This window comes from Cavia porcellus, unplaced genomic scaffold (assembly GCF_034190915.1).
Source record: "Cavia porcellus strain 051 isolate PalLab524CR breed Dunkin Hartley unplaced genomic scaffold, mCavPor4.1 scaffold_19, whole genome shotgun sequence".
Classification (NCBI taxonomy): domain Eukaryota; kingdom Metazoa; phylum Chordata; class Mammalia; order Rodentia; family Caviidae; genus Cavia; species Cavia porcellus.
In genome coordinates this window covers 9017972-9160157 of record NW_026947502.1, presented here as the reverse complement: position 1 = coordinate 9160157, position 142186 = coordinate 9017972, and the positions used below count along the sequence as shown (strand labels likewise).

General features: G+C 41.1%; 2 protein-coding genes and 1 long non-coding RNA gene across 7 annotated transcripts; 1 reads left to right on the top strand and 2 right to left on the bottom strand.

Annotated features, from left to right (window-relative positions):
- Window positions 1–27894: 27894 nt before the first annotated feature.
- On the bottom strand, window positions 27895–48205 carry Mfap3 (microfibril associated protein 3). 3 transcript variants are annotated; one of them, XM_023566431.2, is made up of 4 exons: window positions 48108–48128; window positions 47498–47597; window positions 35812–36246; window positions 27895–32222 (listed from the first exon to the last, which is right to left on the bottom strand). In XM_023566431.2, exons 3-4 carry the CDS (start codon window positions 36074–36076, stop codon window positions 31429–31431), a joined length of 1059 nt encoding a protein of 352 aa, XP_023422199.2. In that variant the 5' UTR covers window positions 36077–36246; window positions 47498–47597; window positions 48108–48128; the 3' UTR covers window positions 27895–31428. The 3 variants fall into 3 exon arrangements, with proteins under 3 accessions (XP_023422199.2, XP_063086756.1, XP_063086757.1); XM_063230686.1 differs by lacking the exon at window positions 47498–47597 and having other exon boundaries at window positions 48108–48205; XM_063230687.1 differs by lacking the exon at window positions 48108–48128 and having other exon boundaries at window positions 47498–48067.
- Fam114a2 (family with sequence similarity 114 member A2) lies at window positions 48175–85333 on the top strand. 3 transcript variants are annotated; one of them, XM_013156164.3, is made up of 14 exons: window positions 48175–48312; window positions 52852–53066; window positions 53779–53878; window positions 54264–54356; window positions 57078–57166; window positions 58212–58346; window positions 58993–59151; window positions 59936–60059; window positions 68015–68094; window positions 74997–75119; window positions 75671–75810; window positions 77678–77750; window positions 80858–80911; window positions 83404–85333. In XM_013156164.3, the coding sequence occupies exons 2-14, from the start codon at window positions 52866–52868 to the stop codon at window positions 83536–83538; spliced, it is 1506 nt and encodes a 501-aa protein (XP_013011618.1). In that variant the 5' UTR covers window positions 48175–48312; window positions 52852–52865; the 3' UTR covers window positions 83539–85333. The 3 variants fall into 3 exon arrangements, with proteins under 3 accessions (XP_013011618.1, XP_003473350.2, XP_013011617.1); XM_003473302.5 differs by having other exon boundaries at window positions 57075–57166; XM_013156163.3 differs by lacking the exon at window positions 48175–48312 and adding an exon at window positions 48361–48648 and having other exon boundaries at window positions 57075–57166.
- On the bottom strand, window positions 82899–88148 carry LOC106028409 (uncharacterized). Its single transcript, XR_001202022.2, has 3 exons — window positions 87996–88148; window positions 85597–85666; window positions 82899–83167 (listed from the first exon to the last, which is right to left on the bottom strand). It is a non-coding gene; the product is annotated as an uncharacterized LOC106028409 (long non-coding RNA).
- Window positions 88149–142186: the final 54038 nt, after the last annotated feature.

Sequence of the window (142186 nt, the reverse complement as noted above, 5' to 3'; positions counted from 1 at the left end):
GAAAGCTGAGCGAGGAGGGAGTTCTGGGAGACAGAACGGAGCAGGGAGACATACAGAGGGAAAGGGGAGAGGAAAAGTTAAAAAGGGAGAGAGAAGGCAGGTTCCAGGTGCTAGGTGGTTTTGTGTATGATTCCAGGAAAACGTGGGCCAGAACTTGCTGTGCCCTGGAGCTTTGAGCAGAGAGTGGATTCCAGTTATCACTTCTCTCTGAAGTGCTAATGAGAGGATTAGCCATTGTTCAGAGCTCTTTAGCCACTCTTTATCTTCTCCAGCCCCATTCTGAGGGCTGCCTTCAGGGGAGACTGCTTTCCTTCTGTGCCTGAAAGTCCAATAGTCCTAGGGGAGCTGAAGCAGGTGCCTCCTCCACCAGGGGCACTGGGCTTTGCTACCAGGGCCTTTGTCTCCCTGGTTAAAAGTGAGGTATTTGTATCTTTTTGAACATCCACAGAACTGAATCCCATTCTCATTATTTAATCATGTTTGATAGTAGAGAGAGTTAGAGACACATAGGTGGGTAAGTCAAAGAAAGAAATAGAGATTTTTGGTTCCTATCTTCTATTTATTAGGCTATTTCCCTGTGCTGGCCAACATGCTTAGAAATTACACACCTTGCCTCACTGTCCACCACTGTGGTGGGCATTTTTACCATCTACATTTACAGACAGGAAACTGAAGCCCGGGTTAGGTCCCTTGCTTGAGGTTAGAGACCTGGTCACACTCTTAGAGCTCATATTTGAAACCAGGACGGTTTGACTCCAGAGCCCATCCTGTGTGCCTCTGAGACACAGGATTCCTTGTGGGTATGGATGGGATGATGATGATGATGATGATGATGCCAATGATGATGACTGTCCATCGTGATGATGATACAATGATACACGGTAGCTCAATCATTCTATGCAACAATTGTTTGTGCCTGACACAGTTCTAAAGGATTCACATACATTGTCTTATTAAAACTTTCCAACAAAACCTTTTCTCACTTGCTCAGCGAGGTAGGTTTTATGATTTATTTGTAGATGAAAAACACGCGACCCCAAAGGGAATCAACAACTCATTCAAAGTTGCCCAGGGAGTTACACAGCGGCTGAGCTCAGAAATGAAGCAGAATCTGTCTGAATCTAAAGAGGATGCTAAGGCAGGGAGGGTTAAACCAGAGGACATCTTTGCTGAGTGGAGTTCACTTTGATTTATAGGACCTTCCCAGATGAAGGGTTCTCCAGGGATCTTTTGATCCATCCCTCTGCCTTTGGATAAGTAAACCATTATTACTCCTTTTAATAGTTGCAATGTGCCTGAGATGTTTAAGGGGGTCACTCAAGGTCATTCACCTTGGATATTCAGAAATGAGTTTAACATTGCCCAAGTCCTAGATGGGTAGCTAAGAGCTCTCTGCTCCATCTCTTTAGAGCCTCTTGGCCTTTTTTTTTTTTTTTTTTTTTCCCCACTTCATTCCCCCCACCTGGTGCTCAATGTCCATTTGCTGTTTCGGGAGTCCTGGGGCCTTTGTATTCCTGCCTTTGCTGCCTTTTGAATCTCTTTTCTTCACTGAAATTTGCCTCTGTGTGCTTTCTGACCCTGTGAGGTGGCCAAAGTCAACTTGATTAAATTCATTTGCACTAAAGCATTAATAGCTTATTACAGCAATCCTTCTGGGTACCTGCTGCATCTTAAAACACCCATCAATGCCCTGACCCCACAGTGATGCTGCAGCACAGGGGCAGGGAGCCTGAGAGGTTTCTTTCAGTGAGGCTGTCTTTCTGGTAGGGCTACAGATGAAGGCTGGTCTCCCCAGCACCTAACCAGCTTAGAGGGGTCTTTCAGGCAGAGCTTCGGTTGCCTTAGTTGGCAAAATGGGATGGGGATTTCTGCCTGAAGCCAGGGAGATGGGTCTGCTCTTCTCTTGCAGTGTAGAGATCAATCTAATTCCAAAAATCTAATCTGGGTAGGCAGGGACTGTCAGGCAGCCAGGAAAATTAACGATAAAATTGGAGTAAACACAGTGTGTGTCTTGCGGGCGGAGTTGCAAGAAGGTGACGTGGTGCCAGTTTGCAGAGTCAGGCTCTCTAGGGAGCGTCTGCTCAGTGTACGTGCCTCTTGGGAGGCCTTGTATGGTCTGGGATAATGAATTCAGAGGCACGGATGAGGGCTTAGAAGAGAATGCCTCTACCTGGATAGCTTCTGGAGAGCCTTTCATTTACTTGAATCGCATCTTAGATCTGCCCTCTGTGATCAAATTAATAAGGAGCACACACACACAAAGATTCTCCGTGAGGGATAAAAAAAGACATCAAGCTTTATAGGATGGCGAGAGGGAGAAAGCAGCAAGTGATTGAACGGCTCCTGTGATTCACTGTCTGGGCAGTACAAAGCAGGGTTTTCTCTTTTCTTTGCACTGGGAAATTCGAACATCAGGAATGAGTAGAGGGAGGTTCTTTTACAAAACATGTACACAGGAGGAGCTGCCATTTCCTGACAATCCATTTGTTTTAATCAATCATTTCTGGACTTTTGTTTGGAGAGAAAAATTTGCTTGACAAAAACAGGCACAAGACAGGAGATGGGGCCAAGTGGCCAAGTGCATGGGTCTGTGCTGCAGAAGTGAGAGCAGGGTCAGGGGATCAGTGAGATGCAGGCAACAGTGGCCTAGACTGTCTCCTCCCTGCCCTCCCTGGTGCTAGGGATTGAACCTTGGGCCCTTTGCAGGAAACTGCATTCCCAGCCTCGTCCTTTCTAACTTTTGAGACAGCATAGTTGTGGCTGCAAATACAATGCCCACAGGAGGAAAACAGGTAACACAAGTGAATAAATCGTACTATGCACAGAAAGGGTAACAGGACAAGCCCAAAGATAAATAGTAATTAGCTGAGAAATAAGGGGAACGTGTGCTGTCGTGAACTGTAAAGCACTTAGACTGTCAGATTTTAGCCTCTGGAGAGTAGCTGGAAGCACAGGCCATTGAATCAGAAAACCTGAATTAGAATTCCAGTTTTCCAAATGGGTATAGAATAGACACTTCTCAGAAGCAATGCAAATAGCCTATAAATGCATAAAAAATGCTCAACATTGCTGGTTATTAGAGAAATGCAAATTAAAACAATGCCGAGATTCTTAGTCCAAAAAAAAAAAAAAAAAAAAAGGCTGTCATCAAGAAATCAAATCATAAATGCTAGCAAGGCTGTGAGAAAACAGAAAACAAAAAATAAACAAACAAACCACTTCTACATTGTTGGTGGGAAAGTAAGTGGTACAACCACTGTGGAAATCAGTATGAAGATTCATCAACAAACTGAAAACAGAAATTCTATTCAACTCAGCTATTCCTCTTTATATCTCCCCAAAAGAGTTAATATCATCATATTACAGTGATACCTGCATACTCAGTACTCATGTATACAGCAGAATAATTTATAGTAGCTGAATCTTGGAAGCTACCTATATTTGCACTGACAGATGAATGGATAAGAAAGTGTGGTATTTGTAAACAATGGAGCACTATTCTGTTTTAAAGTAGGATAAATATGAGGTGCTCATAGGGAAACGGATGCACTGTGAGCCCATAATGTTAAGTGATATAAATCAGACACACAAGCTTAAACATCACACAGTTCTTTCATATGAGAAATCCAAAATATAAATTAAAGAGCAAAACAAAAGATAGATAATAGAAATCAGGGGATAGGTATTTTGCATTTGGGAAGAGGACCAAGAGATGGAGGGAGGAGGAAGGGGGAAAGGAACTGGCTGTAAAAATAATTAAGATGTATTATGTACAAGTACCAACTTCCCACAATGAATGCAATCATGATGTACTGAAACATGTACTAATAAAATTAAAAATAAATTTTTAAAGGTTTCTCAGTCTCCTTTGGACATAGTCACTTTTCCATTGCTGGGACACAACATCTGACACCCACAACTTGAAGGTGAAAAGGTTTGTTTGTGCCCACAGTTTCAGTGCATGGTTGGTGGGCTTCAAGGCAGAAATGGCATGACAGGGAGAAGCTATTTATGGCATAGCAGTCAGGAAGCAAGAGAGAAAGGAGTAGTTGGGGAGGAGGATATATACACCTCCAGCTCACACCCAGTGACCAGCCTCTTCTGAACAGCTCCCCTCAACAGCACACTCAGCTATGAAACATAACACACTTTTCCTGATTTTGTAATTACAGCAGAAGTTATTTAACTTTATAAAGTAAAAATAGGGCTCCTGTAAGGGGAAATGTGGGAGGAAAGAGGAAATAAAATGAAGATGTATTATGTGCAGTACCAATTCCCCATGATGAATGTAATCCTTATGTACTGCAAGCATATACTAATGAAAAAAGTAAAAATAGGATGTTAAAAAGTAGCATACAAAGGATGATACATGGATTGATCGACATAGCCTAAAATATACAATAGCAATAAACAATCACTCTTATGGTTGAGTTATGTCATCCTCAAATTCATAAATTGCAATCTTAATCCCCAGTATCTCAGAATGTGACCTATTTGAAAACAGGGTCATTGGAGATATAATTGGTTAACATGAGATCATTAATGTGGGCTTTCATCAAATATGACTGGCACCCATATCAAATGGGCAAATTTGGACATCCAATCACGAACAGGAACAATGCCATGTGAGGACAAAGGCAAAGTCTAGGGTAATGTTTCCACAGAACAAGGAATGCCACAAACTGCTAGCAAAGCATCAGAAGCTGGACAAAAGACGTAGAATAAATTCTCTGTCATAGCTTTCAGAAGGAACCAACCCTGCTGACATTTCGATCTTGGACTCGGAAGATCCAGAAGTGTGAAATTATAAATCTCTGCTGTGAAGCCATCTAATTTATGGTACTTTTTTTTATATATCCCTAGCAAACTAAAATATCCATTGGATCCCAATTTCTTAAAACAATAGCTGGCTTCTTGCATCTACTACATACCTATGTTAAATTGGCAGGACACTTTGCTGTCACTGTCACTCAGGTATTATCCAGTCTGATGGAGCAGCGAGCATCTCAGCTTGAAACATCGAGATCCGGAGGTATCTGAGGAAGACACAGGAGCATTTTAAGAGCACACTGACTCTGAAAAATATGATTTACACGTCATTTACAAAGTGAGACCTGTGGACATGTCTAATATGCAAGGGAAAAGGAAATCTATCTGTTCCATGTACCTGGAAGGCAACAAGAGCCAGATGCTGCCGATAAGGAAAGTCTACCACAATTGGTTAAGAATATCTGCATAGAAAAAACATTAGGGAAATTTATCAAAAAGCACTGTTGACATTGGAGTGTTTGGACTATTATAATTCTCTCAATTTTCTGAGTTTTTCCACAAAAGACAATACTTTAGTAAGCAGGGAAAATTTTTTTCCTTTTTAAAATAAAATAAGGGGCATCTTAGGTGACCTAGTTGATAAGTGAATGGACCAGGAGAAACAACTCCAAGTGTTTTGCATTTTCTTTCTTTTAAAGGAATAGGATAAAGTTAGCATTACGTGGAATGGAATTTTCTTATCGAAATGGCTTTACACATACAAGGAATATGGACACCTCTAAGCTGAGTTTATTATCGCCTGGAAACCTGGTGATAGAGTAGATAACTTTGACAGGAACCCTCTCCTTTACCCTACTAATGTCTATAAGGAAGACTCCTGTAGGAAGACTGATTCATGAAATGATAGGGAAGGGCTGTCTATTCAGGGGGAATACAGTTTGTGCTCAGGAAGGGAAAGAAGATAGTTAACTATGTCCAGTGACCCGGAGTCATCCAGGAACCCCTGGTGGGGCACACAGGGATTGGGATTCTGTACCTAGTGATCCACTCACACCTGGAAACCATCTGTGAGGCCTGTGGGGACCAGGAGTGTGCACCCAGTGGCCCACAGTCATCCAGGAATCCTTGGTGAAGCCTGTGGGCACTGGGAGTCTGCCCCTAGCAACCTGCCCACTCCTGGGAACCATCTCTGAGGCCTGCAGAAACCAGCAGTCTGTGCCCAGTCACCTGCAGTCATCCAGGAACCTTCAATGAGGCCTGTAAGGACTGGGAGTCTGTGCCCAGGGACCCATCCACACCTGGGACCCATCGCTGAGGGCCATGGGGACCGGGGAGTCTGCATCCAGCTAAACACTGTTGTCTGGAACCCTCTGGGAGGCCTGTAGGGATTTTGAGTTTGCACCCAGTGACCCACAGTCATCCAAGAACCCCAATGAGGCCTACAGGGACTGGCGTCTGTTCCCGGCATCTTGCAGTCATATGAGAACACCTGCTGAGGTCTGTGGGGATTAGAAGTCTGCACCCAGCAAACTTCCCACACCCAGGAACCATCTCTGAAGCCCACGGGGACCAGGGGCAGCCTCGAGACCCACAGGCATCAGTAGTCCTCAGTGAGGCCCACTGGTGGATGGGCTACCAGCACAGGAAGCAACTAGGACTTGGCATCTGGCTGTTCTGGAGGAACACAATTGAGACAAAGAAAACAATAAAAAAGAATTAATGAATCAAAAAGTTGGTTCTTTGAAAGAATAAATAAAACTGATAAACCCTAGCCAACCTATCAAAAAAAGGAAATAAGAACTCAAATTCATGCAATGAGGAATGAAAGGATGAAGTCACAGATCCTGGGGAAATACAGAAGATCATCAACATCTACTTTGGAAACTTTTACTCTCATAGGATTGAAAACAGAAGAAATGGACAGATTCCTAGAAACATGAATTACCAAAGCTGGATCAAGAAGATAAAAAACTTCTGAATAACCCAATATCAGTTAATGAAATTGAAACTGAAATTAAAAACTTAACAACAAGGGCTGGGGATTTAGCTCAGCAGTTTAAGCACTTGTTTGGTAAGCACAAGGTTGTGAGTTCAATCCCTGGTACCAAAAAAAAAAAAAAAAAAAAAAAAACAAAAACAAAACCTTAACAACAACAACAAGTCCAGGTTTTGATGGATTCATAGCTGAATCTTACAAGAAATTTAAAGATAACTTAATACCAATATTCCTCAAACTCTAATGAAATTGAATGGGAAGCAACTCTCCTTAATTCTGGGAGGCAAATATTATCCCGGTACTCAAACTAGAGAAAGATTCAACCAAAAAAGAAAATTATACACTAATTTCTCTAATGAACAGAGATACAAAAATCCTCAATAAAATACTAGCAAACAGAATGCAGCAAATCATCAAAAAGATCATACCACAACCATGTGAAATTCACCCCAGGAATGAAGGGATGGTTCAACATATAAAAATCAAGGTAAAAATCACATAAGTTATCTCAACAGATACAGAAAAAGCTTTTGATAAAGTCCAACACTCATTCATGTGAAAAACCTTAGAGAAATTTGGAATAGATGGTCTTTATTTCAATCTGATAAAAGCCATCTATGACAAACCAATAGCCAACATCATACTAAATGGTCAAAAACTGAAAGTTTTCACTCTAAAATCAGAAAAAGACAAAGTTGTCCACTATTACCACTACTATTCAGTATGCTTCTAGAAACATCGGCCAGAGCAATTATACAAGAGCTATAAATAAAAAATAAAGATAGGAAAGAAAGAAGTTAAATTATCAACTGAGCATGGTGGCTCACGCCTGTAATCCCAGCGCTAGGGAGGCTGAGGCAGGAGGATCATTGAGAGTTTGAGATCAGCCTAGGCTACAAAGTGAGCTCAAGGCCTGCCTGAACTGCATAGAGACATCCTGTTTCAAAAAGACAAAAAAAAAAAAAAAAAAAAAAAAAAAAAGAAGTTAAATTATCATTTCTCACAGATGGCATGATACTTTACATAGAAGGCCCCCAAAAACTCCACCAACAGACTTCTAGCCTTGATAATCAAATTCAGCAGGGTAGCTGGGTACAGAGTCAGTAATCAAAAGTTAATAGTATTCCTATACACACACACCAAAGTCACAAATTAGGGAAACCACACTCTTCACAATAACTTCAAAAAATGAAATACTTAGGAATCAATCTACCAAAGGAAGTGAGAGATTTATACATTGAAAATTACAATATTCTGGAAAAAGAAATTGAAGAGGAGTTCAGAAAATGGAAAGACATACCTTGCTCATGGATAGGAAGAACCAATATTATAAAAATAACCATACTCTCAAAACTGTTATACAAATTTAATGCAATCCTGGTCAAAATATCATTAGCATACCTCACAGATTGAGAGAAGACATTCTTAAACTCCTGTGGAACCATAAGAGATCTAGAATAGCACAGGCATTCCTTGGCAACAGAGGCAAGGCAGGAGGTATCACAATCCCTAACTTGAAATTATACTACAAAAATACTGTGATAAAATCAGCATGGTACTAGGAAAAAAACACCCAGAACTTTTTTTGTTATTCAGTGGAACAGAACAGAAGATACAGATACAACTACACACATACTCAATCACCTTATCTTTGACAAAGGGGCCAAACATGTTCTCTGGCAGAAAGCTTCTTTAATTAAAGTGGTGTTGGAAACACTGGTTTCCCATATACTAAAGAGTTAAATGAGATCCATGTTTATTGCCATGTGCTAAATTAAAGTCAAAATAGATCAAAGATCTAAATATTAAGGCAGAAACACTAAAGAAGACAAAGTAGGTAGAGATCTCAAGGACATAAGGGTAGGCAAAGAGTTCATGAACAAAAACCAAACTGCAAGGGAAGTTCTTCAAAGAATCAACAACTGAGATCTCATCATATCAAAAAGTTTTTGCACATCAAAAGAAATCACCAACAGAGTGAAAAGAAAACCCACAGATTTGGAAAGGATTTTTGCCAATTGTCCCACAGACAAAGGACTTTTATCTAGAATGCATAAAGAATTGAAAAAAATAGAACCCCCAAATGTAAAGACGTAATCCAAAAATGGGCATCTTAGTTGAATACAAAATTGTCAGATGAAGAAATATAAATGGCAAATAAATATATGAAAAAAATGTTCAACATTATCGGTCATTGTAGAAATGCAAATTAAAACAACACCGAGATGTCTCACTCCAGAAGGAATGACTAACATCAAGAAATTAATCAGTAACAAACACTAGTGGGTCTGAAGGGAAAAAGGAATCCTTCTCCATTGTTAGTGGAGTGTAGACTGGTACAGCTGCTGTGGAAATCAGTACTGAGATTCCTCAACAAACCAGGATTAGAGAACCCATTTGCCCCAACTATTCCCCTTCAGAGTATTTTCCCAGAAGAATTGAAAACATCATGCCACAGTGATATATGTGCACCCATGTTTATAAGTTGCACAATTTGTAATAGCTAAATCTTGCAAACAACCCAAACGTCCATCAATGGAGGAATGGATAAAAAAGATGTGGTATTTTTATATAATGGAGCACTACTCAGCCATAAAGAACAATAAACTTGAGCCATTATAGGTAAATGGATGTAACTAGAAACTATACTTATAAGCAAAATAAATCTGACTTATATATGTAAATACTGTATTGTCTCAATAGTGTAAGAAACTGAAATAGTAAATAAGATCCAAAAGTTACAATAGATATAGTAGAAGGAAAAGAAACTGCTCAAAGTGAAATTAAAATGTTTAATCAATCTTTCATGCCTGTATCTGGTAAGCTGAGCAATTACTTTGAGGAAAACAATATGCAATATAACAACCATTGTTAAATTCCTACTATCTTATTTTAAAATGCTATATCGCCATTGTTTGTTGTTATTGTTGTTGTTGTCATTTTATTTTTGTTGTTTTTTTAATTGTTTGCTTCTTGATTTTTATGTTTTCTCTCTCTGTCTCTCAAAAAAAAGATAGTTAATGGATGAGAAGTAATGCTGGAGGTCAGTTTCCTTAGCTGACCACGAGACGACACTGTGTGACTTACTGAGGGCTCCAAGGGAATGTGGGGAGCAGAATGGGATGGATAACAACCGAGCACAGGTGTGCTTTGGGGCTCCATGCCAGCCTCATCCTGTGGGAAGCTCTGGGGTGTAAACTACACGCTGGAGCTGGGCTTTGCTCAAGGCAAGAGAGCTGAACTTTCACACTACCGCCCAGTTGGGACTGCTCCCAGACACCTCTAGCGAATGCCTTTGAAGGGTCCCAAGTGTGAGCCCTTAGGAGCACAGCACACAGGCACCAGTGGAACACACAGAAATGGTGGAAGTGGGAGGGGGGTTTATGCTGGGTGGAGTGTTGACAGTGGCCTGTAAAGTTGGGGATCGCTGAAGACAGAAGTTTTGGCTCTGCAGACAAGTTGTGCTTCTTAGCCTTGTGCGGAGCCCGAGGAAGAGAAAAAGCCCATGGGAAAGAATTTGATCGGGACAGAAAACACACTCTTAACCTGATCCCTGTTAGTGGTGGTGAGTTATTCCCATCGGTCACTGGAGAGAGCAGGTAGATGGTTTCAGATCCCTGAGGTGGCTGGGGCAAAGGTTCATCATGTTGACTATGGTGAGGAGGAAATGAAAACTGGTAACGTTGCTGAGTGAGGTCTGTGTTCTTATGAAGATCTGACATGTGGGAGCTGCTGCTCAGCTCTCTGCCTTTGCCTTTGCTTACTATGGTCTCCACTGGAATCCAGCCTGCTTACCGCACTCCCTGCTTTTCGGTGGCCAAGTATGAGCTTCTCTGAGGCCCCATAGAGGAAGCACAGAGAACAGACCCAAAGAGAGTCAGACCTGGGTTCAAATCCTGTCCCTACTACTTATTAGCTATGTGAATCAACCTCCCTGAATCTCAGTTTCCTTGTGTATAACACAGGGTGTGATGATGCCTACACCTATTAGAACTGTACCAAAGTTGGAAAAAATTGTAAGCTTTCAGAGTCTCAGCTTCTTCATCTAGACTCCACTGTGTAATACGATTAATACAATAAATGATGCTGATAACTTCTTCTCCTGTCTGATGTGATGGTTAAATAACCAAATCCAGTAGATGGATAGTATGCTGTATCGTGTTTGCTCAGTCCTGGATATTGCTCCATCATCGAGGACCCTAAGAAGCCAGAAGAATGGGTCTTTTCAGTCTTGCCACTCCTAGTTAGGTTATTTTTCACACAGGCTTGAAACCCACTAGCTGTGCTGCATCTTGCGTTTTCTAATAAAAATCTTCCTCTTTTCCTTCCAGCTGTGTGAACAATGACCACAGTTGTTTCAAGAAGAGCAGATACAGAGCTCTCCAGAGGGAGAGTCCCCACTGGGCCAGGCCTACCGGGCCCAGGTGGAATATCTACAAATGAGGGAATGCCAAGCAACTTCTTTTTTCTCCTGGTAAAAGTCGAGGACCAACCTGGGCCTGTTTAATTTAAAGGTAAGAAGTGCAAATTGAATCCTTCACTGCATGCATTTATTGCCTCACAGCTTCCTGCAAGACAGGGATTAATGGGCTCACTCTAAGAAGGAAAGAGCCAGGGGAATGCCAAGAAGTCCACTGTCTTTACAAGGTTTGAGAGGATGGATTTCTAACAAGCCCAACTTAATCCTAGTTCAAGTTAAAGTATGGAAAATTCCAGGCCAGAAAAAAATAAACTGGAATTCCACAGAATGTTAGAGATACATTAATTCCAGCTTCCTTACTAAGGAGATACAGAAAATAAGCTCATTGAGGGGCCCAGTGTCCACAGCTGTGTACCAAAGGGCTGCTGGCTGGGATGAGAAGTCACCTGAATGCTTGATCACCGCTCTGGCCAGGGGCTCCCAACCTGCCACACGTCTGCACCACTGTCATGATTTGATGTGTGTCATATTTACACACCATCTGCACCATTATTAGTGTGGTTTCTTTAATACTTGCATCAATTCAATTTTTTATTCCTAAATAAATTTATTTTGAAAGGAAACTGCTGTAAAGGGAAAGCAAGGATCATTTGCTATGAGTAGATGGCAACCATAAAAATAAATGCTATGAAATGAAGCAATACAATTACATTTGAGCACAGTACTGCTGTGTGTGGTCAGCTCATTCCCATGTTAAAAGACAGCCATCCTGTTATAGAAAACTTACAATGGAGTAGTTTTCACATTGTGCGAGAGGATTTTTATAGTGTAAGGGCTGCGAAGTGAGCACAGGAGAGGATTGTTTAAATGATGTGTTTCTAGACAACTAAACTCTTTTCTTCTATCACCAGTGGTCAAGCTGATTAGAAAAGAAAGTATGTGTGACAGTTTCTAGGGAAATCTAATCCTTAACCCTACTTGGGTTAGAACCCTCACTGTGTCACTCACCAGCACTGGACCTTGAGTGAATTATTCAATCTTTGTTCGATCTCAGTTCCCTCCCTCACAAACTAGGAATAATAGTGTGTGTGTAGCATGGAGTTGCTGTAAGCACCAAATGAGATAGCACCGCTTGAGCCCTTAGAAGAGCATTTGGTACAGTATAAGCAAACAATTGCAGCAGGTGGTGTTGTAGTTACTGTTAAAGTGCTGTTACACCCAGTAGCAAGATGCAAACTCAACCTGTAAAGGCTCAGGTAGTAAATATTTTGCAGACCATACAATCTCTGTTGCAACTACTCAAGTCTGCCATAATAGCAAGGAGGTATTCTTGTGCAGCATGCTAACAAATGGGCATGGCTATGTGTCAACAAAAGTCTACCTACAAAAAATAAATGACAGGTGCCTTTGGCTGGCAGGTTCTGGTTTATGCTGGAGGCTTATAGCTATGGAAAACAAAATCATAATAGACTACATAAAATACCCATTTACATGACATAGTGTCATATCTCACACCATATTCTAAATCTCAAACTTTTTATTCAAATCCCACACACCTGAAATAAAGGTTTAAGTCCCAAAACTCTAGTCTTACTGCTTCTCATCTTAACTGCCCCCAAGTAGCCATGGAACTGAATAGCTCATAAATATAAGGTCAAATGGAGGTGAAAAGAATGGTGTGGTGTCAGAATGACTTGGGTTTTCCATTCTCCCTGCAACTGGCATTACTTTCTTTTTACACGCAAAGAAATTGTAGCTCACAGGAGTGAGGTAATCTGCCCAGTGTCACGCCACCAGCAGATTGACATCAGTTCCACAAATATGAAGTTTGGTTCTAATCCAAAAACTCCAGGGCCAGCTGCATGTCCTCATGATGCTTCCTTGTCTTGTGTCTAATTTCCATGATAGAGAAGAGGAAAGATGTGGAGCTGGAAATAATGCTGATGATTTAGGACCTGATTCTTACCTGGAAAAGAAGAATGGAGTCCTTGAGGATCAGAAGATAGCCTGATCTGCTTCTGTCCTTACTGGTCAACACTGGTTGTGGACCTATGTATGTCTTTCACCTCTCTGTGCCTCACTTTCTCCAAATATAATAATAAAAAGTAGCAGTATAATAAGAGTTCACACACAGGGCACAGTGCTTCTCAACACCATCTTCTCCTAGGATAATGTTTGAGACTTGATTGATTGCACAGATAAGATGAATCCCAGAAATGTGATTCACATTCTGACAGTGACAGAACTAGTGGTGGTGAAACTGAGATTTGAATGCTACTCTGTCTGTTGTAAGTGCCGGTTTCTCCAGTGCAAAGCGTTCCTGAAGGAGTCTGCAGCCCTGCCTACGTGAGCCTACAGTGTGGGAGACACACATGTAGATGCTTTGTAATTCTAGAACTGACGCATGCCGTGTCTTACCATGCATTTGGCACTAGGCACATCTAGGTCTTCCAAATGACCCTATCTATTAATGGGTATCAATAGAATCTTGCCTATAGGCAAGATTTTGGAACTAAGGCTCATAGACATTAACTGACTTGGCCAAAGTCACTCAGTAAGAAGCAAGGTTGGGGTTTGCATCCAAACTCACTCCAAACTGCATGCTTCTACTAGGATGATTATGTAGCTTATCATCCAAACCAGGACAGATATGAGAATGAAAGCCACTATTATTATATCAGGATAGCAGGAATAACCAGAAATATGTGGTCCCCTGAGCTCTTGACTACTGTGCTCCTCCACAATGGGTTCTTCTCATCTCTCAAGACAACTAAGAATCATGGCATGGAGAACTCTATTGTATCTTTATTGTATTGTTCCATTTTAATCATTATAATGAACTTAGGAGCATCATAGGAAAGAAACCCTGTGGAAACAAGGCATTTGGGGTCCAGTGCTTGAGAGTTTTTGGAAGGGGTGAATTTAATTTCCTGCAGAGAGGCTAGGAGAAGTAGCAAAGAACAATGAGCCCCTCCCAACTTCTCCCTTCTCTCTGATGGCAGGCACAGAGTGGAACGGAGAGGTGGATTAAAAGAGTGCTCCAAGGAAATGGAGATAAATGACTTCAGATCCAGTGTAAAAAGAATAAAGAGATCTTTTAGATACAGCAAAGAGATCGGGCCTTATCAGAATACTGCTTCAAACCACTCGGGGCTAATGTTGGCGATTGTCTCTCTGTACACCTAAGGGTGTGTGGGGGGAGGATTTTCTGCTTCAGAATATGGGCCTTGACCTTTTGGGTAAAGGTTTCATTCCTTTAGGAGACCAATTATAAAAAGAACCATAGAACCATTTGAGTCCCTTATCAGGCATAAACATGAAAGAACTTATTCCACAGAAGGATTTCCTTTGACATTTACAGCTGTCCAGGCTGTTGGGGAGGTAAGTTTTGATACACAGAAGACAAAGGGGAAGCTTCAGGGTGGGGGTGTTCACTGGAGGAAAGCACCTTAGTGTGGGGACTGACTAAGCAGTGCCTAAGTAAAGCAAGAGGATGGAAGGAGAAGATGGTGCTGGGAGGACAAAGTCCAGCACTGCAGCCTTGACCCTGGCATGCTTTGGGGCTAATAACCCTGCAGCACAGGGTAAGGTTGTAGGAGATGGAATGGCCTCAGGACAGAGTTCAGGGAGGAGACACCCCAAGGTGCCAAAGGCAGTTCTGCAAATAAGACGCTCCTGGCAAGTTAATCACCTTGTGATGGCTCCTTTTCCAGCCACGAAGTCTGGCTGAAAATGAAATAATCCCTGAGGTCCTTTCCTGCTCTACTACCAAATGCAACTCTAGCTGGCATTGCTAAGTGAAGCCTGCTGTGCCTAAGTGCGTGGCTGAGAGCTAACAGGCTCTTGACTGGAGAGCAGGCATAACAAGCCACCGAGCTCTCCCCTCCACACCATCCCTTCATCTCACCTTGATTTTCTTGATGATCAAGAAGGCTTTATCCCTTTCCTCATCCCATTTCTCCTCTTTGCTCTATAGGGGGAGTAGGAAATAGAGGCCAGCAAGAGGGGAGGGGTGCTGGTCCGGAATCACATCTGGAGGCAGGGCAGATAAAGATTAAAAAAAAAAAAAAAAAAACCAAAAACTAGGCAAAGGCAAAATCCTAGATAACTAATTGCAGCAGGGACAACATTTTATTTGGAGATGGCCTGAAGACTGGCCACCAAATCTAAAGGAACATGCTGGGTTAAGGGGGAAGATGGTCAGCCTCTGAAGATGGCTTTGCCTCTTTTAATGATACTCAGCTTAGACCAATGAACATTTCCTTGAATAGGAACTAGGCTGGGTACTCTTGATATAGGGGAATGAAACGCCCAATCTACTGTATCCATGAGTTTGTGTTCTCTAAAACCAAAGAATGAATTTTAGGAACAACGGAGGTGAAGAGTAGAATATATTTATTGAGAGAAAGAAAGCTTCTGTCTGAAGAGAGAAAGGGTCCCGAGCGGGTTGCCAAGGACTCTATCTTTTCCAAGGACTTTTGTAGAGTAAAACCCTGGGTTCAAGGCGGGGGAAGATAAGGCAGATGGGCATAAGATGGGACATAACTATAGTTAGCCAATAAGATTAATAGTTCAGGTAAAACTGATTATATTAGGGCAAATGGGAAAGCAAGTCAAGTAGGAAAAGGGCATTGTTGGAGCTGTGACCTTTCCCCTAGGGGATGGGATAGTGACTCCAGAGTGATAGGGAACTAATTAGAGTATCAGACTTTAGGATGTAAATGCTTTTGTTTGATCCTTTGTCTTGAGGCCTGGCCCACAGCAGGAGGTGTCTGTCTCCCCAACAGCTGCAAACTATCCAGGCTTTTGCACTGGTTCTTTGAGGACCCAGCCCTGTCTCACTGCCTATGTTTCTGACTAACTCGGCTGCCTGCAACACTTTGTTACCTCATTTAATCCTCTCAACAACCTTTTAAGGGAAACATTATCTTCAGTTTGCCGAGGAAAAACCAACAACTTGGAGGAAGGTAAAACACTCCCCTGTTTGTGCAGCTCAGGTGGTAAACTGGGACACAAGCGTGGTATGAACCTCAGGTTCAAGGCTATTCCACTACATTGTGCTACTCTGTTACAAAGAAGTCCAGTGTGGCTGTCCCTCTAGCTCACTCCACAACAGGTAGCTCAGAGGGCAGAGGCTGAGTGCCTAGGTCTAGGTTTCACTGATTAGCCTGTCACTTGGAGCAAGTAACCTCTGTGAGCTTTACTTTTCTTGTTCTAACAATGGAGGATTAAATTATTTTTTGCCTCATAGATTTGTTGTGGGGATTAAATAAAATGTAATGTATGTAATGGGCTTATGGCCCTTTGGAAAGGGTTTTATAATTTTTAGACATTATTCTTAAGTTGTATGCAAATAAGCCCTTGAATTACACAGCCAGGTGGAGTCTTCCGCTAAACCCCAGCTGCTTTCAGGTGCCATTTGTGAAAGCTAAGATCTTAGTCATGTTCACCACCACCAGAAAGCCCTCCTGACATCTGAATGGTTCATCAGGAATATTCATAGCATTTCACCATTTGCTGAGCATGACTGACCCATGAGGCAGGCAGCACGAGTGTGCTGACAGTTCTCCAGGCAAGTCTTGAGTCCCACACCCACAAGTGGGACAAAAGCGTGCTTTGAAATTTCCAAGTCCAGGGTCATACACTGTGTCATAAAGAATGAAAGTGGGTATGTTTTAAAGAGAACTGGGTCCCACTTCTTGGAGCCTCCAGATGTATGGATGAGCTCGAGAGGAGGAAGAGGACAGGGAAGAGAGCAGGCCCTAGAGCTTGCTGATGCCAGAGGGGGAGCTGAGAGCCTGCCTTTCCCTTCTGGACTCCTCCAGCTGGGGCTGCCTGGAGCAGGCCACGTCCATTCATCTCCCTTCTACTTTCCCCAGGGGCTGTCGCTCATCAAATCCCCGTGAGAATCTGTTCAAATGCTTACTCTGGTGCATTCCCGTCCAAAAGCTTATGGGGCATGGGCCACAGCAGGTCTCCAGGAACTAACTGTTGAGCATGAGACGGCAATAAACACATTGTCACATCTCAGCTGAGCCGGCTTGGCCCGCTATGGTACCAATGGGTCATTCCCTACCCTGGACTGTTAGTTTGCTGGCCAGTGGGAAGAAGTGCGCTGTGAGCCCTCTGGGTCATTCTGTAACGCTACAGCGGCCTCTCCTGGCCATCTCCAGAGCTCCCAGCACGCTGCTCAGATTTCAGGGTTCATTTCTCCATTTACAGGTGTATCCACAGAGACTTTCTAGACAGAACAGGGAGAATAAGAAAGTCCTTGTTCTCATAAGGTTTATACACATGTCAGGGGAAGAGAAAGTATACACATATATGTAAATGTGCTGGACTGTCAGAACTATGGAAAAAACAAAGCAGAGGTGAGGAATAAGAGAGGTGGAGGGTAGTGATTTTCAATAGGTAGTCAGAAAAGCTTCACTTGTTAAAATGACTCACAAGAAGTGAGGGAAGAATACACAAGAATTAAAAGGCTTCAAAGTGAGGGGGTCTCTGGCCTGTTTAAGTAGCAGCAAGATCAACGGAGCATGTGAGGGGAGAGTAGAGTACAGAAGACACTGTCTGAGAGCAGGGCCGGATCCTACAAGGCAAAGTGAGAGCCCCAACTCGGGAGACCCTGGGAACTCCTTAGAAATGCACTTTATCAGGAAGGTCCTTTCATTCAGACACTGGGGTGAGGTCCAGCAGTTTATATTTTAACCAATTTTGGGGTGAGTCTGAGGGCCACTAGCTCATGTGAGGCCTCGTGGAACTCCATGGGAGGTTTGGCTTTTATTCTGCAATCAAAGCCACCCAGAGTTTTGGGGACTTAATTGGTCTGAGATATGGCCTTGCCATGGGAATTTCTGAAACTCTCCAACTAGTTCCAATGTGCAGCGAGAGGCAGGGACACTCTGGCCTTTGGATAGAGAACAGATTGAGGGGGTCAAGGGAGGAAGCAGGGGATTTAGTCTGGAGGCATTGGCCATAATAAGGGTAAGAAATGAGGGTGGTTTAGCCCGAGTTGCAGCTGTAACATGGTGAGAAGCAATCAGACTGTGAAACTATTTTGAGGCTGAAATAGATTTGCAGATTTGCTGGCAGACTGGATGCATGGTGTAAGAGAAACTAAAAATTCAGAATGACTCCCAGGTATTTAACCTGAACAATTAGAAAGAGTGTACTTTTTTACAAAAGTGCTAAGATCGTGGGAGGGCCAGGTTTCACCAAGCAGGGGAATTATGAGTTTAATTTTAAACATGTTAAGTTTGAGATATCTATTTGAGGTTGAACTAGAGATGCTGAGTGGACTGTGTTCAGAAGAGAGGTCCAGGCTGGATGTATGAACTTATGGTGCCTCAGTGATAGAGTTTAAAGCCCCAAGGGTAGATGAGATCAGTTAGGAAGGAAGTGTAGGGTACAGAAAAGTCTGAAGGGGACTTTGGGGGCACTTCAGTGCAGGAAGTAGGAAGAGAACCAAAAGCAAGTGGTACCTAGGATCTCAAGAGAAAAAGTGTTTCCAGAATGAGGGACTGGTCAACTACCAAGAGGTCCTCACTGGTCCAGAAAAGATAAAGCCTGAGAATCTATCACTGGATTTAGCAGCATGCAGGCCACAAGGGACTACAGTGACAGGAAAAAAATGCCAGTGTTTGGATTGCAGAGGGGCAAAAGACCCTTTGTAGAACGGGAGGAGAGGAACAGGCAACAGGGTGGACCAGCAGTTCTCTGGAAACAATTTTAAATATGAAAGAATGAGTACGTTTGTATCTTTGTTGGGGAAGATCCCCGACACATGAAAAAATGAGACACTTTAATAAAAACAAACATTTATTAATTACATCCTTATGCTCCTGGCATTGAATTTAATGCACATAAATTATTCTCCTCACAGTTTTGTTTCTCCACAATCTTCAGTTGATAGGTGAATGATGCCGAGTTCTGCAGGAGAACTAACAGTCACCGCCAGTGAGATGGGGTGGCGGAGGTTCCACCCTCAATGCCTGCAGAGCCGGAGTCCTGAACCCTTGCTCTGCATGTCCCGAGCCTGCAGGCTCCTGCATGCTCTTTTTAAATTTTTGAGCCTGGCATGGTGGTGCACACCTATAATTTCATCACTCTGGGAGTCTGAGGCAAGAAGATGAAAAGTTTAAACCCAGGATGGGCAATTTAGTGATTTAGTAAGACCTTGTTTAAAAATAAAAACTTCAGAAAAAAGGTTGGGGGTGTAACCCAGTTTGTAAAGGCCCTGGGTTCATCTTTCAGTCTGGAAAAAAAATTTTAGGTTTGATGCTCAGCTAGAAGGTACAAAATGACTCAAAATAGCATCAAAGAAATCAATTATTAAAAGTAATGGTGGCTATAGTACTATGTAGCGGAGTCTCACAGAATCTAGAAAAGGTCCCATAGTTATTTTGCTCTTTACTGGGTCATCCCCAGCATGGTGCTATGGTTATGCAGAACTGTTTACAACAACCTGGAATGCCCAGGTGCTGGTCTGCCTGGGTTCTCACACGGACCTGCAGGGTGCAGTCTCATGGATTCCGTTAAACGTGCTTGCTTTCTATGCTTTCTTCTCACAGTGACATTGCTCTCTGCATCAGACCAAAAGATCTAAATAATAAGTCACTGCTGACGGAAAGAAAAAGAAGCAGTATCCATCCTGGATTCAATAGTGTCCCCCAGGCTTTGTGTCTATGTGGAGCCTCAGGATGTGGGCATATTTAGAAACAGGACCTTTGCAGGTGTCACAGTAAAATGAGGTCATGTTGGATTGGGGCGGGTCCTACTCCAATGGCTGGAGACACAGAGCCCCAAGATGAGGATGCCACGTGGTGATGGAGGCAGAGACTGCAGCTAAAAAACACCAAAGACTGTTGGCAACACCAGAAGCAAGAGAGGCAAGGAAGAATCCTTTCAAGGCAGCACGGCCTTGCCACCGCCTTGAATTCATATGCCTCACCTTCACGGCTGTTAGTGAATAAAGGTTGATTGTGTTAACCCACCACAGTCTCGGTAATTTGTTATGATAGCCTGAGGAAACTGGCAAGGACATGGCAGTGCACCTACGAAGGCTTCTGTGGTGCCCGCCTGCATTGTGGACATTAACACTGCACTGGACTGTGATCACCATTAGGACACATTCAGGAGAGGAACAGAATGAGACATCTGGGAGGATCTCTGGAGATAAAGTAGTTCATAACTTATTTTAAGGACGTGGAGAGCAAAGTCCAGGAAGAGCAAAGGGCTTGTCCAAGGTCAGTTGGCTATTTAATTGCGAGTTCAATATCTGGTTCATATTACAGATTCTAAAGCTTGGAATACTTCTTGGTATCCTAGGAAATACTCAACAAACAAATTTGTTGAATGAATAAATGTATAGAATGAAAATGCCTGATCTCCAGTTCAGATTCCTTTGAATAATATGCTCATGGTTCACAAAAATTAAAGCCAAAACTACCTTAAGTTGGCAATTACTTTGTCCAGTTGCTCAGGGTAATGCATTGGGTTGGTTTCACATTGATGAAATGTCAAGGGTTGTTGAAGATATAGCCAGAAAAATTCTAAATGGAAATATAATGCTTTGTAGATTTTTCTTTACCACCTAAATAAGATTTTCCTGTTCCACTGGTTACTCCTGTTAAATGGCTAAGCTTCCTAAAAACGGTGCCACCTAAAATTTACCAATATTACACCTACACGTTGATTCTAGTTATTTTTCCCCTCAGGCCCTAGAGATAAAATCTAGATCGGTTGTTTACATGGTTAAAGTCCTAACAGACATCATTTATCAGGCACCTATGGTGTGCCAGATATTTATTAAGCACTTCATTACATTATCACCAATCTTCACAATAAAGATTAATGATACCTTCCCAGGTATTGATTGCTGCTCTCTTGTCCAATAAGGCAGCCAGTAGTTCCAAAATGAGTTCTTGTTGGAAGTCTGACATTAGCAGTGACACGCTGATGGTTTGGTGAACATATGGGGGGATGCTATTCTGGGTTTTAAAACTTCTAAGAATTTATCGTACAGAATCAGCCCATCAAGTGTGCTAAAACATATGTTCAGAGATGTATGTTACAGAAATGTTTGTCAAAGCAAAAGACTAGAAATATCAGAGATGTCTATCAATGGAGGTTTATCAAAGGGTCTACCTCACTAATAGAATGTCAGCTGCTGAAAAGGATGAGGCAGACCTACAGACAGCAGCATGGAAATATGTCCAAGATACAGGATCTGAATAGTATGGGCCCCTTTGTATAAAAATATAACCATATAGAATACATATGAAGGGAGATGAGAAAGATGGTGCAATATCTGTGTAAAATAAAGAATATAGGGGATATAAATACAGAAAGAAAAGGACAGATGGACAAAAATCTCTATGTATAAAATACATACATCATATATATAATAGGGAGCGGAAGTTGGCAGCCAAAGAAACTATTGTTTCTTTTTTTTAACATAAAAACCTTCTATGCTGTTAATATTTTAAACATTGTGCACGTGTTAAACTTATAATTTAAAACCCAGTTATTTAAAAATAAGAAAATGGAGGGTGTATAACTTGTTATTAATATCCTTGGAGTCTGGGGAGAGACCACAAAGAAACCGTGCAAGCTTATTTCTTCAACGATTCTCAGGAATAAAAAAAAAAAAGTTGACTTTTAGCAGAATTTATACTGATAATGTAAGCTCTGGTTATTAATATGCTCAGAATAGGCCAGAGATAGCAGCACTAGACATATTCAAATGCTGTTAGAGGAAAGATATTCCAGAGCACAAATGCTGGGCAGATGGATGGCTCAAGATGTTTCCCAAAATGTTATGAAGTCTCAAAAGCATACAGAAAAATGTAATATGTGACATGAATTTTTAAGAGGCTTCTTTTTTTCTTAAGGAAACATTCATTTTAGATGCCTTCTCCTGAGTTACTGTGATAATATGTGAGCCATTAGCTATTGAGCTAGAAAATCATAGTGATCCTATTTAATGATGTTTTTTGGTGCCAGGCATTTTAGTCCTCACAATAACCTGATGAGGTAGGGTTTTCACAGATGTGTAAACTGATACCCAAAGTAGGATCTTGCTCAAGGTCACTGGTGAGGAGGTGATGAAGCCTTCCTCTGAAGCTCCTGCTTGCTAAGGCATGTGCGTCTCATCTAGAGAAGAGTGGGCCCCTTAACCATCTCCTTAGTCCCTAGCAGTGGCCAAGGTGACTCTGAAATCAGGTATCCTTTCCTAGTGTTTGTCTTTCCACCCTAACAAACTTCCTCTTAGACCTTGCTTCTAGAGCAGGCATCTCAGATGAAGCTCAGCTAAACTAAACTGTGAATCTAAATGTACAGTAACAAAACATTTCTCAAACAGTGAGAGTCCTTTTTAAAATCTGTACTCACTGTACCTGAGTGTCTGCTTTTGGATTTTTGTAATTTTTTCCATTCTCCTGAGCAATATCTGTCACCTCCATTGTTTGTCCTGTGTCACTGTCTAGACCCACAGTATATGCCAAAACACAGGCTTATTTTAACATGTTTTGAAGCAAGTGTAACACTGATCATAGTACTCTCCTCTTTAAAACCATTTAATTTCTTCTCAGAAGGCGGATAGATTCCTAGCACCAGCTTGCAGGGGGCTCTGCAGTCTGGCCCTGGCTGACTCAGCAACAGCAGCAGGAGCCACGCAGGTCTCCTTTCACTGCTCAAGAACATCTTGGCTGTCACTTTTCATTGCCTTTGCATTGCATTTCCATCTGCCAGCAACACTCTTTCCCTTGTCATTTCCTTCATAAGAGTCAGCATAAAGGCCAATTCTTGGGAGACATCTTCCACGAGAAACCCCTGGGCAGGTATTTGAAACCTGCCACACTTGTACTTTCTTGGTCAAGGCATGTATCAAAAGATTCTGGGCTCCAGGAGGACAGGAACCACACTGATCTTGTTGATCATCCTGAGTATAATCTTTAGCAGCCAGCCTGGTGTGTACTACATGCCCTATGGATACTTGTTGATTAAATAAATGGGAAAAGAGACCATATCACACACCCAGAAGAGCTCAAAAAGCCTACCAGTGCCACACTTCCATCATTTTAGAGCTTATCACTATTTCATATGCAAATATAATTATGTATGCTTATAATGATGTTGCCAACTTACTGATGAAAGGCTGTGTTCAATGTGCTTCCAGGGAAGTGGCGCTGAGATTCATTTGAAAACTATTTCCATTAAGATGTTCAAACAAACAAAACTCTTCTTAATTGGGGACATTAACTATTTGCAAAAACAAGTCACTTGGCAAAATATCTATTGATGCCAGAGAAATTGTTACTGTTTTGATTTAATGTAAACTGTATTAATGAATTTTTATGTTTCAAATGAGTGTATTTTATTTTTCCCTATCTTACTCAGTCCTCATGTATAGGTAAGAAAACAAATTATTTCTTTCTCCATTAGCTTTCATTGCCTCTTTCAAGTGGCTCCCTGCCTGCAGAGTCCAATTTTTTCTTCTATTATTTGGTAATGTCTCCCACTTGTCTGAAAGATTTCCTTGGTTCTAGAAGAACCAAATGGTGTACATATTACCTTCATCTTCATGAGATGAGGAGGTAAATTAAGACAAAGATGCCATGTGATTTCACCCAACCGCTATTAACCCGCTCGTCTTCATCAATGATGAACAAATACTTAATGATTGTGGGTGGCTGCCAGGATCTGTTTTAATTGCTGGGATTATAACAACAAGTAAGATGGTAAGGATATTCTAGAGGAGGGCAATAGATAATCAATAAGAAAACAAAAATATAATATCAAACAGTGAAAAATGCTGTAAGGAAAATAAAAGACAAATGAAGAGGGAGGAAGGGATGGGACAGGCATAAGAGAAAGAATTGAGATGTGTTACATGCACGTCCTGACTCCCTGTAAGGAATGTTACCATTATGTACTGCAAGCATATATATATACTAATAAAAATTTAAAAATATTAAAAAGCTAAGATACAAGAAATGAAATACAGAGCTACTTACCCTTAACCCTAATCCAGTGTTGGGACAATTACTTTAGTGTGTACAGGGAGGCTTCTCTGAAATGATCACACCTAAGGTTTGCATGTGGAAAAGCAGTCAGGGAGGGCACATATGGGGGAAGAGCAGGAGGAGAGTTTTTGAGGAGGCATAAGACTCAGTGTGTTAAGCGAAGAGCCAGGAGGCCAGGGTGGCTGGAATGTCATGAGTGCAGTGGACAGGGAGGTGAAGAGATGCACTCAGACACAAAGGAAAGAGTTGGGCCATCTAGGGTCTCACACAGGCCACAACAGAGAGTGTGGATTTCTTTAAGAACTGTCTTGTAATAAGGGTAAACAATGTGGGCTAGAGCAGAAGCAGTGAGGCGATTTACACTTGAAAGTCCACTCTGGTGGTTGCGTGGAGAATGGGCAGCTGGGGGCCAAAGTAGAAGCAGAGAGCTTAGTGGGGACCCTCATACAGTACACATGAGGAGGACGATGCTTGCCCTAGGGTGGTGTCAGTGGAGGTACAGAACAGTGAGGAGACTGGATATATGCTTGTGAAGTGAGACAGTAGGACTTGATGACCTAGTAGGTATGGTAAGGCAGTTTTATCAAGAATGATTGTGGCTATTTGACTGCAGTAAGTAGATGGCAGAAATGTATATTGAGAGAAGATGGTAGGAGGAGACTGGTGTCTTCTTTTTTAATCAAGGAAAGGACCAAAAATTCTGTTTTAGGATTACTAATTTAGAGATGCTGTTTAGTGATGTCTAGTCAACTAGTGCTGCCCAGTAGGGACGTATTAAATCCCCAACTCTCTGGGAGTATCTGGAGGTGGAAATACACATTTGAAAGTCATCACTGTGAAGATGGTATTTAAAACTTTGCAAGTGAGTGATGCCACTTGGGCAGAGAGTGCTATCAGAAAAGGGGTTGGCCTTACCTACCAGGCCCTCATCCCTATTTCCCACCCTGACCAATGGGACTCAGTTGTGGGCATACACCACAGTTTCACCCTTCTTGTTCCGCTAACTACAATGATATTGTAGCTGAATGTGTGACTTAAATCTATAACCCCCTGGTTCAGGACAAGGAACACAGTAAGCCCTCAAACAGTGTTTGTTGCTTGAGTATCACTTTTATAGAGAATTTTTTGCATCTCCAATTAGATCAGGGTCCTCTGATCTAGATCCTCATAGAACACTTTCTTTAGCGTATACCTTTAGCGTATTTTTAACTGTATACCCTTATTACAATTTAGATATGGGGTGTCCCCCAGAAGCTTCATGTGTTCAGAGGCTGGACCCTGCAAGACAATTGGATAACTGGGGACACCATACTTATCAACAGATTGGTCCACTGCTGAGTTCATTGCTGACTTGCTGTTCAGGGCTGGGGACTGATTAAAAACTGGTCCCTAGGAATGTGATCGAGAAAGGGTGTATCTGCCTCCTGGGCTCTTCCCTTTTTTTGTTTCCTGGTCACCATGAGGTGAGTAGATTTTCATCAGCCATGCCCATCTGTCATGCTGTTCCTGCTTTGGAGTCAGCTGACTGTGGAATAAAAACTAAATCAAAATAAACTTCTAAGTTGCAGGTGTCAGGTATTTTGTCCCAGTGACAAGGAAAGTGACTACGACAATCTTGATGACTGTATGAATTGGATCTGTCTTTGTGAGTAACCAAACAGCAGAGATTATCTCTGGTTTTACATATGGCAGTGTGCCTAGATTGTGTACATTTTTGAAACTGACTCAGGAATAGAAATGGCCTGCAGTGGTGGCAACCTATGGCACGTATGCAGTGTGTGCTGTTCGTTATCACTGAGAGCTCTAACAGGTAGCCATCACTGACCATCACTGGCCTAAGGTATTCAGATCAAGGGGGCTGTGGGTAGAGTGGCTTTAGGGATGGTGTCTGCAGGTTTTCAAAAAACAATGAAATTCACATAATAAAATTAGGCCAGAGAGGGAGTTCCTCCAGAGACAATTCCTATCTGCTTAGGACCAAACTGCTCAGGGTGGCTCTTGGAGCTAGAGGGCCCCTGGAGGGCTGATTAGTCATCATTCAGGACACCTGAGTCCTCCCTTATGCACAGTTTTCCCAACTATCAGGAAGAATAAGCATGATGACAGCAACCACATATCCTCAAGGCAGATGGAGTGACATATGCATATTTACACAGATATATATTTCCTATCAAATAAGTTTCAGGAAAAACATGAAAACTTGAGATGACTGGGATTTAAGAAGCTCTGAAGGTGTTAAATTGCTTAAAGAAAATTAGTGCAACTGTTTTTTTTTAGCAGCAGATGACTTCAGAAAATAACACTAAGAATACCATTGGATGGTCAAAATTTCCCCTTTAACTATGTTAATCTCCATTTCCAAATTATGTGCATTCAGCTTCTAAGAAATGCGCTTCCACGATCAGCCCCAAACAGCTGCCCATCTGGCCCTTGTGTAATCTGTCTCCCTCCACACAGGCCAACCTTGCCACTGCTTGTCCTTTTGCCCAAGTGCACCTCCTCGTACTCCTTTGTCATCTGGGTCTCAGCGCAATGCCCTTGGGTGAGGCTTTTCTGCCTCCATTGGGGTCAGAAGTGGCTGGATCTAGAGTATGTGATAGATTCATGGTGCAATGCTGGGGCTGAGTGTGTGATGACTAAATCTGTCCATATTTGTTTGGCACCATTCTAATCCCGGTAGCCTAGATGGAGTATAAAAGGGGCAGAAAGATGCTGCTAGGAGTCCTTGTTGCTTCTGCTATCTTGAGGGTGCCATGCATTGTTTTCTGTGATGGCTCTCTGCCAAGCCACCCTGCAAGGTGCCAGTCAATCAAGGACTGAAATGTGTACAAACTGAACTAAATAAACCTATCCACCTTTAACTCTGGGTGTCAGGTATTTCATCTCACCAATCAGAAAAGTAACAGACATTGGGTAAGCCATTGTGATGATTCTGTGACATACAAAGCAATGCATGTGTAGGACTTCTCAGTTAACTACAAATGTAACCAATCATCAGTTGGACACATGGTTGCTAATATAGCTGACACTCTGGCTGCAGTACAAGCCCCTACACTGCATGGCATGATACAGCCAACAGTGTTTTCTTACATGCCTAATGTGGACTCTATGAAGTAGGTTTTATCAACTTCATTTTCTAGAAGCCTGGAGGGGCTGAGTTACAGATCCATGATTACAAGGCTAGTAGTGGAATCAGGACTCTTTGTGTTTAACAATATTTTGCCACTGAAAGACAGGGGCTGGGTTTTCGTTCGAAGGACCCTATGATGTTTCTCTTGTCACACCTTCCACCTGGTCCCTTTGTCTTTCTCCCAAGACCCTATGCTTTTTTATGCTAACTTCCAGCCACCACTTTCCATGCCTACGAGCTGCACACTCCAAGTGCTTCTACCACATTTCCCTTGCCCAGCCGCCAACGACCATACACTTTATACACTAGTTACATGCTCTCCCAAACATGTACCGAATCCTCTTATCTCTAGGCCTTTGCTGAAGCGCTGGTCTTTGCCAGGAATGCTTTACTCCAGAAGTGGGAAGTTGAACTTTGGGCCAAGGAGCATAGTCTGTCTGTGCAGGTTTGTTGTAGGCAGGATAATCACCTCAGTATGGCTCAGAGCAGCAAAAACATACAAGCACTTAGTAAATAAATATGTATAACACTGAAGTAGATAGCATGGTAGAAGTGCAAGTTGAATTCAAATTTATTCCTATTTAAAAATCATTTAACATCCAACCCTATCACACACAAAAATGAAATAAACCCTGTAAAATATTTCAGGCATCAAATGAAATATACTCCATTGAACCTTTAACAATTTACATTCAAGTATGACATTTTCCTAAAAAAAAGGGACACAAGTCCAATGTTTATTAAAGTGCTGATCATCTACACATCATGTGAACCACATCAAATAGTACTCAACATACTTTTCTGAAATATGTTAATGAGAATCTAGAAGTCTCTGTATAAAGGTGAGCATTTTTAACATTCTGGCTTAGATGAGAAAAGATTGCATTCTTCCTGGTGATTTGGGAGACGCAACACACTTGATTACAGTCGCTGGTGTGAGGAGCCAAGACTAGCACCTATGACTAGCTGGGCTTGACAGACACATGCAGCACTCCTGGCCCCCCTGGGATCCACCCAAGTTTAATAGAGAGTTGAAGCTACATGCAGGGTGTAAGGGGACTGGAACAAGTGGTTCAGTGTGGCTGGGGAAGCAAAGAGAAAGCAGCATGCAGACAGTGCTCAAAACAAATGCTAAGCAAAGCAAAGCAGCAGCCAAGAGCCTTCTCACAAGCATTCTGGGTCAGCTACTCTGAAGATACCTGCATCCTGGTAGGGGGTCGGAAGCACAAATGCTCCCCGAGCCTGACTCACAAATCCAGCCATCACAACAGACGCAGCTCTGAGGACAGGTGATCATCGAATCACCTATAGACACAGGTGGGGTATCCACTCAGCGGACACCTGTCCATCTGGATGCAGCAGATAAGGAATCTATAAAGATGTTTGTCACTTTTTGGAAATTTATTTTACTACATTTCATAAGGACAATAAGGTTCATTAAATGACAGTACAAAATTTACAAATGAGATGACAAAAGGATGATAAGTACATTTGGTTAGGTGAAGGCTTTTTTCTTTTTTTAAAGAACTAGAATTTAGTGAGACAAAAAAGATAATTATACCACAGTAACTGTCAGGACTTTTAGACAGTAGTTGAAGTTTTAAAGGTTAAGGAATTTACAAAAAAGATAAGACTGTTAATTATAGATAGTGTATTTTATTAGATACAAAAAATACCAATGTGTGGTTTTATTTCTCTTGAAAACTAGCTTTGCAAAGTAGTGCCAGCTCCTACAGGGTCACAGTCACTAGGTGGCCCAGGCTGGCCTTGAACTCTCAATGTTCTTGCCTCAGCCTCCCACATACTGGGATTATACGAGTGCTTGTAGGCGTGGCTCACCTCACCCGTAACCCCTATTATATTTTTCCCTACTTCAAGGTACCATAACCAGCAAGATTCAAATTAAACCAGCTACTCTGGCTACCAGTTAGGCTACCATTATGTTTCTGAAATAATTTACCTAGGATACACTAAGGTAGCCAGCCTATACTTTACTATATCATATTGTAGAAGCTTATAAAATGTTTTCTCAGTACTTCCTGTGCTTTTCTAAAGTTCTGTTTCTCAGGACTTTGATCTTTAAATGTGCCTACCTAATACCCTTCTGAGAACACATGGTGCAAAACCACTATCTTTAACATAACAGGCTACATTCCAAGAAATGATTCTAAACCTGCTATATTAGGACAGGACTGGTGTACTATCTGAGGATCTAGGGGATATTCTGGAGAATGATCCCATATAAGGGATTTGAAATTTTTTAATTTTGTAAGAGAAACACCACGGGAAGAGAAAAAATATTCTATAACCTACGATATGTTCAAGAGCCCTTGCTCTTATAGCCAAATATATGAAAACAATTTTCCTTGAAAAAATACATGTCTTAAGCCAAGGCAAGCTTTGGCTAAATGATTGCTAGCTTTTGTTTTGCCCTGGAGGTTTCTATGGAAACAGCCGGAGAGACAGAAAAGGCAGCATTATCATCTCTATCCGTAAAGCCATCTGAGAAAGCCGCATATTGATTCCTTCATACTGTCTAGAACAGATGTATTACTTCTGATAAGCCTGAACAAAAGAAGGCATGAGTTCCACTAGTCATTTTGAATTTCCAGTCTTCTTCTGTTTGAAACCTTAAATTAAAATCCTGATAAACCTCCTCTGAACATTTCCCTCAGGATCCGCTAGTTCAAGTAATGCTTCAATAACCAGAAACCAAACGAAGAAATGTGAAGCATCAAATGGAGTTCCACTGCCAAGTTCTTAAAATTATATGGCACCAAGCTTCCTGTAGCTGAAGAAATTATTCTGAAGCATATTTACAATTCCATTATATCAGGTCTCAGCCGGGCAAGAAATGCCATCTAAGTGTTTATTATACGCAGTCAAACCAGGTGGAATCATCCATCATTTTCCTCCTGTTTTATATCTGGATTATCTGTGTGAGTGTATTTTAATGTAGAAACGCACCAAACACAATCATCAAGCCTTATTTCAGGTAATTATTTGTCAGGACACAAAAGCAGGCCTAGCTCAAAACTATACATCTGAAGTACTCAAAACTAAAAACATAAAAAATAAAATGTTGACAGAACAAGTGAGATAAGGAGACATGCAACCTTTAGCACCATATTTAAGATCATAGAGGGAAAGGATATTAACCGAGGTCTAAAGAGGAATGTGCAGTTCTCGGTTTTATCAGAGAATGAGCTCTCAGACACAGAACCCACTTGTAGAGTCTAGTACTTTAAAAAGGTAGAGCCTGAGAAATTCTTCACAGAAATATCAGCATCCATAATCTACCAGAGACAGACAATTTGACACTGTTCTTATTCTAGAAGCCTTGAAGATACTATTCTTCAGGAACAGACTGCTTACTTTTGGAGGTCAGTTGGGAAATGACTGCCTGCTCCAGTGAACTAAATGACGTGGCCCAAGAAAGACCCATTCACTCATGGAGAGCAGATTACTAGTGAGCAGTCAGCTCCCTAACATCTATGTAACAACGCAGTCCTGTGCTCCACTGAAAGATTCAATCTAGCACATGTAATTGTACATTCCACATGGAAGGACATCTATACTCCTGTGTGCTACGGCACTGGTGTAGGAATCCAGACCACAGAATGAAGCCTCAGGTGGTCTTTTCCAAAAAGAAGAGACTAAATGTTTATGGCAAGGTTTAGCTAGAGATGGGCTACAGATTTTCATCTGTAAAGGTAACAGAATTTCATCAAATGCAAATCTCTTTATCTTACTGATGGGAAAAATAAGGCTTCAAAATAAGCATCACATCTGATCAATGGAAGAACTGTGACCAGAAGAGAAGCCACAGAACTCTTAGTTCAATATTTGCCCCATCATGTTTATCTCTGAGGCTCCTTTATATCTTAACATGCATCATTTAAGCAATTTTAAGGAAAAGGGCTGACAACTAATGGGGAAACTGCTGTGTTTTCACAAAGAATTTGGCAACTTATGTTCTGATGTGTTAACATCAAAGAGAAATCTCATCATCTTTTGGTAAAAATGGTATCTCCTCCATGAAACACGTCCCTTTCCTGAGAGCTGTTTTTGCAGGGGCTGGGATAGCTCAGAGCTGGAAGTTTTCACCTGCTCCATCTTTGTAGTTAGAGCTGGATTTCACAGATCCTGTATCATCAGGTGGACTGAAATGACTGCTGTCTTGAGAATCTGTATCAATACTTTTGGTTTCTGACTGAAGGTGGACGGAAACCTGAACTGCTATCTCTTGGCCTTGTTCATTCAGAGAACCATCATCTGAGTCTCCTCCTGGTGAATTACTCCGCCCCATCTCTGGGTTGATGACATAGATGCCACCTCGAGCATCCAAGGCTGGTCTTTCTTTAATTCTTTCCCCCATGTCATCAGGGTCATTCACTCGCACAGCCTCAAACATCTCCTCAACGAAGGCCCGACAGTTTAGAATAAGAGGTGGAAGAGGGACGCTTCTTGCCAGTTCTTCAATGTAACGAGCAAACTCCATGGTCTTAAACTGAGTGACTTTAGCCAGCTCCAGAGTCTTGGCTGAGGTGATGATGGGGATGCGTTTTGCAATCTCAAAGGCCTTCTGGAGTTTCTCAGCTCCTTCAGTTCTGAAGAATTCATTGATAGCCTTCTCTGTCTTCCGAAGATGGCTGCTCATCATGCACAGCCGGGTGACATTCAAGATGAGAGTGATTGTAAAGGCAATCAGGCAAACAATCATATAGTAGACACTCATGTCTCCTGAGGTGAAAATAACACGTAGGGTGACAGAGTACGAGGCATTAACCGGAGACATGACAAAACATGTATAGAGCCCACGGTCATCAAAGGCTACGTTGGTGATATTCAGGAAGTTATCAGAAACCAACCATTTTCCACCTGATAATCCAACAGACATGAAAAGAATTATAGCATAAGGAATATTATTACTAAATATGCCAACCACCTTATCCATATTCTACCTCTTCACGAAAGCATTTTTAACTCACTAGTTAGATTCTACTGTTTGTTTTGAATTATGTGAAAAATAGCACACTGTTCTGTCCATAGTCTGAATATAATTAGCTTAGAACTTAAAAAAAGAAATCAGGATCTTCTTTTGACACTAATAACTGCCATCAGTTTCTTCATACTGCTAGAAATAAAAATGTCTTTTGGGGAGACAGGAGTATGTCTAAAAGATATCAAGTGACTAATTAAGTAAATGTTTATATTACTGGTATGCTCAAAAATATGGTGAATGTTTAAATTAAATAAGTTTATTACAATAAAAGTCACATGGCCATCAATTCCCTTTGAACTTCTTTCAGCTTATACCATCATTCTTAGCACTTTCTGGAGCAGTACACAGTTTATACTTATGGCAATTTCTGTCAAATAAAAGCATTACGGTGTATCCTCACCCACCTTCTCATCAGATCTGGTACCAGGAGACTCTGGCTCTTGCTAAAAGTCAAAATGACCATGAAAAGTAAAAGTTATGAACCAATTCAGGACACCAAGGGTGTCATGGAAGCACAATTAAAGATACTCAGCAAAAAAGGACTTCAAGAACTGCTTCAGAAAGTGGCAGGAATAATGGGACAGGTGTGTTTGAAGTGAGGGGACTACTTTGCTGGGGATTAATAGCAATGTCTTTTAGCGCAATAAATTTTAAAACAATCACTATAATTTTTCATCAAACAATGTGCACTGACATTGTAATTGCTGCCTATGTTTCTCACACACTAGAAGGATATGCCTCAGAAATGTAAGAATTATTTCGTGGCTTGTGGGTAACAAATATTTTCTTTTTAACTGTGTTCGCTCATTTTCCATAATGAATGTATATGATAAGGCACAAAAGTTATTTTTTTAAAAAAAATCTAGCAACTTGATGCATTTGTTCCGTTATTAATGAGCTAATCTGGCACGCTTTGCATAAATTTGTTAGGAAAGGTACTGATGATATCTTGATTTTCTGCCAACGTATGTGTCTCATAAGAAAGGGTACATAGCCAAGAGAATCAAATTACTATAAAATGCCTACTCCTCTATTTTAAACATTAAACATTCTGCCTATCCTCCACACATGAAACTACCTTTATTCAGGGACCAAACGACTATGAGAAAGCAATGCATACTGAATACCCACGTTGCTTCAACATGCTTCAGTAACATGGCTCCGCTGTGTATTTCTTACCTTCATGGGAAATTTCCAGAATATTCTGTGCATTAATTATGAATGCCGCTCAAGAATGGAATGGATGGGCTACCTTGGGTTGTGGCTATGTGTCTCAGTGATAAGAAGTGGTGTCCCAGAGGAGGCTGTGTGAATACTTGTTAGGTATCACCTGAGAGCCTAGTCTTTCAATACTCTTCATCCCAAGATTCCACGGTTCTGGATTCTTTTGGTGTCATACAAACTGGTAAGCATGCTGCCTATTTTTATCATCATGCAAACTGATCTAAATTCTCCAGCTGTATTTTTAGGAGTCATCACTTCTCCAAGGTGAAGAAGGAAGAAACTATGTAGCTAGGAACACAGCCATCATTCCCTAGGTTTCTGTTCTATGAACTTGAAGCTATGCAAGGGATGTCCTTTGAGTCCAAGGCATGACGAACTGCATGGACTCCATTAATCAACTGCTGTACTACGACCACAGTCTAAACTCTGGGGCTCACTTGCTGGTAATAGCTCAAGATTTATGGACCTTACACTAGACTGACATACTCTTTAAACTCCTCTCACTTGAGATTCATAAAATTTAATACAATTTTCCAGAGGTGCTGCTGAAAGCATCAATGATAGATGTTAGTGGTTTCCAAAGTAAAGGGAAAATGGGAAAATGAAACTGCCATTCCCCTTGGCTGGTTCTGTCCTAACCTAAGGCTTTGTTTATGCAGTCAGTCTACAAAAATCACACTGAATAATTCAAGTCTCAGATGTGTTTGTTTACTATCTCCTACAGCCTCGAGGAGACTGAAGTCTAGTTCAGTGGGTCCAAATACAGAACTCTAAATCATGTTCAAAATACATTCTCAGCACTGCTCTAAATATCATGATTTATCAGATCTGTATTTTTAATAAACATTTAAAATACTGCTTTTCTAACCATCTGTTTAAGTGCCTAAACAGTTATTTAGTCTGTAGAAGGTTAAACTATTTAGTGTATTTACAAACTTTCTTATTTGTTTACAGTCCTGGAACTTGAATCTAAGGCCTCACGCACATTAAAAAACTGATTCACCACTGAGCTTCAGAAGAAGCCTGTACTGTATACACACATTTCTGCAAGAAATACTACCTACCTTCATTCTATTTTCCACCTTAATACGATAACCAATATCCTCTGATTTCAGGTTAGACTATCTTTAGGAAAAAAGGACAAGGTGTCCTTTTCTCAAAGTTTAGTTTGTGGGGATCTCAGAATTTAATTGCCTGGCTTTTCATGGTGATTTGTTTTTAAAAATCCTTGCTAACTGAAAAAAAAATCCTTCTAATGGAATACTGGCTTAAGGAGTTAGTAGTCTGGATTAAGATGTGTGTTAACAGGCCAATTGATAGCAAAACTATGTAAAAACTTGTCAAAAAGGAGTCTTCGATTACATTATCATTATGTTTACATGATTCTTTGTAAAGACTGAGAAACAAAAAGTACAAGAGAATCTTCCCTGCTTTCAAGTAAATTAAGGTACAGAATAGAAAAAGAAAGAGCTGCTCAAAAGACTTGAGTTTTATACAAATTTATATAACAGGCCTTTGGTATCCCAGGATTCTACATCCTCTGATTCAACGAGCTTCAAAATGAAAATATTTGGGGAAAATATTTGTATCTTTACTGAATGTGTACACTTTCCCCCTGGTCATTTACAGTAAACAACTATTTACATACACTCTCAGGTATGCTCCTAAACTAGAGTCGACTGACTGTAATATACGGGAGGCTATCAGTCAGTTCGATGCAGATGTTTTACCATTTTATTTAAGAGACTATCGACTATTTGTAGACAGTCCTAGAACAAATCCCCCTGGATACCAAAGGACCACCTGACTCATTTTAAAACACATTCTGGACTTCCTCTATCATTCACACAAATTCATTTAAAAGCAAAAATTTTTTTGTTCTCTTCAGTCCAGCCAAAACTTCTAGGCCCTTTTACAGGGCCACTGCACTGTAGGTTCCTTGGAATTGTACAGTGCACTGTCTGCACAGCTGTATCTGGCCTGTTATGCTCAGTGAGGAAACCAACTCATCAACAGGATGCTCGCCATCACCATGAAAACACTTACTAAATTTATATTTTTTGGTTTTTCTTCTGGTTATATAATTATAATTACTTTGTTCTTTTTGATAAGAATAAAACACTCCAAGCCTTTCCAAAGTTTTAAGACATGTAAATCTGGGCGATTTTGTGTTAAATAGGAAACCAAAAAGAAAGAATAGGAAATGAGTAGTCTTGAGTAATTTTACCCTGACGCAATTACCTTTGCCATCCAGGTACTGTCCCTTGGAGTTGTTCCAATGGACATCTTCATAGTGAGCAACTGTGAGAAGACATTCGAGTGAAACGCTAGCCCCTTCCTTGGCTATGACGACATCACTGCCTGAGTGGGAGCCTGCGAACGGCCTGGAAGAACCCTGATCCGCCCCCGGTGGGGGAACCTGTGTGAAGTCCGCATCTTCCAAAACAAAAGCAGCCGGCACAGTAACAATCACCACCACAGTGAAGAGGCAACAATATGGCTTCATGGGATAATGAGGAGAAAATCTTGTTTAGCCTTGGAAAACTGCAAAGCCACGTTGCTATGACAAGAGCACAGCGGGGGATTTACTGCCTGGTGAAGTTTTCTAAAAGAGTGGTAGGCAGATCCAAGTGTATTCTGAAGTCTTCACGATTAAAAAGATGAGTGGAGACCAACCTAAAAGAAAGCCAAATATAACACTTAATCAGCTGAGACCCACAGAGGGGTGAAATTCAGTATGTATAAGAAATGAGAAGATGAGAAATTGATTAAAATAGCTGGTGCTGACATCAGGGAGTGATGAGAGACACCGCTTAAAAATCTCCCACAGAGATGGTAGAAAAAGCACAGAACTAGGGAAGAGCAGACCTAGATTCTGGTCCTAACTTGCTGCTAACTAGCTGTACGGCCTTGGCAGGCAGCACTCTCTCTAGGCTTCTGCTTCCTCACCTGCCAAATGAGGAACTCGATGAGAAAATCTCTAAGGACTGTTCTAGTTCTGAAATACTATCATCTTATTTCACTCTGACAAACTCTGTGCTTCGGGGAGCCAATGAAGGCTAAAATATTTAGCTTAATGATCTTTTATTTCAACCTGCAACATTACCATCTGTTGTTCTATCAAAAATGTAAATCAACTGATGGATCATAATCATAATTATGGAACTCAAAATTTCTATAATTCAAGTGTATACATATGTTAAATATAAATAATGCAAGGATATTTAACATAGTGATTTTAGTCTTAATATCAGAAAGAAAATTGCTTTAAAAGAATATATGCAAGTAGGGATACTGGCTTCTGGAGCTGTAGAGCCTTCTTTTCGGAAAAAAGTGTTAAAATTTCCTATAATGGTTTCTTCAACATTAAGAGCCAAAATACAATACATAACAGTTTTTGTAAGAGTATCAAATATCTAGCTCCAAGTCTAGTAAAACTACCTAAGAGAAAAGCTGACATCTTAAGTGTACATTTGGTAGAAATGCAAAAATAAAAGGAAAGATTAGACAATCTTAAAAGAGCAAAGTATCATAAAAAGGCAAAATAAAAGTCCAGTGTAAAGAGCTTAAGAGTTTATGATTATCTTCTTGTTTATTTCGTTCCCCTTTTAAATCACTGACTCTCAAAAAAAAAATTCAGTTTATATTTCTATAGAATAGGGGTTGAAATTCCTAGGTTTATGTCATGCAAAGGCCCAAGATAATTAGTTTTGGAAATGACATTTACTGTTTTATACTCATATGAAGGCTGTTTGATCACAGAACATAAAAAGCAATGGATCATTGTATTTTGCCATTAAATGCCTCAAAGCCTGAATTACAAGAAGTTGCAAATGTCATTTAATTTTCATTAGCGTTTGAAAGGATGGTTGAATAATGACAACAAGTAGTCTTCTAAATCTTTAAAGTTTAAGAATAGACTACAGCAAAACAAAAAATTTTAGACTTTGGCTTTACATGACAGATGGGACACATGTTTATTTCCATTTTGCTTTAAAATTTGACTAAAATGATACTGAAGGAAACAAAAACTTGGACATTAGAAAACAGTAAATGATTTACTCTGATCTATAAACTTCACCTCGACTTCCTCTTTAAGATCATGCTAAAGTTAATTGGGAAATCCACATTAGAATCTGATTTCTCTTGTAGGAAGTGGTAATAGCAAAAACGTAAGAAATAACATTTATTGACTGAAAGTCAAACACCAGTCTCTCTGCTAGGGGTGCAACACAAAAGGTTCCAAATTCTGTTTCACTATAAGACTACACTTAATTTTGTTCTTTATTCTTGATCATTGTTTCTCAGGATTAGCGGGTTACGCCAGTGTGCAGGAAAAGTACCCCAGGCTTCCCCAGCACTTCAACAAGGACTTTCTATGGCTTCAATCATATAGTAGTTTCCAAATTTCACTCATGTTGCTGTCATGTATTTCTTTTTCTACTATAGCTGGGACACACTATTACCATTATGCTTTTCCTTTAAATCAACTCATTATTTTATTCTCATCTATTTAAAGAGAAACAAAACTCTGCATCACGTTGTGGATAAAAATAACAGTAAACGTAAGTACAATGGGAGCAAAACAGAGCTATTAACTCCCAGGTAACTTGTTCAGGGCTCTGGGATGGAGGCCTGCTCTCTTCGAGGTAAAATGCCAAAAACAAACAAACATAAAACTCTCCACCATTGTGGTTTATTCTAATACACTTCACTCCTACGCTGCCATCCCCCACCTCCCTGCCTCTTCCCACCACTGAACTTTAGACTAGATGTACTAGATCTCCTCAGCAGTACCTACTAGGTGCCAACCCACTGTTCCCCTGACATCAACCGTCTTCACAGGGCTCAGTCCGGTCAGGGACTCAGAAACTAACATAAAATACGCACAGAGCTGCCAAGGGAAAACACAGGATGCTACAGATCAATGAGGCATGGACTGAACCTTATTCCAGAAAGGGTCCCTGGGAAAGCTGTGCAGCAGGACCTGAAGGATACACAGGAATCATGTACACATGCTCCAGAGAGAGAGAGAGAGAGAGCCAGGGCACAGGGCAAACGCAGGGCTCACAAGTCGGGGGGCATTCAAGCAAAGACATACAAGTTGAAGCAGTGACAAGTGGGTCTCATTAACTGCTCTTAGGTGGCCCTCTAGAGCATGCTGGATTTGATGCCTGATTCTGAAGGGGAACAGGTTAGGCTAAGGGCAAAATCAGAGATGGAATGTGAAAACTGTAGTGAGTAAGGAAGACGCCTGTTTAGAAGAAAAAGCTGAAGAACTGAATGGCCCTGAAGAGCAGTGGCCCATGGTGGGCATAGCCATGACGCTCAGGATCAAGTCAGCTAGTAGAAGGTGCTGGAAGGAGAAGAAACAGGCTCATCCTCCTTGTTCTGGGACTGGGGAGCACTGAGGAGCCAACGGCCCCCAGGAGAGGGGTCCCGGGCAAGCACGTCCTCCCAGAGAGGACTGGCAGGGACTGCGCCTGGACTCTCCTCTCAAGGTACTTCCTGAGCCTCCTTTCAAAGCCTACCTTTCTCCACACACCGGGGTACAGAAAGCTTCTCCCTGACCCCTGGGCACTCACCCTGTGCATTATTCAGTGGCTGAAGCACGTGCTGCTCTGCGGTGCTCAGCAGGCCACCCCTTTGACCCAGGAGTCCTTTCACCAGAGACTATGTTTTGACTGCTACATGTCATAAATAGTACACACTAGATAGTTTACATTTGATTACCCTGTATTAGCTCAACAGCCATGAAATATCACTAATATTTAAAATGATCTATGTTTACTAGTACTTATTTTATTTTCTAAGACAAAAACAATGCTAATGATCTCCAAAGACCTTACAGGTACCTACAGAAAGACATTCTTCAAACTGTCAACCCCTAAAGTCTTCATTTATCATCTTGTCCTGGAAGATAATATTGGGAATAAAAGTTCACCAAGTCTGAGTTTCCAAACCAGGTTGAAAATCATGATTATCTGGAGAACTCATTAAAAACATGGATTCTTGGGTCCTACCCAAGGCCTACTGAGAACTTCTTGGCCTGGTCTTTAGAATTTAGAGCTTTTAATTAGGTCTCCAGGTAATTGTGGGCAGTGGGTCCATGTCCTGTCATCCAGGGGCTGCCAATGCAGATCCTGGTTTCCTCTACAATGGTCTTGGCCATTGGTGTTCCAGACTGTACACTTGCAGAAAGAAAAAACTCATCAATCACAGTCCATTTTGCATTCAGATTACCCTGTTAAAGTCTAACCAAGTTTCTGAGAAAGGTCCAGGGGCACTTAGGTTTAGAGCACAGGCTCTGAAGACAGAATTCTTGGATTTGAATTCTGGGACTCTGATTCTTAACTGGCTCTATAACTTTTATAATCACTTTGTAATTTACTGTGCCTCAGTCTCCTTATCTTTACAGGGGGAAAATTATAGTACTTGTTCATGTAAGACATTGTAAAATCTTATGAGATAGTACATGGAAAACATGAAGTTTAGCAACAGTAGTCACTGAATATTGTTACTGTTGGTAGTTCTCTCATAGTGTTAAAATATATTCATTATACCATTACATAGCACTTTTACTCGGCATACCATGTAAACACCTAAAAACCTTGTGTTTCAGGGTACCATTTAAATATTTCAATTTCTAAAACTTCAACTTTTTCCTTTTTCACTACAAATATTTTGCAACGTATGCATCAGACAGCCAGTGCAAACTGAGTTGAGTCCTAACCATGATATTATTGTTGTTATGTATCCTGAGTTCTAGACAGAGAACGTTCTTTGTGATCTGCACAATTTAAGGCTCTGTTTTGATTCTTACCTCTATCTACTTGGGCCCCGGAGGAAGCCAATCCATTAGCTAACCAAGTTCATCAGAATCTGTGTTTCTGGCATTTAGAATTGAGACATACGTGTTTGGGGTCATTTGAGGAACAGGAGACACTCACAGGCATAGGGGAGTCAGGTCTGGGACGCGTGCAAGGAGAAGTTTAGAGAAAAGGTAACAGACGCAGACAGGGAAGAGGGTGGTAAAAGGGAAGGAATGAGGGGGACAAAGAGCACAAAAGACAGACGGACACACGTTGCTCTGCAGTCTGACATAATTCAGTTCTTTCGCTCCAATGATTCATCTTTCTTTTCCCGAAGAAGTAAACATCCTTAATTTTATTCGAAGTTAAAACAAAAATGAATACTGAATATGCAAACAAGGAAGCAAATGGGGGAACTAAGGCTAAGGAGAAAAAAGATGAAGCTCAGCTCAGCTCAGCAAAAGTAATGAACTGTGGCGGAAGCAATCCTTGGTTTCTGTCTCCAGCGCTTCTTCTTTCACACTGGGGGTGGCAAGCAAACTTGTGGCTGGATTTGCTGTTCCTGTTTTAAACACAGACTCAGCCATTCGCCTCTACAGAAGAAGTTCACAGAGCCTACAAGATGGTCTAGAAAAACACTGTGACCACCCTGAGCTGCTCCTTAGCCTAAGGTGGCAGAAGTAGCTCTGTATACTGATTTTATTCCAGGAGAGAAACAAATCCTTGTGCAGGCACCCTACATGTTTACCGGGGCAGCTTACACACACAGCATCTAATGGCAGTGACTCAGTGGCACAAGCTGGAGAGAACACACCAAAAAAAGGCGTATATCCAAAGAGACAGAAGCAACAGGAGACCATGGAAGAAAATCATCCTACGATTGGGGTACCCTTGATTTACTGCCTTGTATTAAATCTTTAAGTTAGCTTGAACCAATATCTGCCACTTGCCACAAAACCTGTATTGACTAGGATAATTCCTTTTCCTTCTCCTCTCAGCAGCACTGACAGACTGAACAACTATTAACATGGTGCTCCCTCTATCCCGACCTGAAAACATCAGTGAAACCAGGGATGCGTCTTGTGCAGGATGAGGTCTTACCTGCTGCAAGGGATGCTCAAGTAAGATGCTGCCCTAGTCACTCAGGAGTTTACCAGCTAGTTTAGAAGGCGGTGGCAACAACAGCTAACTATATACAAGACTATATACAAGTGCTGAAGAGAAGTGTAAGGCAATGCAAAGGACAAGAAGGGACTTATGAATTCTAGGCATGCAATCTTCTTTTAAGTTTGGGATTTTCTATAACATCAGGCCTGCTCTATGCAATGTAGCAACTGACATTTGAAGCTGGAGAAGACAGAGCTCAAAAGAGAAAATCAAGTACCACCTTTCTGTAAAAAAAAGGGCTATCTTTTGCTTGTAGATGAAGTTACCTGGTAGAATTTTATATTGCTTTTCTTCAGCATTAGTTAAGAGTGTAACGGGTAGATGTCACACTCAAGTTCAGTGTGAGTAATTTTTACCATTTTGGTATGTAGAATGAAAGCTTTACAGGATCATGAATAATCAGACATGTAGATGCTTTTACTCTTGGAAACAACTCTGAACATTGACTGTATTTTTCAAAAGGGAGAGAAAGCTAAGAGCCTGTAGCTGTCATCCCTAACAGATTGCCTTGCTGCTGTTCCTGCCAACTTCTGAGAGAAGAAATATTTCCACTCGGTTCCAATTCTCAACATAAGTAAATAAAGGAGTAGTGTGGCTGATTTCCGTTCTGGTGGCTCAATATTAAGTTGGCTGAGAAAAATGCTGTTTGCTGTAAGAGTTCTCAGATATCTCAGAGGGGAAAACACTGATGCCCAGATGGTCGTGTGTTTTGCTCCAGTTATACTGGGATATTAATGCTTCGCTCCCCATAATGAAATATGTTCCCGGCTGTATTTGCCACTCACCCACCCTTCTCTGCCGGCACGGTTACACTTGGAACGGAGCAGAGTTCCTACGAACCGGCACGCCAATTGACAAAGTGGCATTCTGACTTGGCACGGAGAAGAGCAAGAAAGGAAGCACAGACTGTTACCATGATTCCATGTTCTGCAAAGAACAGAGTTGTTCTGCTTATTGCAAAGCAGTGTTATAGGGGTCTGTAACACAAAAAAGCCATTTTCAAAGAGAAAGTATTATTCTGAGAGGCTTTTACATACAGGTTTTTGGAGACAGGGTCTCACTATGTAATCCTAGCCAGACTTAAAATTCACTGTGAGGTCAGGAGCTGCCTTGGACTCGATTCTCTTGTCTGAGCTCCCAGAGTGTTGGGATCACAGGTGTGGGCCACCGTACCAATGCCACATACAAGTTTATCATCTGTATTTATCTTTATTTGAACTTTGCTCTAAATCCAAGATTATTTTCATTGTACAGCACCTGTAGCTTTTGTGCTTTTTTTGCGACAAACATTTGCTGAGTAAGCTATTAGAGGAAAAAGATACAAATACTCACAAAACAGGCTTAAACTTACAACCTCTCTACCCCTAACTTTTGCTCTATAGTCTGAAACATACCCTAATATCTAACGCTTAAAAATCTAAAATGGAATAACTCACTCTTGTCCTTAGATCTTCTTGTCTAGCATATGCATAGGTTGGACAGTAGCCCAAAATTATTCTGCCTTTGAAATACCAAAATTAGAGGATGTGGCTAAGGACAATGGGCACTAGAGTCATCCACCTGATCCCTGGATAAAGCTGTAGACTCCAGAAGTCAGAGCTTTCACATCTGTAGCCTAAAGTTAGTAATACAGTAGTAGCCACTTCACAGGGTAGTTTTGAGGGTAAGATGAATGGATGTTGTTAAATTATAAACATAAGCCATTGCTATTACGTGGCTTTCTTCATAGCTTTTAGTTCTTACTGTCCCTGACCTACTGTCACTGTCCTTTCATCCTTTCTTAGCACAACATTCTTTTCAGTTACAAAACAGGACTCTCAAATTTCAGTCTTACCCCTTAGATGCATCTAAACACTGCTCCTCTCAGGACTGGCTTGAAATACAAATCCAAGTCAATTTAAAAATCTGCTGATTTTTCACTGTCCTTGACATGGGCTAAAAATTCGAGTCTAGTGCCATAATTCTCAAAAATAGATCCAGCTGGCACAAAAGAAATTATGAGAAAACCAAGTGTGTATGTGCAATAATTGCTTGCTGAATAAATAAATGGATTCAGAAGTTCAGTATGGTCTTTGGTCACAAAGCCCTGATGTTCTCTAGTTGTCTTAATTTCCTTATCTGGAGGTGGATTATCATTATTTTGTTTTTTGATTAAATCCTACAAACTTCCTACAACTTATTTGCAGAATCAAAAGTGATAATCAAGGATTTCTTATCCTGGCACAAAGCCTTGATTATCACTTTTGATTCTGCAAATAACTTTTCACCTTAGAGTTCTTGTTTCTTTTGTACCTCCTTACTGATACGCTCCTGTGGCAATTTTACTCTCTCTATAGCATCACAGTAATTTCACTCTATTCAGGAAGCCCTCTTAGCTAAATTCCCCATCCTCTTTATTTGGTAGAGACATAGAGGTTGATTAAGCAGAATTTAAAATACACAAAGAACATGCAGGGCGGGCCCTCAAGGGAAAGGGGCTTTTCAGCACCACTGCCTTCTTTAGATGAGCTTCTTTTGCTTTGTCAGTTCTTTTTCACTATTGCTGAGAATGTAAATTGGTAAATTGCTATGAAAATCAGTATGGGGATTCCTCAAAAACACTGAAAATACTCTAAGACTTAAAGCAGTGTCCCTCTTTTACCAGTTTATCTGATCAGAGATGACAAGCTTATGAATGGCAGCCTATAAACATTTTCAGTCCTTGGCAAAGGGCCACTCCTGTAACAGGTGATCAACACTGTGTTCAGATACCCACCAACTTGGTAGTCAGAAAGGTGTCTGGTACAAACCTCTTACTAACTTTCCACAGCCTCAGTCCCTAAAAACTGTTAATGAAGAGATTCAAAAGACAGGAACCAGTTTTAAGAGCAGAATACTCTCAAGAATTTCATTTTTGTTTTTCTCAGACTGCAACTTTCAGAGTGCTTCCTTCTGCAGTACCTGCCAGAGGTGCAGGTTTCTGGGGCCTACGCAGATTTACTGACTGGGTAACTCTAGAGGGGAGGGTCTAGGAATGTGCATTTTAAATGCACTTGTAGTTTTACTGATTTACAAATCAAGTCCATACTTCTTTTGATGGTTATATAACCATATAATAATTCAACAATTCTCAAAGTGTGGTACAGGGATTTTTGGGTGTCTCTGAGTTTTTCAAAACTATTTTAATAATACTAAGACATTTAGCTGGGTGTGGTGGCACATGCCCCTAATGCCAGCATCCAGGAGGCTGAGGCAGGATGACTGTTCTTTCAGGCCAGCCTGGGCTACACAGTGAGTTCAAAGCCATCCTAAATCATGTGGCAAGTCCCTGCCTCAAGAAACAAAACAAAACAAAAACCCGTCAAAAAAAAAAAAAAAATACACACACACACACACACACACACACCCCACCCCAAAACCAAAACCCAAACCCCCACCATCCCCACGAGGCCATTTGCCCTTTTCACTTTCAATCTTCTACAACATGGTACAATTTTTCAAAAGCGATGTAATCAGTGCTACTCTAAAAGAATGCAGAAGAAAGAAAAACTCAGTTCTTTTCTCCTAAGTCAGAAATTAAACAGATTTGCAAAAAATGTAAAACCGCCATTCTCAGCATTTTTGTTTTGGAAAATATTTTTTAAAGAAATGCTGGTACAGAAGGCATGACTATCATCAGGAAATCAGATAACGACAAACGCTGCTGAGGCTGTGGGGGAAAAGAATCCTTTTTCACTGTTGCTGAGAATGTAAATTGGTAAACTGCTATGAAAATCAGTATGGAGATTCTGCAAAAACCTAAAAACAGAAATTCCACTGGATCCAGCTATTCCTCTTCTAGGAATCTTCCCCAAAGAGTTAGACACGCATATTACGGTGATTCATGAACACCCATGTTTATAGCAGCACGATATAAAATAGTTAAATCTTGGAAGAGGCCACTTTGTACATGAATAGATGAATGGATAAAGAAAATGAGGTATTTATGTAAAATAGAGTCCTACTCAGCCATAAAGGATAAACTGGAGTCATTTATAGGAAAATGGATGCATCTTGAGACCATAATGTTAAGTGGAATCAATGATACTCAAGCTTAAATATTGCAAGGTTTCTCTTATATGAGCAATCCAAAATATACATAAACAGGTAAATAAAAGATGGATGATAGGGGAAAAGAGGGAAGGAGAATGGGAAGAATGCAGGGAAAAAATGAGCTGGGAGGGAAGGGTGGCAGAGGGCATGTAAAAAGAATTAACACGTGTTTTGTACATATATCAACTCCTCAGGATGAATGTAACCATGGACTACAAATATGTACTAATAAAAACTTAAAAGAAGGAAAAATGCTGAGCCTTGTATTAGTTCTACTATTAGAGATGGCAGCTAAGTTAGGTTGAAACATCATAGTCAGACAGGGCTAGGTCCCTTAGGGAGTCAGTGCAGAGCAAAACACAGTACAACTCTGGCGGGATTGTGTGAAAGGCCAGGCCTCAAGACGAACATGGAATGATCAGGGCTACATGCTTCCCTGGAGTGTAAGGTTTTTTTTTTTGAGACAGAGAGTCTTACTATGCAGTTCAGGCTGGCCTCGAACTCAGGGCAATCTTCCTGCTTTAGCCTCCCAAGTGCTGGGATAACAGGGGTGTGTCATCACACCCTATAATAAGCGATAACTTAAGAAGATTATACTCTAACTGGTATCACTTGGTCCTTAAAGCCTAGACAGACATTAGTCATTGAGGTGGATAAACAGTACCTCCTGACCCATCCTTCCTAAAAATGTCTTTGTGCTTCCCACATATACTTCCTAGATGACCTGCTTCGCTAGTGCCTCAATATTACCTAAGCAGCTATATTTGAAATCTTACAGGTTGATCATAGTTTTGACCCATAATGTACCTACCTCTTGATTTGCTCTATAAAACTTACTAAGAGAGGTGGGATCTCTGGCAACCAACTTTCAGGACTCCTTCTGCCTCTCTAAATGCTTCCTATTCTTAACCTCCACTGTTCTAAGGAGAGTTGTTTGATTTCAAGGAACATGAACTTGTTGTATCTGACATTTACAGGTTGGGAGTTAACAATTGTGCCTATGTTAAAAAAAATCAAAGAAGTAATTTTATGTGTTTTGCAGTAACACTTCACCCGTATATAATGTCAACAGTTTTGAACACTGTATAATCTGCACTGACTGTTAAATATCTGAGTACATCTTTTCAAGTACATGTCAATATTAACATTCCTTATGTTATTAACATATAATAATAAAAATTTATGGGGGACCATGTAATAATTCAATATATTTAAACAATGTGTAATGATCAAATGAGAAAAAAATGCTAGTATGTTATCATGTAATGAGTCTACTATTTTACAATGAACTTTCTGAAAGTTCTGGTGTTGAATATGACAAATTCTGTTAGCTATAGCCGACCTAAACAAAAATTCTTTGAAGTTCTCAGTAAGTTTCCTTTTTTGTCTTTTTGTCTCTACCTATGTAATTCAGGCTGGCCCTGAACTTACTTTGTAGTCCAGGCTGGTCTTGCACTCCCAACAATCCTCCTGCCTCAGCCTCCTGATTGCTGGGATTACAGGTATGCGCCACTACGCCTCCCGTAAATTTTCATAATGTAAAAATTCTACGACCCAAAACCTTGAGAACAGCAACATTTTAAAGATTAAGAGAACTGTTAAGTAGTTTACCAGGATAACATACTTAAATCTCAATCCTATCTATTTTCTATTGCAACAGCGAAAGTATTCACTTTATACTTATACGTTTCTTTCTCTTTTGGAGTAGGCATTTATAGCAAGCTCCCATGTATACTAAACCTAAATTTAAGAGAAAGCAAATAAAAATACCTAAAAGGTTTTAGAAAGGGTAGATTCTATGTCGATGTTAAAGGGTTATTTCTGAAGGGATTAAAAGGAGATGGCAAATTTAGATTCGTAGAAGCCGAGCGTCTTACCCCTCGGATTTAATTATCCACGTCTTTACTTGAATGCTTTTCTGAGAGTCTGGGTTTCTTGCATTCCCCTGCCCAAGGGCAAATGAGTTGCATCCTTCCGCTGAGCGAAGGATAATGAAAGTCAGAAAAAGCGGTTGCCATTTTTCTGCTCTGAGTTCCAAATAAAAGTCAAACTCCTCACGCAGGCTCCGAGGCCCGCAAGCCTTGGCGCTGAAGTCCTGGCCTCATCTCCCTTCCCATCCTGCCCTTTCTGCACCAGGTGCGGCAGCAGCAGTGGCCCTTTCCTCCTTCTCCTTGGCTTCGCTAAGTCTGTCCCGCTGTGGCCTTTTCTTCTGCTTAGCATGCACAACTCCAGATTTGCATAGGACTTATTACTCCCTCACTTCGTTCTACTCCATTATCCTGCCCAAATTTCTTTAAAGCACTTAATTACCACCTTTTGGTTGACTTGTGGCCTGCTTTGCACACCAAAACGTCAGTGACAGGAAAGCGGAGTTTCCGCTCAGTCTTGGCTTGATGGGCAACCCCGACACCGACCCATCAGCTAAGTCCCCCGCCTGTGCGCCCCCAGTCCCTCCCGCGAGGCTACCGGGTGCAAGCCTTCACTCACCGATCCGTAGCAAAACTCCTTCCGCCGAGTCGCTGCCTGACCCGGAAGTGCTCTTGGGCAGGCGCGCCCCGCCTCCGAGCGAAAGGAGTACTTCCGGGATCGGACGCGCGGCGAGTCGGCGGCGCTGGGTGCGGTGAGGGAGGAGGTGGCCTCCGAGCGGGATTTCCTGGGCGGTGCGAGTTCTCGGGACCCTGCAGCAGCTGAGGTCGCTGGGGCTGGGGAGGCCTGAGGGTGGGCGTCGGTCTCCTCACGGTGGGGCGCGGGGTTGTGAGAGCCTTCTCTTGCCGAGGCGCTGCGGTCCTTGCCTGTCGCTGTGGGCATCGCGGAGCTCAGGCGCGGGCGTTTGCCCTGCAACTCCGTAATGGGACCTGCTCTTGGGAGCGGGGGACGCGAGAAAGCGTGTTTGGGCGCCTGGCGGCGGCCGTCCTAGTGACCGGAGTGAGGAGACAGCAGCTGTTAACCTGCCAGCGGGTTCGTGGCTGTCAGTGGCCCGGGGCTCCCTTGGGAATCGACTCAGCGCCCCGCCTGACGGGAAGCCGAGGTGCAGATCAGTGACCTGGCTTGGCCACAATCTGTCCAGTCTGGGGTTGGAACAAAGTGACTGCGGAGCCAGGGCTTGTAGTGTTGACTGTGCCGCCCTTGTTTTCGATTGGGTCGGGGAGCAGCGTGTGTGTGTGTGTGTGTGTGTGTGTGTGTGTGCCTTTAATTTTACTTCTGAGTTTCCAGTCGTTGGGAGTCTTTTCTCCTCCAATTCTGAAAACGTACACTATAGAACATCTGGAAAACTTACAAAAACTTTAGTGTGATTGCATGTATCTGGTATTACCCCCTCCCCCAGGTTATGAAGCTCTTTAGAACAGAGATGCTACAGCTGTTCTTATAACAGGAATAAACAGCTCTCAATACCCCCCAAAAATCTCCTGTTCTGGTAAATTCTAGATGCTTGTAGAATCTTTGCACAAATGGAAGTGTTTCCTATTTTGGAATATGTCTTTCAGTCTTTTATAATGCGAATTAAATTTATATAATACATTTACTGTATTATATGTGTAGGATAGTATATATAAAATTGTGATGTGCAGTAATCTGAGAACATAAGGAAAAATAGTAAAACGAATATTTACTTATCCACAAAAGTACTGAATATTGTCTAAGGCTGTATAGTCTTTATTTTTTATTTTATTTTATTTTTTTATCGTTACCAGGGATCGAACTCACGACTGCCTGCTTGCAAGGCAGGCGCTTATGCCGCCGAGCTTAAATCCCCAGCCCCTATAGTCTTTATTATTAAATGGGCCTTTTAATTAAGTGGGGTAGAAATTATTTTACATTTGTTCTGTATCTCCAGAGCTTGGTACAGAGTGGGGTTTGTGTAGATGCAAGAGAATGTATTTCAAGTTGATTTGTGCGTCCATTTGATAGTTATAGCTGGATTCTTTCCGTGTGTTCTTTCTTTTTGGGGCTGTATAACATGTAATATACCCACATGGTTTAGGCTTCGTGGTGTTGCCTTAATCTACCTAACCCTGTGCTTCCCCATCATCATCTCCCTGATGCTTTAGCTACTCCAGGCAGTGGACTCCATCTCCTATCCTTGTAAGCTTTCTCTTGTGTTGTTTCCATACTCTTAAATTGTCTCATTGGCGCGTTCATCTTTCAAAATCTTAAGCGCAATTTAAGGCAGTGTTGCAGACAAGAATGCCAGTGGGAGTGATGAAGTTAAAATACGCAATGAAGTGGATTTGAGTGGGAATTGTGGACTGTGGGAGAGCTTTGCCCTACCTGAAAGGACACAAGAGCACGTTAGCTAAGGTAGTTATTACCCAGTCAGATGTATGCTGGGGTTGCCATATCTTCCAGTTTTACAAGAAAACTTGGAAACGTATTTTTATATGAAGTCTGATTTTTAAGTGTTAGCAACTAATTTTAAAAATACTCAGCAGTCCAATTAAAAACATCTGTAGTCTGGGTTTGGCACTCGAAGATTCCCAGTTGATGAGCACTGCTTTAGGATTATCACAGGTACTGTTTATGAGTTATGTCCCCTGAATCTGATGGCCAGCTTTCTTCCATCTTTTATAGTGTTGTGTCCAGTCTGTTTTAGTTGGTAATATGTCTTCTCTATTATGTTACAAGCAGTTTGATGCCATAGATTGAGTCTGTTCTGCGCTAAGCACATACTCAACTAAACTGTGTTTGTTCATATCTAGGGCATGTGTTTATAGCTATCTGTAGTTGTGTGAAATACATTTATTTGGTGATGCTTGTTTATCCTGAAAATTAGTATCTGCTTTTTGTAATGGTACCAATACTATATTGTCTTTAACTGCCAAAGCACTTTACTGGCTATTCACAGCTGATCTGACAGAAATGTTATCTGTGGCTTTACTAATCTTTCTGGAAAAATTGAAGTAGTAATGATTGATAAGATTTTTGAAGATACTTAATAAAAGGAGATACCGCACCTCAATGAAACTAAAAACTTGCTCTGTGAGAGATGGCATGAAGACAATGAAAAGATAAGCTATAAACTGGGATATGACATTTGCAAACTATATTTTATTTTGAAAAAAATTGCTTAGTGTTTTACTACATGTTTACAGTACAGAGTGACTAGATTGATCATGGGGAATTGGTATGTGTGTATAATACATCTCAGTTCCTTTTTCCCTGTTCTCCCTTTTGGCCTTCAGATTTATTTACTTACCCTGTAAGTCCTTATGAAGTTGATTATCATACATAAGATTAGCAGCCATACTTCCAGGCAAATAACCTGTAAAATAAAAAAGACAATTATACTAAATCAAGGCACACGCTTAGATATGTTGTCCTTGTTGGACAGCGTATCTTTTTTCCTTGTCTTTCCTTTGCAGTTTATTTATATATTCAGTTCCTTGTATAAGAGAAACCATGCGCTATTTAAGCCTGTGAGTACGTCACTTAATGGAGCCTCAAGGTTCATCCATTTTCCTACAAATGACTCAAGTTTGTGTTTATAGCAGAGTAGTACTCTATTGTGTATAAATACCACATGTTTTTTATCCATTCATCTACTGTTGGACAAATAGGTTGCTTCTAAGATTTAGCTATTGTAAATTGTGCTGCCACAACATGGGAATGCATAAACCACTATGTATGATGTCTTTATCTCTTTCAGGAAGATACCTAGAAAGGGAACAGCTAGGTCTAGAAGGGTTCTCCCTTCCCCACCCAGCCTTGCTAGCATTTATTATTCGTTGATTGCTTGACACAGTGATTCTTTCTGGAGAGAGATGGAATCTCATTGCTGTTTTAATGTGCATTTCTTGAGTGGTTAATGTGGAACATTTTTTCATGTATGTTTTGGCTGTCAAACTGCATTTTAAACAGAGGATTTGAATGTAGAATAGAGTTCTCAAAATTCAACAGCAAAACCAACCAACCAACCAAATAAACAAAAAAGTCAGAACACACCTCCTGGCAAATCCCCAAAGCCAAAACCACCAGCTATTTCTAATTACAGGTGAGCAAATAGGCATTTCACGGAAGAGGTTGTTTAGGTGACAAATAAGCAGATGAAAAGATGTTCAACATCATTAAATGCAATTGAAAAGTCACAGTGAGATCCTACCACTTAGCTATCTGAATGATTTAAATAAAAACTAATGCTAACATGAAAGAGAAGGGAAAGGAACTTGATCACTTACACAATCCTGGGGTAAGTAAAATAGCATACTGCTGTGTAAAAGAATGTAACAGTTTCATATAAAACTAAACAGGTACTTACCATAGTAACCCATTGTTTACATTTCGGTTATTTAGTCCACAGGGAAAGAAACCTCATGTTTCTGTAAGAATCTGTACATGAACTTTCATAGTTCATTTGTGTTACAGCCCCAAATGGAACAACTCAGACAACCTTCAGTGCATAAACAGTTGCGATTATCTATAGTGTGGAATACTACTTAGAAATAAAAAGGAACTGTTGATACAACCTAAATGGATCTGGAGATTTTTGTGCTGAATGAAAAAGTCAGTCTCAAAAGATATTATTCTGGGTGATTTGTATAATATAAAATGACAAAATTTTAAAGAGACAGAACAGATTAGTGGTTAGTTGCTGTGGATTGGAAAAAGTACGGGAAGTGATTGTGGCAGAAAAAAGGATAGCATAAGGAATCCCTGTGGTGAAACTTTTGTTTCTTGACTGTGGTGATGGTCACAAGAATCTGTGCATCTGTGGGTTCCTCGTCAGTAGATTCAATTGACAGCAGATTGAAAACATGTGAGGGAAATATTCACTTGTGATGAACCTGTGCAGATTTTTTTCTTGTCAGTATTCCCTAAACAGTGTGTTATAGCATCAATTTACATAGCATTTACATTACATTAGGTATTATAAGTAGCCTACAGATTTTAAAGTATGTTAGAGGATGTGTGTAGGTTATATGTAAATACTACAGTGCTTTGTATAAGGAACTTAACTATCACGTATTTTGACCATTATCAGAGGATCCTGGAACCAATTGATACCAAAGGAGGTTGTATTTATGATAGGGTTTATAGAGTTATGTACACAGAAGTGAGTGCATATAAAACTGGTGAGATCTGAGTAAGGTGGATTACATTGGTGTCAGTTTCCTGGTGTGATTTTGTTTTGAATGCTAGTGTTACTAGGGAAACTCAGTGAAGATATATGGGGTCTGTCTCTATTATTTCTTATATCTGCCTATAAAAATAAATTTTTTCTTGGACTTTTTATCAGGTGATGTTCTAATCATGTCAGGTAAAGATGGTACTGAGACTCCAGTAATAGCTGAGACATCCCGTACCCTTGAAGATGGAAACTGTGAGTCAGACAAAAATTCTGAGTCTGTTGACCACAGTGCCATGCCAGAGAGTGAATCAGAACTTGCGGCATCCACTGGGAGAAGACCAGAGGTCAAACCTTCCAGTGACCTTGAAACTTCAAAAGTTCAGGTATTACAGGTTGTACCCACAGTAGAGTATATTTTAAAATATTAAAATGTAGTACAGTTCAAAGACATTTGAAATCTATATTTAGGATTGCATTTCTTTGATTTTTACAACCATAAAATATATTTCTCTTTTTTTCTTTTTCTTTTTTCAGACAGGGTCTCTCTATATAGTTGAGGCTGATCTTGAACTCACTGTGTAGCCCAGGCTGGCTTTAAACTTGCAGCGATCCTCATGCCTCAGCTTCCCAATGCAAGAATTACAGGCGTGCACCACCACACCTGTGCATTTTTCTCATTTTATGAGTGCCATTATGACTAGTTGTTTTGGCTACATGGTACTTGTATGCTGATAACATATACATGTCAGTTACATTATTTATTTATTGATTGATTTTCTGGTACTCAAGGTGGAACCTAGGGACCTTTGCACTGAGCTACACCCCCCAGCCCTTCTTTCATTATTTTGAGACAGCAGAGTCTGGCTAAATTGCCCACGCTAGGCTTGAATTTGTGATCCTCCTGCCTCGGCCTCTCGGAGTGCTGGGATTACAGGTGTGTTCCACCAGGTCTAGCTGAAGTAGTATATTTCGTTAACCAAATAATATGTTTTGTTCTTTTGTACTTTGGTTAATAGTTAGATACCTTGTCTGTATGTTCTGGTTTTTCTGTAATTTTCTATTGTCTTTTGTTTTTCTTATTACTGGAAAAAATAGGAGACTGTTTCTAAAGAGGAAACGCAGACTGGATGGGGCTATTGGGGAAGCTGGGGCAAGTCCTTGCTCTCCTCCGCTTCAGCGACAGTGGCTACAGTAGGTAAGCTCATTTCAGTATTTGTGTGTGTACTTTGCTGCAGATATGTGTCCCAAATGAAGCTGTTAGTAATCCCTCCCTCCATGTTTACTCAGAGGGTTTATAGGTTCAGGATGATTGCTAATGATGGGCTCCTACATTCTGCCACTAGACTTTGCAACATTTTCTCATAAGAAAGTTGAAGGCTAGGAATTGTTTATGTAAGCCTAGGCTTTGGTGATGATGAATCAAATTTTATGTAAGCAGATAATACTAGAGAATAGTTACATATTGTTAAAATAACATGCCTTACAGTCTTGACGGTTTTAAAAATATGCAGTTGTGATTTTTGATTTGTTTCTTCAGTTTTGGTAACCAATAGGAAAAATGTTACTATTTGTCTTATCAGGACAAGGTATTTCAAGTGTCATTGAGAAGGCAGAGTCTTCCCTTGGTATCCCTAGTCCCAGTGAAATTTCCTCTGAAGTCAAGGTTGCAGCAGGTCAGTATGTGGAAACACTAAAATCTAGAATCTTGAATTGAAATGGAACAGTTGAGCTTGGTTTTCTGTAGATATTTATTTAACCTGTACTGTCGTGTGGCACTGGGCGAGATAAAGGTTTTAGATCATTTAGCTGCCATTTCAAGGTCTGTGTCATGTGATCACTCATTTGTCTCTCACCTGTCAAATGATCTCAAGGAACTGTTGAAAACATTTAGTATATAATGTAGAATGTGAGAGTTGCTAAGCGTTTCGTGTGGCATAATTTAGTAAGTGACCACTAACAGCTCAATTTCAATCTTTCATGACCTGTTTTTTTTTTTTTTCTTTTAATATGTTAGTGGGACACTGTTTTTTTTTGTTACTGCTTTTACATTTGGATTTTTATGAAAGTTAAGTTTTTTTCTTGAGGCTTTCCTTGATCGGGGCTGGGGATTTAGCTCAGTGGCATAAGCACTTGCATTGTAAGCAGGCGGTTGAAGGGTTCAATCCCCGGTACCGATTAAAAAAAAATAAATAAAAAGGCTTTCCTTGATCAAAGAGAAATCTGCCTGACTTAAATTATAAAGGACAGAATTATTACCAGGAATCAAGAAGGCCTGGTACCAGAAAGCAGAGAGTGTTTTAAGACCTGTTTTGCACTCTCCATCTCCCAAAGCATTACTGTTCTCCCTGCTTCTTTTGTTTGCTCATCTACATCATTTTTTCCTCTTGAGGAGTCAATCTTGACTGACTCTCTCTGCTTATTTTCCCAATTCCAGCTGTATATTGAATCCAGTGACCAACTCTCACCAGTTATTCTATTTCTGAATTTATAGGAGGAGTTATATCTAGCTAAACTTAGGCCACTTTTACATGGGTCACTTATGGTCAGGGGAGAATTTCCCAGTATGCAAACATGGCTACAAATGACTGTATGAATTTATGGCACTGGCATTAGGCTTTCTGGCTGCAGGTAACAGAACATAAGAATAAACTGAGTTTATTTTTGTCACTAAAGAACTCCAGAGGTACACTTGCAGATATGGTTAGTTTAGTGATTCATTGATGAAAGGGTTCTGGGTAGGCACCTCTCCTCTCTAGATTTCTTTGTTGATTTGTTTGTGGTTCCTTAATGGTTGCCAGACAGTACTGCAACTTCCAAGTATGGTACTTGAAAACAAATGTGCTTAAAGTCAGAATCAAAATAGATACGAGTGTCATTTTTCCTTATGCATCTGTCTTTTTTTAGAGAGTAAAGATTTTCCCAGGAGCCCCAGGTTTATTTCTCCTCAGGTGCCATTGGCTGGAACAAGGTCTTACGTTTATGCTGTAGCTGAAAGAGGTTCTGGGAGAGTGGGTTTTGAGTATATCAGAAACGTCTGGGTCAGTAGTTGGATTCAGTAGGGAGGGAAAAAGGAGTTAGAAGGGTTAGGATATATAAGCAAAAAGTGTACAGTATCTGAAGGATGACTACTGTACAAGACCGTGTTTAGGAAGGGCATTGAAAACTAGGTGGAATGGTGCAAGAAGTAGCTACATAGTGAAATATGTGGAATTAATTAATGTCTAAGGAAGTTGAAGGCATCATCAGTGTTGAATATGAAAATCTAAGGAGGGAGGTTGGGAGAACATGTGGGCTCTGTTTACATCTCTGAATACTACCATAGAGGAGAGCTCTGGCTTAGGTTATTATTTGTGGCTCAGGGGAACAGATCAAGTACCACTTAGTGGACATTAAATTGACTTAGATTTTAGTTTAATAAGTATTTAATAATGAGAACTTTCCAAAACTGGAATGGGTTGCCTTTTCATAAATCTTTCCCATCTTTTAACCTTCTTAGGGAGGGAGGTTAATACCACTGCTAAGGGTATTTTTGGAATGTGGCTTTTCTGAACTTTGAGATGAGTAGAGGCTACTGATGAAAATCATTTGACCAACACTTAGAGATTTTGTTGTATCTTTTAAAGGGTGTTGTCTTTTGCTCTCCTTTTGTTGCAGGTAGTTCTGATAAATATGTAGGTTAGATGGTTATTTCAAGACATTAAGCTTGTTCAGGATGAGTCTATAGATTAGACCTGACTGTAGTGACTAGTTTGTATCTACTGGTAGAACGTCATCATCTGAGGTTTTTACCAAATTCTCAGCTGTTTAATGAAATTTGTCCATTTTGGTTGATGGAAGTCTAATGTCTAAGCCAGGCAGGAGCTCTGGAAATAGCTTACTACTTAGTAGTAGTTCATTTTCCAGCCTTGTGGAGTCTTCTCTTGCCTGAGCAGTGTAGTATCCAGCTAAAAACACAAGAGCGCACCCATGTAGATTTGTAGAGCTCTTTACTTACGTGACCCTGTCCTTTCCAGGTTCCTGCCTTGCAAATTCCAACTGCATCAGCCTTCCCTGATTCAAGTTGTTTTCTTTTTTAGTCATCATGATTTATTGTGCTCTGCTGAGGTTTTCTCATTGTGTCATGATTTGAAATACGCCTCTAGAGAACTCATTGTTGAATTCACTTTTTTTTTCCTAGACTGAAGGTCTACCTCTTAATAAAGCTTTTGTCCAGTTTTCTAGTTGCTGTTGTAGAAGAGCAAGTCCAATACCAAATTTCAGTTTAAAATAATAAAAAGGCTTAGGGTCATAGGAAACAGGGTCTGATTATTAAAATGTCACATAAATGCTGAGAAAGTAAAACAGGCACCCTTCCTTACATATTCATTTTTCATGTGATCCTTCTCCCATAGCAGAGACAAATACCAGAGAGAATGAAGACTCCTCCCTGGGGGCTGGTCCGTTTGGTGTATTCTCGACCATTTCTACCGCTGTTCAGAGCACAGTGAGTAAAAAATTGCAAGGTGGCCGGCCTTTCGTTAATGAAGGTTGAAAAGCTATGGGAACGGATTACTCTTAAGGGAGACCCAATAACTAAAGATCAGTCACTTCTTAGAGGTAGAACAGGAACTACACGGAAACTTTCTTTAAAGAAATGAAAGACCTATAGGTTGAAAAGAGAGGCAATGTATATAAGAGTTCATGGACTACGAATTCTTAGTTTGGTGTCCCTAGACAATGTCTTTGTTTTACAAAAATATTTTTCCTATAATTACATCTTCTAAGTTGAAGGGGAAAAGTGTCTGTCTTTGTGGTAGACACTTGGAAAACTATGTACAGTGAGAAATATTTTAAAAAGGTAATAGAGGACACAATACTGTCTTTCGATGGGAGTCAATGACCAGTACTTTTTTTTTTTTCTAACTTTTCATTGAAATGTAGCATCCATATAGAAAAAGAAATCATAAGTGTTCAATTTGAATTTTTACCATGGGAACATGCTTAGAATAATGTTATGGTGTGTCCAGTGCCCTGACTTATTCTGTCTTCTGCACTGAAACGACCAGTCCTGTGTTCTAGTGTCATAGGTATCTTTGCCTGCTTTTGTGCTTTATTAAATGGAATTGAACCCTATGTTCCCTTTCGTATTTGGCTTCTTTCCCACAGTATGAGATTTGTAATTTATCCGTGTTGCAGTTTGTATTTTCTTTACTGTATTTTGCCATTGTCATATTGCATTTATTTCACAGTGGTAAGTATTGGGGATAGTTTAGGTTTATAGTTATTCTAAGTAATACTGGTATGAACAGTCTTGTACATGCATGCTTTCTGATAAACTTCTGGAATTTCTTTGCACGGTATCTATCATAGATACAGCCCCACAGTTTTACAAGGTGGTTACGCCTAGTTATATTACTCCAAGCAGTGTTTGGTTACTTGCTCTGCTCCACGTTCTTCTCAGTGATTGATATCTATGGTTATACTTTTAAACAAAGTGTTCAAATATAGCTTCTCATTATTGTCATAATGAAGTTGCATGTGGTTTCTAGGGAAAGAGTGTTATCGCTGGAGGTTTGGATGCCTTAGAATTCATTGGGAAAAAGACAATGGATGTAATAGCAGAAGGGGATCCTGGCTTTAAAAGAACTAAGGGTCTAATGAACCGAAATGCTACACTCTCTCAGGTACTTTTTTCTTTACCTGTTTGGTTCCTGTTTCTGTTTTGATTGATATTTTTGTGTTTGTTAATGTGGGACATTGTTGTAATTTCCCTTTTAAAGAATTTTTTTTAAATGCTATTTTTTTTTGGTCTTTTTCATTTTTATCGGTACCAGGGATCAAACTCACGACCGCCTGCTTGCAAGGCAGGTGCTTATGCCGCTGAGCTAAATCCCCAGCCCCGTTTTAAAGAATTTTTAGTGTTTTTTTTTTTAAATTAAAGTTTTGAGGGTTTTGCATTGAGAGTTCTTGTGCTCAGGAAAATGTCAGGTTTTTTTTTTTTTTTTTTTTTTTTTTTTTCTCTTTTTGCAGTAGCCTTCTGTCAGTGCAGTACAAAGTGCTAAATCAAGTCAAAGTGATTTATTAAATTAATGTCTAAACCACTCTGAGAGAAACACCTGGCTCCCTGGGTGTTATTTACCTGACTAGCTGCAGGTTATGTTTTATTTTTTCCTGCAGCTCCTGAGCCTGTTGCATTTGAATTGCAATGCCAAGAATGAAAGGGCAGTGCTCTGTGCTGAAACCTGTCTCATTTTTGATTCCTTCCACTATTGAATCTCACCCTTGAGCTCTCATTACTTGCTTCAGTGTAATGCCGCCATCTCTTTTTAGGTTTTAAGGGAGGCAAAAGAGAAAGAAGAGCTATGGACCTCCAATGAGGTTACCATGGAAACTGACAAAAATACTCATTATGGGCTACTCTTTGATGAATTTCAAGGCCTTTCCCATCTAGAAGCTCTGGAGATGCTTTCCCAAGAAAGTGAAATAAAGGTAATTCCAAACGAAAAATTCCAACTGAAAAACTCCTCAAAAAAAGGATGTTGTATAGTTAATTTTCTTTTTGCATTTGGAAGATGAAATGTGTTTCTGATGGAGGCTTGAGGCTCTCTGAAAGTAGTCCACTAGAACAAACAAAAAAACTAATGTTTAAATTATTGCTACAAAGAAACACAATGAGTCATGTAATTTTTCTAAAATGACATGAAAGAGCAGATTAACAAAGAGCTCTTAATAGCACATTTGTTATTTTTGCTTTACCTGGTCTTTTTTTTTTTTCTGGTTTCTTCAGGTGCCAAGAAAACCTGTTGATTTAATCTACCAATTTGTAGACAGTTACTTTTTGATTCAAGACTGTTTCATTCCCCTTGATTTCTTTCTTTCTTTCTTTGTACTTTTTTGAGATAGCACCTTACTGTGAGTCCAGGTTGACCTTGAACTCACTATGTAACCCAGGCTGGCCTCGAATGTGCAGTAGTTTTGCCTCGGCCTCTTGAGTACTGAGATTACAGGCCACCACACCTTGATTTCTAAACTGTTGTTAAGCATTAGTAATTTGCAACTATTCATTTTTCTGTGGCTCATGTTATTTTTGGAAGTATAAATGTTTCTACATTTTGTAATAACTAGCCTCCTGTCTTAAGATTTCTAAGAAATAGCTTGTGTTGGCTGGTGAACTTGTAATTCTGACTTTAGTTTGACCTGTATTCTCTTCTCCACTTGAGAATATTTTTCCTTTCATACTTCCACAATTTTTTATTATTTTATATCCATTCAGGTGAGGTCTGTCCTTAATTCTCTAAGTGGAGACGAATTAGAGACCCTAAAACTTGAATTAGAGCAGCTCAAAGAAGCATTTTCCCTTGCAGAGTTTTGTGACGAAGAGGAAGAAGAGAAAAAAGGTAATATAAAAGTTCAGTACCTGAGTGGGGAGAATGCATTGTGTTTGTATGTAGTGCTTTGCTGTAGAAATAAATTATTTACTCTGTCATTACACTATCCTGGTTTTATTTTATTTTATTTTTATGGGAAACTCTCTCTGTAGCCTTCTCCCTGACAGGCATTAAAATGGGCAGGTCAGCCCTATGCCCCATCTCCTCTTCTTACTGCTGACTTGTATCTTCTGCATGTCCAGTCTTGGATCATGCAACTCTGCCTAGTTTCGCAGTGTGAGTGAGCTTCTCCGTTCAGATCTTTTTCTCTGTTTGGTTACCCCGTGAGCATTTGCATCTCCAGATAATCCAGCCACACTTCACTGACTCCCATCATCCCAGGTCCTGTGTTGAATTGACTCGTGCGAGGTGACAGCTACCCACATATGCTGATTGTTCAGCTCTTCATTTTTACAAATCCTTTTATCCTGAGTTTTAATATGTGCACCTCTGAGGAAATTTACATGTTGAGCATCTCATTTTTGCAAAATAATCTGGAAATGTGGTAGTTTATTTAAACCATAATTTCTGGGCAACTGAATATTAAACCTAAGGGTCAGTTTAACATTTTAGTTGGAAATATTTCTAAGATGTATTCTATACTCTTTTTTAAAGAAAATGGAATCTAATGAATAGTTTTGCTTTTTCTTCATGATATAATCAGTTATAAACCTTAAAGTTGCTTAGATAAATTCTGCTGGTGTTTGTTAGGACATATAGGATCAGTTACCCATGTGGTAGATTACAGCATGTGATCTGCAGATCCTGTGTCCAAAATCTTTAAAGGGAGTGATAATCCCAAAATGCAGTTTACTTTTAAGAATGTTTCATTTTTAGTTTTTTAGTGTTTGGCTGGTTACTGATGATGAAAAGTAGCTATCGATAAAGTTGCTGATCTCATAGACAGTAGCATCAAGCTTTGCTAATACCACTTTAAGTGCAAGTTTCATTTGACTTGATAAACCAGTAAAAAAATATTAGTTTTATTAGCTCTTGACCCTGAAGTATACTCTTTTTAATGTGATACTGTGTAGTAAGGTGGTTTTCTCAGGTGAAGCACTAATATTTGAGTTGTGAGGTGAACTACTGGTTTTTGTCATGGAACATAATTTTTACTTAGTTTACATAGGCATACATACTATTCAGAATAGACTGTTTAGTGAACATTATCTTTTAAAAAGTGAAATGAGCCTTTGCTTCAAGGAAAGCATCTGTTGTGTTTATGACTCATGATAAAAAGTTAAACTAAGTCAAAATTAGAAATTTGTAAAACATATTTATTGCTGTGGTGAGCTTCACAGCTTCCCAGAACTGTTTACAGATTGTTCTGATGAAATCTGTGGTGATAGTAACAAATATAATAATTTCTAGATATTTTACAATGAAATGTATCAGCATTTGGAAGATCTGCATAACTCCGAGAACCAGTATTTTCCCAGTGACTAATGTGTGTTATTACAAAGTCATGACTGGGCAAAAGAGAGTGGTAGATTTTAGTTTTATGTAACAGTACAAAATTTTATAACATGTTTTCAGATTCATTCCAGTGCAGATCACAGCAACTTTTCTCTATGACACTCCACTTGTTGAATTTTGGCGTGGTTTAAAGAGTATTTAACAATAGTCTTTACTAAGTATCTGAAAAGGCTATTAAAATACTTCTTCCTGGGCTAGGGATATAGCTGTTGATAGAGCACTTGTCTGTCATGCACAAAGTCTTCACTTTGATTCCCAATACCACACACACACACACACACACACACACACACGCGCACACACACAAACTAAATGTAATTTAAACAAATTAAAAAAAAATTTATTTCCTTTTCAACTAAGTATCCTTACAAATTAGAATTTTGTTCACATACTTAAGCAAGACAACATATCACAACAAACTGTAAAAACAGATAAGGGTACCTAGCCATATTCCATTAAGCTAAACATTAAAGACACAAAGATGTGAACCAGTGACATTGTTCTCATTAAAATTTTTCTTTTTTGAAGAACAGTTTTCTTTAAAAGTGTGTTTCCAAGTGGTAGGTTTATTATTTTCAGTGAATAAACATTTTGGTTTTAATTTTTAGTATGATAAATGTCTGTGTATGTATAATTTACCTTAAAAAAGCTCTTTGGAGTTCTCAAAAAGTTTTTAGAGTGTAATGAGCTTCTGAGCCCAAAATGTTTGAGAACTGTTAGATTAAATTATTCAAAACTGCAGGATTTACTAAAGTGACTCTAATTGCTTTTACGAGTTGTGTATCCTTATTTCCTGCTGTATGGTTATCTGTCCATCTTTTACTTTGCTTCATTTTCAGTGATCTTGCTTCTAATATATCCTGAATTTCATTTGGGTTGTTTCTAATCTAATATGATGTGAGAGAGAAATCAAATAACTAGACTTACTCAAGTTATCCACTTAGATAGAAATAGCTCAGGACCTAAAGTTGTCTGTCTGGATTCTGTACTGACAGGGACTTTTTATTTTCATTTCTGTTTGTGTTCTGCATTGTGTTCTAAGAAATCAAGCTAGCTAGTTATGTACTTGCTTTTTTTATGTGAAAATACTGCTTCTTATTAGAAAAAGATTTTTGGCCAGGCATGGTGGTGCACACCTGTGATCCCAGCATTTGGCAGACTGATGTAGGAGGCTAGACTGAACTGTGTTGTGAGACGCTATCTCAAAAAATAAATAAATAAGTAAAATAAAGAAGAAAGAAAAGAGAATAGTTTTAAAGCTGGGTGTGATAGCACATCTTACCACTTGAGAGATGAGGCAGGAAATTCACAGGCCTGCCTGAACTACATAGTGAGACCCTGTGTTAGTTACTTTCCTCCTTGTGGAGGCAAAATACTTGGTACTCATAGTTATAGGGGGAAAAGATTTATTTAGTTCAGTTTGTAGAGGTTTCAGTTCATAATCTGCTGGCTCCAAGGCATGGTGTCACATGGGGAAGGGGCAAACTGTTCATGGTGGTGGAAGTCAACAAAAGCAAAAGAGAGAGACAAGCCTTTTTCTGCCCCTTTTATCTTATCCAGACTGCTATGATTAGGGTGGTGCCATTCTAGTCCTTGGACTGATTTAGCAGTCACCCACGCTTAATCTTGGTACCCTTATCTTAGCAGTGAAGTGTGAATCAGTCAAACTATATGTAGTTAACCTCCAAAAAGTCCCATCTAAAATTACATAAGGCTTTGGGGGGACATCTAGACACAAACTATAACCTTCTGCCCCTGGGCCACAAAAGACTCATGTGCATTCCTCTACACAAAAGGCATTAAGACCATCCCCAAGAGTTGCCAAAGTTCTCACAGTTTCAGCATTGCTGAAAAGTCCCAAGTCAAAAGTCTGCTCTGAGATTTAAGGCAAACTCATAGCTGTGAGCCCATGTACAAATGAAAAGAAAGTTAAACACTTCCAACATTCAGTGGCATAAGGTAGACATTTCTATTCCATAAATTAAAAATAGGTAAACAAAGGAATGAGACTAAAGCAGGTTCAAAATCCAGCAGGACAGACATTAAGTCCTGTAGTCATGTGCAGCATCTGAGGCAATCTGTGGCAAGTTGTGGATGGCAAAAGGCCTGGGTGCCTCTGCCCCTCCAGCACTTTCGGGAGTTGTAGTTTCCTTGTCTTCTCTTTTGGGCCTGCTCTGCTCTCTCCTTGCAGTTTTCCTCAGATGATCCACATTTCTAGCTTCTCCAAACACTTTTGGCTTCCCACTGACAGTTTCACACACTGCCCTCTCAGATCAAATTTCCTGATCTCTTAGGCCTTCTGAAATCTGGGCAGAAGCCTTCCTGACCCCATAACTCTTCCATTTTGTATGCATCTAAATTCAGCACCATGTGGATGATGCCAAGGTCTGCTGCCGGCTAGAGCAGTAGTCAGGGGTCTTTTTCTTGGCTGTAGGGGTTAAGTGCCTGGAGGGCTGAGCACCCTGAATTCAGTTCTCAGGATTAAATTCTCTATGCTGCTGCCATTCTGGGACATGGTGCACTGGTGCTTTCTTCTCAAAGCAAAATCTTTCACTTTTGTAATTTTGAGGCTGCAAAGCCTGCTGCTTCTCAGGCCATCTTTTTTTATTCTCCTGTTCTTTGTTGATAGTCAAGATGTCCTCTTGTCTACCTTTGCAGTCCAGTAGGAACTTCCTTTGTGGCCAAACTCACAACATTTTAAATCATTCTGCCGGCCCCCTTGCTCTTGATACTTAATATAAATTTGGCTAAAAGTCCTCAGTAGCCATACCACTGCCTCAACATTAGACTGGCTTAAAATGTCTTCTGCGAGATTAATTAGTCTGCCACCATTAATCTCAGTCCAGGCAGTCTCTGGACATGAGTAAAAATGCAGACAAACTTTCTGCCAAGCTGTAACACATCATCTGGAGTCCAACAAACAGTGCAATCTTCCTGCAAAAACCTCCTGAACCTGGTCTTTATTGGCAGGGTTTCGCTCAGCCTTCTGGTCTTCTGAGCTCTGACCAGAATCTCCCATACAAACACCCAAAGGCATTCTAACTCCATTTTCATCTTTCATCTCAATCATTCCAAACTCTTTCCAGAAGGTATTTCCAAATGCTCGTGAAGCATTCATGGTCAGGTATAGTTGCATCAGTGCCTCACTTCTGGCGCCAAGTTTTGTTGTAGTTATGATTTGTAAGAGAATAGATTTAAGAGGGCACATAATTTACAGGATTATTTTAATAATATTCAACCAAAGAGTCAAATACAGAAGAATGCAAGGGATCTGTCCACACATTAGAGACCCAGAGAATCTTAACTGAGGGCCTAGATCCTATGGCAGTGTCTACAGGAGTCCAACTGAAGATCTAGAGCCCATGGCAGTGTCCTCCACAAGTCTAACTGGAGGCCTAGAGCCCACACCAATGTCTCTTGCAAGTCTGTGTCAAGGATCTGCACAGGGAAGACCCTAAGGTCAGTGGTTGAAACTAGAAAGTCTGGCAGCTGAGTGTAGGATCTGTGCCACCAGGTAGTGAGTTCTGCACTGGTTTCAGGAAATAATACTTAGTGTAAGGGCCAGGACTTCTCAGAGGAGAACTGCAGCCACCGCTGCAACAATGAGGATCTGAGCTCCTTCAACAGTGGGAACAGCTGAGTTCATGTCAGGAAATCGGTGTGACAGGCTTCTCCAGGAGAATCGACAGCACATCACTGTCCCTCCTGTTCTGCTTTTATGCAGCAATCCTCAGGAGGGCCTTCAACACCCAGCACCATGCTGATTCAGTTCAGCCGAGTGTTATAGGTTGACCATTAATATACCACAGACCCTGTCTCAAAAAAGGAGAAAGGGTTTGAATGTTTTTTGAGGCTGTCATGAAACACAGTTTAGCATGGTTGAAAAAAATAAATAAAAGATAGGTTTTGGGGTTACAGACAAGTTCAAAATGAAGATCTGCCACTTATGAAGCTGTGTTACCTTGAGAAATCACTTAACACTGAGCTTCTGTTTTCTCATACAAGATGATTTGATTCTTCCCAGGTTATTAAAAGGACTGAATGAGATATTTAGTATGTGGCACATAACAAGCACCAGCAAATTTTATTATTTTCACTATTAGGAAGATACAAATAAATAGATTTAAAATTCTGCATTTTAAAAGTCTGTTTAGCAGAAAACGTATCATTTCAGTTTAATTTGCTCAAGTTTCTCCATTGTTCCTAAAAAAGCTTTGTTATGACAATTCCCAGTTACTCATTAGCTTATTTGTACATGGTACCATTAACAGTATTTGTTTCATTTAGTCAACAAATAGCTTTGTATAGTAGTCAGAAATCCCAGGCTTTAAATAGCTGTCAGAGAACCCTAAGGTCCTTTTCTAACAGATGAGTTTGTCTTTGTGATAGTTTTTCTCTTACCTGTGGGCCAGAGATGAGGACTCTGAAAACACAGGGAATTCCAGTGTGTTATCCCCACCCCACCCAGACCTGCCCCAGCCCTGTCTGTCCTATTCAGTGATTGTGGTTGAGAATGAGCAGTGACTTTGGTGATGCTGTTAAAAGAAAAAAAAAAGGTAGCAGAGCGAACCCCATAGACCCTGGTTTAGGTGAAGTTGGTTGTCTTCATTCACCGTCAGATCAGTGTCCTTAGCGCTTACACCTCTCTCTAATGCCTGGTCTCTTGGCCCCTAAAAAGGACTTATGCTGCTCAGGGAGACTGCAGCCTCTTTCCACATCCCTCTGAACCACAAGCTCTTCCTCTTGTGTCTCACTCTTACTTAGTGCAGCAACTACTTTTTGTACTCGGTGCTGTGAAACGTACATAGCAGTGACCTCTGAACATTTTTTACCACAACTTGTATCAGTAGCAGTTTATTGAGCACTTAGACATAATGTTTGTATGTTTGAATGTTTATACATTAAATATTGATAACATAATGTATTTTTTACATTAAAATATGCCTGAAAGCACAAGTTTTTAATTGAATGAGATAAACATCTCTAAATGTGACAGTCGCCCCTTTTTTCCTGCATGCCATGGCATTTGGGAACTCTCTGAGGTACATGTATCCCACTATGAGTCAGATTTATTCTTTGAACCAAAATAATTTGGAGTTTAGTTGGGAAAACAAAATGCCCATGTGAAAGTCAGGTTTTAGATTTTACTAGTAAGGTACCATTAGGAGGTGGTTAGATGAGTTGTAAAGGGCAGAGTTGTATCTGTGAGGTCAGCTTTTCTCAAACCAAGTTATGCATGAGATTACTAAATTATTTTATTTCCTGGCCTTAAGAGAGAGGGGCAGAATTATAGTGGGTGGAAGGAGAAGGGCTAAGATTTTTTTCCCCTGGAGATCTTAGGGGCAAGTGCTAGATATGCAGCACTAGTAATTTGCCCTTGCAAGTCATGGACTAGAAATACACATCTAGATTGTAAGTACTAGAAGGTTCTTGTGTACATGAGTTCTGTTCTGCATTGCAGAGAAGCCCTGGCTGAGTCTTGGACAGGAGGAACAATAGCATTTAGACATGTAGAGAGGAAAAGAGCATTTCCTGCCATTTATTTAGGTGTGTTAATTGTTTGTGACTTTGATTCACTCATTTGCCTATGTTTCTCATGTGTGGGTGTTCTGTATTACCTGCCATCTCTTAACCAGGGTGACTCCAATACTTCCTTATGACTGTCCTTCCAGCATCCTGAATTCTCTTTCCCTTTTTTCTTCTTGATTCATCATTATCTCTTACATAAATCATGGATCCCTCTCTTTTTATTTGTCATCTCATCCATTTCCCACTCAGTAGCCAAAGTGATCTTTTTATAATTTGATCACATCTGTCTTTGCTTAAAAATCATTCAGTGGTTCCTCACTCCCTGCTGTAAGCTGTGGTTTATACGGCCCTTTATTATCTGGATCCCACTCAGCTTTCTTGCTCCCTTTCTTGTGCTAGACACTCTCAACATAGCAGACTTTTTGTGGTGCTTCCTTACACCCCTGAATCTTTGCACTTCGTCTTTGCGTGTGAAGCTCTTCTTTCATATCCCGATTTAACTTCTGCTTCCTTGGAAGCACATGCACTGTCCCTGCTTGGTTCTCTGTCTTCATTACTTCTCCATTTTCTCCATTCACCTTGGATGTAATGCAGAGCCCTGGGAGCAGGAGGACCAAGGTTGAACGCCTCCTGTTTTCTTGTGATCTTAGGGAAATTGCTTAATCTCTTCAAGCTCTTGTTCTTCATCTCTAAAATGGGGTGATGATACTTCTCTTACAAGCCCATCAAAGGGATTCTGATACAATATACATAAAAGGATTCTGTAAGCACTAAAGGACTGTGCTCATGTCAGTTGTTGGTGCTGCACCGTTGCTATTTTTGTTATTAATACTGCTGCTGCTACATTTTGCATCCTCCTCACCTTCCTCATGATCCTCAGCAGTCTTTCTGGAGTGTTTACATGGGACTTGGTTTTTTAGGAGATGAAGATTTTACCAAAGAGGTAACAGAGCTGTTTTCCCAGCTGCACGTCTCTACCAAACCAGAGAAACTTACCAGGGTAAGTTACCACCTCGTGGTGATTTTCATTATTTTATTTATAGGAATTTAGTAGATACAGAGCATAAGAGTATAATTTTCTGAAAGGAGTGTCACCAGAGTCAGTGACACATACTCAGTATACCCAGAACAGGGTTCTACACCATCTGCCTGCCTCCTGCTCCCACGTTAGTGCGCTGAACCCATATCTACTACCCAGTCCCTTGCCAAAGCCATGTCTCTTCCATCCTCACTTATTTTCATTTGGGATGCTGTGCTTGTCTGGAAGCTTAATTTAAGCCATTTGGTCGTTTCAAGTTGGCATTTCCTCACGGATCTTAGGGCTATGAATGATGCAGAGATGATTAGATGTGGCCTCTGTCCACACAGTGCTGGACGGAGGCTGTCATTTTCCAGCGCCTGGTGACTCAGATAGTTACCAGCTAGCATGTGGAAATGGGAGAGCCGCAGGGCCCAAGCTGTGGTCTTTACTGATCACTGCCGAACTGTATTCTTACATCTAGAACATAGAGAGACTTCTGCCGAAGTTCAGAGTGGTATGGAGGGCCAGATTCCATAGCAGTGCTTACCTAGCATTTGTACCATTGCTGGCTCATGGAACATTATTCACTGGGTTGTGGATTGCTTCCTTCCTCTACCCACCTCTCTCAACCTTGGGAAATATTTCAAATTAGCAGCAGCACACACTGCTTCCTAGCCAGAGAGAGCTGGTAGCTAGCGTGCAGACAGTGCAGTAACTTCTCTTCCATACCCCAGGGTATCGAATATGCTGCTTTGTACTTCTTCCCAGTCTCTTGTGCCCTATGAAAATACTGTATTCTCCAAGAAAAACTTTTCTGACCGTTCCTCAGCAGCTCTTCTCCCTCACTGAATTGTAGCCCTTCATTATAAGTACTTTCGATCTTGTTTTAATCTTGGGTTTTGTTTTGGAAGTAATATCAACTTTGGAAGTTACATAAATAGTGCAAACCACATTCACGTGCCTTGTATGCAGAGTCACCGTATTGCTTCATTCGCTTAAGCACTTGTGCTTGCACGTGTGTTCTTTCTTTCTGTGTGCGCAAATACCCACACGTAGTCTTTTGAGAGTAGGTTGTGAGCATTATATTACTGTACTTTTAAATATTTCAGCGTCTCCCAAGGATATGGATGTCTTTTATATAACCACAGGATAGTTCAGTAAGTTTAGTGTTAGTACCATACTTTTATTTTTTTAGAATACTTTTGGCTAATCTGTGTCCATTTTCCAGTTTTTCCAACTGACTTGATGATGATGCTTTTCCTATCAAGTTTTTTCCTTGTAACAGTGGAGCCATAAATTGGATTTAGTTATCCTGTACTTTTAGGTTTTTTAAAAAAATCTAGAATAGCTTTTATTTTATGGCACTGATGTTTTTGAGAAGCCCCCTCCCCCTGCTGCCATGTATCCCTTGGCCTGAATGATCCATAGATGACAGCCTGTCCTGTCTACAGGCACTGGATGTCTACCTGTTCCTTAATAGTGATGTGTTCTGTGATTTCTCTCAGTAGAGTTTCAGTTCCTTTTTATTTGCTACTAGTAGCTTTTTGTGGAGGCTTTAAGACTGACAGACTCATCATAATTTTCCTCCTAAATTTAGCTTCTATTCATGATTCTGGTTGCACCAATCTTTACTGTGAAGACTGCAAAATGATTTTTTTCAAGCCTGAGCACTTCTCTGCCCTTTTACTAGTTGCTGCCAGTGTTCTACTGTAGTCAAGAGCTCACTCCTCTTTTTGTTCTTTATTTGTTTATTACTGGTGTGGATTTCTGCTTTTCCCTCCATGGTTTCCAATTTATCACTGTCTTTGATTATTTTGATATTCAGATTATCCTTCAGGCTGCTCCTTTATGATGTGTCTCCACCATTTGGGAGTACTACTTTGTATTCATCTTGTACCTTCTGTGTCCCAGCCCTGGAACTGGCTATTTCTTTAAGAAACCGTAATTTCATTTTAGTATTACAGATCAAGACCAGGGGGCTAGTGGAGTGTGTTTGCTCGTAGGCCTAGTCAGCAAAACAAAGAAATAATACTTAGGTTCATGCATTTGTATATGTATATGCATGTGTATTCACACACGTGCCATGTGTATATATAGACAAATACGCTTGCATGTGCATATGTACACATTCTAGAAATCAGGAGTTCAGACTGGTACCTCCACCTTTACTTCATTTGTATAGAGTTTTTCATTGCATTTACTCATTACACATTTGTTTCTCCTTTCTGCAGCAAGAATCTTACCTCTTAATAGTAACTCATTTCTTTAGTCATAAAATGCATCTGAAATTGTTTCATTGCTTTGTCCATATTACTTGAAAATCAGCCAAAAAAAGAATTTGTTTTATTTGCTATCTCCCATGTTAATTTTTGAATATATACACTAGGAACATACTTCCAAAAGTCAGAATTGTACAAAAAGATATACTGAGGTGTCATTCCCTCCTCTTTTCCTTCTTCATTCTTCTCTTTTAGGTGTTATACTTCTGTGTTTTCTGGGCTTGTGCTTCTTGCATTTCCTTTTATAAAGATAAGCAGATGCATTGTCCTATCTTCTTCTTATGCAAAATTTAACATGTTGTATACTTTTCTTAGCATTCTTTTTTATTCACTGTAACTTTTACTTACATGTTGTTATAAATGCATCAGTTTTTAAAAATGTGGTGTCTTACCTCTCAACCGAAACCTTAAATTTTTTAAAGTCAAGATCTATACTTAATTGATTGGTAAAACCCAGCTCTACTGCTTCTCATTTTCTGTGTGACCTTGGACAAGTCGCTAACCTCTCCTTGCATTAGTTCCTCTATCTGTGAGGTGGGAGTAATGTGGAGTTTCTATGAGGATTAAATGCCTTAGTATACACAAAACTTTTACAGAGTGCCTGGCTCATTGTAAATAAATATAAATGCTGGCTGTTAATGACCCTCAGGAGGTGGCCTGATCCATTCTGATATTTAATAAACATATGTTTAGTAATCCTTATTATGCTAGATAATTTGCTAAGTGCTAGGGAAATAATAGTGAGAAAGACATAGCTTCTGTGCTCAAGGAAATTACATTAATAAATGTTTTAAAAATGGCACCGTCTTGTTTATCTCGCTTATAGTTCTAGCCATTCTCTGAAAGCAGTCTTCAGATTGTTTAATTTTGGGACATTGAGACTTACGGTGTAGAATAGTTAAAGATCAAGGCCTGATTATAAGTATGATGTAGATAACAGAGTATTGAAGTAGGAGCCCAGGAGTTTAGTTCTGATTCTAATTCTGACATATGGGATATGACCTTGGGTAAATCCAATTCCTTCTTCAGTCCTTACTGTTTGAGATGGAAAAAATTAGTTGCTAGAAAAGCTAAGCTTAAAATGTTTTAAAATTCTTAAATCAGACCTTATCAGTGGAAAGTTTCAGAACTGAAATCAGGCAGTAGGTAGGATTAACGGATTTGAAAAAGAATTACCTGAGTCGGCACAGCAGTTCATGATGACTTCACTCAGTGTATTATTACAAAGCAAGCCGCTTCAGGTATGTGCTGTGCCTACTACAAATCTCCTTCAAGTATATTAATTTTTTTTGTGTGTGGCCTTCTTGCTATTTTCCTTTAAATTCTGTATACATTAATCTCCAATTTTTTCTCATTTTGTTTCTATGAAGAAATTGCAAAGCATTTTACATACTGCTTGGACTCTTGTCACTTGATATGATTCTAACTGAATCTGTCACTATTTTTCTCTGTAAAACTCACCAGTCCAACCTTCTCTCCTCTTATGTTCCTCTGTGCTTCTTACTCTTCTCATACTGGCCTTTTCTTTTTCTTGAACTATGCTAAGCTGAATTGTCTACAGGTCTGCTGTCTTTGTCTTAATGTTTGTGTGCCCAGTTCTGTGTTATTCTTAGAGTTCAGCTCAAACTTTTATTCCTACGAGACCTTCCTGATCCCCCAAACTTGAGCCACCCTCCATGGGTCCAGTTCTCTATTCTGTTACTCCTTTTTAATTTTTTCATGCAGGTGTTTATTTCCTTGCTCATTATTGGCATTTCCCACAAGAATAAAGAGGAGCAGCCTCTTACTTTATATCATTCATCCCTAAATCCTTGGTATGCAGCATAGTATATAGTACAAACCTGTAATACATGAATGAATGAGTGTCTGTATTCTATGCTCTGGTCTTGCTGGATACCACAGTTTGCCCAACACACTTTGACTTTCCTTGCTTGTGAGTCTTTTTGAACTTGACATGTAAATGCTTAAGTAATGGGAAGGTTTAGATTAGAACCAGATTATTTCTGATGTGTATTGTCTGATCCCCTGTGGGGGAAAGGACTTTATGTGAAATGAATGCCTAGGTACTTAGCTTCTACTTAGCTCATTAATATTTTAGCCTTGGCTGCAGCCTTACTGAGGGTCCTTAAAGACGACTCCAGTGCCATATCCACACTGTGATCCTCTGAGTTGGTATAACTCTCAATGCCAGGTTACAATTCCTGGTTAGAGCCCTGACTATACAGTATTCTGTCTATATGAAGTTAATCAAGTAGACGCCTTTATTTAATGGCAGTAAGCATTTCCAGAGAAGCCAGGACTCTCTTAATCGCTCATGACCAAAATTGGGAACAAACTGGCCTAGGAAAAGAGGAGAATTCCATAGCCAAAGAAACTAGAAAATCAAGGGGCAGGACTGGTTTTTGGCATAACTGTATCTAGGAATTTGTCCCTCTCTGTCCCTTGGCTCTATTTTTTGTTTTGGCTTCATTCTTAAGGAACATTTCCCACATGATGGTAAGATGACCACTGGCAATTTTAGGTTGATTTTTTATTTTCCCATTGAGTAACTCCAGCAGAAAGAGGTCTTTCCTTTTCCAGTAGTTTTACCTAATGTTGTAGAGGCCCATTGACCTGACCTGGTCACATTTTTATTCATGAACTAATGAAATAATCCTTGTGCAGACAGGGTATTAATAGTATTAGTAGCTAGATCTGAATCACTTGACAACTGTTGGAGCTTTGGGATGTAAATACTTCTATCCATACCACATAAACTGAGAAGAATCTAGAACTTGCTGCAGAAAGAGAGGAGATAGGGACACAGTCTAATAAAAAACAGTAGAGGATCTTTCATAGTATACCAGGCACTGGTTGCAAAGCCAAATAAGACACTTGACAGCTGTCTTATAATATCTAGTCTAGTTAGAGTCTAGTATGGTTAATTTAAGTGTATTCTGGTTAGCACTAAAGTTAGAAAACTTTAGAAATTCATAGAAGGGTTGTTCATATTCTCACTCTCCTGGAAGGCCTTTGAAAGTTACCTGAAGGAGACAGCATGTAGGTGGAGGGTAGAAAGAATAGGCACAGATAAATGGGTCATTATTAGCAGACCATAAAGCAGAAAGTGTTAGAAGATGAGGTTGAAGAAATTGTAAGGGTGTAAGTCATGGGGTCTTGTTAGATTATGTGAAGGAGCATCGTCTAGTTGATGAGGAACTGTCGGTGGGAAGAGGAATGGTTAGCTCTGAGCTTTGAGCAGATCATTGGTAGCGCTGTAACCATAAGAAAATAAATTTATGATGAGCTAGAGCACAAGCAGGGAGAACAAATCAGATCTGCTTTGGACTCAATGATGGTAGTAGAGAGGAGAAAGGTTGCTGGGGTGGGATGGGGAGGGAGATTGAAGAAATATTTATGTAAAATCAGGCCAACTTGGTGATTAATTGGAGGAGGAAAAGTACCTAAAATGTTTCTTATGTTTCAGTTCAGGTCACCGAGGTAAGCTTGAGGTAATTAGAGGATGAATAATTTGGAGGTAGAAAGCAGAGACATTTCAAACGTTTTCCATGTTGAGTGTGAGATGCCTGCAGGATATCTGGTTCATGTATGCTGCAGACATTTGGAATTCATTGTTTCAGGAGAGGTAAGGGTTGGAAATAAGGATCTACAAGTCAGCAGCAGGTCAGGGATAGTTAAAAACCACTGCAGTGGGTTGGATGGAGGTGTTCCATCCAAGGAGAGGGAGTAGGTTGACACGTGTAAAGAATAAAGGCAGGAACTCCAGACAGCACAGGGTTTAGAGACTGGCCACATATGATTAACACTGTGAGAGATTTGTCTCTGACCACCTACTTGGAAGATCATGATACCCAGAGTGTTAACTATTATTTTTCTTTATTTTGCTATGAACTTTTATTTTTTCATAAAATCAAAAAGGAAAATAATTATGAATTTTGATGGAGACACATATAATGGCCATATAAACATCACCAAAACCAGAAACAACCCAAAGATGCATTATCAGGAAAATAGGTAAATTGTGGTGTGTGTGGAACATGACACACTGCACAGCAATGAGGAGGAGTGAGCAACTGATAGAGCAGCGGTGTGGATAAACAGAGCTGACATTTTTGGGCACTAAGTCGCCAGACACACAATGATACTATTCCATTCGTATGCATGTTGATTTTGTAGTAAACAGAAGGCGTTCTTTGGACAGGAGGAGGACATGATTTGAGCAGGACTGAGTAGGGTGGAACTCATGAGGGGACTTTCAGAGGCTGGTGAAATGTGCTGTGTCTTGATAGGTTTGCAGTTTCATAGGCACATACACAAGTAAACATATCTTGAATTTGTAGCATGTGGAACCTCTGCCCCAGATGTTTAAAAAAGCCAGAGCCTTAAAAATGTTCAAAAGGGAATGAGTGGGTTGCAGTAAGTGTTGTCAAGAGTTCTTACCTAGTAAGATAAGGACTACCACGTTAAGTGGCCTGTCGCGGTGAGAACAAGAGCACCAGCTGCCGAGGTGCTAGCTTGGTCGGTGCATGCACAGAAACCCTGTGCAGTAATCTTGGTGAGCTGAATTCAGTCGTTGGCACTCAATAATCTTTCTACATTTAGGCGAGAAATACTGCTTATGAATGGATCAAGGCAGTGCCGGCAAAGACATTGGCAGAGAATAAAGAAGAAGAAAAACAGTTGGAGGGAGGAAATACGGAGGAAGTCTCTAAAAACTCAATAGAGGTAAGCAGAGCAGCTAACGCCCACCAATTCCTCTTCCTCCCGTTCTTTTTCTCCTTCACCTTTTGCCCTCGTGCTCTCTCTCCCCTGCTTTCCCCTCCACTCCCTCTCTTTCACAGCTTTGCGATTGAATATTGCAGTGGAGAACCCAGTGACCTTTTATTTTGTTTCACTGCTATTCATAATTTGAACCTTGTGATCCAAGAGTGCAGCATCTAACTCCAAACTGTAAAACAGGAATAAAGAAAAAAAAGATGCTTGAGTGCTATGTATGAGGAAGGCTCCCTGAAGCTGCCACCACACTTTTTATTTAAAGCTTTTGGCTACAGTCACACTTAAAGATTGGGGAACACCTGTTTTTGTGGTGAACAGCCCATCTGTAAAATTACATTGCTGCTATGGAAGAAGAGAATATTTATTGACCATTCTTTATTAGTCTCCACTATTTTCAGAATACTGAATTTTGCAGTATGAGAGGAGCAAGGCATTTCCACATATATTAAGAAGACCCTAATATTTCGTTTTATCATGTTTTGTTTGGTTTTCACATCCAGGATATCCATGCATTTGCAATCCGGAGCCTGGCAGAATTGACTGCCTGCTCCATTGAACTGTTTCACAAGACAGCAGCATTGGTCCTCCATGGCCAGAGGCAGAACGTGACAGCCATAGAAAGGAGCCAGACTCTTTCCCAGTAAGTGTAATGTTGTGTAACCGTAGCTGTTCACATTAGAGGTTTGTTTATTTGGGGCACAATTTTTCCCTTCTTATGGCACTGTTGTAAATCTCCATTGTAAATTTGGGGTTTTTAATTAACTGACTTGTGCTCTGAAAGCCATTTCTTAACAGATTGCAGTTCTTTTTTGTTTTTTTTAGTCTTTTGAGATAGGGTTACACTGTGAAGTTCAGGTTGGCCCTGAGCTCACTTTGTAGGCCAGGGTGGTCTTGAACCGACAGCAGTCTTCCTGCCTCATCCTACTGAGTGCTGGGTTTACAGATGTGCGACACCATGCCCTGCCAGTTTGTTACTCTTCATAGGAGTAGAATTTGCCCTAAGTGAACACAGAAAATAGTTTTAAGAATCTCATTTCTTAGTAATAATTACTAGCTTACTGAATGGTAATTATTTGCCAAGGATCATGCTAAATAATTTTTGTGTGTTATTTCTAATTTTACAAACCCCAACTGTGATTAGTGCATATTTAAAAGATAGGAAACAGACTCAGAAAAGTTAAGTGGTCTGCTCAGAATTTAGAGACAGGTATAAGTCACACACACATTCTTTTTTCTAATAGTATTGCTGATTTTGAGCAAAAATATTCAAAACCCGTAGAATTTAAATAATCACAAGAGAGACAAAAACCCCAGTAGTTTCTAATTAGACCTCCTGATTTAAGAGACCTTTCCTTGGAAAAAGAGTGTCTGGTGCGCTAGAGTTGGGAGGAGCCATCGATGCCCTACAGCTCCTCGCTGGCCACCCACGATGGGCACAGTGTGTTTGTTGTGTTTAACACTTCAAGGCCGAGAGACGCACCCAGAGGAGCCATGGCCTGCACTTGGGATGCTCTCCCAGGCCACCTCATTTCCTTACTGAATTTGGGTCTTCATTCACATGCCACTCCTCCAAGTGCTGTGAAATAGCACCTCCCAGCGTCATTTAGTCCTCTATTTTCTAAGCTCGTGTCACCAGCTGGCACCCACACGCATTTATAGATAAATATGTGTGTTTGTATGTGTATATGTATGTGTGCTTGTGTGTGTGTGTGTGTGTGTGTGTGTATCGTACTTGTACACAGCGCCCCCCTTAGTGTTTAAGTTACACTTCATGAAGAAAGACATTGCTTGTTTATATATTTCCAGTGCTCAGCACAGTGCCTGGCACATAAAGGATTTCCCTTAAGTGTTTACTGAGTGAATGAATAAATGAATACATATTTATTTTAACTATGTTTCCAAGCAGAATGTTGGGCTTTTTAAGTACTGTGTCCTTAAAATGCATTTTAAGTGTATCCTTTCATTTAGCTTGAAAGGATAATACTTTCCACAGGATTTTGTAGGAAAATGTTTTATTAATATTGCTCGCGATACATAATAATCACATTTCTTTGATAAAGTGTCTTTTTCTTTTCTTTTTTGGTACTGGAATCGAACTTATGTCCTTGCACTTACCAGGCAAATGCTATGCCACTGAGCTATAGCCCCAGCCTGTCTTGGTCATCTTTGATCCTTCCCACTGCCTGCCCCAGTCCCAAGTTCCCTCCCCATCTCCAGAGTCTACCTCTCTGTTTCCTACCATCTCACCTTCATTTTGCTCTGAAATTATTTAGAAAAAATGTTTTCTTGAGGCTTGAACTTCTTCCTGTGACGTGAAAACCCGCTCAGCTGGATCTCTAAATTCATTAGCTTGCTGATATAAGTATTCATGTTTGAAAGCTTTCTGCTTTTATGTTTGTCACCAGCAGTGATTTGTTTTTTAAGACAGTTGTTAAGTATGGCTTACTTTTTAAAAAGAAAGAGAAAAAGGGAAAAAACACTCCTGACTTTCCTCCCTTCTTTTCCAGGGTGACCGTTGTGTTGTGTAAGGAGTTGTCCTTTCTGTCTAGAGAGTTCACTACCTCCTTGACGACTGTTGGGGTAAGAATAGTGCTTCTTGTGGAACGTGTCTTGTTTTGGCTTTGAACACAGCTTTAGTGATCTGTAACTTACATACCATGGGAGTTACTAGTATCAGGTGTACAGCTCAACACTACTGTATTTAGGGTGTCTACAGACAAGCACATTTTCATCGTCTCCTTCTCATACATTGGCACTCACGCTATTTCCTTCTTCACGTTCCCTTGATCCCAGGAAAAAATGATTTTTTTTTAATTTAATGAAATGGCTGTTCTAGACATTGATATAAACGAGACAACAGAATATATGGTATTTTGTGTCAGGTTTCATTCATTCACTTAGCAATATCGATTTTTTCATTCTTTTTAAAATCAGTTATGCAGGTTTTTACATGTACATAGTATTTCTTTGATCATTAACCTCCTTGTGCACCCCCCTCCCTTTTTGCTAGTTTCACATTAGGACAAGGGTTAATATGATATGCTTTGAGGTTCATTCATGTTTTACCATGTGTTAGTACTCTATTTTGTTGCTGAATAGTCCTCCATTTTATAGCTGTGTGCCACACTTTCATGTATCTGTCCTTCAGTTGATAGACATTTAGACTGTCTCTCCTTTCTAACTAAAATGAATAATGGTGTGAACATGCACATACAGTGGCATCTTGGTTCTTGAGTGCTAATGTTTGCAAACTGGTTCACAAACAGAAGCATTTGGCAAAATTTTGGTTTTATTTGCAAACTCTGCACTGGGTGACAGACAGGACTGTGGCCGCCTTTCCCACACAAACACGAATGTGGCCATTCTTTCCAAAATCATAGAACAAATTAAGTTCATCCACTAAGGTACCACTGTATGAGTTTTTGTGTAAAAACCCATTTTTCTTGTGTAGCTTGTTAAGAGTGAGTTTTCTGGGGGCATATAGGTAGTATACTTCTTCTAGTTACTGCCAAATTGCTTTCCTAAGTGGCTGCTTGATTTTACATTTTCACAAGCAGTGTATGAGGGTTCCAGTTCTCCACACTCTCATTAATATGTTTTGTTATCTGTGTTTTTAATTTTAGCCATTTTATCATATAAAAAGTGGTACATCATTGTGGCTTTGATTTGTGTTCTCTTGTGGCTAGTACCACTGAATGCATTTTCGTCTACTTGTTGGCCATCTGTGTAACATGGGAAGAATGTCTGTTCAAGTCCTTCGCCCTTTTTTTTTTTTTTCGTTTTAGAGTTAAAGTGTCACTGTGATGGCCCAGGCTGGCCCTGAATTCCTGGGTTCAAACTGCTATTGTCTCAGCCACCCAAGTAATGAACTACTGGCACATGCCACCGTAGCCAGGCAGCCCGTTGTAGGAGTCTATCAGTAAATTGTAGGAATTCTTTATCTTTTCTGGATGAAAGCTTCTTGTCAGATACAATGGCATCCTGGAACTTGTAATTCTTTCCACTCTGGGTGCAGAATTTGTTCCACGATTCTGGTTGAACCTGCACACGTAGTGCATGTATGTGTAGAATTAAGTTCATGAGCCAAGGTGCCTGATACACACGTAATTTCTTCTAGCCATGGCTAGTTTCACTTTTTTGATGTGTGCTTTGCACAAATACTTTAAAATCTTGACAAAATTCAGCTTACCAGTTTTCTCTTTTATACTTGTGTTTGATACTGTATCTAACAAATTATTGCCTAACTATGATCATAGTGATTTAGTTCTGTGTTTTAAGAGTTTTATAGCTCTTATATCTGCCATCCATTTGGTGTTAAGTTTTGTCTATGATGAGATGTGGAGGGATCCGTCTTTATTTCAATTTGCTTATCCCAGCACCTTTTATTAAAAAGACTCTTCTTTCTTCTGTTGAATTGTTTTAGTCCCTTTTTCAAAAATGAGGTGACCATTATTTCATGGTTTATTTTTGACTTCTCGTTTATATTCTGTTGACACATATTCAAGTACTCTTATAAAAGTACCATCTTGTATTAACTACTCTAGCTTTGTAGTAAGTTTTGAATCGCAAAATGTGAGTTCTGCATCTTTATTCTTTTCCTTTTTAAAAAGGAATTTGACCATTTTCATATGAATTTTAGAATCAGTTTATCTCTGTTTAACTGATTTTTATGACACTTTTTTTATTCTCTGTTTTTGTGAAGTGTGCAGTGTGCTTCCTTGTAAGACCTTTAATGAGAATGCAGATCTTAATAAAATAAACATACCATATTTTGACCACGGTTTTTAAAAGTAGCTTAGACAGTGGTGACATTCATATTCTATAGTTGCCAGTGAATGAGAGAGCTGTAATTTTTTTTTTTCCCCAGTACCGGGGATTGAACAAGAGAGCTGTAATTAAAGCTAAGATTTTTAAAAATTGTAATTATAAACATGTACCAAAGATATGTGAGTTATGAAAGATGATTGAAAAGTCAGTAATGAATTAGGATACATCAAAGGCATTATAACAAGCAAATGAAAATAACTGTATGGTAAATGTATTAGTGTAAGTGTGGGGCCAGAATTACTGTGGTGTCCTAAATTTTTTTTGAGATCATTGTCCAAATTGAATGTTTTAAAGTTGAGTTTAGATTATTCCTGTATGTGATAATCCTGTAAGGCATCTATTTTCCTCTTAATATTTTCTTTAAAAGAACTGGATTTCTTGAAATTTATCTTATGAGGCAGAATCTTTTAATGTGTCCCACAAAGGTACGTTAAGCTGGTGAATCAAGTATAAGGTGCTGACACATGTGAGGATTAAATGTGCACTGTGTCTTTGCATGAAGTGAGGCTTTTCCAGATAACCTGTCATAAAAACTATTGAGATTTTTTTTGAACATTTGTTTCATATCTGTATGTTTTGTTTTAAAGTTTTTAGACAGTTTGTGGTGAGACACACCTCTTTTACCCTCTTTTCCAAAATTAAGATATTTTTAAAAAGTCAGTGAGAAACCGTAAGGCAGTATACTCTCAGTTTGATTGACACAGAAAGGTCTAAAAGAAATTCATATTCCAAAGGAGACATTTTGCTTTCTCAGTCAACATCCTATGCATGTATTTATATGTGTTTCACAATGTGATTATATTCTACCAATTATTTTTTAAAATGCTCTTGTTGACACAACATTGTTCTCTTTATTCTAGGTCAAAGAAAAGACAGATTCCCTCAACCCATTAATCACTGCAGTATTTCTAGAGGTTAGTAGCAATTGTTTTTAAGTCTTTGACCCTTTTAGTTAACTCTTAAATCTTTAATTTTTGGCTCCTCACCTCCCAGGAGAGTAGTTTAGCCATGCTGGTACAGATATGACCAAAATAGTGTATATTTGATGTATATTGTCTAGTGTATGTCTGATGTATATTGTTAATTTCAAGGCATGAAGTAGAAGCTGTGGGGTAAAGTGAAATGGAGCACTAGGCCAGTGATGGCGAACCGTTTAGTGTTTCAGTGATATAAATAGCCACTGCGGCATGTGTGCCTTAGGTTTGCCACCACTGCCACCCTAGGCTGTCATTAGTTAGTCTGTATCCCTTGACAGCTTAGTGGACACTTCTCAGTAATGAAGATATCAGCCAGTAAGCCTGAAGGGGTGAAAATTACAGAGCCAAGCACTGCTTCCTAAAGGGATAAGGTTTATATAGAAAGGTGTTGGGAAACAAAACATTTTTTGTCATTTCCTTGCCAAATGTCTTACTTTTTGTGATACTCTCTTGCCCTTGAGATTACACATTTTGTCAAAAATATATATGTGTATACATAATCCTTCTTATTCTTTTAGATTTAAGGAATGGAGTAAGCCCCTGGGGAAGATTTCATGATGGGTTATGTTACTTGCCTATGTGGTGGTTTCTGAATTCTGTGATTTAATAACTTTGTCTTGTAAATGAATGGTGTGGACAGCATAGACTTCAATGATATGTTTAAAACATACTTATGTTAGTCTAGGGAGATAAGATATATTTGATTAGGTTTTAAATATAAGTTGAAAAAAGTTTCAACTACCAGACTGTTGCTTCTCTGATTTCATATTGTTTGCATATTACCAGTAGAGGGCCAGGTGTGGTGACACATGCCTGTAATCCCAGCACTCAGCAGGCTGAGGCATGAGGAACACCATGAGTCTGAGGCCAATCTGGACTACATAGTGAGTTTAAGGCCAGCCTAACTGTATAGTGAGACCATGTCACAAGAAAGAAAACAAAACACAAAATTAAATTACCATTAAGGAAATGCATTTAATTCCGTAACTACACAGCTTTCTTTGAGTAGTCAGGGGGACTTTTTTGATCATTTAAATCATTTTTTTTAAAATATGAGTTGGTGATTTAGCAGGTGGCAATTGGTAGACTTGAAAGAACTTTGCAAACAAAAGACCCAGTCCTGTTCTGGGCTCTTCCCCTAATTGCTGTATTGTTCTAGGTCAGGAATTTTCTCTTGCTGGTAATCTTACTTTCAACTGCAAATTAAGAGACTTAGTTATATGATCTCTGGAGTTTCTTTTGGCTGTAATATTAGTTGTCAAACACCACACCAAATTTTAAATAGCAGTACTAGCCACTGATAAATCCAGAAAAGATAATTTCACTTGATATGAGTTTCCTGTTAATCTAGTTGATTATTTGTGCTCACAGATTTGAAACGTTCTTGCCCTTGAGATTATACATTTTTGTCTTAATGAACTGTTGTTATCCTCGAAGGCGAGACATTGTTGGATGTAAATGAGGTATGGCAAACGCTGGGCATAATGAGCCTGTAACACTTCTCATAAATACATCTGTTGCACCTGATGGAAGTATGTCTATACTGTTTCACCTTTGAAAGCAGTGCTACTTGTTGATGTTTGTAAGCAGCTTTCTTGTGTTCACTGATTGCATTGAGCTCATGGAAGAAGAGCTGCTATAATGAGCTGGAAATCCTATGAGCGTAGGACTCATAGTTTTCTGAAGCCTTTTTCAGTAATTGGTTACAATGCTGTGACAGAAACTACCCACTAAATTAAGGAATAAATAAGTTTTGAATGCCAGATTTGAGCAGGATGCCAAGGAACAGCTACCATTTCTGAAGGGCTAGTTGGAAAAAAGTGCTGACAGATGCTGTTATGTTATTTTAAGAGCCTACACCCTTCTTTTCCCTATGGTAGAGTGTACTCATGCAATGCGAAGCAGAAACACCGAAACAACACCCTGGACTTGGAGGCAAATTTATTTATGTTGACAGGCACTGATCAAGATCCTTCCCAGGATATCAGACCCTGATCTCTGATGGTCTAGGGCTTTTATAGGATGCACAAGCAGGAGGTACAAGGGTGAGACAGAAAGCCTGGAAGTTCTTCCGATGAGCTAGCAGGGTGCGATCATCAGCTGCAAGGGTGGATTAATGGTCATCAGTTCGTGAAGCTTGGTACAGCGGTACGGTCAGGCATCCTGCATGTTCGGTTATCTATCTCTGGTTATCTGCAAAGCCATGAAACAGTTACAGTGCTAGGCAGTTTCAAAGGAATAAAATTTTAAAAGGAACAGCTTCTCTTGTACAGTCTTTCTCTTTCATTGCATTAGTCAGGTCTATGTTTCTACTTGGCAAGATACAGATTTAGTTAGATTTTAAATATTAATCAGTTTTTTTGTTGCCTTCTATTGTATTTTCTTTCTATGGGATTGTGATTTTTTTCTTATTTTTTCACTCCTGGCAGGCATCAAATAGTGCTTCCTATATCCAAGATGCCTTTCAGCTTCTCTTACCTGTGTTGGAGCTATCTCTCATTGAGAACAGGACTGAATCACCTACACATGAACTGCAAGTCCAGAAGCCTTTGGCACAGCAATGAAGAGCAGAAGGTTTTCACCTGGGATTTATGGGAGTCAAGCAGTGGCCACATAAAAAGCCAGGCAGGAGAACAAGTGGAAAGTACAAATCTATTTCTTCACGTGGCTGAAGTATTCAGGCCCTAATATTACCCTTCCCAGTTGTTATAATTAATGAATTATTCAAAAATAAATATTTGTAGAAAGTTCAAGAATAATAGCTTTATACAAAGGCTAGTGGGATACTCAGGCAAACATATTTGTCTTTGATATATTGCAAAACACTAATAATTTTGTCATGGATATAATTTACAGCTAATGAATAAAACTGGTTTTTAAGCAAGTGAAAAACAACCTAATTTGGCATTGTAGAATTCACAACATGTTGGATTTATTAATGTCTTATACTTGCTTCTTTCTAGAATAAAGGCTATGGATTTAAGGAAACTGAGCATATATAACTCTGAAATGATTACCCTTTATTGTGTAAAGTTTTGGAAATACTTAGGAAATTTAGTCCTGTCTTTAATTCTCAGAAGATGTTTGGCATTAAGGAGAACTTTCTAGAGTATTATACTCACAGCCACATGACCTACAGCAAAGTGCCCTTTGGCTTCAAATAATTCTCCCACCCCTGAAAAACAAGCTTCAGGTTGTAGCTAGCTCCTACTCAGCTGGATTCAAGGCCAGTAAGTTGAATTTAGAGAAGCAGTTTTGTGTTTGCAGATAATCCAAGTCTATTTGGGTTGTTTTTCATTACCGTGTTTTGCAAAGTCTATATGCAGGATAAATTTTTAAATAATGAACTCCAGCAGAATTCTGAAGCCCTTTTATTAATGGGCTTTTGAGGATTATTGAAGTCAGTCATACACACATAGAAATGATGTTCATTTTAACAAAATTTAACCTCTGAAATACATTTTTTTCTTATTCCTTTTTGTTTTAATGTATTATTTAGTATGCTTTTAAATACCACTTTTGTCCTCTTACGCTGTTTTGTTCGGTTCAAACACTAAAAGCTATTTTGGTATCTACTGTTTTTTAAAGAAGTTTTCCAATTTTGTGGCTTTTAGTGATTGAGGTAACTTTTGTGAGCTCTACCCCTCATCTTCTAAATTCCTTAAAACTGTACCCACTGAAGTGTGATATTTCACAAATATCAGAGATTAAAATATGTTATTGTACTTTAATGTTTTGCATTTTTATGAAAGGCTTAACAATGAAGCTTTGAGAAATGAAGTTCTAAGAAGAACCAGCCTCTTAGTTAATATGTCACCAAGCCCTCTGGTGAGTTTGTAGCAGGAGTTTTGAAAACTCTCCCCTTGGTGTGATTTCCACTCACATCCCAGTGCACGTCACTGGCAGTCCCCTCGCTTCTCTGTGTTTTACTTCAGACTCCATCCTTGTTCATTGCCGGATTATCTGACCAAATCCCAGAGTTCCTCCATGTCTGTTTCTTTCCCTAGACAGTTCATCAGGAAACTTTTAAAAAGGAATCCAACTGTACTCTCAACACACTTTGCTTTGATGCCAAATCTCAGCACGCCTACTGTGATCCCTGCAACCTAGTAAATCAGTGTTGCTCTTTCCCACTATTTAAGTTTCTAACTGGCCTTCCTTGGTAAATGGAGGGACACTATCATCTGTTTCTGCTGGTCAACCCCATATTTGTCTTTTTCTGTTCACACTGGCCATTGCTATACCTTTAAACTAGTTCTAAAGTGAAAGTCATTTTCCTAACTGACTATGAATTCAGCAATGTGATTGATTCTTTTAAAAGCACATTTGTAAATTGGAATAAACATGGTTTGTCACAGAGCTTCTACCAGCTAATCTTACTGAATCTGTTTCAATCTGAATCATTCATACAATAATGCAGCTGTTTGTGTCAGAATTGAAGGACTCGAGTGTTTAAACCACTGGATCTTTCTTACCTCTCCCACTTGTCGCTGAGGGTAATTCTAACAGCAAGGACCAGATTGTTTGTTGAAACAGAAGTTTCAAATAATAAGGTAATATTCTTATGAATGTATCACATTTAGTAAATCAACAAGCACTTAGTACCTTTCTTCTGTACTTACCTTGCTCACCATTGTGTTTCCAGCTTCTGCCATAATGTATAGCACATGATAGGAAATATTTGATGACTGGCTGAAAGGAAGAGGAAAGAAGAAAAAGAAAGGTAGCAGAGAGAAAGGAAAGAAGTAAAGGAGTAAATGAAAAAGGAGAAGTTATGGTGCAGTGCTTTGCTACCAGCAGAGTGTGCTGCTGTAAGGTCTTCTGGAGTGCATGTGATTGCTTCTCTTGGCTTCACAGAAAATGTCTTCCTGAAGTCACATAGCTGGTGTCAGGGTCAGCTTTCATGGTTCCTAATTTGCTCCTGTTCATTTCATGAAAATCACCCATGGGTTCTGCATATTTGTGGAGAGGCTACAACGTCCCAGGCACTGGAGGAACAGAATACAGAAGCTGAGGCTTCTGTCCAGCCTAGAAGAGTATACACTGGTGCCTCTGGCTGAATGTTCTGTGTAGCAGCCGGAGCACACTGTGAGGAAGGCTGGGGATGCAGCCTATGTTGCAGTAAGCTGTGGCTGAGGACAGGGATTGTCCTGAATCTGGCTATGATTGTCGTTGGGTCAGCATAGCAATTGTTTGCAGATGCATCTGTCAGTACTCTCAAATTGCTGCTTCTGTTTGACAATCTGTATTGTAAGGGACCAATTTCTGCTGTATATAGAACTAGAGAGTCATCTACTCATCAACCATCAGTAGCTAAAAGTGGAACTGATATGTATGAAGCAGTTTGAATGCTAAATTTGCTCTTCAGTGTCATCTGCACAGCTGCTCTGGGAGGCAGGGCAGTGCAACCCCAGTTTATAGCAAAGGCAGGTTTGTAGTGAAGGTCAGCCTCTCACTTTGTACCCCTGTGACCATGAGCAAGTGACATACTCTCTTCAATTCAATTGGGTTATCTGTAGATTCAGTCTCAGGACACTTGTATCATATTCACAGATTAAATAATCTGTGAAGTGTGTAGAGTCCTACTTGCCCATAACGATGTGAGCAGCTAATGTTTACCGAGCACTGTTCTGTTCTGAACATGTATCACAGGATTAATTATATGTATTTAATCCTCACAAGAAAGGTACTATTAACTGAGAGATGCTGTTACTGTGCCCCCTCACAAGTGGAGAAACTGAGGCACTGAGAAGAGCTGTTAACTAACTTTTCCAAATTGACACACTCACAAGTGGTAGGGCCAGTACTAAGATCCAGATAGCTTGGTACCACAGGTCCTGCTTTTAATCATTACACTTCACTGCTACCATAAGCTATTGGTAAAGGAACTTCAATATTAGCCTTTTTATGATGATATTTATGAGACATTCAGAAGGCTAAGGGATGTTTTCAAGTTCTGCTTCTGTAGCATGAGTCTCAGTTATGTAGGTCCCAGACTCACGCTTGCTGCACTTTATTCCCCTGAGGGGAAAGGCTTAGAGGCGCTGTCTAGTGATCATATCTGTATGGAAGCATCTGGCTGGATTATTGAGAGCCTCTAGACTCGGCATAGAAATGATGGTGTGGTGACAAGTCATGTTTGCCACAGCAGGGCAAAGACCTCAGCAGAGAAGGAGCATCTGGATCAATTAGTGATCAGAAAGGAAAAAGGAGGACATGAGTGTGCGTGGCAGCTCTGAGATAGTCCCAAACTGGAGGTGACACAGATGTCCTCGCTGAATGAATGGCTGAACCATCTGTGACTCACCACAGACTGCTGTCATCACTGAAAACGGGCAAACTATGGATACATGCAAGAACTTGGGTGAGTTTTGAAGGAATTACATCGGGTAAGAAAAAAGCTCATCCCAAAAGATTACCTACTGTGTAATTGATGTGTGTAACAATAACTGGAAATACTGTAAAGATGGCAAACAGATTAATAGTTGTCAGGGGTTAGGGATGGAGGTAAACATGGCTGTAGAGGGGCAGCTGGAGAGGTCCCCACAGTGATGAGGCTCTTGACTGATAGTGGACACATGGAACTATACATACAATAAAGCAAGTAGGACTAAGTGCAGGCATGCAGACACCCCAAAATTGAGCATGAGGAAAACAACCCTGGACATTGGTGGGTTGTCTTAAAATCAGTATCCTGAGTGGGAAGCTATGCTTTAGTTTTACAAGATGTCGCCGGTCAGCGGGGAAAAATTGGTGAAAGGTGCAGAAGACTTCTGTTTTGAGTAACCAGCAGGGAATGTACAGTGGAGAACTTTGGGCCAAGGAAACCTACTTCTTGGAAGGATTTAACAAAGACCATTGGTCCTGTCCTCTGTTTGAATGTCCCTCTCACAGGCACTAGGAAGCAGAAATGGTGGCACGTAGGCTACTCTGCCTCTCTCAGTAACAGGTACTTTGGCAGCAGAAGGGGCGTGAGAGGGGCATCTTTACAGCAGTCTTATAGAGCCAAAAGTACTCTTACCTCAGGTCTGAGAGGGCTTCGGTCCATCATTCTTCATTGAGATGCTCCGAATCAGTGGGAGAGGTGCTGGCAGAATTGCCCTGTCCTGTGTTAGTGTGAGATATGCTCTGCAAATTAAATGGAAACCATGTATAAACGAGGTATGACAGCCACCCAGGACAGCTGGGATCTAATTTTGGCTTGGCCTTTGGCTCAGCTTCTACTTCACAGGATTTATATGGGGGATACTTTCAAACTTTGTCAATCTCTCTCTCTCTCTCTCTCTCTCTCTCTCTCTCTCTATATATATATATATATATATATATATATATATATATGTAAAACTTTTTAATGCAGCACTAAGAATTAAACCCAGAGCTTTTATTTTTATATCCCCAGCCCTTTTAAAAATATTTTGAAAAAACTTTTGAGACAGGGTCTCACTAAATTGCCCAGATTTAACTCAAATTTGTGAAGCGCTGGCTTTAGCCTCCCGGAATGCTGGATTACAGGCATGCACCCTTGGCCTATGTCATGATAATAGCTGTCTTGGTTACTTTTCTTTCATTGCTGAAACAAAATACTTGACACCCAAAATGAAGGGAAGGTTTATTTTGCTTATAGTTTTTGGAGGGTTCAGCCCATACTTGGCTGTCTCCAAGGCAGGGTGGCGTGACTAAGAGGCAGTTCATGGCAAATGCAAGCAATAAGACCAAAAAAGGGCGAAAGGGGAATAGCAGGTCTGCTTCTCTCCCCCATATTGTATGCTGGCTCCCCGCCTCTGGGCGGGTGCAGCACTCACACTGCCAATCCCACAGCTAGACAACAATCCAATCACAAACGCTAGATTCATCCACCTCCATGGCTTCATGAGGCTTTGTGGGGACAGCCAAACACAGATCATAACAATAGCCAGAATAATTGAGTAGTTACTATATATAAGATCACTGTGCTAAATACATTATCTTGCTCATCTTTATAGCAATCTTACAGAGCCAGAAGTACTCTTACCTCAGTGAACAGGCGAGGACACTCATGATCTGCACAGGTTAAGGTACTACCTAAGGTCACACAGTGTGGTGGAGCAAATTGAACCTAATTGTTGCTCAGTTCTCAGCCATACAGAAAAGGAAATTGGGCCAAGAGGTTAGCATGCTGTATGGCTCGAATGGATGCTGAATCAATTAGCTTATTCTGACCTGCTGAATCAAGGTGCAGTTAAGAAATAATTTAAGCACTGCCAATCTTGCCCCACAAGGTAGAGGATAAATGTGGACAGGTCAAGGGATAGAGGCAGCCAATACAGAGAGGGTAATGGAGCAGTTTGTCACTTATAAAGAGATGGACTTAGGGCTTCCTGGTATACATTGATTGTGAAAAATGAGCCTCTTTTCTCCAGTAGAGGTTAGGGTCTCTAAAGAGTCCTTTGGGTGAAGTGTATTGTAGTCTGCCTGCCTTGACTACCTAAAATACAGGCAGTGAGAAGATAAGACGGCTGTGTTTTAGTTCATTCAAGTCACTGAGAGGCCACCTAGAAAAGAAACTGGTACCAAATGAGGTCATTATGAATACATTTGACCAATAAATTTAAATTTTAAAAACCCCTAGAAGGAATACCAGGATAGGCTTTACTAAAAGTAGAAGGCAAATAAATGCTAAGACCCCAGCTGAGACTGGGAGAGGATGCAAACTAGCACCAACAAACCAAAGTGAGTGTTGCTGAAGCTTTTTGTTACTTGTACCTCTCAGATACTTGGGTTAGGGTTGGCGGCAGCGGGTTGGGGGGAGCGTATTGGGTGATTCTTGGCTCTTCAGTATCTTTGGGGTTGAGGTGATCATTCAGATGGGATTGGGGTAAGGGCCTGTTGCCCTCTAGCATAGCCAGACTCATTCACTGGCAGTAGCCAATTTAAAATCTGAAGCTGGCAAGCCTTTCCCTAGTCATTTTGGCTCGCAAGGCAGCATAGCAAATGGGTGAGGGTGAACTCAAGCTGGAGAACATTATTTCATGCTGGCTCCACTGCTTCCTGGCTGTGTGACCTGCATGTTCAGTCTCTTTGAACCTTGGTTTTCTATGGCGTGGCACTTGCTTCGCAGGATTGAGTGAGATGATGTGCATATGTCCTTGGTACAGTGCCTAACCACAGCAATCACCCTGTTCATGATAGCTGGCAATGATTATAACTATGGTATGGGAGAAGAAACAGGCTTAAAAGGCTTTGTGCTATGCTGCTACTCAGATATGCTGTCCTCATTTTGTGACTCTAGGACCTCATGGTGGCTTTAGAGTGGGGAAATGTGACTTTTTCCTGTAATTCTTGAGCCTCAGTTTTCTAACCTAGAAGGTGGAAGTAGTAATATCTGTCTCATTTATCTTGTGACGTCATATGCACTTCAATGTAGTGAGAACATTTAAAGAATATGACCCCAAAGGACTCAAATTTTAAAAGATGTTCCTGAGTATTAACTTATTACCATCCTGAGACTGTGCATGTGGTAAAAAAGCTAACAGTAATATCTTTCTGCCAAAGTATTAAGGGAGAAAACCCTTGGAACATACCTGTCCAGAAACTGTCCCAATCCTTGCCGTCCCCATCTGCATTCATGTTTCCTGGTTACAGAATTCCACATTTCTGGCGTGCAGGTTCAAGAAGGGAGTCTGGTTGCTGGGTGAGATAAGCCCATGACCACGACTTGTTCTAGACATCCTGACCTTTAGCAACCCTAGCAAGTTTGGCCTTGCTAGACTCTTGATTATCTCCTTCACTTTGGATCTCTTCCGCACCAACTTACTCACTTTGTGAAGAGTGAGATTACTTATATATTTGAAAGCCAGGAAGAGCTCTTGGCAGCCAAATGATATTTCATTGAACACTGGGCTTCTCCTAAGGCTCATCCTTTACCTGTTCATCCCTGTCTTTGCCCTCAAACTCAGGATATTCTTAGTACTCAGATTATGGGACTTGTGAGCATAAAATTTTCAGATGACTGACATTTTAAAAATGAAGCAAATACTATGTACATGTTACCTAAAGGTGTTTTTTTGAGTACCTGGAATCGAACTCAGATCCTCACATTTGCCAGGCAAGTACTGCTCTGCTGAGCTATCGCCCTAGTCTAAACATATTTTGTTAACTCTACTTCCTAGTTAGCATTCTTTTTGATACCATTTTCTAGACATCTTTGAAAGTGTAAGTGATTATTTCCTGGCAGTTACAATACTGGATCTGAATAAGGGACATTCTTGAGGCTGGCATAGAATGTGTCCTGAGTTTATGGAAAGCATGTCCAAAAGATGACATGGACATCAAAGACATGGGGGTAAGAGAAGCATTTGGGGTTGAGCCCCAGCTTTGGTTGGAAATATTTGTCACAGATATGATTTTGGTGTTTTAGAACATTTGCACCGCCACTTTGTTCCAGGACTGAAAACAGGAAAGGTAGAGAGTATAACAAACTTCGAGGGGAGGGGGGGGGTGTCCTAGAAAGCATTAGTCAGATCATCAGAGAGAACAAATAACCCTCCAGCAGTGGGTCCTTTTCTCTGTTTTTGTTCTTGGTTCCTGTTATGATGAAGAAATTTGTGCTTTGAATTAAGATGAGATTGAATGTGACCACTGTGTCTTAAATAGCCAGGAATCTTTTATATTAAGACTGCCATTTCAGGTACAGGAACAGGGAGGGTTAATAGCTGCCTTTGTGATCTGCCTGCACCTAATTATCTCCTCTGTCAACTTCTTTCCATTATGGATTTATGGCTTTGTGACTTAAAAATAACTTGTTTTAGGATCCCCCTTATACTTAGTGGGTTTCTTAGAATGATGGGATCATAGAATTTCAGAAATAGAAGGAAACACATTCCACATAATATATTTCTAGAGCAGAAATTCTCAGAAATAACATTTTTGAGTCAGAATCCTACTGTAGAATCATCTAGGGCTTTGATATGGCAAATTTGGATTTCTGGGAAGATAGCAGAACAGTAAAGGCAGAGTAAACAGCCTGTCTGGGAGAAACAGTCCAGATGCTGGAATATAGCATTCTGGAGAAGACAAGAAGGAAGGAGGTAGGTCCCCAAACCCAAGAAGAATCTATAGAGTAAGAATTGAAGCCCACAGAGAGAATAAAAAAAAGAAAAAACTGGTGGTGCCTTCTCCCAGAGCCAGACCCACTGTGCGAGAAGCACTTTTGGAACCTGGGGACACGTGGTCACAGTGGAGCTGGTGGCTGGCAAGCCTGAAGGCCTCTCTGGGGAGACACGGTGGCTGAGGAGAGCAGCGGACTGGAGAACTGCACTGGCTGGCAGTGAGTGTAGGGGACTCAGTCCTCCCTTGGGAATGAACGATTGCCTGGATGCCATTTTGGAGTCGGGCAGGATAAGCTCGGAGCCAGAACTATAGCCAGCTTCATTCAGCCACTCCTAGTTTGGAGAAGACTGGTGGAAATTGTTTGGACTGAGTCCTACCCCTGCGCATGGTACAACAGCTACCACCAAGGTTTCCCTAAAGCTATCCCCAACCAGCTCTGCTGCACTACATGGATTATACCTGGTGAAGGCTCCCTGCAGTTAACCAGCTCAGGAGGGAGATGCTAGCCTTTCCTATCCCTGCTTGCACTCCAGTAGCCACCAGCCGAGGGAAAAGCAGCAAACAGCCCCACACCAGCACACCCAATGGTCACCATCCGGTACCCTTAGCCAGCATGCTTCAGAGAAATTATAACAAACACAGGAAGTGCTGGGGACCCCATTGCCCACTTGTCTAGAAGAAACCAGGAACATGACAAGAGAAAGAAGCAAAAGGCAGTCTTTGGCCCCCAACCCAAGGAATACTGGTCCAGGAGATGTAAACACGGAAGAGATTGGGATTCACATACCTTGAAGTTTCTGAAGCAACAGCATCTGACATAAATAAACAACTTCATGAGGCTATTAAAGAACTTAGAACAGAAATACTATCTCAGGTAAGAGAAGAAATGAGAAACATAAAACAATTGCTAAGCGCCTCTAAAGACACGGAAGAGTAGAGGAGCATAGAAAAAGTAGGGAAACTTTCAATGAAGAATATAAAAAAGATCTAGAATACATGAAACATTTAAAGAGATTACCAGGATATTAAAAACTCCTTTGAAAGCTGGCAAAAATACTTGATACTTAAGATAGACTATCAAACCTTGAGGACAGGTTTGCAGTTAGTGATCATGAAAGGAATGATCTCCTAAAAGTAACAAGGCCCAGGAAGTAACAATACATAGGCTAGAAGATAACAAGAGGATCTATAACTTAAGAATAAAAAATGTGAATGAAGAAGCAGGAGTAAACACAAATGAAATACAAAGGCTATTTATAGAAATAAAGAGAACTTTCCAAGCATAGGAAGAGGATAGGATATTCAGATACATGAGGCATACAGAACTCCAGCCAGCTATAACCAAAAAAAACCCCAGCCATATAATAATCAAGATCCCAGAAATTTAACACAAGAACAGAATATTAAAAGCTGTCAGAGAAAAGAAACAGATCACTTATAAAGGAAAACTCATCAGAATCACAGCAGACTTCTCGACACAAACTATCAAATCAAGAAGAGGTTGGTGTAAAGTATTCCAAGACCTGAAAGAAAATAACCTCCAACCCTGAATGATGTACCTTGAAAAACTATCTTTCAAAATTAATGTATAAACAATATGCATCCATGACAAAGAGGAACTGGGGGAGTTCATGACCACCAAACCAATCCTACAAAAAATAATGAACATTTTAGAGAGAGAGGAAAAAAGACCATAGCTTCAGGAACAGTAGCAGAGGGTGCTTACTGAACAGGGCAGACAGTAGAATGAAGGGGAAAAGTCCATAACCAATGGCAGAAAAATAGCATGTTAGAGATGAGGCAGAGAAGGTTTGCCATAATCACTAACATAGATGGCCTCGATTCACCAATAAAAAGAAGCACAGGCAGAGTAGATCAGGAGATAGGGTCCATCGATATGCTTTATATAAAAATACATTTAACCTGAAAGAGGATTTATGGACTGAAAGTCAAAGATGAGAAAACAATGCTCTGTGTGACAGGGAACCAGAAAAAAGTGGGGGTAGCTTGCCCATCAGCTACAGATCAGTTAGAAAGCCTTGACACTTTTATACAATGGAAAACTACTCAGCTATAAAGAAAGAAAAACCTTGAGGCTCTTGTAGGTAAATGGATACAACTTGAGATTATGCTCAGGGGTAAAAAGGTTCAGAATCACTTAGGTGCAGGCTGCCTCCCTAATCTAAAAACTAAAGGAGTTAGTGGGATGCAAAATGTATGATACATCCTGTGAAAGTGAAACGGGAGGAACTGTCTAAAAAGGGAAGGCAGTGGCCATTGTTAATCTGTTATCATGATCTTAAATCTATGTTGTTTTCATTGTTCTGTTTAGTTTGGTTTTATTCTGTTTCAGTTTGTCTACTTGTATTAGATTTGATGGCATGGACAATTCCAAAGATAGCAGGATATTATGGTAACCATTTTTGATTTCCTATTAGCTTGATTTGAAGCCCTGTATTGCTTTCACTGTTGTGTTTTGATTGATTTTATTCTATTCTGTTTTGTTTGATGGTGTCAAGTCGGATGGTGTAGACAACTACTTTGAAGACAGTAAGATATACTATGATACCCATTCTGGTTTGACTATTATCTTCTTTTGAAGTCTTATGTCTCCAACGTTTTGTTTTTATTGGTTTTGTTTTGTACCATCTTGTTCAATTTCGTTAGGTCTGATGATATGGTAATCCTTTTGAAGATAACAAGAGGCATTATGATAGCCATTACTGATCTCCTTGTATTTTGTTTTTAAGTCATGTACCATGTTGATCCTTTTGTTTTGATTGACTCTATTTTGTTCTGTTGCATTTGGTTTTATTCTCTTCAAAATAAAATAAATGAAATGACAGATTCTTGGGCCCACACTCAGAGTCAGAGTCGGTCTTGGATAGGTCCCAGAAATTAGCTTATTTAAGACTTCCCCAATCTGATCTAAGTGAGCTGCACTTTGAGGAGCTCTGTTCTGTAACATTCTCCACAGGGTGATGACCTGCAGTGTTGAGGAGCTGACCACTTTAGGAGAAGGCTTATGCCATTTTAGGATAGGCCTGAGTGTAATCAAATCATGCTTTCTAGAAAACTGGAATCTGTGTTTAAATCCGCTTGTCCTATTTCTGCCCTCTAGGTTCACATAGGAAAAGTTTGATTCCTCTACCCTTGGATGTGCAGTGAGACTTAATAAATACCTATGGCAGAAATTCGTGTGTCTGAGGCATGTTGGGAGAGAAAACCTGTGTCTGAGTGGGTTGTGCTTTGAGAAAGTCAACTCCCCTCCTTGCTGGTGAGGATGGCTCCTTTGAAACGCAGAGTGTCCTCAAATGAGTGGGGAGACTCCTAGGGAGGGAGAGAGGAGTAAGCAGCAGGTCTAGGGTGCGGTGAATGACTTCTGTGCTCACATGGTATCAGGGAGCTGGGCAGATGCCTGGGCAGTAGTCATGACAAGTGTGGAACCTCATAAGCTTTGCCTCTAATTCTCTAAACAATTTCGACCAATTAATTCCTCCTGGTCCTATTTCCCAGTTTATAATTGCCCCTTCCAATCATTACTGTTGGAAATCCTATTTTTAAAATGCTGTGCTCTCTGGTATGTCCACCTTTTTGCTACTCTGGCTGGTTTTCTTTTGGTGGCTGGAGGTGGATGCCATTTCTCAGAAAGAATCATGACACTCAGTCCAAGGATGAGCCATTTGTTTCTCTCGCAGAGCTGCTGCTGTTGGAGTTCAGCCCCAGGATGGGTTTAGTAGGAATCATAGCAGCTGGCATCCTTATTCTGGAACAAGATGCACAGAGCCGTGGGTCTGTGGGGGTCTGTGCTCCTGGCCTGATGGGACACCCCTGTGTGGGGCAGTGTCTGAGGATAACCGTGGAGATGCCCTCCTTGTAGAGGGGAGCCCTTCCAGCATGTGTCCACGGCCTTGATGAGAGAGAAACAGAACAGGAGCAGTGTGGCCCTGTGCGGTGTCCCAGGGTCCTTATTCCACACCCTCACCTGTGTCTCTGCCTGTCCCTGCTCCTTTTGTCAGAGGTAACAGAGGTTTAGCAAGGAGAACTTCAGTGTGTGAGACTTTTGTTGGTTCTTGGAAGATCCTCTGGCTTTCCCAAGCTTCCAGTTTGTTTTCCAAGTGGGTTAGCAGGGTTTACCTCCTAGGGTTGATATGCTCCTCATGGAAGATAATGTCCATAAACACACTTGGCAATCTTTAAAGTGCTGGGAGGATGCCAGATCTTGTTATCTTCTGTTTCTTCTCAGGTTGGTGTACACTGAAGAAAGAGATCTCAGCTAAGATGGGTCCTTTCCTGGTTCCTGCTTCCATAGGACTTCTCTTTCTGTTCTTGGGCATGTCCTTCAGGTTCTGTGGCTAAAGGGGCTGGCTCAGTGGAAAATTTAAGTTGTCAGAAATTTGGATTAGGATTTATAGAAATAGTTTTCAGGCTGTCTGGAGACAAGAGTACTGGGTTCAGAGGCTATATGCATTAGTCAACTATTTGTCATTGTGTTAAAACTCCTGAGGAAAACCACTTAAAAGAAGAGCACTTTATTTTGGCTCACAGTTCCAGAGGTGCTAGTCCATGGCCTGTAGGTTCTGTTGTTCCCAGGTCTGTGGTAAGGTAAAAACATGACACTGGATGGACATGGTAGAGTAAAGCAACTCACTCATGACAGCTGGGAAGGGGAAGGGCAAGGAGGAGACAGAAATACAGAGACATCATGGAAGTGGTCAGGGACAAATGTAGTCCCCAGTGACCTTCTTCATGTGATTGGCCTCTGGTTTCTGATACCTAGAGCTATGAACTCGTCTGGATTAACTCACTGATGAAGCCAGAGTTTTGAGATCCAGTCACTTCCCAGAAGCCCTCAACACATGAGCCCCAGGGGATATATTGTATCCAGACCATGACACTAAATCAATATGAACAGAGTGATCACCACAGGGCTTCTATCTGTGAACTGCAGAAGTTTGGCTGGACTGGCTTCTTCAAGTCATAAGTACCCAAATTGTGGTGGACATTGTCTCCTCTTTGTGCACAGCTTTCGTACCATGCACAGCAGTGGTTAGCTGAGGCTCCAGGGTGTTCTAACTGCAGGGCCACCACTCCTGATTGATCAGAGATCTGGCATGCTTTCTTCATCAGCAGTCAATCCTCCTTGGGTAGCAGTGAAAGGATTCTGAACTGAGAGGAAAGAATCTCAGGTTCTGGTCCTTGCACGGTACCACTGCCCTTACATATTTTTAGTGATGTTTTAGAGATTCCTTCTCATTACCTCAGTTTCTCTGAAAAGTGGGTCCATAAGCCCTTCTCTGCCTTCTGTGGAAAGGGGCAGAGAGACTTACCGAAGTGTTTTGAGAAAGCGGAAGAAATCAGAGGGAGGAGGAGGTGGGTGCAGAGGAAGAGAGCCTGACCATTTCCGGTCACACTATGAAACCAGCATTTCATCTGAGCTTATTTTCTTTCCTTCATCACCTCCAGAGCATGGCAAAGGTGATGACAGAGCCCAGCAGACCGAGAAGGGGGAGCTGGAGAGTGAGGCGTGCAAGGAACAGGAGCAGAAAGCCCAGCACTTAGCCACGCCCCTCCAGCCTTGCTGGTCAGAACAGCCAGGAGCCCAGGTTTAATGCGGTCATCACCACCAGCGCAGGTGGGATCACTGTCTCTGTGGACAATTTGTCCACCCTTTGGGTTTGGCTGATCCTGGGAGGCAGCTGTCTTGGGAAGAGCAGAGCTAGCTGCTCAGGGAGGACAGGACCCAGCAAGAGTGCTGTTGGCTAACTGTGAAATTAGTGCTTTGTGAGTGGACTAATCAATGTTAAATAACTACATGGGTGGATTCAAAACCCATTTGGGTAGGGGTGAGAGGCTTGGGAAAGGGGCTGGGGCTTGCAGGGCAGTGGTGACCAGAGGATACTGCTGTTCTCTATCAGAAAGGGACCCTGCTCCTGATTCTGCTGTGCCTTTAGCTTGGCTGGCCAGGAAAGCAGTGTCAGCGTCACTAATGAGACATTTATCTAAGCCCTTTATCTAAGCAGTGGCATTCCCAGGTAACATTTTCCTTTTCCCTGAGAAATGTATCTTCCAAAGAAAGTTCTCTTTGAAGCTTGTGGAGAAGCAGATTAGTATCTGCAGCCACCTTCTGCATCAGGGAGCTCCCAAAGATGTCACACAGTGGGAAAGGTTAGCCCTCCCTGGCGCTTTTCTCTGCCTCTTCTCTTCTAGTCCTCCATGTCTGGGCTGTTTCTCTCCTTCCTGCCACTTTTACCATGCACTCTGCGATCTCGTAGCAGCCGTGTGTATTTCAGGATGGCTTAGTTTAAGGTCGTAGACTTCTAGTAGCTAGTGTGAGAATTTGAGGTGAAATCTCTATCTGTGGGCGCTGCTCTGACCTCTGCCAGGTTTTATTTCTCCCTGACCCAATGCCCGACAAGGGCTCCCCACAGTGACCTGTCTTCCTTTTTGGTATCCTGTGTGTATCCTGCACCCAGCTGACTCCGGGTGAAGTGCAGGAAGTTCCCTCAATGCAGTGCCAGCTCTGCATGCTGTGGGTGACCTGGCCTAGACTGAGGACTCTCACATGGAAATGGTGTCTCTCTGGCAGGAGAATCAGTGTCGTTGCAACAATGGCAGCGACACTGGAGATGAGAGGCAGCAGACGAAAAGCGCCTTGGGAAACTGAGGCCCGAAGGGTAAAGGACCTTGGAGAGGTTGCACCAGGAGCCAGGATGGAGTTGGGCTGCAGCCGAGAGCTACAAAACCCCAGGGGGAACACGAAGGCTGAACGAAGCACCCAGTGTCACACAGCAGGGCCAGACCTTGCACCAGGGCCCTGCACTTCTGACAGTGCTCCACCGTCCTAGGAAAAGTGATTTGCAACCCGGAAACTGGGATCTCTGACTCCAAAAGGAAGATTTGGCTCTCTCTAAATATCTGTATCAGCAAAACAGACAATCTAGGTGCAGAAGGAGGGACTGGCACAGGCACATGCTGTTGAAAGTTCTCTGGCTGGAAGTGGAAGCTGGTTCCTGAGGGAGCTGAGGAGAGGGTCAGAGGCCCTGAGGCGAGGGGAATGGAAGCAGCATGAGGGTGGGAGCTGAATCTGCAGACATTTGGGGCAGAACTAGTGGTCAAGGTGGGGGACCCCCCTGGCTCCTGTGGGGCTTCCCGATGCCCGCCCACCCGCTCCCACCGATTTCTCTGCCCCATCTTCTTGGCCAGACCTGATCACACAGAACCAGGGCTCCTTGTCACACGGAGCCATGGTGCAGTCACAAATCAGAAGACGAAAAGCTTCAGTTAACTGCAGGAATCAGCTGGCCGGTTTGCTGGAGCCTAGGAAGGGACAGAAAAGGGGTAGTCAGGGAAAGAGGGAACGGGGAAGGCCCCCCAGAAAAACTACGCCAGCTTTTTGTGTTCATCTTTGCTTTATCATTTCCCTCAGATTATTTTTGACATGGGTTACAGCAAAACTTTAATATTTGTTGAATGTCGACTGTATGACGATCTCTATGTTTCAGTCTCAAATATCTAATGCAACCCTCAAAATGACCCTGTCGCTGCAGTGAGCCAGGAGGTTTAGAGAATGTAAGAGATCCAAAGCCAGCCCAGCCGTGGGGGCCAGAGACCGGAGGGGAGAGCTTCCAGTAGTGATGTGGAGCGTGTTGCTGGTGCACATGTCACCCGAAGCACCCTAAGGCTCTGAGCCCGTTCTCTTAAAGCTGTGACGCCTCTGGAGCAGGGCCCTTCATGGCAGCAGCTGGGTTCTGAGCCATCACCTCAGAGATGCAGATCAAGAGTTGGCAGGGACTCGTGTTGCCTGAAGTTGGTTGTGGAAACCTAGATGTTCTGATGGTTAATCAGCTCCTCTGCGCTCCCCTTTCGTGGTCCCCACCAGCCTATCATAAGTGTGCTACACTGAGACCAGCCGTCTACAAGAACTCGGATTGAAGAGTCCTGCAGTGTAAACAGGAAGGAGAGGAGGGTGGAGATACTGACTTTGTAGAGCTGGAGCCAGGGTCTGGTTCTGGCTTGGCCAGTGAGCAGATGGGAGACAGTGAGCAGATCTTTTACTGCCTTTTTTTAAAAACTTAGTTTCTGCATGGAAAACCCTGGCGATAAAATTTAACAATCAACCAGAAATAAAATTGTCCAGGATTCCAGGGCATTTGGCTCCATCTTCTGGTCAGTTTTGATTACTGCAGCTTCTTTGTGGTAGTGCAGTTCTCTGTGACCATTGAGGAATTTTGAGACTCCTAAACTGTTGTCTGCTCTTGGGGATAGAGGTGGGGTAGGACTTGCTCTTGCCACACACATATATTACAGATTTTCTGCTGCCCTAATATATACTGTTCCTCCTTTACTCTCCCTCCTGTTGCCTCCTCTTTCTCCAAAATTTGTTTCCCAGAGTTGGTCGTCTGTCCCTCTTGTTTCTGAGACCTCTGATCAGTAAGCACACAGCTCTGCCTACTTGCTACCATGGCGAACCCACTTGATGCTGGACTATCTCTGGGCCTGACTTGATGGAGTAGTCTCTTCTGGCTTTCCCAGCTGGAACTTTCCTGGAGAAACAGGGATGTGGAAATAGAAGTGGCGATAAGCATTCTCCTCTAGCTCTGTCCCTCTTCTGCCTCAGCCTCTCTGAACCTCAGTTTCCCCATCTGTAAAAAAATCAAACAGCTCCATGAGATGATCGAGAAGGTTAAATGAATGGCTAATGTGACAGTGTGTTGTGAAGTCTTGACTTTCTAATAATGTTAAACTGCTAGACATCTCTGTGCTCTTGCCAAACCGCACAGAACCTCAGATGTCAAGTGACAGCCGATTAGCCCACATGCTATGGAATCTTGAGGAGGGAGAAGGACAGAGATGATTTAAAAGGCTTCAGTAAAGAGGCTGGACTTTATCTTCTAACGCAGAAAGTATTTTGGAAGTCCTCACACTGACCTGAATCCAGTCTTTAAAAACACCGGAGTTCTAACCGAAGCAGTAGAGACCTACTAGACCCTGTCTAGACCTTTAGTTTAAAGAAGGACAGAGAGAAGAGAGTGAGAGGGTTAAGGGGAGAAATGGAAGAGGAAGAAGGACAGGAAAGGGAGGAATGGGAGACGAAACAAAGAGTCAGACCCAGGCGGAGCCCTGTCTTGGCACTTAGTTATTGTCCTCAAGGCTCAGCTATGCCCTCGACTCTTCTGAGATCCCCCGATTCTTCACTCTAACCTCACTGTCTCTGGGGCAAACTTCAGTGGGTTCTCTTTTGAAGATGTAGTTTCCCACCTACCAGGCTCTGGACAGAGAACTCTCCCAGTTCTGCAGGCAGCGAGCCCCTCCATCCTGGCCTGCAGGTCACCTGTCACTTCCACTTACCTCCAGGACCAGGAGATGACTCTATTCCATGGCAACAAAGCTGCCAACTCCCCCAGTGGTTGGTTTGGGCTCTTGCTCGTGGCAGTCTGTTCACGCCGAGCCAATTGAAGAAGGCTCAGGCTACGCTCCTCGACTCCTGCAGGTCTTTGCTGACCAATTCTCACCCCTTCCTGGAACTGACCCAGCCACCCCATCCTCAGTGCTCGTGACAAACCCAGCTCCCTCCCAACTCCTGCAGGAAGTCTTCCCCTATGACCCTTCCCTTTCTAAACTTTCCTAAAGCCCGTCATCTTTTTTCTTTAGTGTATATTGCTCTAGCTATGTCACACAGAGGGCAGTATTTAGGTTCCAAGCCTACCGAGCTTACTGTGTGGGTGGAAAAGGCGACCACTAAATTAATATTGCTTCTAATAATAAGAGCCACTAAACAGAGAAGATCCGGATGCTGTGTGGGGTTCAGACACTGTGGTTTTGAAAAGTCAAGGAACACTCTGAAGGCAAATGACAAAGGGTGAAGGTTTGTGGCCTGTGCTCCTATCATGTTGGTGGCCAGAGCTGAAAACCCACCATTCCAATTTTGTCCTTTTGTCTTATGGCTATGATTCCCATAAATACAGATTTTTTTGGCAGGAGGAGAGCTGAGGAAGAATGAAGGCAGGGCAGCCTAGACCATCATTTACTGCCTGGCAGCCAGGATGTCTGGATTCCCTGCCCCCTTCTAAGTGTGACCAGTGGAGCACCAGCTCCTTGGGATGGAAAATAGGCTCACTAAAAACATCTCTGTAAATGCAGGTAAATGCGGGCAGCGTGTGTTAAGTTACTGTCTCTGCAGAGCGACTCCTCAGAGCCTTCACTGCCTGATTGCTGTGAGGATACAGAGAGAAATGCGCTTTGCTCCAGCTGAATTTGATCCCGGGGCGGGGGTGTCACATCTCAAAATTAGTTCCTGTTGCATGGAGTTTTCTCTGAAAAACACCATCTTCAGGTACTCAGTATTCCTGGTGCTTCCTGTGGCCTCCCCCGCCTCCTTAGCAGTTGGTCTGGTTGCCTGCTCTGTGGTTTCTCAGATAGAAAAGTTTGATCAGCCTGAAATAGCCCTTCCTACCACTGCTTGGATTTCTGTATCGGGTCAGAACCATCCTGTTTGAACACTACTCATTTAATCTGGTACAACATGTTAGCAGCCTTCTGGAGCGCTAGAGCCTGGAAAGATGCCTGAGGAGACCAGAGCCTTTCCTGGCCTGGGATCTGTTTGGGTGGGTCAGATGGAGACGCAGGGATGGGGTAGGGACAAGGGGGATTGACGCTTGGAGAGGATGAAGATCTGGCTTCCAGCTGGGGCTGGGGATGGGCAGGGGGGTTTCTAGGGAAGTTTCTCCCAGAGTTGGCCTGGGAAGGGTGACAGAGGCCCCTGCAGGGCTTGGGGTGGACAGTGGTTGGACCTGGCCACGGGAATTGTAGCAGGTGAGCCCTGACAGCTCCAGCAGAGGAGGCTGGTGGAGCCCCCTGTAGTCTCTCAGATGCCCTGAGCTGTGATGTGCCTCTGCTTCTTGGAAACTAACTCTCAGCAGTGTTGCCAGGGAGGAAGCCTGGACTCCAAAGTCTTTTCACGGTGCCCCCAGCCCATTGACGGACCCTCAGACCTTTGCTGGATGAATGACCAGAAGCTCACCACTGCCTCTGCGCCCCTTTCTGCTGTTCTGCCCTCTGTTTGTCCGTGACCTTGTTATGGCACGTATGAATTTGCTAAAGGGCGAGCTACTCTGGAAATTATGTTATTTTCACACAGAGCTCATGAAGAATACAATAACAACCAAAAACTGGTTTTCACAGAGTTAAGAGTCCCGAATGTTAGAGCTGAATGAGCATCAGCATGACATGCTGACATCCAGAAGGAGGATACGTCAGGCCATGGATAAGCCAAGTGTCAGCCCGGGAGGTCAGGGGGTCTTCCACATAAATGTATTTAGCTGATATTGCGAAGGATATATGGGTATGTATTAGAAAGAGCTCAGATTTGGGAAATCATCTTGTTTCATGTGCTTAGTCTCTCTACGGGGGTGAGATTAGTTAGGACTTATTTCAGCCTCTGATTCTTTATTGGTACAATGATATTATTCATCAAAAAAGATCAGTGTTTTAAATGACACAGTCCCCTGTTAGTTAACCAGCTGCCATCACATGAAGGAAATGTCTCCGCTCCTATGGACCCTGCGTCTTCTGACCACAAGTTATGGGTTTTAGTTTCCTGTATTCTTTTTATGTTATTCTAGAAGCTGCCTTCTTGTAATGTGTTCCCTACTCCTTTTAGGGTGGATCTTAATTTTTCCTTTCCAGGCGTTCCTCTATGAGTCTGCAGCCTTTCCAAAGAGCTGAAGTGCATCACATCAGCTCACTGAGGCTGGGTTTCCGTGTCTGTGAGGCAGGTGTACTATTGGTTTGTGCCTCACAGGGAAGGTTCAAAGGTGAAGTGAGAAAATGGATACTCATGCATGTGATATCCATGCATAAAATACACATGTAGATATGCATATAGTGTGGGACACGTGTGTCCTAGCATAGTGCCTGGCAGAGACGCTGGTTCAGGGCTGGCATTCCTGATCCTGTTGATCTGCTCGACACCAGGCTGATAAGCTGGGTGGGAAGATAAGAGAGGGCTTCCCGAAGCAGGTGAGAACTGAGCTGGGCTTTGAGAGTGTTCATGAATATGCAAGAGAAAGGATGTGAGTGGAGTGTGAGGATGCTTGCAGTGAATAAAAGTAAGTGGACAATCTCAAGGTTTGCTGAGCGGATCAAGAGGAGCCTATTTTATGTTGAACTGTGGGTTCACTGAGAAATAGAAAAGACAGAAACCCAAAAGAAAGATCGGAGCCCTAGATCACAAAAGAGAGAAATGAAAGGGCCTTAAGGGACCATAGGGCCCAGTCTTTTTTTTTTTCTAGTCTTCTCCCTACAGTGGGAATAAATATATACAATATGGTAATAGCAAGACGGTCTAGTCTGAGGCTCCCTTATGTGTTCTTGGAAAACTGCGGCTGCCTCTGATGAGGAGTTTTCTGTGTGAGAGAACAGCGGTTCTTGCCTACTCTGTAATTGTTACGAAGATGCAGGGAGGCTTGAGCTGAAGGGTCTCTTCAGATCCTGGGTGAGGGGCTTGCTTCTCCTGGCCTTGACTTTACTGACTAAGCAGTGGAGACCCTTCTGTCTCCAAGGTGCAGGTTAGGCTGTGAGAGCATTCAGGGTATAGGCACAGCCAAGGGACAAGCAGGGCCCCTGGGAGACGGAGGGCTGCTCCAGGCACAGCCAGGCTTCTTCATCGGCCTCCTCGCTGGCTTCTCATCTGTTTTGGTGACTCCTGTGAATCACTCAGCTCGGGTCCTCTCTGTTGGAGAGCACTGAAGCTGAATACACGTGCAGGGCTGTGGCATGACCCAGGCATGGTTGAACCGAGAATGAGACGCCTCAGGGGGCAGGAGAGGCCACAGCTGAGGCCACCTGGAGACTTTCTGGATGGTTTTCCTTAATTAGCATTTTCTGTTGCTCTGAGGGGTTCTTGAACCCCCTCCCAGGGTCCTGTGCAGGTTTCCTCCATTGTCTACTCAACTCCTTGCTTATTCTGATTATATACAGGCTGCCCAGCATCAGTGGGACAGCCGGCTAGCAGAGTTATGAGCTCTGCCTGCAGCCCTGAAGGTCCCACTGCTTGTCTCATGCGTTTCCCTTCATCGTGTACCCGCTTGGGCATCTAGGCACAGACCCCAGCACCTCTCAGCCTCCTGGTCCTTTCTGCTGAAAGGCTGAAACAGCTCACAGATGACAGCGTTTGCTCTTCTGCCCCTGCAGCCTGTCCTGGGTGCCCTGACCACTTCAAATGCTCTCCTTCTCTCCCTCGCCTTTCTTCCACTCCCACCCTGAATCCAGTGCCTTTAACTCTCCCAAACCTCCTCCTTGAGGAGAGAGCCCCGGAGGGGCAGGTACCCCACTAATCTGTTTCTGTCCTTGATATCTGCATTGCCATTTGCCTTTCCCCTAAGCAGCACACCAGGCTAGTGTTCTGGTCATATTTCATGCACAGCGAAATGGAGATGAGAGCCAAGGGAATGCACCTCTTGGGGAGTCAGGACAGCAGTTCTTGTCTGAAGCTGGGGCAGTGTTTGGAGGACCCTCCAGCCCAGAGGAGCGTAAGTATTACAGAGGATTCGCTTCAGTGCAGACTCCAGCCCCCCAGCACAGAGGAGATGGTTAGCAATATCTGTGGGCCCAGAGCACGAGGACCCCACACTGTGGCACGCCCGGGAATTCCAGGCTTAGCAGGTAATAGAAGGAGAGGTTCAGGGGAAAAGTCACCTACACTGAGCTCTCAGTCCTGTCAGGCACTTTATACATATTATTCTAAAACGAGGCATTATTCTCAGTATCCAGCCTCATAACTGGGACGTAGAAAACTGAGGATTTGAGTTTGGGTTTTTTAGCTCCAGAGCAAAAATCCTTGCCACTCAGATTATTCCGATGAGCGCATCTCCACAACCCTCTACCCCATATCTAAGGCTCCCACCTCTTTTTTTGAGGCATTAAAGTGCCTTTCAAATCCTCAGCCAGTGGAGGGGTTTCTTTTTTGCAAAGCTCCTCTCCTGCCAGTAGGTGGCAGCGCTGGACCAAGTACACTATGTGGGCAAGGGGCAGGGACATGCTAAGAATATGTTCTTTTGTCTTCCTTGTATGGTTAGAGGCTCACTTATGTTCCAGCCATCTTCATCTATTCGTTTTGCATTTCTTAGGTGCTATTCAACACCTCACTCTCTTCCAGGTTGAGCTGCCCTTGATTTCTAAATCAGATTTGGAAGCTAGCAGCAGCTGTGGTTGACATTTGCCAAGTATTTGCTTGACATCCTATTAGAAGCTTTTCATGCATTACCTCGTTTAACTTTCCCCAGCTCACAAACCTTCTGAGCTGGATGTTGGCGTTTGGCCCAGATGTTTAGAAGAGGACACTGGGCTTCCAGAGACTAAGGTCGCCTCGGTCACAGAGCTACATAAGTGGCAAAGGCAGGCCAAGTGCCAGACTTGAACTTAGTTCTGGTTACAGAGCTCCAGCACATAATAATTAAACTCTCATGTCAGGGATGGGGAAACTCATGTCTGGAGAAAGAAGGTATTTGCTCCTGGGAACTCACGCTGAGATGAAGGCCCGGGTCTCGTAATTCTGGGCTTTCTCTAACACTTGTTCTATCATTGCTAAAGATGAGGGTGTGGGGATCAGAGTCACCCAGAGTGAAGTCCCCCTCTTCCACACTGTACCCAGGTACAAGATGACAGGTAGGTGCTCTGCTCAAGGCTGGCTGTGCCGACACATGTCCAGCCTGGCACTCAGAGCTAGGTGGAGGTGCCAGAGTCCAGAGACATTCTCCTTGCCTGCAGAGTTTGTGTCAGGAGGCAGGCACCTCATGCAACCCCGAATCCTAGCTCTTAGCAGGGTCTGACCTACAGGTGGGCTCAATGAATATTGATGGGGTATGCGGGCATCTCTCCCCTGGATCTGCCCAGGCCACACCCAGGCTCTGGCTCACAGCCAGTGGGTTTGTCCTCCTTGGGGTCTGATAGCTCTGCTGGGCATGATGTATTTGGTTTCTTAACATTGATTGTTTCTTAACATTGACTGTTCTTCAACTTCCCAAATTGGCCTTCATGTGTCCTGCCTCCACTTCAGTTGCAAACACCCTCAGGAGCAACCTCTTATGTCACTATATATGCTTCACAGAGTCTAGCACAAGGCTCAGTGTAAAATAAGCCACTTATGAAAACAACCATCTATTATGTTATCCAAGTAGTACATATTCATTGTTGCAATGTTGAGAATAAGCCAAAGGAAGAAAATTAAAATCACCCCTATGATAATAGGATTCCTTTCTTCAATGATATTTTAATGGAATTGAGTTTTTCTCTTTCTCGTTTTATTGTACAAGAAAAACATATTTCTTAACAGGCTTACAGAGTGGTACTGGCAGCGAATTAATTTTTTGGCTTATCTGTGTGTTTTAGACTTGCACAATACAAAATTTTAATTCACAGAGACTACCGCTTCATAAACCTATAGGTACTTTTATTAATACTCTTCTATCTGTTGAAGGCCTACTGTGTAGTAGCAGCTTTTCATAACTGTTTTATAACTTTATTGAGGTATAATTTACATACCCATGGAAGTTCATTAACCATTTCAATTTCAAGATTTTTAGTAAGTTCACCTAGTTTTACAACATTAGCATAGTATAGTTTTAAGGTAGTTTTATCACTTCTGTTAAATCCTCAGGCTCATCTATGCCCTCTCTCCCCAAAACTAAGACCTAGATAGAAAATAGCCTTAAAAGCTAAAGATCAAACTCACCATCCCTGTCCAGCGTACCTTTGCCTGAACTGCCAATGCTGTCTCTTGCTCTGCAAGGCGGGTAAGGCAAGTGCAGACTGACCAGAGCTGGTGTTTCTGATCTCTAGTTTTCAAGGCTGATGATTTTCTGGTTAGGTCTTTTTTGGGTGACACATGGTAGTTATCCTGATTGTCGCCCTCACCTCCAGGTAATCATTAATCTACTGGGCATTTCATGTAAGTGGAATGGTGGTCTTTTGTGTTTAATCTGCACACTGATGGTTTTAGGTAGTCCTAGTCATATACTATAGATGAGAAAACTGCGGCTTGGTAAGTGAATTGTGAGGATTAGCCACAAGGGTACTGAGTGGAGTGGCCTGGATTCAGCGGGGGTGTGTCTGATTCTCGAGCCCCACCTGCACCTATACCCTCTACTACTTTAGTTGACATTTTATGTCCTAGTTGCTACAACCACATGTTTTTATTCTTCTCCCCCAGAGACTATGCTCTATACATCCTTCTGCCATCCTTTTGCTCAGTAATAAATGTTAGTGTTTGCATGTGAATTAATATCCATCTGTGTTACTAGCAGTAGAGTCTTGATAAGTGTAGTGTGGTGGTTGAGGGCCTGAGCTTCCTACCCAGACTGGCTGGGTTTAAATACTATTCTGTTACTTATTAGCCACGAACTATAGACTGAGTGCTTGCCAACCTGCAGGTTTGCATATTGAAAACGAATCCCCAGTGAGCTCATTCCTGGGGACTTGGGGAAATTTTAGATTAGGAAGGCTGAGCTCACATCTTTCCTTTCACCAGGTGAGGACACAGCAAGAAGACAGTCTCTGTGGACCATGTGGAAGACTTTAAAAGACACCGAGTCCCTAGGTGCCTTGGTCCCGGTCTTCCTGGCCTCCAGAACTGTGAACAGCGCATTCCTGCTGTCTATGAGACCCCCAGTCTGTGCTGCTTTTTATCAGACAGCATGAACTGAAACCATGTGATTTTAGGAAAGTTTACTGACCTGTGCCTCAGTTTCTGCCTGTGAAAGCAGATGGTACCGCCAATCTCATTATGCTGCAGTGAGAACCAAGTGTCTGGATATGTATAGGATACCTGGTGCCTGGGAATCTCTCTGCCCACGTTAGCTGCCCACGACAGAATCCCTACCTCTGCCTTTCCCTTCCCCTCTAGAAGCAAGCATCGAGGAGGTTATTCTCTGCTCTTCCCTCTCCTACACAGCTGGAATCCCTGCTGTCTTTCTGTGGATGGGTGGAAGAAAGGCCTGGGGGAGGTTGGAGAATTGACAGTCTTATTGAAGCCAGAAGCCTCTGCCTAGGGAATTTAGGAGCTAAGCTCCAGAGCTGAGAAACAGGTACATTGTCAGAAAATGAGGTAAGGTGCCCCTGCCTCAGGGAACTGGGGACTGTCAGTACCCAGGAAGTGCCTTCCTGAGGCTCCAGTCTGGCTTCTGAATGCTGGTACCCAGTAGCCAGAATGCTGTTCCAGCCCCGTCAGTCAGCCTGCAATTAGTGGAGTGGAGGCACACATGCTGACTTGCAGATTGTGGGTGGGAGGACAGGATGTGGTGGGAAATAGCTCGCCAGCTCAAGGGTGGGGGTGGCATTTGTCTGTGTTCTCTGGTGATTTGGCAACAGAGGCTGCCGGGCACTCAGGTGGGATTGGCAGCCTTTGAAAACCCCACTGCGGACACAGGCTCTTTCCTTTTGTCACATTACAAGTGGGGCCACCGCATTGGCCCTGTGGGCAGTAGAGCAGGGACCAGGATGTCCTGGGGTGAAACAGGAGTGAGAGCAGGTGGGGTCTGGTGCTGGGTGTGAGGCCGAGCAGGGAGGCACAGGCGGAGGAGGGTGGAGCTCAGCCAGGACTGAGGGGACGGCCTTGGGAGGTGCCTGTGGGAGCACAGGGAAGTGGGGAGTTCGCATGGAATCCAGGATTCCGACCTCTCTTGGAACACTGCGGATTCAGCTGGCAGTTTATAGTCCTGCAAGGCAGTACCCAGCAGGGGCTGCACGGTGGCTGCCTCTTTGGATAGGACACCCACTCTGTGGCCTGATACAGTCGCTTCGCTCATCACTGCCATTCCGCCTGTAGTGTGCCCAGTGCCAGTCACCATACATCTCTCAAGACTGAGCCAGCTTCATTCTTTTGTTTGTCACTTTCGGTCTGGGGCGTCTCTTCAGGACCTGCTTTCTCCTTGGACAGGGTCATCAGGAAGCTAGGGCAGAGGTTACTCCAAGTCAAGATGGAAAGCCCAGCTCATTCCATGAACACCGTCCTGGCTGGGGTAAAGGCTGAGACAGCCAAGGGCTTCTTAGGCTCTTGTGGCTTCAGGGCTGGAATGCTCAAGGTAGATTCTGCTTCCTGAAGAGGAGGGAGGTGTTTTCAGGACCAGCTGGAAAGATAACCCAGCCTGCACAGAGAAGAGGCCTCTGGGGCAGAGTGCCAGCGGGAAGAGCCCTGAAGAGGTACATGGGACAGGGCACCAGGTGACCCAAGGCTTCTCTGTGCTGAGGCTGAGCTGCACCTTGAATGGCAGGAACTCTCCAGGCCAGACCTGCAGTGAAGATCGGGACCTCTGTCCCGATCTGTCAGGAACCTCTGAGCAGCCCCTGCCACCCAGCAGAGCCTCTTTTTCCAGTTCCAGTCGGGGCAGGCATCTGTCTCTGGATCTGGGACCTAGGTTAGGGCCAGTGCTGAGCCCCCATGTGGACCTGGCAAGGCAGTTCCTGCAGGCTCTACCCTTCTGCCGTTGGGCTGCCTGATGCCCCCTGGGAACTTGCTTGAGGGAACAAGCAGATTCAGGGCATGGGTGCAGGGGAGGGGAGGTGGGCGAGGGGGGAAACAAAGTGCTGTTTTGGGGGCTTGTTTTTAATTCAGCGGAGAGAAGGCCAAGTCTGCCTGTGTGTGTGTTATTGTCTCTTGGGCCCCGCAGAAAACCTTGGGGTTGGGGGAAAACTGGCTGGGTCCTGAGCCAGCTGGGGCTGCAGGACAACTTACTCTTCCTGCAGGCTCTGCTGAGGTTTAGGGGCGTCTCTGGGATTATGAAGGCTTTCTGTTGTAGTAAAGGCAAATAATTCTTCTTTCATTGCACAAGTAAAGTACCCTTGTTACAGAAAACATGGACAAGAGCACAGGGAAATAAATATTAGTACCACCTGCATGCTATGAGCATTGCAGTTTCATGCAGTGGGGGTTGACTCTGCAGAGGTGCAGTCTCCTGAGACACGAGGAGGGGGAGTAGAAAATGAGGGGCACACTATAGTCACAGGATCGGGGTTTGATACCTTTTACTGCTGCCTGTTTTCTGCACAGTCTGGGGGAAACGACTTGGCTTTCTTGTGCCTCAGTTTCCTGGCCTGCAGAATGAGGATAAAGACATTAAATCCCTCACGAGGCCGTGTAGACAGCTAGGACAGGGGTGGATGCCGCTCAGCATCTCCTAAACAGCCAGTGATTCTTAGCTCCCGTGTGTGTGTGTGTGTGTGTGTGTGTGTGTGTGTGTGTACATCAGAATTCATCCATACATATACAGCCACTTTAAAAATAAAAAAAATTGTGGGGATATAGACTATACCCTTTTCTAACCTGTTTTATTTATTTTTCATTTTGTACCTATAGTGAGTATGAATTTCATGCCGCCAATCCAGGCACATCAGAAAGGCAGCCTGGGTCATTATGTCAATTATTTCCTGCTCTTTGTACCCATCACCACCTTCCCTGTCCAGTGGGTGGGCTTTCTATGCCCAGGATGTGAGTCTCTTTAGAAGCGGTCTGGAGATGGCAGCAGTCTTGTCTTGGTCCCTTTGTGTGAGCCATGACATGTGTATGCCCTCGATGTCAGGCACTCTGCAGTTTTTGTGCTGAGTTGGGCAAGCGGGCATGTGTCAGGTGGGGCAAAGGGCTGGAGTTTAGAGCAGCACACCCTGGGCTGTGTCACTATGTTCCCCCTGAGGACCACCATCCACCTGTGGCATCTGCGAGGGTGGACGAGAAAGAAGGAAGGAGGACATGGGTGCGGTTCCTGCAAACCTGTCTTCTGCTCCCCTCCCCGCCTCTCCCCATCAACAGCTTTTCTTCCTCTCTGTGTCTTAGTTATTTTCCTATTGCTGTGACAAAATGCCCTCATCTGCAAGATAAAGGAGGGAAGATTAATTTTGGCTCACATTTTATAGAGGTTTCAGTCCATGGTTGACTGGTCAACCATGGCAGGCAGGGTGGCACATGGCAGGGGGAAATGGCAGAGGAGAAACAGCTCATGGCATGCAGGTGGGAAGCACAGAGAGAGAGAGAGAGAGAGAGAGAGAGAGAGAGAGAGAGAGAGACAGAGAGAGACAGACAGACAGACAGACAGACAGAGAAGCAAGAGACACACCCTTCCAGGCCTCGCCCTCAGTGACCCATCTCCTTCAATGATGCTTCCCTCCCTGTGTTGCATAGTTGGCTATAAACTTGTCACTGGGCCAATGAGCATCATGCTCCATTAACAATGTCCAAAAGGCCCACTTACAAGTGCATGAAACTTTGCTGGACCATCTTGTTATAAACCATAGCATTTTGCAGAGCAGAACATGTGTCTGTCTGTAATGGATTAAGAACTGGTGGTCAACTTAACGCCAGCTGGATTACATCAGCATGACACTGAGTGTAGATGCTCCACCTGAGGAAAGTTGCCAGCATAAATAGAGATGTGGACAAGGAGAAGGAAGGTGTTAATGTGTTGTTGTGTTGAGGCATTGAGGGAGGCTCTCCTACAAGTTGCTGTTTGAGCCGCTTGGTTCTTTTGGAGAAGCTCTGGCCCTCATGTCGAGCATTGCTTCCTGACTCTAGAGAGGCCTTGGTCTCCAGGATGAACTCATCACATTGGCTTCCTGGCAGATACTCAACTGTGCTTGTTGTCGGAGGAGCTCAGGGCCTCCATGTCACTGAGGATGGCTGTGTTGCCTTCAGGACAGCCCTTGTCTTTGTTGTGAGTGTGGCTTTGTGGCTCCAGCATAGAACCCTCATCCACCAGCACAGTTCCTTCATCCTGCTGGCATGGACATTCTGGCTTCCACTGCTGACTTTGGGCCTTCCAGGCACAGATCCATAAAAGAGCCTGGTGTGAGTCCTTATGGGCTCTGGACCTCCAGTGGGACTTGTGGTAGGCATTGTCATGAGCTCTGGGTCTTCATCTGGACTCATGTGGGACATTGCTGTGGGATTTAGGCCCTTGACTAAATTCTATGCCTTTGGTGCTGTGGATAGATTTCCTGCATTTTCTTGTGTTAACTCTGGGTGAGCATAATAAAAAAATATTAGAAACTCCATGTCCTGATTCTAATTGTTCTCTGCACAACCCCTGACTACAACACTGCCCCTGACTAGCTTCCTGTGAAGTTGCACTGTTATCTGGGCACAGGGGTGTAGATCAGGGGCATTTAGGTCCTAAGTAAGCAGATGTCATATGCTTGTCACCAGAGAAGCTCTGCTGGAGAGAGAGGGTGTGCACAAATGCAAGGGGCACCCGAGCGTTCAGCACAGGCCAACCCAGTGAGGCCGGCAGAAGGTGCACAGCCTCTGAGATTGCAGAGGCCTCTGGTACCTCATGTGGGGCCATGGCGGAAGCAGCAGTTGCAGGAGGCAAAGGTGAGCAGAGGTTGAGTTGCTCACTGAGAAGGAAGAGGTCTGGAGGGTAGAGGCCGGAGGGCGAGATCCCGGTGGTTTAATTACGAGCAAGTTTAATGGGCTCCCTCATTTCCTGCTGCAGGGGCTGCACTGTGGCCAGGTAAGTCTTCACAGGATGACGCCTTGGGGTTCAGAGGTACTTTGGGGGTGTTTAGGGAGAGAGGCTATTTCAGTGGATGCCTTTTCCCTCATTTCCTTCCAACATTTTTTCTAATGCCCATTTGCAAGCTGGTGCGGGTTGATGATGGGATTTTCATTTTCAACAAACAGGGGAAAAAAGGGCTGCAAAGTGAATATTTAATAAAGTTAGATTTATTTAATTTTAAGGACTGCCCTTTGTTCTGAGGGAATGACCTTCCTTTCAGTGTTAAAGTGTTCTTTCTTTTATGAAATGATTATGAAAGTACATGGCATTTTCTTTCAGTGTTCTGACTTGGTAATTTCAAAAACTAGAAATTCTAGGCTGATACCTTCATGTGAATGTCTCCCCAACCCCCAACCCCATTTCATGTTCCTTTTTAAATTTTTTGAAAAGAATCCACAAATGTAATATTCACTGGGTTAAGTCCTCTTGAGAGAGAGTCCAGCTCCTGGCTTTAGTTATCATGATATCATCAATTCTAATTCTTATTCAACGATGACTTCCTTCAACAAATGTCACCAGCGTGCTGTGGCCAGGCCTTGTCCCAGGAGCTGGGATGGTGACCTTTTCTAATGGTGGCACTTGTCATTCTTGGCAAACCTTCTCATGCTTTCCTCACTTTACTAGGCTGAAAATAGCTCCTCAGTAGAGATCCTTGTCACCTATGACTGTTTCCTTATTTTGCAAAAATGTGACCTAGCTGAGGAGTCTGTGACCAAGGCCTTGGATTATTGGGGTAGACCCTAAATGTGATCATCACATGGGTCCTTACAAGAGAGAGCCAGAGGAAGTTTTGAGTCAGCCACACAGAATAGGAAGCCATATGAAGACGAGAGCTGTGATTGGAGAGATTCAGTCTCAGGCTGGGATGTGCTGGTGGACATTCAAAGCCAGGAGGGACAAAGAGTGGGTTCCTCCCTGGGCCTTCTGGGGAACATGGACCTCTGCTGCCTCGAGTTGGGACTTCTGGTCTCCAAAGTTTTGAGGCCATAAATTTCTGATTTTTTTCCAGCCACTGGCTTTGTGAAGTGTTGTTTTAACAGTCACAGGAAACTAATGTAACTTAAGTCAAGACCAGTAGAGTAAAAAGGTCAGGTGAATTGCTAGTCTAGTTGTCCTGAAGAACAAGGCCTGACTTTATCACTTATCATTACACACGCTGCATACTGGCTTCTGGGTAGTTCACCCCTGCCTGGAATCTGTCCAGTGTTTTAAAATTGTTAATATGGGTCAACACTCCTTAACACTCAATAATCCCACTCCTTAAACCCTCTCTTCTTTCCCCTGACCCCTTTTGCCTTCTCCAAAAAGGTCTGCCTGTATTTTTCTCACAATCCCTCCTATATTTTACTTTTTAATTAATTTATATTTTGTATTTCTCATCTAAGAGGAACCACATTATTTAACTTTCTGTGTTTGGCTTATTTTACTTAACATTATGGATGCAAGATCGATCCATTTTCCTTTAAATGACATGACTTAACTACTCTTTATGGCTAGTATTCCACTGGATCTATCTCATATTTTGCTTATATCTTTTTCTGTTAATGGACATCTAGATTGTTTCCAGAATTTAGTTTCTGTTACTTTCACATATAAGTATCACTATATTATGTTTTTAACTCTTTCTGGAATACACCCAGAAGGGATATAGCTGGTTCAAGTGGATTTTCTAATTTTATTTTATTTTTTTTTGGTACTGGAGATTGAACTCACGACCTCATACTTGCCAGGGAGGCACTTACACTGCTGAGCTAAAGCTTCAGCCCCTAATTTTAGTTTTGTTGAGGAATCTTCGTACTGATCTCCACACTGGTTCCAGCTGATATTCCTACCAAGGATGTAGAAGGGTTCCTTTTTCCTCACATCCTCTTAGGCATTGGAAGTTTTTTTTGTCTTCTTAATAATGGCCATTCTGACTGGAGTAAGACAGGACCTCAAAGTTGTTTTGATTTATATTTTCCTGATGGCTAAATATGATGAACATTTTGCATATATGTACTGGCCATTTGTGTGTGTGTGTGTGTGTGTTTTAAGAAGTCGCTATCCAATTCATGTGCCCATTCTTGATTGGGTTGTTAATTTTTAGTGTTAATTTTTTGAGATCTTCATATATTGTGGCTATTAGTCCTCTATCAGAAGAGCAGCTGGTGAAAACTTTTGTTGGTTCTATTGGTTGATGTGTAGTCGGGGGTTGTGCAGAGAACAGTTAGAATCAGGACATGGAGTTTATAATATTATTTTTATAATGGGCACCAGGAGTTAACACAAGAAAATGCAAGAGATCTATCTGCAACACCAAAGACATAGAATATTTAGTCAAGGGCCTAAATCCCACAGCAATGTTCCACATGAGTCTAGATGAAAACCCAGAGCTCATAACAACGCCTCCCACGAGTCCAACTGGAGGTCCAGAGCCCACAAGAAGGACTCACACCAGTCTCTTTTACGGATCTGTGCTGGGAAGGCCCAAAGGTCAGCAGTGGAAGCCAGAAAGTCCATGCCAGCAGGGTGAAGGAGCTGTGCTGATGGGGTGAGGGTTCTATGCTGGAACCAAGAAGTCACACTCACAACAAAGACAAGGGCTGTCCTGAAAGGCACCACAGACATCCTCAGCAACACAGAGGCCCTGAGCTCCTCCGACGACAAGCACAGTTGGGCACATGCCAGGAAGCCAGCATGACCAGTTTATCCTGGAGACCAAGCGGCACACGTCTTCCCCTGTGGACTCAGGAAGCAATGCTCAATGTAAGGACCAAAGCTTCTCCAGGAGAACCAATGGCTCAAACAGCAGCTTGTAGGAGAACCCACAATGCCTTGATGACCCAACACAACAACACATTACCGCCTTCCTTCTCCTTGTCCACTTCTCTATTTACGCTGGCAACTTTCCTCAGGTGAAGCATCTGCACTCAGTACCATGCTGATGTAATCCAGCTGGCGTTAAGTTGACCACCAGTTTTTAATCCATAAAGGTTGATTATTCTGTTGATTGTTTCACTTGTTGTGCAGACACCTTTTAATCTGATGTGCTCCCATTTGTTGACTCTTGGTATTATTTCTTCTGCTGTTGGAGTTCTGTCCAGGAAGTCTTTGCTTGTGTCTATGGCTTCAAGTGTTTCCCCTATATTTTCTCTCAGTACTTTCAAACTTTCTGTTTTTATGTTTAGCTATTTGATCCATTTGAATGTGGTTTTAGCCCCAGTTGAGAGCTTTGGGTTTCATTCTTCTGCACATTAATAGCTAGTTTTTCCAGCAGCACTTGTTACAAGTTATCTTTTTTTCAGTGTATTTTTTGGTCCCTTTGTGAAAAAATCAAGGGGCTGAAGATACATAGGGTTGGCTCTGTCTCCCCTCCCCTCCCCTCCCCTCCCCTCCCCTCCCCTGCTCTCCTCTCCTCCTCCCCATCCCTCCTCTTCCAATGTTTTAGGTGTTCCTTTTTGTTATTATAGCTTCATCCTATAACTTGAAATCTGGAGTTGTGATGCCTCCTGCTTTGCTGTTGTTGCTCAGGATCAGTTGGCTGTTTTGGGTTCCATATAAATTTATATGGTTCCATATAAATTTTAGGTTGAGGACATAGCTCAGCAGCACAGTGCCTGCCTGGCAAGCGCAAGGTACAGAGTTTGATTCCTGGTGTGAAAAAAAAAATAATTTTATGATTGTTGTTTCTAGTTCTCTGAAGAATATTGTCAGTATTGTCATAGGGGTTTCAGTAAGTCTATATATTACTTTTGGTAATATAACCAGTTCACCAATATTAGTTCTATCTCTCAGGCACACGGGATATCTTTCCATTTTCTAATGTTCTCTTCAACCACCTTCTTCAGAGTTGTATAGTTCTCATTACAAAAGTCTTTAGTGTCTCTGGTTAAGTTGACTTTTAAGTACTTAATTTTCTTGAAGCTAATTTGAATGGAATTGTTTTCCCGATTTTTTTCTTGGTGAGCTTATTATTAATGTACAGGAACACTAATGATTTTTGTGTGTTAATTTGGTATCCTACCACTTTGCTGAATTTACCAGCTCTAAGAAGCTTCCAGTAAAAGTTTTTAAGACCTTGGGGTGAAGGATACATCATCTGCAAATAGAAGCAATGTAACCTCTTTCTTTCCTGTTCACTTATTCTTCTCTCTCTTGCCCGATTGTTCTTGCTAAGTTGAGAGTACTATATTGTAGAGACGTGAGAGTGGGAACTCTTAACTCAGTCCTGATTTAGCAGAATGTCTTTCAACTTTTCCCTATTCAATATGATGTTGGCTGCACATTTTTCATACATAGCTTTTATTAGTTTGAGTTGACATCTTTCTAAACTTATTTTCATCAGATTTGTTTTAATCATGAAGGGATGTTGGATTTTGTAAAAGGCTTTTTCTGCCTTTATTAAAATGATCATGTGACTGTTATCTATTTATGTGATGTATTACAATCATTGACTTACATATGTATCCCAGCATCCTTGCTGGGATGAAGCTGACTTGGTCATGATATATTATCTTTTAAATGATTTGTTGAATTCTGTTTGCAAGTATTTTACTGAAGATTTTTGCTTCTGTGTTCATTAAAAATATTGGCCTGTATTTTTCTTTTATTCTGTTGACTATGTCTTTGGTTTTGCTATCAGGGTAATGCTTTGTGAAAAGAGTTCGAAAATGTTCCTTTCCTTCCAATTTTGTGAAAAAGTTTGAGGATTGTTGGTGTTCGTTCCTAAATTCTGGTAAAATTTGTGGTAAATGCATCAGGTTGTGGGCTTTTCTTAATTGGTAGAGTTTTTATTAATGCATCCAATTCATTGCCTGTTATTGGTCTGTTCAGGGTTTTTATATCACCTTGGTTCAATTTTGGTAAGTTGTATGTGTCCTGGAATTTACCTTTTTCTTCCAGATTCTGCAATTTATTAGAGTGTCAGATTTCAAAATAGTTTCCTCTAGTCCTCAGTGGTATCTGTTGTAATTTTGCCTTTTCTATTTCACTTATATTGATATGGGCCTCCTCTGCTTTGGTAACTTGACCAAGGTTTATCAATTTTATTTATCTGTTCAGAGAATCAACTCTGATTCACTGATCCTTTGTACTGGTTTTTGTTCTCAACTTCATCGATTTCTGCTTTCATCTTTGTAATTTTTTCCCTTCTTCTAGTCTTGGTCTTCGATTGTCCTTGTTGTCCTCGAGTTTCTGGATGCAACACTAGATTATTTAGTTAGGCCTCTTTGTCTCTCTAATGAGAGTGCTCACAGCTCTACAACTCTTTTATTGTGTCCCATTTATTCTGATATGTTATATTTTCATTATTGTGTAATTCTGTGAATTTTTATGTTTCTCCACTAATTTCTTCTATGATGCATTGTTTATTCAAGACTGTTTTATTCAAGAATTTACTTCTCACTACTCTGGGGCATGAGAAGTCTAAGACTGCTAAAATTGGGCATAAGCCTGTAAAATGACATGAAGTGACATTCCCAACCTGTAAAGGGTTTTATATAGGGGATGGAAGGCTTAATTTTATATTTTAAACATTTATACTTTAAAATACACAGTAAATCATCACAGGGCATTCTTAGGGTAAGTGAAGCACCTTAAGGGAGCCTGACCTGGCACCAGGCAGCTACAGAGACGAGTTTGTTGATATTAACAGATCACACATGAGACTAAAGGGCGATCAAAATTTCTGACCCCTGCAGTATTAGATTGTCAGTGCCTGGCATTATGGTGCTGGGAGTCCGAAGCTCTCATTGTTTATTGGTGAGGACACCTGTAAGCAACTTTCCCAAAATCACATAAGGAAGTGAGTTCATCTTTATTGTGAATGTACCATTATGAAAGTCTTTTATTAATGTTATGAGACCGATAACTTGAAAATAACATTTTCCTATGAATTTTAAAGTTTTAGTGAATACAGTTTAACATTTACAGCCATGATAAGTAAATTTTTGACATGAAGTGATGTAACAGTATAAGGTCACTTGCCTAGTTTGTGGGCTCAATCCATGGTACTATAAAAAATAATTTCATTTAAAATAGATTGGAGAATTAAAAAATTTTCAGCATAATGGAAAATGACTTCTATTTTTAAAACTAACAAAAAAATCCTTGGACTTCAAAATAAATGGATGTGATTTGATTATGAATAAATCTTGTACTGGGGCAAGCTTTAACCCCAGCTACTTGGGAGTCTAAAATAGGACTATCACAAGTTCAAGGCCAGCCTGGATGACTTAATAAGACCATGTTGCAGCATAAAAATGAAAACAGTGCTAAGGACCTACCTCAGAAGCAGAATGTTTGCATAGTATGCATAAGGTCTGGGTTCAGTCTTCAGTACCAGGAAAAAAGAAACTTTTATTCAATCTCCATATATTTGTATAGTTTCTGTGGTTTATTTTGTGGTTGATTTTTAGTTTCATTCTATTATGATCTGATAAGATACAAGAGATTATTTCAGTTCTTTGGTATTTATTAAGGCATACATTATGGCTTGAGTAAGATACGGTATATTTCAGAGAAAATTTTATGGGCTGCTGAGCAGAATGTATATTCTTCTGTGATTGGATAAAACATTCTGTATATGCCTATTACATTCGCTCTGTTTCCTACAGCATGGTTTAATGCTGATATTTCTTTGTTGATTTTCTTTTATGACTAAACTGCCTGTTGTGGGATTGCAGTATTCAAGTCCCCCTCTATGATCGCATTAGTATTTCTCTATCCTTTTATATTAAGCAGTTTTCGTATTATGAAATTGGCACATATATATTTACAGTTGTTATGTTCTTTTGATGAATTTTTGCCTTTACAGATACTTGTCTTTGTTTCTTCCAGCCAGTTTTGGTTTGAAATCAGCTTTGTCAGAAATTATCATAGCTACTTCTGCTTGCTTTTGGGCTTTGGCAGCTTGGACTGTCATTTTCCATCCTTTTGTTTTCAGTCTGTGTCTTTCTTTGTGGATGAGGTGCCTCTCCTGCAGGTGACTTACAATTCGGTTTTGGTTTTTGACTCATCAGTCTGTGTCTTTTGATTGCAGAATTAAGGGTTAACTTGAGTATTATTATTGAAAAGTATTTACTGATGCCTTTTGTTAAATTATTTTTCTACTACTTGTGAAATCTGTCAAATTTCTGTCTCTGAGACCTGGTCTGGCTCTTGCTGACTTTCCCTCCCAACCTGCTCGGCATAGATTCTGCCCCTGCCCATAACCAGTAACATCATAGTGAAACATCAGCTGTGAAAATTTCTCCCCCAAACAGTGCATGTCATATTTATTCCTGAACACGAATTTAATCTGCTGCAAGAGTTCAGAGTCCTAAGTGTGAGGAAAGTCACTTTTAATCATTTCTGAGGCTCTTCCTTATTTGGAAGTGAGGGCATGACTCCATAACAGGAAGATTCCTCTACAGTGTTACAGGAAGGGAGAAATAGAGATGACTTCAGTAGTTTAAGAAACAGAAAGAGTCAAAGAGAGAAGCAACACTCCAGAAATAACAAAAGAGAGTACATTTGATGCACTGAGGCTTTGAGCTCACACGGCCAGTGCTCTTGCCTTTCTTGTCCATGGCTGTACGACTTTAATGATCATTCTAGCTTGTGTTTAGGTGTCCCCCCGAAGCCTCATGCAGTTTTAGAAGGGGCTTTATGGAGGTGGTTGAATCTAGAGTGTGTGATTGATTCGTGCATGGTGCAGTGATAGGGTTAAGGGTGCTGAGATTAAGGGTGGGTGCTTGCTGGATCAGTCCACTGTTTGGATTGGAATCATCCTAATCCCAGTAGACTAGATACTATATAAGGGACAGAAAGAAGCTTGCTTTGCTATCTTCCTCCACCAGGAACTGTTGCCCTTCTGCTGTGTATCATTCTGTCTTGGAGCCAGCCAGTTTTCATGGACTGAAACCCCTACAAACTGTGAGCTGAATAAACCTTTCCTTTTTTAGCAATGAGACATTGTCTCAGCAATGAGAAAAGTAATTAAGACCGTGATAGGTGGCTCTTTGCCTTTTCTACCAAGCTGGCTGGTGTCACGCGCGGTACCAAGGCACAGCCTTTCAAAATGTGCTAGAAGCCACCCTCTTGACATTGTGGCACTTTGCAGAGAAACTACGCTGCTAGCAAGTAACCTTAGCTCACTCTCTTTTGCTATTTCTGGAGTGTTGCTTCTTTGACTCTTTCTGTTTCTTAAACTACTGAAGTCATCTCTATTTCTCCCTTTCTGCAACACTCTAGAGGAATCACCCTGTTATGAAGTGAGACATGCCTTCCAAATTCAAATGTTGAAGCCCTAACCTCCCCAAATGACTATCCGTGTAAGTTGGGCTTTTAAGGGGGTAATTAGTGTTAGATGAGGTCTTAAGGATAAGGCCCTAATTTTAAAGGGTTAGAGTCCCTAAAGTACAAGGAAAAGTCACCAAAGGCCTCTCTTTCTCTCTTCACCCAATCACAGAGGAAAGACAATATCAGGACCCAGTAAGATGATTGTCATCTGTAACCTAAGAGCCCCACCTTGGGCCTCTAGTCTTCAAAATAGAGAAATCACCCAGACTATGTAGTATGTGGTATCAAAACTTTGTAGATTAAGATGATATTTTAATGAGGCTGGGCTTTCCAAAACAGAAGACAAGGGAATTGTTCACCTGGTAAACTTGCTGTTCCTTTTATTTGTCTAGAAACACCCAAATGCTGGAAAGGAAGAGAGCTGTGAGGTCTCCTGTTGGTGACATCCAGGGATAGGCTATACCTGTATCCTGCCTATAACACCAAGGACAAAGCAGCAATTGGTATCTAGCTCAGACCCTGCTGTGTTGGTGCTGATTCTGTTTACAAACATAGATCCCCTTGGTCTGCCTGGGTCCTGTCCAATGCGCTCCTTAAGGACACAGAGTGCCCAGTCTCCAGCTCTGAGTAGAACTCGCTTTCCAGACGTAACTCTTGAGGGAGGTGTAACTGATGATAACACCCCAAAGGCTAAGATAAGGGCGGGCTAATGGCTTTACCAACAACAATTCTGGATGTACATTATCTACGATAATAATCATCATGAAACCAAGAAGAGTTCTGTGGTATAAAATTAGGGAAATGTTGGGATAAAGTAAGCCTTTTTTGCTTTAGGTCTTCATAGAATATTTACTGTATTAATAGTCCACTGTGAATCTCAAGGAGGAGTCCACACCTGCGAACAATAGATTTCAGAAATACATGGGACCACTGAGCTACCTTATCACCAAGCATCTCACAGAATCAGTGCTTGGTGAATACCATTGTGGAACCTGATATACTTTGGGGCATTATGAAAATGAGCCCTTCATATGTGAGATCGTGCAGTCTGCAGCTTTTTGATTTACATTTGGGGAAACTGGTTTGAGATGTAGCCCATGGGTAGAGCACTAGCCTACCGTGTGCAAGGCCTAGGTGTGATACACAGCACAAAAATAAAAAAAGGAAAAATAAATTTGAGAAAATTGGGGAATTGAGGCATATGATGTGGAAGGGTTTTGCTAGCATTGCCCAGTTTAGTTGAAAACCCAGGGCTGGAACCCAGGGATCTTGATTTTCAACCTGGTTTTCTTACTTCTATACCTCCGTGAAACTTTCTATGCCAGAAAATAGTGGCTGGTTAGTGACCCAGGCACCCAGCTGCAACCTACTGAAGTACAGTGGTTGTCTCTGGGGGTTCTTCATTCTATTAGTGCGAGGGTTGTGAGCATACTCAGCATCTTACTTGTGTGTTTTAAAAAGCAAAAAAAAAAACGTACATTGGCTAAGTCAACTCCCAATCTAGTTTATCCAGCATGTTTCCTGGTAAGACTGAAAGCCTCAGAGAAATTTAATCCAGTGTTTCTGATTCATCATCATGTGAGATCATCTATTTTAGTTCTTTAAGTTATTTCCCTGGCCCCAGCCCTCAGAGCTTTTTTCTTATTTATCTTCCTCCAGAAACAAGGCAGTCTATCTGGACAGATGGAAAGTCACACCCCCAACAGCACACTTCTAATCCACTCAAATAAAATAAAAACAAAAACTCCAAAAGAGTCCTGGAAATTCTTAGATATTTTTCAAAATGGAAAGTGCATGTCAGAAAGCTGAAGAGAAAAAGGGGTGTCTGGGAGAAGAGAGTGGGAGAGAATAATGATCCAAAAAAAAATCTGGGCTTTGGAAGATCTAGAATGAATCATCCTGAGATGATGGCCAAGGGGTGATTTCAGCAGAGGAAGGATAATTCCAAAGCCTAGAGACCAATTCCCTCGAGAAGAGCAGGTCAGGAAAAGGGCTTGAGGCTGGAGCATACAGGAATGAAGTTAGCCATCCAGAAGGATGTCTTTTGGTAGAGACAGTTATTAACATACTAGAGTGGGTGGGAAGGGTTTACCGAAAGATGCCTGGAGTGGTAGAAAGATCACAGGTTGAAGGCACAGTTGTATAACTGGTTATTTTACTTCTGAGGAATGCAACCTTGGGCAAGATACTGACCTTGCTAGGGAGAGACCTCAGCAGAGGATACAGGAAGACTGGATAATGTGTGCCACATACCTCGTTCATCAAAACTGTTGGTGCTCAATATAGTACTGATCCTGATGATGACAGTCAGTGATCACTGAGCCTCACTAAGGGAGGAGCCCTGTGCTTGCAAATGACCCAGGAGCCAAGACAAAGCCATGGCTACCTGAATGTTTGGAAGAGGTAAGCCCCTCCCAAACTCCTGGCTATGGACCTTACTTTTCCCCCTTCGATGAGAAAATATGATGTCAATGATGCTAAGATTATTTCAAGGATCAAGAAAATCTAATATCTACAAATATTCCCTCACCTGGGATACTACTACATGCATGAGGAAATTCTTACACAAAAGGAATCTACTATAGCTAAATTTATCGCCCCTTAGATCAAGGAAGGTTCTAACTTTGCTGGAGAAGCTCATGAGTACCTGAAGACCCTCTACAGGGGATCTGAGGTACTTTTGAGAGATGTTACCTTGGATTTCATTCTGCATACCCACTTTGTTCTGGCCTATATCTGGTTTATTTTAGGAAGTGTTCAGAAAATTTTTGTGGGTGTCAATGTGTGGAATCTTGTTTGGCCAGTATACAATATACCTGACAATTGCTGTTCCAATTACTCAGGAAGACAGTGCAAGGTCATAGTCAAAGTGAGGGATGAAATAGTATAGACTCATGCAGGGGCAGTTAGGATCTGGACAGCCAGAGTAATCACAGAGTGGGGTTTGCGTCTTAGAAGGACAGTAGTCCTTGGAGAGACGGTCAGCAGGGCGGAGAAACTGTGTGGATTAATTTTCATGGGTAGGAATGACCTGCTGGTTAGGACTAAGTGTTTGGAGTGGAGTAAGAAGTGAGACTGGATCAGGAGATGGGACCAGCTTACTGGATCTTTGGAAGTTGTGCTGACAAGGCATTTCACCTTGATGTCCTAGGCAGTGGGGAGCAAGGAGGGTTTTGACATGGTAAAATGAGCTACTAAGGAAGTCTGCCAAAGTGAATAATATTTAAATGCTGTAGTGTCTACCAAACTTACAGAAGAAAATTGGTGGAAGAATTCAGTCATAACAACAATTCATATTCATGGTTTTACGTTTAGAAAATAGAGAAAAGTATATGCAGAAAAACTTACTTTTAGTTTTAGTACTCATAGATATTTTAAAAAATTGTTGTAGTTTCACTTACATTTTACCTACTTTTAACATGTGCATTCATTATGTATGTATTCAACTTAATGTATTTTAAAAAGTAAGTGCTTTAATTACTCTGAATTTAATTATTCTCCATTAATATGATATTTGTTATCTCATGTTATTTTCTCTCTATAGATATTCAGTCATTCCCTGGTTAATGTATATTTTTGTTTTAAAATTTCTTTTTATAATAAATACAATTTGTATATCTTTGTGTGTTTAGATGTGTTTGCATCAAAGTGTATGAATAAATTAAAGAATTAGAGTTTTGAAAAATATTGCAAAATTGCTTTCCAAAAGTGTGGTATCATTTTACTTGTCTATTAAATGTTTGATCATGTTTTGCTTAACTACCTACCTCTTATCTTCACTGTGTATTTTAAGTTAAAAAGAGATAGCTTCACTAAATTGTAAAGTATGAATATTTTAGATTTCATGAATATGATTACTTGTAAAGCTGAATGTTTTTATATATTTGTATGTGATTTAAAATTCGATGAGATGCTCATTAATATCTTTTGCATAATTATGTTAGAGCTGTAGTATTTTATTATAGAGTTTTTAATATAATATTTTAAATAGATTTTTTCATATGAAATGTCTCTTTGTAAAAACAAAGAAAATGAAGATTATTTTAAAAGGGAAGGTATGTATCAGTCATAATTCAGTTATATATGTATATATATGTATGTAGACAGGTATACATATGTTTATGAGGAGAGTATTTCATTATATAGATAGAACTTGTTTATTTCATCACTCCCCATATTAATTAAGATATTGAAAATTTTCTATTCCTTTCTGTTGCAAACAGTGAATATATTGTAGGTTTATAGTTATTTATATGTCAATGGTGTTCTGTTTCCTAAACAAAACTTCCAAGAAGTGGAATTCCTGAGTTGTAGAGTAAATGAATTTGGTGCTTTGATGTGAGCCACCAAACTGCTCTCTACCAAGCGTTACGCCTCCTCATTTGTGTCTCCCAGCCTGTTTCCCTACCATGTCAATAATGCTGGTGTAGCTGTTGTTTTATAATCTTGCCAATCTGATGGGTGACAAATGTGTTTCTTATTTTGGTTTACACTTATATGATTATTGGAGAGATCAACAGGTTTTAACTTATCAGTTGCCTATTGTGTACTTTCTCGTCTGTGTGCAACCCAATTTCTCCTGGGATGTTTATAGTAAGATATTTACACTGAGATATTTATATATGGCCCCTGTATGTGCACTTTTTAAAAAAAAAGTCAACTCCAGCTATTCTTTTTTCCCATAAGAGTCTTTTATTTTCTTTGATTTTCTGATTAGAAAATCTGAGTGACAGTTTCTGAATTACCTTTTTGAAAGGCAGGGGAAAACATGGATTAGTTAAAAATGGGAAGAGGGATGGTAATTTTGAGAAACAAAACAAGGAAAAAAAGGAGAAAAGGCAGAAAAAAGAAACAGACTTTCAAAGGCCTGGCCTCCTGATCTAGACCCCTGATGAGCTCATCAGTGGGTCATCCATTGGATGAAGTCTGTGCCTTCACGATCCAATTATCATCTGAAAACCATCTCTGAACACAAGACAAGCAATCAAGTTGTGCATGGAGAATAACAGATTAGATTTCTGGTTTTGTTTTTTTGGAGGCTGTGCCTCGCTTGTCCTGAACAATGAACAGGAAAGTCATCTTTTCTTCATGCTGCTTGTTTAATGGGTCAGTAATTCAGTCTGTTCCTTTGAAACGTATCTTATGTGTGAAGTTTCTTCTCTGTTTTTTCAGGGTTATGGTTTAAATCTAAAGCATCCAAAAGGTCTCATGTGTTCAGAGGTGGACTGGCCCACTGCTGAGTTAACTAGGATTGGGGACTAGGTGAAGGAAGTAGGTTACTGGGTGTGCCTTTGAAGGTTTGTGTCTTCTTTCTGGCTCTTTCCTGTTTCCTTTGCTTCGTGGCTGCCAGGTGAGTACTTTTCTCCTGCCAAGTCCTTTCACCATGATGATGCTGCCTCTCCACTGGCCTAAAGCAATGGAGCCAGGTGACCATGAACTAAACCCTCTGAAACTGAGAGCCAAGACAAACCTTTTTGTCCTTTAAGCTGTTTGTGTAAGGTATTTTTGGTTACACTGATGGAAAGCTGACTAGTACAGCCAATAGCATCTATCTCTTGATAACTGACACTCTGTGTATGTACGTATGGATGCGCATGCATGTGTGTATGTTTGTGTAACTATGGTTACACACAGGCAGCTCTAGGAGAACATGTATCTTGGGTCACCCTATTGGCTGCTTACAGAAGCATCCAAAAACAGAACCACACAAAGCAGGCACTTCATTTATATGTTTTAAATGAATATATGGGTGGTTTGTCTGTTTTGCCCACTAGTGACTATAAAAGAACCCTCTGTCCATCTGGATGTCTAATCTTTATTTATGGATACCTGAAATTTCTTGTGGAGAGAAGCAGGTCAAAAGACTGAATTACTGGGGCTGGGGATTTAGCTCAGCGGCATAAGCGCCTGCCTTGCAAGCAGGCAGTCGTGAGTTCGATTCCTGGTACCGGTAAAAATGAAAAAGACAAAAAAAAAAAAAAAAGACTGAATTACTTATAGTAATCCTAGTGATAAGTATTGGAAGGTATCTTGACTTAGATGAAGTAAAAGAGGGAGCTTTTGATAAAGTTGTTCCTTGTTTTAATATAAACCAGGCAGAAATTCAGCTGGGCTCTGGGAAGAAACTAGACTAAAAATGAGGTGTTTTAGTCTGTGTAAATTTTTAGTTTTTGGTTATTGTTTAATTTACCCTGAAAACCAGTTTTTTCGGTGGGGTGGGGCAAAAAGGTGCTAAAATGTAGTCACATCGTACCTCTTGAATGTGTCCTTACTCCAAGACTAGCCTGGACTGAGTTAGCCTTTCCCAGCCCTACTTGCAAATTCCCCACAGCTAGGAGCTGGCCAGCTGTGACTTGCAGGCAGGGCCACGTTGTTTGATGGTGGGTTCTAGGGCTGGCGGACTGGCTGATGGAGACGTGTATTTCTGAGAAGAGGTCTACAGTTACCATGAGCAGCCTGGTTCTGGTCTGCGCTGTGCTCTCGGGAGCCTCCTCCTCACTGTAACCAACCTGAGCTCCACCCACTTAGGCAAGCTTTTACAAGAACATCCTGAAGAGGGCGCATGTTCACAGGGTTCCACTAGGAAATGTACTACATGGGAAGGTTTGGTAGCAATTGTAATACACGAACTTTGGAATTAGTCATTTTATTAAAGACCCAGATCTACTCCACTTTGTTCCAATTAAGACTGCCAGATTTAACTGCTGCCTGGGGTTATGTATATCCGGTGCAATGTTAAGAACATACTTATGCTGACAAAATTATTATTTTTGACAAAATTATTTGTTTATTTTAATTATTTTTTTTAATTTTAAAGGGAATGAAACAACAATAAACTGAAACAAAACAAAACAGCGATAAGACATAGGAAATTCACGATAGTTACTATACTGCATATTGTTAACCTCTAAGTAGTTGCTCAGATTGATTGCCGACTTTGGGCTTGAAAATCAATCAAACAGTACAAGCGTTGGGTTTTTTCTTTACTTCAGTTGTTATCATCTCAGCTTGGGTTCCTCCAGATCAGCTGGTTGCTTACTGGGGGTGATTAGGGGAGTGGCCGCTGGTGCAAGGGAGGCTGTGTTGCTTTCTCTTTTAGTTATAATTTAACTGTGTGTGCAGTATTTTATCTAGCGACCCTAACCCCAACACCGTTAACTGTAAATGGAGAAGAATATTTGAATACATAGAAATATGTTAATTGTGTTTTTAAGGTTTTAGTGTTTTGATGCTTCTCAATACTGTTTGACACATTAAACTATGAATTACTTATTGCTGTGATGCATCTCTCTGGGAGGCAGGGTGTGGACAATAAAAAAAGAGAGAGTAATAATTAGACCTGAGATTAACGTTTCAGTGTTTTCCTTTTTATCTAAAAACTAAGCAACCAACTCTCATAAACCTCACTTGGCTGTGATTAGCATTTTAAAATCAGAGATTTGTTTCTTTGCCTGAAAGTTTCCTGCGTCCTGGTAAGATCAATAAATTCTTACAAAGAATAGCAAGCATCACTAAGCATTTTATCCCTTATCACAAATTTTCTATGAATTAGTGGTATCGCTGCAATTTATTTCTTCTTGATATACAACCCAGCCAAAAGTGTTTTATTTTCTACATTTCCATAGGTTCATTTATTCTCCAAATTGTCACTGAACTTATAACTATATCCAGGCATTTTCTAGACATTAAATAGAGAACAGTGCCCCAGGTATCACTGCCTGTACATATCATAGTTTATTACAGTGGACACTCACACCCATAGGCCAGGGGGCCCTCGAAATGGAGACCAGGCTTTATACTCACCTCTGTAAACTTGGCTTCACACAGAGTTAAATTAATACCTGGTACTTGAAGAATTCAAGAAGAGTTTCAAAAAAGTGTCTGGAGATGGGTGGGCTGGAGAAACTTGGATTCTGTTCCCCACCCATTATTTCCTGATAGGTGAACCGTTTCCAGGGCATTGTCTATTAATCAATCTTCCATCTCAGCTGATGTTGCTTCTGATGCGTTCCAGGATGATGCTGGATTTTCATGCTTGTAGGTGGAGGAGCACAGGAGGAACAATGTGAGAGTGAGGAGGTGGAGAAGTGGAGAGTCTTCAGGGAAGAAAAAGCCATTACTTTAAATGTAGGGTTTGGACTGCTTTTTTCTCTTGCTATACAGAGCTGTCTCAGAATGTGTCTGTGGACTAGATATGGCTTGAGTGCATTTTGCCAAGTATTATGTTTGATATAATACAGGAAAGGTGACTCACATTTTCTGAAGGTGCTGATGGGGTCTCTGATGTTCAATGAGGGAGCTCTTGACACTTACGATAGTGTGACTCCTTACCTCTGACTGCTCCTTTTCATAAAGCATCATAAACTTGCAGGGCACGATGACACTCTGGACACCAGAATCACTGCCTTTTTACTTTAGCTGATCAAGGTAAAAGGTTTTAGAGAGGTGAAGGTACTTGTCTGAGGCCTCATAGGAAACTGATTTTTCGATACCTAACCTGCTACTTTATAATCTTTAACACTGTTTATATATTTCTAAATTATTTCTGAACAAAATATTTCTTAAATCCATCTTGCCGTATGTACTAATAAGAATAAAAATTTTAAAAATTATACAAGGAATACATATAGTCACATGCTTATATATATACACATATATACCTACATGTACATGACATATACATTACATACACATATACATGTCCACACATGCAGATAAAGATGGTGTGGCTCTGATCCAGTAAGGAAATAATCAGCTCTACCATTGTGTTTTTTGTTGGAGTACCTCTGCAGAACCATGGGGTACAGGGAACACAATTATTTAAGCAGTACACTACTCCAAATAGTATTCTAAATCTGACTCTGAAAGTTTTTTCTGCCAGAAGTCGAGTAGATTTCTAGCCTTCATAATTCTAAAATGGGAGAAATTTTTAGATCTATCCTATTTTGCCTTTAGTGCAATTCAGGACTAAATTGCAGGGGAGACATCTGGGAAGATGTAGAATACAGCTTAGGAACCAAGAGAGTTATGGGAAAAACTGTCACCCCCCAGCCTATCCGAAGGGTGAAGACAACTTGATCAGTATTCTGTACCCAGCCACTCACTGTCTTATTGCCTGAACAGTCTAGTCTTCTTCCTTTCTGTTTTGTGTTTTTATTTTTATATTCGTGAAAGATAGAATCATCTATATTTAAACATAAAAAGATTTTCCCTGAAGGTAAACACTACAATACAATGATTTCTACCACTTGTAAGTTGTCAGGAAGATGGAGGAAGATACAAGGCACTCCCACAACTGAAGCGCTTACAGCACATTTCCTCTGAGTGTGGGACATGGTACTATCTCTACATGATTACATCTCTGGACACACTCCTTTATCATTCGTAGACTAAGGGAGAAATTTTATCTTTTTTTCATAATTCCTTAGATCTTGTTGAACCCAAACAAAGATGGTAGCTCCCCTTCAGACAGTCATAGTTGGCTATTTAAAAAGTAAATTACTAACTGATGGTTATCAGTATAATAGAGTCAGAGAGAGAGAGAGACAGAGACACACACACACACACACACACACACACACACACACACAGAGAGAGAGAGAGAGAGAGAGAGAGAGAGAGAGAGAGAGATGCCCTTTAAAAGACATTGTTTGTGTCCTCTCCAAAGCCCCAGATGGGCTTCTCTCTCAGTTTCAGACTTGCCCTGGGGCCAGTACCTGAAGGATTTTTATATTGTGAAAGTTATTTACATGTTTAAAGAGAATGTCCCCTTAGCTAAAGTGCAGAGACTCCTGAGGCATATGCACAACAAAGCTTTTCAGTCTGTGATGGAGAGCTGCTAAGCCAGCCAGGGCAATTTTACATTTGGATTTTCCCTTTGTCCTTGAGATTACTCTCAGATGATGCCCGGAATTTTTAGGCAGCCACTTTTAAAATAAAACCAATCATCTTTTAAATACACACAACCATAATCTTTAGGCAACAGTAATTATCTACCACCAGAGATCACCTCCTCCCCTATCTCTGCTTGACAGTGCCCTTGTATCTTGTTGAATTAAAGATTTTTCTTCAAACATATGATACATGTTTGTAGTTCTGGCTGCATTACCAAATAAAGTGAAAATATTTCTGCGAATACTCCTTGAATCACAGATGAGTTTTAAGTTTTGTTTTCTGAATGACAAAAATATACTTTATTGCAACCAAAGAGACTCTAGTAACAGCACATTTGAGTTTTTTTTAAAGCAGCATTAGAAATTGTGTGCAAAGAATGATTAAATAGCAACATCCTGAAGATCCATTCATTCAGTTGCAAGTGCTCAGAGGTTGTGTTCCTTCTCCTTGATAAGACTTTGCAACTATTGTCCTTCACCTGTGCAGTGAGGTTCCCTTCACCTGGGGCTTCACACTCTCCAGCTGGGTCTCTATCAGGAATTGCAGGTGCTCTAACAATAGTAGAAGTTAAAGATCTTACTACAGGCTTTGTGGCAACGGCATTGGTTCCACTTCACTTTTTTACTTAAATTGAGATACTGATTACATAAGTGAATTGCTCAGATACCCTTGTTTAACTCTTGGGCTGAATCTCTACCAAAAGCAACTTCTGTTGGGCAGGTGTTTGCCAGATGCAATTCAGACATGACTTTCCTAGTATACAATTTGTCTACCAGCAGACATTGTTCTTACCTGGGCAATTTAGCAAACACAGGATGTCATAAATAAAATAGAACGTGGAGTCTTCCAAGCACTGGGATATCTGAAGGCACTGAAACATTCCCACTGGATACCTCAAAGACTTTACCCAATGAGGCACAAGATATCCACAGAACTCTGATGACTGATGTTAACTAAGATCTTCCCACCTAATGTCCTTTGCCTTCTATTAAGCCCTATAAAAAAGTTCACTTCTTTTTGTTCCCTATAGATGGCCTTTTGGCCCTCTGTCTGTCTGCACTCAGGAGCAATAAATTGCATGCTGTGTTGCCTTTACACAAGCCTAGTGATCTTGGTTGGTCTCTGCCTTGCACCATTCCATCCAGTATTGATGTGGCTAATGTCTCAAAGTTAAGTTCAGAGCTTTGTAGCTGGAGATGAGTAAAGGTCTGTGTGAGGTTTATGTGCGACAGGTGGAGAGTGTGCCTGTGATGGTTGGTTTCACGTTTCAGCTTGACTAAGTGTTGTCCAGATACATGTTCAAACATTATTCTGGGTATGTCTGTCAAGGTGTTTCTATAAGAGATTAATCCTTGAATATGTAGACTGCACAGAGCAGACTGCCTTCTGTAGTTTAGTTGGGCCTCAATCAATGACTTGAAGATTTGAACAGATTTAAAAGGCTGATTTTTTAATAAGTAAGAGGGAGCTACTCTGGTCTGACTGCCTTCAGATGGGACAAATACCTTTTCCATGCCATTTGACTTGAACTGTATCATTGGTTATTCCTGTGTCTGGAGCCTGCTGGTATTTTGACTGTAACTAGACCACAGCTCCTACTGGTTCTCAGGCATTTGCACACAGTCAAGAACTGTACCAGCAAGTCTCCTGGACCTCTGGATTTGTGGACTGTAGACCTGGGGGCTTACCAATCTCCATAATTGCCAGAGTTGTACTTAGAGAAGGATGACTTTGTTAGGAAGTGTGGCTGTTTCTCTGCAGGGTTCAAAGTGAAGCTATCCATAGAAGCTCCAGGGCCTCCACAAAATCTGCTAATGATTCCAAAATCTCAGCCACAACTGGCATTCTGTCTCCAGTTCTCAAAATATAGACTAATTTCTTCCAAGTAAGATGGGCAGTTTTAAACTTTACAGTGTGTGCCTATTCTCTATGCTACAGCTTATTTCTTTTTTTGATTTTTCTTTTTTCCTCTATCTTTGGATTAGTGTCTATATGAGTTTCAGCTTGATTGCTTATATCAAGATGCCCTACCAAAGCCTCGTGAGCTCCTAGGTGGGGCTTTGGGAAGTGACTGGATCCCGGGTGTGTGATGTTGGATTAGACCACTGATTGGTTTAGCACAGTTCTGGGTGTGGGAGATGGATTTACTGAAGAGGGAAGACCCCCTGCTTGTGGGTGGCACCAATCAATAGCCTGATAACCTGGGTGAAATAAAAATGAAAAGAAGAGGGCTCATTGCTTGCCACCTGCCATGCCATGGGCTATTTTTCCTCTGTGTTGTCCCTCTGCCACACCACCTGCCTTGATGTCAACCAAGTGTGGACTGAAACTTCCACAAACTGTGAGCCAAAATAAACTTTTCCTCCTTTAACTTGTAGGTGTTGGGTGTTTTGTCTCAGCAACAAGAAAACAGCTAAAACAACTGCTGTTTCTAAGAATGGCCGTTCCCAGGGTCATGATTTTTGGTCCTATTTCTTCTGCTTTCCTCCTTGCCTTTAGTGAGAATCTATAACTCCTCTCTGTAGACATAGCCTGCCCTTATTTTTCTTCTGTAAACAGTGGCTCAATGATTCAGCTTCTGTAGTGAAGACAAACTGGCAGACGATGTCCCATGAGTGTTGTGCAAAGTCTTTTAAAGAAAAATGTTTGAAATGAGAGTTTTCACAGTAGTAAGGGAGACGGGAATCCAGCTCATATGTGACTGTGACAACATCTTCTGGGCAGGCTCATGCCTCACTTGCTGCCTGCTTCTTCTTTTGTCTTCTCCCTGTGTATTTGCTCCCATTTACCTCTGGTTCTTGAAGTCTAAGATGTGTAAATAGGAAGCTTGTGGAAATGCAGATTTCCAGGCCCACTCAAAGACATTCTGACTTAGGGATTATGCGATAGGATCTAGTGACTTGCATTTCTAATACATCACAGGTGCTCTGGAAGACACTGGTCCAAGGACCACAGTATCAGAAGTCTTTGTGTCTACATCCTTTTATAAACAAGGCTAGCCAGTGGATAATTATTCCCCACTGTGGAAAATTATTAGTGAGGTCATGAGTTGCATTTACACTGTGAGTTGTAGGAAATATGCACAGTTCCTCTGGGTTTAGTTTCACTTTGAGATAACAGCCATGCAAAACAGTATTCCTGGGACTTAGGCAGGATCATTCTTTTATTCTATCATCTCCTGAGACTCAGAACTCAAGCAAAGAATTAGAAGTCCTTTTTCTAAGACTGTTGCTGGGTTAGAGATAAGTGCAATGTGAACCCTAATTCAGGACCGCTGGGGGTGATGAGAAATGAAATAAACAGATACCAAAAGTAGTTAACCAATAATTCAACGCTCTCTGTTAATGCGGTCAGATGAGAAAACATTTGAAATTGATAACAAATGAAACAGAAATCCCAAGAAGGGATGACATTATGAACCGCCTGTAATAAGAGAGCAAGGAATGAAAGAAGCCAATTTTCCAATGCTGCTGACTTAATGTGGGAGTTTTTTTTTTTTAAACAGAGAGACATCAAACTGTCTGTGGCATCACAACAGATGAGTCCGAAGTCTGAGGGCCACGGGGCACTGCATCGTTGCCCTCTGCACCATTTGCTTTATTAGGACTTCTACTATTGGAAGTCCTTGGCAGAAACTAATGCATCACCTCATAAAAACTTTAAACAGTAGGGCCAAGAGAAAAAAATGTAACCAAAGGAAAGTTTTTATTCTGATATTATCTCTTGATGCTTTCTGACATGATCAGTCTGGAGGCCAGAAAGGGTTGTTTCTGTCTATAATTCAATTTTTCCCGCTTGCATTTACAAAGCGAGGGCCCTACAGTGATGTGTCCAGACAGGAGTAGCGTGTGCACTACAAACTAAAGCTAGGTGATTTAAATTTTCTGGTGGCTGTATTAAAGAAAGGGAAAGGAAATAGGAGAAATTGTTTAAAATTTATTTTACTTAAGCCAATTTATAAAAAGTTAACGTCAATATACAATCATAGTAAAAATTATTGAGACAATTTAAAAAAAATCATACTAAGACTTTTGTTTTTGTTTTGAGACAGGGTCTTGATATGTAATTCAGGCTGGTCTTGAACTTGCTGATGTAGCCCAGTCTGGACTTGAACTTGTGGTGAGCCTCCTGTCTCAACCTCCAAAGTAGTGGGATTACAGGCACATGGCACCACACCCAGCTATCATACTAACACTCTGAAGTTACATGGATTTATTTTATGACATATCTCAGTTCAGACTTGCCACATTTCAGTGGTTCATTTATGACTAGTGGTTAATGTGTTAGATCACACAGCTCTATAGCCTGTCTTTTTCAACTGAGGTATGTTAGCTGCCAAGTTCATGCTGCTTTGATTGATGATTCAATCTACATAGTCCCAGTTTACATGGTGAATGGGCAGGGAGCTTATAGCACACATTCCTTGGCTTTTTTGTATGAATATAGAACTCTAAATAGTTGAGCATCATTACTACAGTATTTACATGTTCCTATGGCACATACTTTTGGACAAGAGTTATAGAAATACAAAAACTTTAAACAAATGTTCAACCATTGTTTATTAATTTCCATTCTGTGTGAGGAGCCTTCAGAAGCTAGGGATAGAGCAAGGCAGAAACAGATACTACTACTGCTCACACGTGGCCCACCTTTTTGGCAGAGGAGAGAGGTGATAAGCCTATTCACCGTGTGCCAGGTGATAAATGCTATGGAGAAAAATAAAGCAAGGCGGATAGAGTGTAAATGCTGGTGTGAGATTTTACTTGTAAATGGTAACACTTATCAGTATTGATCTGAAGTCCTTCCTCTTTCTTCTGAAACCCTTTTTCCTCTCAGACTGTTTATTCTGTCTTCTTGTCTGTCTACTTTGGGTATTAACTATACTTCTATTCATCATCTTCCAAAACCTAAAGCTTATGGAACTAGAGACACAGTGTTTTATTCTTTCTATAACAATATTAATATGTCCAGGAGGAATTATCCAATGACTTTTTGAAGTTCAAAGAAAAATGCTTTTGAAGTTTCTCGGTTCCTATTCTCTGTTCATTGGTAGAAAGGTAAAATAAAAATGAGTGGTAAGGCCGTTAGTTTGCAGGAAGCTGCATGACAGCTTAGATACAAATCATACAAATTATTTATTGTGGCTGTTTTTTTATTTCTAAGATATTGTTTGACCTATCACTATTTATGTAATTTCGATTCTTTCTGTTGAGCTTTTGACAACTGACTGAAACATAGCTCAAGCTATCTAAATTTTTAGAGAGCCCCTTATTATTTCTCACAACTGTGAAGTCTAGAAAGTACCACATCAGATGTAGCTGAATTCAGGTGCTCAGATGAATTCACTGGGTTTTCATGTCACATCATCCCTCAATCCAGATTTTCACAGCATTGTTTCATTCATAGGCGGGAATTTCCACACAGGGTCATTATGATTTACAATGTACTAGCTTAAGAACCCTGGTGAAAATGTCACTTCTCTAATAGACCCATCACGAATTTTGGGTGGTTCTTAGTGCATCTGTGTGGGTTTTGTATGTACCCATGAAAAATTCAGTGCTATGACTGACCTCTCTTTTATCCCACGTTCGTCTTTGGAGATGAGGTGGAATTAGCCACGTAATTAACATAAACTCTGAAAATAGAGATGATGTGTCTCTATGAGCAGAAAGCAGAATGCATCACAGAAAGGCAGAATCCAGGTGTTGACTGCATGGCCCTCGCTATGGCACACAGGATGGTATAAAAAAGAGCCCTTCGCTCCAAGACAAAAGACCTGGATCTGGGTATGCTGTCTTCAACATGTCACTGAGAAGTTAAGCTGCATTTTTTCATCTCAGGGTCTCACTTGTGGAATGGGGAAAATATTTACTGTTTCGCTGAATTTTACATGGATGTTGGGAAGATAAATTTTAATCAAGGACATGTGAGGAGTTTTTATGTTTTTGAGTAAAGCATAAATAATTATAATTCACAGTTACCAGTGCTTTTAACAACCAATTAAAATTTAAAGGACTAGATGAGAAATTCTTCATGATTAAAGAAACTGGGTTAAGTTTACCAGCAACTTTTGGTGGTTTATGCTCCCCATGATTATATATTTGCAAGATATACAGTATGTGTATGGCCACTGTATCTCATCTTCGCTTCACTGTTTTTCACTTGTTTATTCCATAGGTGAAAACTGAGTGCTAATTTGTGTCAGGCACCAATATGGGTACCAGAAGTCTGGTAATAAACAAGGTGGCCGAGTCCCTCTTTTTGTGAAGCTTACACTCTTTCCAGTGGTCTGATTCTCAACTTGCCATTTTAATGTGTTATATGTTTGTTTCTCAGGGAATTATAAATTACTTACTTTCTCATTTCTGTGTACTCTTCAGCTCATATTCTGTATGACATTTTTGGGTGAACTTCACATTCTGTTTTAGGCAGTTTGGTTATAGGTATCAAAATTATAATCAGAGAACTCATAAAGCTGGGTACTCTGAAGGATTAAGGTTAAGTGTTAGTCTAAAGGAGGATTGAAGTACTCCATCTATCTGTAGGTCCTCCCTGGAAAGTTCTTGCTAGGAAGATTGTCTCATTACACTTGGAAAGAATTAAACTGTTGTAAACTAGATCAGTCAAATATTGTGCCTCCACTCCACCCTCCCTGTATTTCCTTCATTCACTGTGGAGAGCTCTGCTGTTTGTTTTGGTCCTGTTCCTTGAACATACCAGGCTCATTGTCTCCTTAAGGATGTCTTATCTGCCTGAAATGCTCTTGGTTTAGCTGACAGTTTATTGTCTCCAGGCCCCATCTAAAATATTACCTCCTCAGAGGCTTTTCCTCACCACTAAATCTAAAGTAGTAGCTTTTTAATCCATCATATCACCCTTATTCTAATTTTCTAAATGGGTTTTCTCAGGATCTGATGTGCATTTTTCTTCCCTTTGTTTAATGTCTTTGTCCATATGGAATGTATACTCTAAAATAGCAAATAGCTATAATCTATCTTATTGACAGCTATAATTCTAAGCTGGTGCCTAGAGTAGGTCCCTTACATAAGAACAGTAATTCCTTGTTGAAGGAAGGGCAATGGATGGATGGTCACTTAACAGCTTCAGGACCATGGAAAGCTCCCGTTAAGTCTTATTCTTGAATTCAGGGGAAAGGATCCATTTTCTGCCTTGTCATTGGAAGGCAGAGTTCATCTGAAAAGTTGAAAGTTTCAAACTTTCAGATGTCCTGATTGGGTGGGATAGCCCAAATATAAATACAAATTCAAATGCCATATATATGGCATTCCCCTTACTGTGTTTTGTCTTGTATCTTGGGAATACTACTTTAATTGAGCTTTTTCTTCTATTTTATGTAAAGATATCTTTTTTTTAAGGTAGCCACTACTTATTGATTACTGCCTGTGTGTGCCAGGAGTTGCTCTTGATGTTAATCCAGGATTGAACAAATGAGATCCTTATTCTCGAGGGGTTTGCTGTTCCATAAGCAAAGCATGCTGTAAGAGGAAAATGAAACAAAGGGCTGTGGAGACAGAATATAATGATTGAATAATGATTTTTCCACAGAGAAATATTTGATCTGGGTTTTAAAGAACTGACAGGAGTTTATAAAGCAGAACGTGCAGGGAGGACACCCTCGAGATAAAGCATGAAGTGAAGGAGGGAAGTATATGGTGAATTCAAGTCTAAGGTGCCTGGAAGGCAGAAGCTGAAGTGGTGGCATTGGTGAGGTGTGGCCAGATATACAAGGTGTGAATTCTGCACAAGTAATTTTGGACATTATTTTGTAGTAGTGAACAGAACAGGTCTAGGAAGAGTTTTGAGCAAGGGAAGGCTAAATTTCAGATGGTATCTTGGAATATCATTGTATTATATGGGTTAAAGAATATTGTGGGCTACAAAGTGCTTTTAAACAGACCTGTCATCGATAGTAAGGGGTGGTTAGTCTCGTTGTAATTCAGGGGAATTCAGTGGAAATGTCTATTTAGACTAGTTCAATGAAAAATACAGCTTTATCCATCCCATGTGGGTTTGTAATGGAAAAAAACTTACAGATGAACAATAAGATGGAAAAATAAGGCAAAGTCCCATCATTCAAAGATAACTAGAATTAGAAGTTGTGTGTGTGTGTGTGTGTGTGTGTGTGTGTGTGTCTCTGTGTGTGTATTTGTTTTGTGGAGCAATCCTAGACACATTTTCTATATACTCTGTAAATATGCTTCTCCCCCCCTGTATATCATAAATATCATTCTAAATCATATGAATAAGCACATATCTAGTTCATTATTTTAATTGCTACCTGTGTTATCAATGATTTGTTGTACTCTGAAGTCTTTATTGTAAGGGTGATGTAAATGTATTATAAGATTTATTTCTTAATTGATAAAAGAAATCAAATGGAAAATTGGGAAAGGTCCATGACCGCAAACTTTGGCCAAAGGGAAAATTTTGTAGATTTTCAAGCAGAAGATTAAAATGGCTGGGTATCAGCTTGGCACAAGATTTAAAATCCTGTGAAGCTTTTCAATGAGCCTGTAGCCTGTTAGGCTTCAGATAGGGCTGGAAGGTGACCCTTGGGGTTTTCCCTGCGTTCAGGGAGTCCAAATGGCTTAGTTGTTTTTATCTATCCATGGCCATGACAGGAAATTGGCACCAGAGGCCGAGCTGTTCTGACTCTGGCAAAGACAGCTGGAGGCTGCGTTTCTGGGCTCTGGGTTTCCAAAGCCCTAAATATGAGCCTTTAGACCAGAGGCTGCCAAACTTCCTGAACTAGCTCTGCTCTCAGCAAAACACAGTTAAGCAGACAAATACATACATATTTATTTTAAAATTGCAAGCAAGCTCTTATGTACTGGTATGTTATCATGTATATATAGTAAGTAAACATTTTAAAAGCATGAGCATAGAAGTAAAACATTTTAAGATAAGAAGTTTTTAAAATCTTGGTTAAATATGATATTTACATAGCATGTAATACAGCTATACACTCTTAATATTTTAGGGAGATCAATATGGTTGAACTGTGCTTTACTGTTTTCTTAAACTTAGTTGAAGATGTTGATGTTTGTGAATTCTTGTCCAAGTTCCGTTTATTTTGATATTTTCTTTTTAATGACTCTCAAGATACTGCACAGAAATATGTTGATCTAATTAGAAGGAGGGTATAATTGGATTTATTTACTTTGTAAATTATGATGCTCATTTAAAAATTTTCTCTGGCACTTAATGTAAAAAGTTTGGTTAACCAAATGTAGCAAGTCAATTTCTCATTGGTTGTCAATTAGTAGGCTTACATTTAAAAGTAGATTAAAGCCACTACATTCTTCATTTGGAAGATTTTTTACTATAGATTGGAAAGCAGAATTTTTATTTAGGACATGGCTTAGGCTATATACAATGAGATGGCATTTCTAATGGCTGTTTTCCAAGTGTTTTCTTAGTAGCAACTTAAAAGTTTGTTAGAAAAACAGCTAGTTTTTAAAATTTTTTATAAATTTAAATTTTATCTTGAAGAGTAGATTTTTAAAATTATTGTTGGAAACATGTTTGGGAGTCTATAACTACTTATCATCCCAGAAAAATACCAGATTTGTATTATTTACTTTATAATAAATGAGAAGCTTGACTTTAATTCCAACAACCCTTTAGTATTTTCCCATAAAATAATCATCTAATCTCAGTGTGGCACCAACGGTTTTCATGATTGCTTCCTACCTCGTTAGAGTATTATAAACATTTCACTATTTAGCGGTGTTGCTTCTTTGAAAAATTAACAAACAACCTTAGTGACAGACTGCAGCATTTAAATTCCAAGGCGCTATAATGCTCTAAAATCAGCAGACGAGAAGGCTGGCTTCACCGTGGAGCTGTGTAACTCCATTCTTTCAGAACCGATCACATCTTTTAGGTAAGAAGTGATCTTACCTAACCTGCAGACTGAGTAAAATCAGTGTTGGTGTCATATTATGGAGCATTAAATCTTAATTTTCCTCAAATGTATACTATGAAAATTAATATAAAGGGGGGTTCAGATTCCCTTCCTAAATGTCAATCCTGCACACTCTTGAAGTTTATGAATCAGATGAGGTCCTTTTTCTTCTGTAGGTCTTTTTTTCTTCATTCCTAAAATGAAGGAATTTCTTACTTAAAATGAGGGTTTCTTACTCTCTGGCTTTCCAGCATAACAGAGTAAGCTACCAAAAGCTAGCTGGGCTTGGAAGGCTATATGGGTGAGCCATTTGAGGGAGGTGGGTATCAGTGAAGTGGAGCAGAACCTAGAGGAGCTATGCACAACAGTCCTGGGTGGGAGGGTGTCGGTGTAAGCAGCAGAGACGAGGAGTGAGGAGAGGATGAACCTATAGAGGGCGCTCTTGTTTTTGACCTCATACAAGTTACTGTTATTTTGACTTCTGTGCTTCAAGGACTTCTT

What these genes read in the sequence shown, in the direction of transcription:
- Mfap3 (XM_063230686.1), bottom strand. Translation starts at nt 36,076, where the DNA reads ATGAAGCCATATTGTTGCCTCTTCACTGTGGTGGTGATTGTTACTGTG. An exon ending in ACAGTACCTGGATGGCAAAG is followed by an intron (nt 32,223 to 35,811) that starts GTAATTGCGTCA and finishes TTGGATTATCAG; the next exon opens with GTGGAAAATGGTTGGTTTCT.
- Fam114a2 (XM_003473302.5), top strand. Translation starts at nt 52,866, where the DNA reads ATGTCAGGTAAAGATGGTACTGAGACTCCAGTAATAGCTGAGACATCC. An exon ending in AGCGACAGTGGCTACAGTAG is followed by an intron (nt 53,879 to 54,263) that starts GTAAGCTCATTT and finishes TTGTCTTATCAG; the next exon opens with GACAAGGTATTTCAAGTGTC. An exon ending in AACCAGAGAAACTTACCAGG is followed by an intron (nt 68,095 to 74,996) that starts GTAAGTTACCAC and finishes TTCTACATTTAG; the next exon opens with GCGAGAAATACTGCTTATGA.